Source organism: Balaenoptera musculus, chromosome 1 (genome assembly GCF_009873245.2).
Source record: "Balaenoptera musculus isolate JJ_BM4_2016_0621 chromosome 1, mBalMus1.pri.v3, whole genome shotgun sequence".
Classification (NCBI taxonomy): Eukaryota; Metazoa; Chordata; class Mammalia; order Artiodactyla; family Balaenopteridae; genus Balaenoptera; species Balaenoptera musculus.
In genome coordinates, this window is record NC_045785.1 from 47992239 (window position 1) to 48136200 (window position 143962).

At 43.6% G+C, this 143962-nt stretch overlaps 2 protein-coding genes across 2 annotated transcripts; one reads left to right on the plus strand and one right to left on the minus strand.

Annotated features, from left to right (window-relative positions):
- The first annotated feature begins 13222 nt into the window (after positions 1-13222).
- On the plus strand, positions 13223-78615 carry C8A (complement C8 alpha chain). Its single transcript, XM_036870065.1, has 11 exons — positions 13223-13409; positions 31662-31764; positions 36983-37127; positions 38121-38268; positions 43551-43740; positions 46457-46657; positions 48698-48938; positions 68478-68609; positions 69751-69908; positions 74032-74254; positions 77940-78615. Exons 1-11 carry the CDS (start codon positions 13333-13335, stop codon positions 78089-78091), a joined length of 1770 nt encoding a protein of 589 aa, XP_036725960.1. The 5' UTR covers positions 13223-13332; the 3' UTR covers positions 78092-78615.
- A 10334-nt stretch (positions 78616-88949) lies between these two features.
- On the minus strand, positions 88950-129555 carry C8B (complement C8 beta chain). The gene is made up of 12 exons (XM_036862657.1): positions 129318-129555; positions 122616-122772; positions 119510-119651; positions 117388-117529; positions 114899-115031; positions 111855-112052; positions 107454-107694; positions 105301-105429; positions 102843-103006; positions 93938-94091; positions 91660-91728; positions 88950-89497 (listed from the first exon to the last, which is right to left on the minus strand). Exons 1-12 carry the CDS (start codon positions 129407-129409, stop codon positions 89346-89348), a joined length of 1773 nt encoding a protein of 590 aa, XP_036718552.1. The 5' UTR covers positions 129410-129555; the 3' UTR covers positions 88950-89345.
- Between the last annotated feature and the right edge of the window lie 14407 nt (positions 129556-143962).

The following is a 143962-nucleotide window of genomic DNA, read 5'->3' on the forward strand; positions in this document are numbered from 1 at the left end:
ATACATACAGCACTGACTGCTCCATACATACAGCACTGACTGCTCCATACAGCACTGACTGCTCCATACATACAGTACTGACTGCTCCATACAGCACTGACTGCTCCATACATACAGCACTGACTGCTCCATATATACAGCACTGACTGCTCCATACATACAGCACTGACTGCTCCATACAGCACTCACTGTTCCATACATCACTGACTGCTCCATACATACAGCACTGATTGCTCCATACAGCACTGACTGACTGCTCCATACAGCATTGACTGTTCCATACATAGAGCACGGACTGCTCCATACAGCACTGACGACTGGGGTGGCTCAGCTGGGAACCCTCTTCCGGGACGGCTCACCCATGTGGCCGGTAAAGCTGCTTGTCGGTGTCTCCCATGCGTGTCTCTCTGCAGCATGGCTTCGGTCTCCTCACAATGTGATGTCTAGGTGGGAAGAGTAGGTGTCCCAAGAGACAGGAAGCGAAAGTGATCAATTTACTAAGTCCTAAACCTGGAACTGGCACGGTGCCACTTCTGTCATATTCTGCTGACCAAGCCATTCCAGAGTCCAGATGCAGGGGGAAGGGACATAGACTCCCCTCTTAGTGGGAAGAGCATCAGTGGGTTTGGGGATGTTTTAAAACAGCCCCCCACCCCCAATCTGTCCTCTGGCCACAAATTATTTACATTTATTCCACGGACTAACTATACCCAGCACCTCCCAATATCCCCAGAAAGTCTCCTCCGGATAGGGTGCTGGGTTCAGGCTTTTGTCATCTAATCAGGTCGAGGTGTCAGTGAGGCTCCTTGGATACGGAACCTGAGATAGAGCTCCTTCTTGATCAGACGTCCTGGCAGCTAAAGAGACTGGACGCCTGCCTCCTCATACAATGTTGGCACAGACCGTGGCCACCCGTCAGAGCATCAGCGCTCAGCAGAGGCGGGGCTGCTGTGTTGGAGCCTAGCGGGGAGGTTTCCTGCAGCAGCCTAGTGCCGTGGACCAAACACAGGGGTGGTCACGGTAACCAGGGTTCCAATGCAGAGTCTAGCGTTGATCTGATGGGCGGTATTGACTATGTCACTCCATTGCTCAGAACCTTCATTCCCTTTTCTTCAAAATGGGGCTAATAATCTCTACTTCATAGAGACTTTGCAAGATTTAAATGAGGTGTTGTCTTGGAAACAGCCCAGAAAAGTTCCTGACATATACTAGGTCTTCGATAAAGGAAAGTTGAATTTGGAATCTGAGACATGCAAATAAATTGGGCATAATGATATATATTTCACAGAGTGAGTGCACAGCTCAAAATATACGAAAGGGATTTGTGAGCTGTAACACCTTGCAAAAGAAAAACGTGTGTGTTTGTTTCTTTTGTTAACGCCCATTGGCCGCTCCCCAGTCAAAGTCCCAGCATCAGCAGGGTGGGGTCCCCTCCGCCCTGGGGCTGGTGACAGTTTGATCTCTGAGGCAGAAGCTACAAAATGGAGCTGCTAGTTGGGCGTTAGCTAAAAGTCATTAGACTTTTCCTTTCCTTCTGTGCTTGCCTTGCGCCCTGAAGTCAGCAGATTTCATCTACATGGGATTACACTCGAAGCCTGTAATCCAGTTTTTTTGGTGCTAGGGGAGATTTCTGGAGCGAATGAGCAGACCAATCTAGATTGGAGCGAAAAGGTCAGAGTCGCAGGATGGGTAACGTAGTCTCTGTTTCTGAGAGATAATTATGAAGCCGACTGAATATGGATTTAGAAGCAGGGAGATCAGGGTTCGAAGCCTGGCACTGCCTCTTCTTGCCTGTGTGCTGTGGGCAAGTCCCTCTACTGTCAGGATTTCTAGCTTTCTCATCTGACAAATGGGGAAATAATCACTCCAGCTGACAGGGTTGTGTGAGAAGGTGGTGAGGCAATGCGTGTAAAAGGCTCACTTCAATACCTGGTGCCAAACAGATGTTGCTTTATTATTATTAGAAGATCATGGAATAATAATAACCACCTAATCAACTGGTAGGAGAATGGAATAAATTGCATGCAAAACACCTCCACGGAGCTAGGCATGTAGAAAGTGCTCTGGAAATTGTAGTCACTGCTGCTGCTGCCATTAATAATTTTAATTTTAGCAATAACAGTGTTGATCACACTTGACTAAATTCCTAATATTCCTTGAAAGTTTCTGTAAGCTCGGAGACAAGGTTTAAATTATGTATACATTCGAATACCATTTGAAAGATTTCTCCTGCAAAAGCCAGGTATGTAAGTAATGTATTGGCACAAAGTGAGAAAATAAAACATAAACAGAAAGGGAGCCATATTGAGAGCAGTGCCCACAATTTCACCGATAGCTCGGGTGAAAGAGGGCACAGTGAAATTTCCATGTTGAAGGTGACACTGTATTTTTGAGGCAGAGAGAAGTACCAAGTGGAACAGATTTATTGAATAATTACAGAGAGGGGTATAAACCAGATATAGTTTCACTTCTTTTCCGTCATGGGCTTCAGCTAAGCTCTGTTTAAATCTGCTTTCTCATATTTTGTTTGTAAATCCATAGCATTTTGGTTGCTCTCTGCTATTAGGATAGACTCAATCCAGTATTTTAACTTCCTTGTCCCAACCATTGTACGCCTTGGTCCCTACTTAACCTTGCTTATGTGGGCTATGTCAGCAAGTCTCCGGTCTTCAGAAACCTGGAGAGAAGCAGACACAAGTCCTTATGTTTTCCTAAATTCCTAAACTCCAAGGGCACCTCTCTCAAGAACTTTCTTACTATATTCCCCTCCATTTCAGGATGGTGCTGGGCTGAGACCTCAGGTTCTACAGCTCAGTAGACAGCAGACTCTAGGGAATAAGATACTATATGGGTTAGCTATTGTCACTTAATGCCGCATAACAACTATCCCCAAACTCAGTGGCCTAAATCACATTTTTTTCTTACCACAGATCTAGCTATGGCCAGCTAAGCAGCTCTGCTTTAGGGTGTGGCAGCTAGATTGAGTCTGGATCTGACTGAGCAAATCTACTTCAAGCTGAAGTTCTGCAGGCTTGCTGACTTGTTCTGTTTCATGTCTTTTTCCTCTGGGACTAGAGGGCTACCCAGAGCATATTCTTCTCATGGTGATAACAGAGTCGTAAAAGGCATCTCTAGTTATCATGCCCTCATATGACTATGTCCAAAAGCAGGAAAGGAAACAAGGATTCTCCTTGCATACCTTTTTCTTTTCATCAGCGTGGACAGTCTTCCTCAGAAGTTCTCAACAAATTTTTCTGTCATCTCATCTCCTGGAACTGGGTTCCCTGTCCAACTCCAAAAGAATCTCTGGAAAAGGGAAAGAGATACCACAATGGCCTTAGACAAATGCTTGTTGAGTGAATGGATTCTTACAGAAATGAGTGATCCTCCTGTAGGTTCCAACATCACTTTTAGGAATAAGCGAAGAGCCTACCCATGTTTAGGGAAACCATGTAAAAAGAAATGAGTAGAGGAAGAGGTGAAAGAAGGATTCAACTTCATATTTTGTTGCTGATGCAGCCCCTCAAACACAGTTTCAGCACTGCAGTGAGTTACTATGCTCAGACTTCGAGGGATACACCAGAGTGTCCCTAGTGGGGGTTCTTATTTCATAGTCCAGAAAATAAAGGCAATTGCAGTGATTAACTTACAGTAATTATCTATTAATAATAATTAGCTATTACTAATACTGAAGTAGTAGAAACTAAGGGCCAGGCCCATTTCTAACTGCTTTACACACATACATTCATTATTATGTGCTGCTCATGAAGACTGATGGGACCAATGGGCCTCCATGAACGTCCTGAGATTCACACCCTTGTGTGGTCTCCTCCCACAGTGATCCTGGGTTTAGTCATATGACTTGCTTTGCCAATGGGACATTAGCGAGCATGATATAAGCAGAGCATTCTCTCTTGGAAGTCACCTGCTCTGCTGGAAAGACGCCTAGGCTAGACTACTGCATGATGAGAAGACTTGTAGAGAAAAATCCGGAAGGCAGAGAGGCCATTATGGGCGTTCCAGCTCTCAGCTGAATGCGGCCCCATGAGTGACCCTCCACAGAATCCTAAGAAATAATAAATCAGCGTTGTTTCCCTCCACTGAATTTTGGGGTGGTTTGGTACACAGCTGTAGACACAGAAACAACTGGAACAACAAAGGTGTGTATTCCTTGGACAATTTCTGTGAAGGACTTTCTTTTCCTTTCTGTTTGTGATCAACCAGAAAAGCTAAGGGGATGACTGTGCGCCTCATGGGATTCATTCATTCATTCGACAAGTATTTACTGAGTGCCTGCTCTGTCCCAGGCAGTGTTCTGTGTGCTGGGGACATCGTGATGAATACAGCCCCTGCCCTCATGACACTTACAGTTTATGACATGGCTTCATCCTCCTAGATGCCCTGGGAAAAGATTAGTGGTTCTCCACCAAATACATCCTTTGTTTTTTCATAACCTGCTATGTATCTGTCCCCTATCTAAATCTGACCTTCATCTGCTTGTAATTCCAAAGACAGGGAGTACAGATAGACTTTAAAGTCAGACTAACCTGGCCTCAAATCCTCTCCCCCTCCCATCTCTTTCTTCTGGTCTCAGTTTCCCCATCTTTGGACTGGGTATAAGAATCCTCACTTTAAAGCTACCATAAAGATCACAGGAAGAACACAAGTATTCAGTAAATGTTACTACACTTCTTGTAGATTGAACACCTACATGCGGTTTCAGGGCAATTTCAATCGGAGGGCAGTTCATGGGGCATCCGATCTGCACCCCCCTTCTGTTTTCTAGGACTCTGGTGCCAAAGGGAATTTGGAAGCTAGCTCTCCTGCGTGCTCTACACCTGCCCTGACTCCTCTATCCTTTGCACAGGAAAGCTGAGCCTGTGATCCTTGACACTGGCCCCTCGCCCACGGAGCTTTACCAAAGGCTCTCACGTCCATTACCTCAATTACCCTTTCCAGCAGGCCTGCGAGGCAGGTGTTCTCGGCCTCATTTTACGGTTGAGATACTTGAGGCCCAGGGAACTGAAGTAACTTTTGCAAGGTTACAAAGAAAATCAGTGGCTGAGCTTGCCTTGATACCCAGGTCCCCCACATCCTGCCTGAAGGCTCTTTCGAGTTTCTTTGCACTGTCTCCCTGCCCCTCCTCCCACAACCCTCCCACCTCCCACCCCGACCTCCACCCCACTGTGTCACAGTGATGCCTGAGAAGCGAAAGCCACAGCATCTCAACAAAGGGAGGCACACGTGATTATTTTCTTGCAACCATGTACGTAGGAGGCATTAACATTCGCCCAGGAGCTGCTGAAATCCGCTCAACTGGAACGAGGCTGGCGAGAAGGGGACTGACCAAATTTGTTTACAGTGGGCTAATCCAGCTTCGGCTGCCGTGCCGCACGGCCTGGCTGTATGAGCAGGGAGAAAGTCTAATTACAGGCTGACAGCCCCGAGTGTCTCCTGGGAAGACAGGTCCTGAATAAAAGTATTAAGAGAGGCTTGAAGCGTTTGGAAATAGAGATTTGTTTCCTAGCCCTGTAGTTCTAAGGGGAAGGTTTCAGATCGGGATCACAGAAGCCTAAGATTTCAGACCCAAAGGAGGCTGTAGAGAGGAGTCAGCCCTCAGGTGTGGACACTGAGGTGACTGTCCCAAGGTCATGCAATGCCACCCTGCAGAGGTCGGCACATGCATCCTGAGGCCTGACTCCCAAGCTTCTGAGTTCCCACCGACCCCCCTCACCCCCAAGCATTTCCCCTCGCGTGTCAGCCCCCGGGGGTCAGTCTCTAAGCTGGTTTCTCTGCCTCGGTCTCAGCCCTCTCCAGTCCGTCCTCCACGTGTCCCCAGAGTCTGATCACAGGGCTCTGCTGCATCAGTTTCTTCAGTAGCCCTTCCATGTGCTTAGGGGTGAAATCTACATCTTAGTCTTGGCCAAAAAAAAAAACAAAAAGCCCTTTGATGTGGTCTTTACCTGTGCATCTGCCTACCAGGTAGCTGTTGATCCCTGAACTGGTCATGTCCCTTTGCATCTTCATGGTTTTGCTCATGCTGTTTCCTCCATCTGAAATGCCCTTTCTTTCTCTGTCTAAAGAAAGTTCTACCCTTGCACACCCACCGCCTTCTTCAAAGCTCAAATCACATATAAGCATCCGTCTGGGATGCTCTCAGCTTGGTCCCCCTGAAGGTCCCCATGGCACACTCAATCTGGGGCAGGGCACTGTGATGGCAGGGGCTGTGTTCTCTCCACCCACCCCTAAGTATTTAGTGCCCCCCACAGTACCGAGACCTTGATAGAATGAAGGTAACAAATTGACTGGTTACAACACGCAGCTACTTTGTGGTACAATGCGGAACAAAACACGCTTGGGTAGCCCTCCCAGAGCTTATGGTCTGACTGATCAGTCCACTGGGTCACTGTTGGTTTGAGTCTTAAAGGCGCCGCTATCCTTAAGAAGCCTCACTTAAGCAGTATATACGTATGGCCTGATAACATAGGGATGCCTAACGTACAGAAAAATGACACATGCATAGGTTCTCAGTGACCCTCACGGCATCACTGACTCCTCAGACGTCATGTGGACTGAGAGCAAGCCCCCACCTGAGTGTCACAGGAGTGTGTTTCTGGAGCAGCGGGTCATGAGAGAGATGGCAAGAAGTGAGAGGATTACAAAGAAAAACAGGATCCATCATGATTTTGCCTGGAAATGCCTGTTAATTTAGGTCAATTCAACAAATATTTATGAGGTACTATGTGTGTATATGTGTGCCATATATATATATATATGTATATGTATATATATCATCAAACCCATTATACAGGAGGGGAAGTTAAGGCATAGTGGTGAAATAGCTTGTCCAAAGTTGCAACCGTTGGTTCATGATAGTGCTGGGATTTCAATCCAGGTATGTTGGACTTGAAAACTGTAATCTTCCTACTGTGCTGCATAAAACACAGTATGGAGCACCTACTATGTGGCAGCACTGGGGATACAAAGGTGACTGAAACATGGCCCCTGCCCTCAAGAAGCTCCCAGTGTCCTGGGGGATAGAAAGGAACCAGCTCTCTCAGTGTGATGCTGGCTGGGAAACGGAGCATGGAAGGCTGTGGGGAAGGAGATTTCACCACGGACATGGTTTAGAATTGCCTGCACATGGTGATCATACAAAAGCTGACTGACTTCTAGTGGGCTTTAGTATTGTTTTTAATATCTGTGCACACACCGTGGTCCCTTATTGCCTGCTTGTGGGGCACAGTAAGTCAGTCTGGCTGTGGAAGGCTAGTTCCATTCCCAGACTCTCACACATCTGGTGCACGGAGACTCTGGGCCAGCACCGCCCTGTCTTCCAAGAGTCACAGGATCACAAGTTGGCGGTCTTTTGGAGAGAGGGGGATGAGGCCAGGGTTCAGGGGGAGCAGAGGAGAGCGGTGCCGTGCATCATGCCGTGAGTGAAGGCATCACAAAGGAGATGATCGATCAATTGATGACGCCTGGAGAACTTGCTCAGGTGTAAAATGGACTCTGGTTTTTATTGCAGCCAAAGTCCAAGAGGACTTTCCCAAATGACCACCTCGATTTGGCCAGAGCTGCTGACAACGCTCCATGCCTTCTTTGAGGAAAGGTCTTTAATTTCTACGCCAATGAGCCAGACACTGACTCCCTCCCATCCTACCCCCTTAAATACAAGTGCAGAGCTTCGCCAGGAAGTGGGAGCAGTAGACACGCATTAGCCCACCCATTGTAAAGCCTCTGATGGAGACCAATTACTCAAACCAGCTCCACTTCATTTCCAGCTGAAAACTCACCACTGGTATCTGTTGGCCACAGCCCCGGGCTGATGCAGCAATCAGGAGGAGAAGCAGGTGTCAGAGACACGCAATCTTACAAAGGGTTTCGAAAGGAGGGTAGGGAAGGCAAGGCAGTGCACGTGACGGGGGCTGCTCATTTACCGCCTGCAGACTTTGTGCCGGGTCTTGTGTTGAATACTTTGCAGGTTTCTGCAGGGAGAAGAAAGTCAAACCCAACCCTAACACACACACACACACACCCTGGAGAGATACATCAAACAAACTAAAAAAACTGCTCTGGCATCCGTGTGGCCTGCCAACCAGTAAGCTCCTTGGAGAAGCTTTGTTAGCTTCCGGCCATTGTGGGATTGGCCATATCCCACCTGAAGTTGCTACTTTGAATTTCGTCCCAAGTTTTCAACCCTTGAGGTGCTGGAATGGTCCTGGAACCTGGGCAGAGATGGGTAAGCAGGCCTTCTGTCGCTTTGTCACCCGGGCCCCACAGCTACAATCATTCTATCTACTTCTGCTGGTAGCAGCTTCCCTCTAGAAGTCCTCAAAATCAGCCTCAGACAGGAGGGAAGGGCACAACCCTTAAAGAATAACACAGCCAGTTGACAAAAACTGATTAGAACCAACTAGGCCCAAGATGGCGGAAGATTCGACTTCCAGTGGACCTTGAGCCTCATTATGCGCTCATTGTAATACATTAGCATATGCTAAATGACACACCCACAGGTGCCATGACAGTTCCGAGGCTGACTGTAAAAGGTCAAAAAGTGGGTGGTGGCCCAATTCCTGGAAGTCCCTGCTCCTTCCCCAAAATAGTTTAAATAATCCTCCCACTCATTAGCGTATCAAATTACCCAGCCCATAAAAACTAACCTCCCCATATTTCAGGCCACTCTCACTTTCTGAGATGACCCCATGCCCTGGGGCTGCTCTCACCTTCGGAGTCAGACCTCATTCTGCCTATGGAATGTGTATCTCTCTCAGTAAACCTGCTTTCACTTTACTATGGCTCACTTTTGAATTCCTTCCTGCGAGAAGCCAAGAACCCTCACTTGGCAGCCTGTCCCAGGGACTCACCAGAGACCAGGGACGTGACCACCCTCTTGCGCCCCATTTTCCTGAAACAAGCCCAGGGCACCTGGACGTGTACCTCCCACATTTCATGCTCCTTCATCGTCTCTTTGCTGGGCCCCCCCTTTCTTCCACTTTCCTCCTTCATTGGTACTTAAATGAAAGTTTCCATGCTATGAAAGAGACAAATAGGTACTGGGAAGAAGGAGCAGAAAGAAGGGGAAGGATTGTTTAAATAAACAAGCAACTGCTGTTCAGAATTTCCAGTTGAGGACAGATACCCTTATTTCCTCTACAGTTCTTCAATCCTATCCTGATAGGTATTATTTTACCCATTTTACAGACAAAGAAACTGAGGCTAGGAAACAATGACTGGTTAGTGGTATTTTCTGACCTACAGCTGCGCTCTTTCCATTCTAGCAAATTGCCTCTATTTGCATTCAATTTGCAGAACCTGCATTGAGCAACCTGCAGGCCCAGTACAGAGGAATGTGGCCTAGAGCTTCTGAAGCTTTTCAGAGAGCACAGGTCTGGCTGTCACGCTGTGGTGGCAGTCTGGGCCGACACAGGACGTGTTCCACTCTGAGGTCATAACTCACAAGCTGATTTAGGTAGTGGAAAGTGTTTCTCTGAGATAAGCTATGCATTTTCAAAATGAATTGCCGTCTCGCTGTCTACTCTGCATGGTATTTTATAACTATCTATCTTTGATAACAGAATGCTACAATTAAGGTGAAATCTGCATATGCAAACTTAACCATTTTTTGGCATTTCCCATTCATCTTAGAACATTTTGGTTGAAAACAGATGAGTGACCTGCTCCCATCCCAACACACACACACACACACACACACACACACAAACACTCACATGCACTCACACATTTAGTCACAGAGGCAGGGAACCATCCCATTTGACTTAGCTTCTCTCTTGATTCTATCCTGTGATTCTCCTTCCATTCACTTGATTTTGCCTTCTTTGCCCCTGGAAATGATATTCATTCTCTGAGCTAAGGCATAATAAACAGAGAACTGGACTTGGAGCCAGAAGACCCAGGCCTTGGTCCTGATATAACGCTTAGTCGTTGTGTGACCAGACCAAAAACGATCTCAGGTTTTAAAGTTGGACAGATTATAAATCCCTGACTCTGAGACTCACCAGCTGTGCAACTGCAGGCAAATTACTTAACTACTCTGAAACTCAGTATTCTCATCTTCAAAACAGCACTATTATTACTGTCTTGCAAGATCACTATGAAGATTAAAAACATTAAAAAATGTTTTTAAAAAACACAAAAAGTGGCAGGTACAAGGTCTAGTACCCTATGTCTCTAACTTCTGTTTTCCACCTTAATCACTGTCTCTCTGACTCAGAATTCTCTTCAGAATAATTGTATTTATCTCACAAGATTATTCTGAGGATTAAATGAGAAAATATACCTGAAAATATTATGATATTGTAAAGTATTTTTAGTCCTTTGCTCATTCACTCAATCAACCAATATTTCTTAGTAAAGATTCAGTGGTAAGTGATATGGGTGATAATAAAGAAGAATCAGACATAGAATTTACGCTCAAGAAACCTTCATTCTTGAGATATACCCCACCCCACTGGAAGAACATAATATGAGGCAAAAATGAAAAGTGCTGGTGATGTATTTGTAAGGTTCAAGGATAACAAGGAGACACCCTCCAGATGAGGCCATCAGCCGAGGTTCTTTGACGGACCTGCTGTTTGAGAAAACGCTTGGCACAAGGGTAGTGGATAACGGATAAAGGTTGTTCGGGTCCAGCATGAACAAGATCACAGCAGTGAGAAAGTGTGAGGAAGGTAAGGGGAACCTAGCCTACAGTGTGGGGGATTATTGGAGGGTTGTGGCTGATAAGGTTGCAAAGGTGGGTTGGGACCCATTTCTGGAGGAATTTGGACTTCTAATCTTATAGAAGATGGGGGATCCATGGAACACCTTTGAGCAGGAGAGTGAGTTTTCAGAGCCAGCTTTCCTGGCGATGAATCCAGCTGTAATGTACAGGGAGGTCTGGAGTGAGGACAGAGCCTCCCTAGGAGTCTGTTAGGAGAGTTTCGGAGAGAGCTGAGGCCTTGAAATGGATCGAAGGGTGCGAATGAAGGTGAGAAGCTTGGAGGGAAAATATTACAGAGGAAAAATGATAGAATTTAAGGGATCGAGTTGTGGGTGTGGAGGGTAAGAGAGGTTAGCCGAGGCTAAGGAGGGGTTCTGAGTGCCACTGAAGTCTTGGGTGAGGAGAAAAGGCATCAGAGAAATCTCAAGAAGGAACTGGTCTAAGGAGGAAGACAATATTGCCTATATGTAAGAAGAAAAATAATTCACCAGAACTCCAGGGGTCAGGGAAAGGCAGATAAGCCTTTTGGTGGTCTTTCCCAACCTTGGCACTATTGATATTTGGAGCCAGAGAATTCCTTGTTTGGGGAGGTGTCCTGTGCATTGTAGGACATTTAGCACCCACTAGATGCCAGCAACACAACCCCCAAAGTGGTGACAACTTTGTGATAAATGTCCCAGGAAATTTTCAAATGTCCCCTGAGAGGCAAAATCATCCCCACTTGAGATCCCTGTTATAGGGAGAAGTCTGTTTCCCATGAGAAACACTGTCGAAGTGCTGAAGGAAAACCTGAGTTACACTCCCCAGGGGGCCGATAGACCTGTGTCAGGAAGTTGGACTTCGGATGGAACGAGGAGGGAGAAGGGAGGCAGCTAGGGAGCTGGTGGAAAGAAGTGGGTTCCAGATGTGCCACCCTGAGCTGCCCCAAGGGTGTCCAGACATAACACCCCCCGTCACACCCACATTTCAGTAAAAGCACTGTGAGTTACTGGATTACTTGTGGAAAAAGGAAAAAGAACAGAGTTTTCCAAATGGGTCAGAAGGATTGTAAAACTGCAGCCAATGGGCTTCCCTGGTGGCGCAGCGGTTGGGAGTCTGCCTGCCAATGCAGGGGACACGGGTTCGAGCCCTGGTCTGGGAAGATCCCACATGCCGCGGAGCAACTAGGCCCATGAGCCACAACTACTGAGCCTGCGCGTCTGGAGCCTGTGCTCCGCAACAGGAGAGGCCACGATAGTGAGAGGCCCGCGCACCGCGATGAAGAGTGGCCCCCACTTGCCGCAACTAGAGAAAGCCCTCGCACAGAAATGAAGACCCAACACAGCCATAAATTAATTAATTAATTAATTTAAAAAAACAAAACAAAAAAAACTGCAGCCAAGAGGACCCAGAAGTCAAAACAAAGAGAGGGAGGGAGGAAGAGACACACAGAAATCAGGGGCTGGAGGGGCTTTCTAGGACCTGGAATGGGTGTTCACTTTTGTCAAATTTTACCTAAATCTCTGAAGAAATGGAGACAATAACAAATGGGTGCCTTGTTTAAATCTCCATAATTAAACCAGGTACACATTCCTTACACATGCAAGTTACTCAGTACATTTTTTTCATAGCTTTGAGACTAATAATGATAGTACTGGCCAATCCTGCTAATGAGAGAATTTAAGTTTTGCCAGGGACATCAAAATAGCTGTCCATTCCTGAGCAACTTAGTTAACTTTTCTGGACCTTCATTTCTTCAACTGCAAAATGAACTGAATCATTTTCATCTCACAGACTTGTGGTCAGGATTATGTAAAATAAGACAAATGAAATGCCTGCCACATGTTCAATTATTATCTTTCTATCTATCCAACTGTCTTTAATTAATTTATGACTATGTCATAATTTATGACTATTAATTATGACTAAGAGAATGTATGTAGATATGGTATCACCAGTCCAGGGTGTGGTTGTTATGGCCATTCTAGAGGATGCTTCTGGAGATGTCCATTTAAGGCATGTGGTTCCCTGAAGACACAAATATGCTAGATGGTAATGATACCCAATGTCTGGACGAGAAGTGGAAAGTTCATTCAATTACCCACATTTCTCGGGCTCCAGATGTTTGACAATACATTGGAGAACTTCCCCATGCAACTATTAGCATTTCCTGTATTTTGCTGGCTGTTTATGGCAGAGCTGAAACACCAGTATGAGCCTTGTTTCAGTCTTGCAAAACAAATTGATCTAACCTCAGAAGTTCCAAGAGCTACTCAAAAAGACCACGAATCCTGGAGCTACATCTTGGTTTGGCTTTTGCCTCATTCTGAAAATAAGATCCCTTTGCTTAGCCGAAATTGGTTAAATATCCTCCTTTCCTCAACCATATGGGTATAGCTTTTCCAAAGGTCTGAAGGACAGTGGCCTTTGGTGTCTGGGATTTTAGGGTGTTTGGCTAATCAATACCCCGGTAAGTAATTAACCACATCTGAATGAGAATCAAGTGAGTTCTGTTCATGTCAAACATTAGGTAGATCTTATAGATCCCAGCCTGTAGATTTCTTTTACTCCAACTCCCTGAATAGTTTTATTCCTCTCTAGGTAATATAGGGTGGTGGCTTCTGGATGAGATGTTTGCTGTTGCTTTTTTCCTCTTGTCTTTGATGACTTGTCAGCCTGGGGTAACCATACAGGAGAAGGTGAACTGGTGAGTTGGTCAAAAGTTTCTGCAAAATTTGCAGTTAGGGGTTACTTGGTGGGGAACTGAGACACTCTCATGTTTGCAACAGGCTGTTTTAGGCTGGAATGTGACCTCTTTCCACATTATTACTAATTCAGTGAAGGAGTCCAGGCCAGTGACAAGAGCATTCACTTGGTGTCAGATGGACCTGTGTGCAAATCACAGCTCCAAGACATAGGAGCTGGGTGACCTGGAGTAAATCAGATAATTGCTTTGTGCTTGCTTCCCGATCTGTAAAATGAGAATAATAATGCCTCTTCTATAAGAGTTAATGAACAGGAAATAAAATATTGGATATAAAGTATACTCAACTTAATAAATAATAGTTCTCTTGAGTTATATTGGACAATTAACCTCTGCTTATCCATTTGTGTGTAAGAATACCCATCTCATAGTGTTTTGGGAAGGATAAAATTAGATAATGTATATAAAATTATCTTGGGAAAGGCAAGAGACTGTAAAGATGCTGAGTCATTTCATTCTAGAAACGACTTAACCTTTTGCTATGGAGTAACGAATAGAAGTGATATTTTCATATGTACATTGCATTTTACCCATTCCATTTCCTTGCATATCCCAAACTGGCTTCACGGTTGTTTTTTTTTTTAAATCTTAACATCAATTATTTTGTGGTGCTTAAACAGCCTCTTATTTTGCCTTTGTGATAACTTTAAAGAAGTCCCTGTCTCCCAAACATTGAAGATTTTAAGTAGAGTTATTTTATTCAAATTCTTGTTAGATGATTCAATTTTGAATCATTATTGCTTTTAAATGCTAGACTAGAGATTTCCTTTAAGTAACAGTTAAGAAGGGGGAAAGGCATTTTTATAAGCAGTTAATTTGCAACTTGTATTTAAAGCAAATACAATTTTGAAAAATCAGAAAATTCATCTCTAATAATTAGAAGATAAAGGCAAGAGAACTGTGGTAAAGGAAATCTCTGCTGAGATACTCTTAATTATAAAAGCTTATCACTGTAATCCTTTTTGAAAATGAACAAAGAGTCTTATGTTTGAACTTATCAAATAAGAAAGACCAGTGAAGAGGCAAATTTGAAGTCAAGGCAAAAGAGAACCAATTAAATACGTTACAAAGTGCTGAAGTAGGAAGTCACAAGGTCTTTTTGTCTAATGCCAGTGTGCCTGACCCTGGCTTTGCAAATGCAAAACTACATGGTGAAATAACTTTACTGGGTTCAGATTCTGGCACTGGCATTTACTATTTGTGTAATCTTAGGCAAGTTATTTAAGTTTTCTGGGCTGTAAAGTGGGAGGCAAGTAAGAGGAAGAATTAAATGCATAAAAAGTATTTAGAACAATGCCTGGTACTTAGTAAGTTTTCAATGAAAGCTGTTGCCAGTAGTGGTGTGTGATTGTCATGGTCATTTTTTGGGTATTTTTCATCTCTCTGATGGTTGATAAAAACTAGAATAAATTTGTAATGTGCCTATACATTATTGATACAATGTATAAAGTAGACAACTGATGGGAACATACTGTATATGTATAGCACAGGGAACTCTACCTAATGCACTGTGGTAACCTAAATGGGAGGGAAGTCCAAAAGGGAGGGGATATCTGTATGCGTATGGCTGATTAATTTTGCTGTGCAGTGGAGGCTAACACAACATTGTAAAGCAACCATACTCCAATAAAAATTATTTAAAAAAATAAAATAAAATTTAACAATGAAAAAAAATTGCAATGTGCCAATTAGTATGGCTCTTTTGGATTAGTCTCACTTCAAACTTTAAAAAAATTTAACAATGGCAAAATAACTAACAATTTATTTTTCTTAAAATATAAACACTAACATTGAAAACAGATGATATACATTTACATTTTTAATGGTATACATTTATTTTTATAAGCTCATATTTACCATTATTATAAAGTATATTGCCTGTGTGTTATTATACCATTACTATAAATTCTTAGAAAAGTGTGGTTGTTTGAGAAAAATATTTTAAGACAATGTTGATGAAAAGACGTTATATTCAGCCTCAAAAAGCGATGACTCTCTCTTATGTGTTTTATACAAATAATACATTTTAGCATGTGTGTTGCTTTAAAAAGTTAAAAATATTTTCAATCCTTTTAATTTATTGAGATTTGTTTTAAGACAAAGAATATGATATATCTTAGTGAATATGTCACAGGCACTTCAAAGTGTGTATTCGTCTGCTGTGTGTAGTTCTAAGTCATTAAGTTGGTTATTAATGCTGCTCAAGTTTTCACCTCCTTGTCTATCAATTACTGAGGGAGGAATGTTGCATCCCCAAGTATATTTGTGAATTTGTCTATTTCTCCTTTCAGTTCTATCAGTTTTTGTTTCATGTATTTTGAAGCTCTGTTATTATCTGTTTATCTACTTGTCTATCTATGTCTGTCTATCTGTCTATCTATCTATCTATGTATCTATCTATCTACATACAGGTTTGTATATGATCTGCCCCTTTATCATTATGAAAGGCTTTCATTATCCCTGGGTTTGCATGGTGAATTTTTTTTCCCAATATTTTATTTTAACTTATCTGACTCTTTATATTTTAAAGTACGCCTCATATAGATAGCATATAGATGGGTCTTACTTTATTATCTAGTCTAATAATCTCTGTCTTTTAATCATAGTATTTATACAACTTATATAAGATGTAATTACTGATATGCATGGGTTTGGGTTTACCATCCTTCTATTTGTCCCATCTGTTCTTTGTTTCTATTTTTCTCCTTTTTTTGGTCATCTTTTGCATTTCATATTTTTTCTAATTCCAAATAATTTGTTAGCAATTCTACTTTGTTAATTTATTTATTTTGGTTGCTACTCTAAGCTTTGCAACATTCATCATTAACTTATCACAGCCTACCTTCAAATAATATCATACCACTTCTGATACCATTTTTATTCTTCCTGAGTAACTTCTTTTGACCTTTCTTATAGTGCAGAATGAATTTTAGTGAGGGAGTTATCCATTTTCGTTAGTCTAAAGAACTCTTTATTTTGCCTTTATTTTGAAGGGTATCTTTGATGAATATAAGATTCTAAGTGAAAAGCTTCCTTTTTTCCTCCCACATCACTTTGAAGACATTAATATCATTCCATTATCTTCAGCTTGTATAATCTTTGAGGAGAGATCCACTTTGTTATGGACTCCTTTAATATTTTATCATTGATTTCCAGCAGTCTGATTATGATGTGCCTAGGTGTGCTTCTGTGGACTTATAGCTCTCATCAAATTTGGGGAAAAAAATTTTGCCACTATTAATTCAAACATGTTTTCTGCCACATACTTTCTCCTCTGCTTCTGATCACAGGTATGCTCAACTCCCTGATATTATTCCACAGGTCACTGAGGCCTTGTTCTTTTTTTTTATTGTTTTTGGCAGTATTTTTTCTCTGTTTCATTTTGGATAGTTTCTATATCTGTAAGTTTACTGATCTTTTCTTTTGCAGTATTTAATCTGTTTTTTAGCCCATCCAATGGATCTTTCATTTTGGTTTTTATAATTTTTCAGCTTCAATACTTTCATTTGGTACTTTTTTATACCTTTTACTTCTCATCATGTCCATGATTCCCCTTACTTTAATATACTTAAAATAACTCAAAATCCTTGTTTGCTACTTTTATTCCATCACTTTTATTTCATAGGTCTTTAGAATTAGGAAGGACTTTGACATCTAATTTAATCCACTCATGTTACAGATAAGGAAATTGAGTCCCAGAAAGAGAAGGGGAATATTAAATAACAACCAGACCACTCCTCTAGGCATTTTATGAATATTGACCAATTTAAACCTCATTATGTCCCTCTAAGACTGTTGTAATCATTATCCCCTCCAGTTGAGAGTCAGAGAGGAAACAAAGAAATTTGATATGTCAGTCACCCAGTTTCCTAGTTGTACAGTCAGGCCTTCTAATCCCCAGATCAGTGTTATTACACCATTACTGCTACCCTCACCCACCAGAAAAAAAAATCTTTTCAAAACTGAGCACCCATTTTGATAAGCACTATTTACAACAGCCAGGACATGGAAGCAACCAAAATGTCCATCAATGGCTAGAGGAATGGCTAAAGGAATGGCTAAAGAAGATATGGTACCTATATACAATGGAATATTACCCAGCCATAAAAAAGAATGAAATAATGCCATTTGCAGCAACATGGATGCAACTAGAGATTATCATACTGAGTGAAGTAAGTCAAAGGCAAATACCATATGATATCGCTTATATGTGGAATCTAAAAAAATGGTACAAATGAACTTATTTACAAAACAGAAATAGAGCCACAGATGTAGAAAACAAACTTATGGTTACCGGGGGGTAAAGGGGAGGAGGGTAAATTGGGAGATTGGGATTGACATATACACACTACTATATATATTATATAATAGATAATAAGGATCTACTGTATAGCACAGGGAACTCTACGCAATACTCTGTGATGACCTATACGGGAAAAGAATCTAAAAAAGAGTGGATATATGTATATGCATAACTGATTCACTTTACTGTATACCTGAAACTAACACAACACTGTAAATCAACTATACTCCAATAAAAATTTTTTTTAAAAAAAGCAAAACAAATATTTAATTTGGAATTAGGATACCCAAAGGTTTTTATAACATTTCCAACCCAACATTTCCACTGATGGAGAATGAACAAAATACCTTAGGGGGATTAAAGAAATATGAGTGAAGACCTCAAACATAGAAGATAACCACAAGGATCTGTTTGTTTCTTTAAATAGGTCATATAGGCAGTGGATCCTAATGAAATTTAAATCACTATCTTCTTTTTTATTTTATTGTTTCATGGGCATCAGAGTGTTCACCAAAGTAACCCAGGCCAGGGCCGTGCGAATACATTCTATAGCTGTCCAATGACTGGACATCAACATGAATTCAGGCTGCATGAAATTTTAGCTAATATAAACAATTGGAGTAGTGGATGTGACTCAAAGTGAGTCTCATGACTATGGACACTTTTTTCGGGGTAACTGATCTTTAGCTATACTTCAAGCGGCATTGAGTGTGGGCTTTGATGTGAGATCAACCTGGGTTTAAATCCTGGCTTCACCACTTAGTGGCTATGGAACTTGGGTAAATTACTTAAACTCTCTAAGGCTTAACTTTCTCATCTATAAAATAGAGACAATACATATTTCATAGAGTGCTTGTCAGGAGTTAAGAGAGTTAATATAAAGCACTGAGCATAGAAACTGCCACACGGTAAGCTTTTAGAAAGTTACTTTTATTACTCTATTTCCCTTTTGTCAGAAATCCTTCATAGTATTTCTTGGAATGTGTTTTTAAAATGCATAGATTTGGGAGTCAAAACAGCCTTGGTTTGAATTCTTGCTTTACCTCTTACTATCTATATAACCTTAACCACATTATTTCATCTTCCTCTGAATCTGTTTTACTTATCTATAAAATAGGTATAATAATTCCTACTCCACAGGGGTCTAGTAAAATTTAAATTATGCAACATAAGATCAAATGAGATAATATATTCATAGAAAAGTTTTTATTGAGTTCCCACTGTATGCCAGGTACTGTGCTCAGCACTAGGGGACCGTGGTGACCAGTAGAGTCATGACCCCTGCCTTGCAGAACTTGGAGTCTAAGGGTGGGAATAAAGTGTGGGAAGCTCTACATATGTGGGATTATGTTAGCATAGGGCAAGGCAAACCATCTGGAGGACATGAGACTTAACTGAACTGGGAAGGTCTGACCAGATGGATGAGGTGTGATTATTCAGTGTGGAGGAAAGAGCATTATACATATATTGCAGGAGAGCCTGGAACATGCTTAGAACCAGAAGTTCTGTGTGGAATTCTATGTGTACCTGGAACACAGTAGACACTTTTTTTCATTTGTTCATTCATTCATTCATTCATTCCTTTTGTTCATTCATTCAATACATATTCCAGGTATGCTACATGATGAGCAAAATAGATAATGTCCTTACCCTCCTGGAATTTACAGTGTAGTGATGGAATCAGTCAATAAACATGTAAACCAAACATTTCAGTAAAAATTGTGATAAACAGTATGAAGGAAGCAAACAGGGTCCTTTGATAGAGGCTACTGAGCAATCTAAAAATAGGCAGGTTGGGGCGTTCTCTACGGAGGTGGATCTAAGCTGAGATACGAAGGATGGTGAGGAGAAACCAAGTGAAAAGTAGGGAGAGTGGAGAGGTCAGCACATGCTAAGATCCCCCTGCAGGAAATGGCTCATCACATTTGAGGACCTGCAGGATGGGAGCAGCACGAGACCAGGGGATTGAGTCCTGAGAGGATGTCAGAAAGGTGGGCAAGGGCCAGATCACAGAGGACCTTGGGCACCATGATGAGGAATTTGGATTTTAGTCTATGTGTAGTAAAAAACAAACAAACAAACAAACAAAAATCACTGGAGGGTCTTATACAGGAGGGATGTTGTCTGATTTCTAATTTTAAAAAATCATCCTGGGGCCTGTGCAGAGAAGGGATTGGAGGAAATTGAAGTGGAATGTCTTGGACCATAGGAGGTCATAGCAATTATCTGGGTGAGAGATAACGGTGCCTTAAATTAGGACGGGGGCAGTTGAGACAGGCAGAAGGGAAGATATTTGAGATATATCTTGAAAGCAAAATTGACAGAAATTTCCAAAGGACTGGATATGGGGGTGAGGGCAAGGAAGGAATTAAAGATCACTGTTAGGTATCTGGCTTAAGCAACTGTGTGTTAGGGTGGTTCCACTTACTGATGTGGATAAAATTGAGAGAGGAACAGTTAAAAGGAGAAAATTAAGAGTTTTGATTCAGAGCCATTAAGTTTGCCATGCCTGACAGGCACCTAGTGGAGATATAAAATGGGGCAGTTGGATAAACAAAACAGGATTTCTGAGCAGTGGTCCAGGTTGAAGATCTAAATCTAGGAGGCATTAGCATAGGTGGTATGTGAAACCCAGGAAATGGATATCACCTTCTTAAGAGTGAGAAAAGCAAAAGAAGAAAGGCAAGACTGCACCCTGAGGAATTCTAGTTTTCAGACACAACAAAGAGAACTGGCCACAGAGGTAGGAAGGGGGCAAGGAAGTGTGGTACTGAAGAAGTCCAAGACAGGAAAGATTTCAAGAAGGAACAATGGTTAACAGAGGGCAATTAAGACCAAGCTGGAAAACTTACCACTGGATTTAGCAACATGGAGGTCACTGGAGACTCAGCACTTTCAAAGTCAAATTTTAAATATGTTTCATGATGTAATTCCCATGTAACTGAATGGTAGTAGCTCCAGGTTATACAATTAGTGACAATCAGTCTTGAATATAAGCTGAGCCTATTTATTAGGATGACCCACTGGAAATAATCAGGGTTGGGCCTTCTGACCTAGCCTGGGATGGGTAGCTAATTAATTACTTTGTGATCTAAATTGCTGAGGTGGCCACATTCTGGGGTCAAGCATTTGACTCACAGATTACCTGTTCAAGTCTAGGTTTTAGGCCATTTTAGGCCTTTTACCCAAAATGCCACCCTATCTAAAAAGGCAGATGGAAAGCATCTCACTAGTCTCCAGCCCTCCACAGCACAGGCATTCAATATGTTTTTGATGAAGATGGAGAGGTTTGATGAGCATGTCTGGGGTTGAGAAGGTTAGAGAGAAGAAACTAACATGTATGTCAGGCTGATGCTTGGGGCTTTCCATGCTTTGCATATGTAATCTCACTCCATATTCAAAACAGTCTCACAAGTTATTATTATCTCTGTTTTTTAGCTATAAATAGCAGAAACTGGATTTAAATGCATGTTTGGTAGACTCGAAAGCCCTTTCTGTTACATCAGTGCTTCTTCAACTGTGTTACATAGTCTTACAGATATTACATGAAAGAAAAAAATGACCTATAGTCAAAAACTGGGTAAATGCTCTGTTAACTAAATTAAAATGCAGAACTTTTCAGAGCCTTAATGTGTTGTTGGGCATTTTAAATCTCCAAGAGCAGTATGTTGTATACAATTTATCCAAATGTATTTGACCAGGTAACTTTACTTCTTTTCCTCCTCACCTCTGGTGCATATCTCAGGAACTAGTACTCCACATAGCATACTTTGGGAACCCTGCACATAGCACTATATTCCCTTGTGGTGATTCTACAGATGAACAACTTAATAGCCAGACAGTTAAAGAAACTTGCTCATACTGGCACAGCAAGGTAGATGCCAACTAAAGACTAGAATCAAAGACTCCTGAATCTTACTGCTCTACATTAAATCTCTTCCTGCTTGAGTAAATTTTCAGTAGCTGGGAGATGCTTTCAAACTATTTGCCAAGATTACTAGGCCACAGATTTATTAAATGTTCCTGAAGTAACTGAAAAATTGATACGGTTCTTTTGGAAAGCCATTTGGCCGTGTCATAAGCTTTGAAACCATTTGTATCCTTCAACCCAGCCATCCTATTCTACAGGAAGTATCTTCAGTAAGTAACTCAGAATACAGAAAAACTGGGTGCTCAGTACTCTAATTGTTTAATGTTAGTGGAATGGAACAATGTGCAGTCATCATAAAAAGCTTACATTTCTCTGATAATATTAAATGGAAAAATAAAGATATAAAAATGTAATAGTATGACCTCAACTATGTTATAAAAATTAAGAATGAAAGGAAATATAACAAAATATTAATGGTGGTGGAATTTGGGGCAATTTTTTCTTTTATAATCTTTTCTATGTTCTCTTTAGGAGAACGTATGACTTTTATAATCAACAAAAAATAAACTACCTTAAAAAATTCATTGGAATGATAAGAGAAGATGCCCGTCATATTGATATTGGCTAAAAGGTTGGAGCCCTGTAATGACTTAATGAATGGTCCTGTGTACCTTCTGTAGCCTTGCTTCAGTGATAGCATGACTGTGTGTTCCTCTGTCTAGACATCACGTCACAAAGCTTTTAAAACTACAGCAACACAGCGCTGCTCTAAGCTTCTGCTTCCATCTATTAACACTGTTTCCTTCCATTTTGACATCATAATGCAGTCTCTGTGGGCTTACAATGACATTATCTTGACAATTCTACAGTGAGACGCAGAACTAATACTGGAGTCATTTTCTGCTCCCAAACCTCCTCCCTGTAACTTCTCTCCCACGTTTTAGTGATCAGAACTCTTGTTTTTTCTCTGTGTTTCTATGCGTCACACTTTTATTATTAGGACAGTCTATCAGAAAAATGACATATGGACCAAACCTTGAGCCATTTCAATGTCTAGACACCAGGATCATTTAATTAGATTCTAACTGGAAATTAGGTTCAAATAAATTTCTAAACAATGTCATTCTATTTCCCATACATTGGCTTCATTCTTTCTATCCCCTTTTTATCCTTCCTTCCTTCCTTTGTTCCTTCCTTCCTCCCTTCCTTCCTTCCCCCCTCTCCCTCCCTCACTTTCTCCCTCCTTTTCTCCCTTTCTTATGTTCTTTCCTCTCCTAAATATTTACTGAGCACCTTCCTTGGGTCTGGCAAATGATAAGTGCCAGGGTTCAGCAGCAAACATATGAACAGTACAGGTACCTGCCTTCATAGAGCTTATGATCTGGTGGAGAAGGCAGAAATTATACAAACATTGTAAGTATGATAATTAAGTGTTGAGAAGAAGATGTGCAGAGATTGACAAATCATATGAAGGGAGATATCTATCAGTCTGGGTATTGGGAAATGTTTTCCTAAGGAACCAATGTCTATGATGAGACTGAAAGATACCTAGGAGTCACCCAGGAGAAAGATAGTTGGATTCTTTCACGACTGGGTTTTACAGGTCAGTGTGATCAAGGGAACAGTGGGGTCCAGGAATTCAGTACATAATTAAAATTTTAAATGATGGGTCACGAAATCAAAACTGATTATAAAGGAAAATGAAGATAGGAGAGGTCTTATTGCTAGAGAGAAAGCTCAGGTGTCAATGGAGGCCGCAATGAGGTCCAAGAAAAGTGCACAGGAATCCTTGAGCATATAGATACAGAAGGAGATGAGGCTGTGGAGCCCCAAATAACTATTTACAGGTGACTCATGAATTAGTAATTTGGAGGAGAAGCTGTTTCAGAGAGTAAGAAAGTGCATGATGAAAACACGGAAGATAATAGAATGAAGAAAAGGGTCATTGGAGAGGAAGAAAAGGAGCAACTGAGAGTGCAGAGCATTGGATGGTTCATTTATAGGGATGCTGAGGTCTCCCAGGATGATGAGAGGAACTGGAGTAGAGAGGAAGATGGTGAGCTGAGCACTGAAGTTTTTTTGAAGGGATAATAGGGCTGGTGCTCTATACTAGCATCATTTTATAGATCAGAGTTTCTCGGAGTGCGGTCAACAGACTCCAGGGAGTCCCCAAGATCTTTTCAGGGTGATGCCTGGGTGTTCAAAACAATTTTACAATAATACTAAGACATTATTCGCTCTTTTCACTGTGTTTATATTTGCACTGACAGTGTAAAAGTAATGGTGGACCAGTCCCTCCCATCAGGAAACTTGCACAAGACCCTTAGATAGCCTCATCCACCAGAGGGCAGACAGCAGAAGCAAGAAGAACTACAATCCTGCAGCCTGTGGAACAAAAACCACATTTACAGAAAGATAGACAAGATGAAAAGGCAGAGGGCTATGTACCAGAGGAAGGAACAAGATAAAACCCCAGAAAAACAACTAAATGAAGTGGAGATAGGCAACCTTCCAGAAAAAGAATTCAGAATAATGATAGTGAAGATGATCCAGGACCTCGGAAAAAGAATGGAGGCAAAGATCGAGAAGATGCAAGAAATGTGTAACAAAGACCTAGAAGAATTAAAGAACAAACAAACAGAGATGAACAATACAATAACTGAAATGAAAACTACACTAGAAGGAATCAATAGCAGAATAACTGAGGCAGAAGAACGGATGAGTGACCTGGAAGACAGAATGGTGGAATTCACTGCTGCAGAACAGAATAAAGAAAAAAGAATGAAAAGAAATGAAGATAGCCTAAGAGACCTCTGGGACAACATTAAACACAACAACATTCGCATTATAGGGGTCCCAGAAGGAGAAGAGAGAGAGAAAGGACCTGAGAAAATATTTGAAGAGATTATAGTCGAAAACTTCCCTAACATGGGAAAGGAAATAGCCACTCAAGTCCAGGAAGCTCAGTGAGTCCCATACAGGATAAACCCAAGGAGAAACACGCCGAGACACATAGTAATCAAATTGGCAAAACTTAAAGACAAAGAAAAATTATTGAAAGCAGCAAGGGAAAAATGACAAATAACATACAAGGGAGCTCCCATAAGGTTAAGAGCTGATTTCTCAGCAGAAACTCTACAAGCCAGAAGGGAGTGGCATGATATACTTAAAGTGATGAAAGGGAAGAACCTACAACCAAGATTACTCTACCCGGCAAGGATCTCATTCAGATTTGATGGAGAAACCAAAAGCTTTACAGACAAGCAAAAGCTAAGAGAATTCAGCACCACCAAACCAGCTCTACAACAAATGCTAAAGGAACTTTTCTACGTAGGAAACACAAGAGAAAAAAAGGACCTACAAAAAAAACCCCAAAACAATTAAGAAAATGGTCATAGGAACATATATCGATAATTACCTTCAATGTGAATGGATTAAATGCTCCAACCAAAAGACACAGGCTTGCTGAATGGGTACAAAAACAAGACCCATATATATGCTGTCTACAAGAGACCCACTTCAGACCTAGGGACACATACAGACTGAAAGTGAGGGGATGGAGAAAGATATTCCATGCAAATGGAAATCAAAAGAAAGCTGCAGTAGCAATACTCATATCAGATAAATTAGACTTTAAAATAAAGAATGTTACAAGAGACAAGGAAGAACACTACATAATGATCAAGGGATCAATCCAAGAAGAAGATATAACAATTATAAATATATGTGCATCCAACATAGGAGCACCTCAATACATAAGGCAACTGCTAACAGCTATAAAAGAGGAAATCGACAGTAACACAATAATAGTCGGGGACTTTAACACCTCACTTACACCAATGGACAGATCATCCAAAATGAAAATAAATAAGGAAACACAAGCTTTAAATGACACAATAGACCAGATAGATTTAATTGATATTTATAGGACATTCCATCCAAAAACAGCAGATTATACTTTCTTCTCAATTGTGCATGGAACATTCTCCAGAAGAGATCACATCTTGGGTCACAAATCAAGCCTCAGTAATTTAAGAAAATTGAAATCATATCAAGCATCTTTTCTGACCACAACGCTATGAGATTAGAAACGAATTACAGGGAAAAAAATGTAAAAAACACAAACACATGGAGGCTAAACAATACATTACTAAATAACCAAGAGATCACTGAAGAAACCAAAGAGGAAATCAAAAAATACCTAGAGGCAAATGACAATGAAAACACGACACTCCAAAACCTATGGGATGCAGCAAAAGCAGTTCTAAGAGGGAAGTTTATAGCTATACAAGCCTACTTAAAGAAACAAGAAAAATCTCAAATAAACAATCTAACCTTACACCTAAAGGAACTAGAGAAAGAAGAACAAACAAAACCCAAAGTTAGCAGAAGGAAAGAAATCATAAAGATCAGAGCAGAAATAAATGAAATAGAAACAAAGAAAACAACAGCAAAGATCAATAAAACTAAAAGCTGGTTCTTTGAGAAGATAAACAAAATTGATAAACCATTAGCCAGACTCATCAAGAAAAAGAGGGAGAGGACTCAGATCAATAAAATTAGAAATGAAAAAGGAGAAGTTACAATAGACACCACAGAAATACAAAGCATCCTAAGAGACTACTACAAGCAACTCTATGCCAATAAAATGGACAACCTGGAAGAAATGGACAAATTCTTAGAAAGGTATAACCTTCCAAGACTGAACCAGGAAGAAATAGAAAATATGAACAGACCAATCACAAGTAATGAAATTGAAACTGTGATTAAAAATCTTCCAACAAACCAAAGTCCAGGACCAGATGGCTTCACAGGGGAATTCTATCAAACATTTAGAGAAGAGCTAACACCAATCCTTCTCAAACTCTTCCAAAAAATTGCAGAGGAAGGAACACTCCCAAACTCATTCTATGAGGCCACCATCACCCTGATACCAAAACCAGACAAAGATACTACAAAAAAAGAAAATTACAGACCAATATCACTGATGAATATAGATGTAAAAATCCTCAACAAAATACTAGCAAACAGAATCCAACAACACATTAAAAGGATCATACACCACGATCAAGTGGGATTTATCCCAGGGATGCAAGGATTCTTCAATATACACAAATCAATCAATGTGATACACCATATTAACAAATTGAAGAATAAAAACCATATGATCATCTCAATAGATGCAGAAAAAACTTTTGACAAAATTCAACACCTATTTATGATAAAAACTCTCCAGAAAGTGGGCACAGAGGGAACCTACCTCAACATAATAAAGGTCATATATGACAAACCCACAGCAAACATCATTCTCAATGGTGAAAAACTGAAAGCATTTCCTCTAAGATCAGGAACAAGACAAGGATGTCCACTCTCACCACTATTACTAAACATAGTTTTGGAAGTCCTAGCCATGGCAATCAGAGAAGAAAAACAAATAAAAGGAATACAAATTGGAAAAGAAGAAGTAAAACTGTCACCGTTTGCAGATGACATGATACTATACACAGAGAATCCTAAAGATGCCACCAGAAAACTACTAGAGCTAATCAATGAATCTAGTAAATTTGCAGGATACAAAATTAAGGCACAGACATCTCTTGCATTCCTATACACTAATGATGAAAAATCTGAAAGAGAAATTAAGGAAACACTCCCATTTACCATTGCAACAAAAAGAATAAAATACCTAGGAATAAACCTACCTAGGGAGACAAAAGACCTGTATGCAGAAAATTATAAGACACTGATGAAAGAAATTAAAGATGATACCAACAGATGGAGAGCTATACTGTGTTCTTGGATTGGAAGAATAAATATTGTGAAAATGACTATACTACCCAAAGCAATCTACAGATTCAATGCAATCCCTATCAAATTACCAATGGCATTTTTTACAGAACTAGAACAAAACATCTTAAAATTTGTATGGAGACACAAAAGACCCCGAATAGCTAAAGCAGTCTTGAGGGGAAAAAACGGAGCTGGAGGAATCAGACTCCCTGACTTCAGACTATACTACAAAGCTACAGTAATCAAGACAATATGGTACTGGCACAAAAACAGAAACATAGAGCAATGGAACAAGATAGAAAGCCCAGAGATAAACCCACGCACCTATGGTCAACTAATCTATGACAAAGGAGGCAAAGATATACAATGGAGAAAAGACAGTCTCTTCAATAAGTGGTGCTGGGAAAACTGGACAGCTACATGTAAAAGAATGAAATTAGAACACTCCCTAACACCATACACAAAAATAAACTCAAAATGGATTCGAGACCTAAATGTAAGACCGGACACTATAAAACTCTTATAGGAAAACATAGGAAGAACACTCTGACATAAATCACAGCAAGATCTTTTTTGATCCACCTCCTAATGGAAATAAAAACAAAAATAAACAAACGGGACCTAACGAAACTTCAAAGCTTTTGCACAGCAAAGGAAACCATAAACAAGACGAAAAGACAACCCTCAGAATGGGAGAAAATATTTGCAAACGAATCAACGGACAAAGGGTTAATCTCCAAAATATATAAACAGCTCACGCAGCTCAATATTAATAAAACAAACAACCCAATCCAAAAATGGGCAGAGACCTAAATAGACATTTCTCCAAAGAAGACATACAGATGGCCAAGAAGCACATGAAAAGCTGCTCAACATCACTAATTATTAGAGAAATGCAAATCAAAACTACAATGAGGTATCACCTCACACCAGTGAAAATGGGCATCATCAGAAAATCTACAAACAACAAATGCTGGAGAGGGTGTGGAGAAAAGGGAACCCTCTTGCACTGTTGGTGGGAATGTAAACTGATACAGCCACTGTGGAGAACAGTATGGAGGGTTCCTTAAAAAACTAAAAATAGAATTACCATATGACCCAGCAATCCCACTACTGGGCATATACCCTGAGAAAACCATAATTCAAAAAGAAACAAGCACCCCAATGTTCATTGCAGCACTATTTACAATAGCCACGTCATGGAAGCAACCTAAATGCCCATCGACAGACGAATGGCTAAAGAAGATGTGGTACATGTATACAATGGAATATTACTCAGCCATAAAAAGGAACGAAATTGGGTCATTTGTTGAGACGTGGATGGATCTAGAGACTGTCATACAGAGTGAAGTAAGTGAGAAAGAGAAAAACAAATGTCATATATTAATGCATATATGTGGAACCTAGAAAATGACACAGATGAACCGGTTTGCAAGGCAGAAATAGAGACACAGATGTAGAGAACAATCGTATGGACACCAAGGGGGGAAAGCGGCAGGGGGTGGGGGGTGGACGTGTGATGAATTGGGAGATTGGGATTGACGTGTATACACTGATGTGTATAAAATGGGTGACTAATAAGAACCTGCTGTATAAAAAAATTAATTAAATAAAATTCAATAATTAAAAAGAAAAAAAAAAAGTAATGGTGGCTAAAACTACTGTGGCCTTGATGCAAATCAAGGCATTGACATCAAACTCACAGGAAAGAAATTGTTTCACTTAGAAAAGTCCTAAAAATAGTTAAAATTGTTAATTTTATTAAAACCCAATCTTTGAATACATGTTACTTAAATATTATTTGTGGCAAAATGGAAAAGATGCATAAAGAACTTGTACTGTACCTAAGTATGAGGGTACAGTACATGTTTTTTCTTGAGAAAAAACAATTGTTTGAGTTGTAAGTCAGTGTTGATGCCTTTTTCCTGGAACACTGTTTTTACTTGACAGAATAACTGTCAAACAAACTACGGTTATTCAGGCTAAGATACTTGGCAGACATCGTCTCAAAAATGAGCAGAGGACCTATTACTTCCAGGAAAACAAACGGCATTATTTGTTACCAATGACAAAATTTGGGCTTTCAAACAAAAATTAAAATTTTGGAAAACATATTCACTACCATGAGCTTGAGATCACTGTTAATATTAATAAATTTGACTTATTAATATGTTACAGTGAAATGTGTGACTATTTTTAAGATATGTACACTTAGAGTACCATTGTTTTCTAAATTTCCAATGTCTGATGTTATAAAAATCATGTATGGGTACCAGATACAGTTAAAGGATACATAGATCAATGGGTTTTAATGTAACAGAGTACAAAAAATTCATTGATAGGTTTTCAGGTTCCAAGTGCAACTAACATATAAGAAATGACTGCTTTTCAAGATTTGGTGTAGCATCAAAGAACATCCACAATTATCTGAGAAGACTATTAAAACACTCCTCAACTACATAATTTTTTTCAACTACATAACTGTATGAGGCTGGAGTTTCTTCATAGATTTCAACCAAAGCAACATAAAGCAACATATTGAATGAAGAAGCAGAAATGAGAATCTAGCTGCTTTCTACTAAACCAGACAACAAAAGAGATTTGCAAAAACATAAAACAGTAACACTCTTTTCAATAATTATGTTTCTTGGAAATGGATTTTTAAATAAACATATATGGTAACATGTAACGGTTTTATTTTAATGTTAAATGGATAAATAAGTATTTCGAAATTTCTCAGTTTTGATGTTTGGATTCTGTGACTATCGATCGACCCAGTCCCGTTAAACAAAAGCTCTTCAGAGTCCTCCATAGTATGTTAGAGTATAAAATGTTCCTGGGACCAAAGTCTGAGAACCAGTGATAAAGGTGAACATCACTTTCCTGATGATCCTAGAGCTTCCTGTTTGGGGTTTCAGCATAGGGGGCATCATTCATCACGTGGAGCAGTTCACAGCATAATTAGCATGAATTCTGAAGTACTACAGCATCACCCCTGCATACAGTAGAGGCACAATAGATTTTTATTCTTCATTTCTTAAAACTGGAAATGATCGGAGGGAAAACGTGCACAACTCTTTTGTTGTTGTTGCTTAAATTTTACATCTCAAAATTGATGCAGGGAAAGGAAAAGAGTTCTGGAGATGGAAACTGGTGATGGTTGCACAACAATATGAATGTACTTAATGCCACTGAACTGTAAGCTTCAAAATGGTTATGGTAAAATGTAAATTTTATGTTACATGTATTTTACCACAATAAATTATTGGGGAAGAAAAGAGCATTAGGCCACATAACTTTTGTTTTAAAAACAGCACATGCAATTCTTAAGAAGGAAGATAGAATCATTCTAGTATTAGAAGTACCCTTACAGCCCAGTGTTCCAAGTAAGAATAACTGCATTTATGGACATTCCTCTCCTTTCCCTGCTCCATCCCCACTCCCACTCCCAGATAACTTTAAGGCTAAGGGAATATACATTGTGATATTGCTTCATGTTCTACAGCTACAGGTGCCCAGATGCCCAAATCAAGGGGTAACCTTTATAAGTTAAAAAATTAACCATCTATTCAGCCATAAAAAAAGAAGAAAATCCTTCCATCTGTGACAACATTAATGAACCTGGAGGACATTATGCTAAGTGAAATAAGCCAGACAGAAAAAGACAATACTGCATCATCTCACTTATATGTGGAATCTAAAAAAAGTCTAACTTATAAAGCCAGAGAGTAGAATAGTGGTTACAAGGGGCTTGGGGGGTCGGGAACATGGGGAGAGGTTGGTCATAGGATATAAACTTTCTGTCATAAGCTGAAAAAGTTCTGGGGTTCTAATGCACAGCATAGTGACTATAGTTAGTAATACTGTATTGTACACTTGGAATTTGCTAGGAGAGTAGATCTGAAGTATTTTTACCACACCAAAAAAAAAAAAAAAAGAAAGAAAGAAAAAAAAAAGGCAACTATGGGAGGTGATGGATGTGTTTCCCTTGGTTGTGATAATCATGTCACAATGTATATGTATGTCAAACCATCACGTTTGTCATCCTAAATATACCATACGATTGTTGTCAATTTTGCCTCAATAAAGCTGGAGAAAAATTCAGCACCTGTTTTCATATTATTAAGATACTGTCATGTTAAAAGACCTTTTTGAATTTATAATTACAAAAATTAAAATGATCATGATAAAGAATTTAAAAATTGAAGCAAGGGGTCTCTTCTCTTTTTAGGAGAGTCAGTCGGGCTGTTCAGAGTTCTACTCCCACAGCTGTTTCCTGCCAGCTGGGCAACTGGGGAGAGTGGACAGATTGCTTTCCATGCCAGGAGAAAAAGGTGAGACATTTATGACCAATTTTGGAGCATTAAACATTTAAATTGTGTACTAGGCATTCAAATGGAGATAAGCAGTCTCGTCTATAAATCTAGAGGTCTGGGGAGAAAAGGGTATTCAGAAGCCATATGCACGTGGCTGGTGGAACTTATTTCTGCCTCTTCTGATTTTGTTTGTAAGGCGTTTGGATGAGGCTGCAAAAGATGTGTTATGTTATGGCTTAGATGCCACTTAGAAAAGTGGCGCTCCGGACATGGGCACACTGATCCCCACTGGCCTCTCTGGGTCCTGGCCTATGTATTACCTTCTAATGAGGGTCATCTGGAGAGACCAATGGCTTAGGAACAAAATGCCAAGCTGTCCATGACCTATGAGGAACTGAGATAAACCAAAGCATGTCACACAGGGTGTTCCTGAGTATTTCACTTTCATGCACCGAAAAGGCTGACATGCCCAATGAACAGATGTGTATCTATCTTGCCCATCTAAGTGGTTTTAATTGGTCCAAGATGATCGCTAAACTCAGTGGCATAAGGGGGATGTTGAGAGCACTTGTCTCTGTCAGGGAGGAGTATTACAATTCTGTCTTTGTTCAGAATCACTGGGTCATGGTGACAATAGAAAGAAGACTAACTTCTATTCTGTCTTCTTAGTATTTTAAAATCTCTGCAGACGACACATGCCTTCGCTGGATGCACCCAGGGTGGGTGCAGCCCAGATGTGGTACACCACTGCCCGAACCTTGTCTATTAGCCTATTGCTGTCAAGCCTGTTTTTTAGCTTTGACTCTGCAGCTTAGATTCTGGCTTGCACCTTATTTGCTGTGTTACTTTGGACATAATTTTTACCTTCTCTGTGCCTCTGATTCCTAATCTATAAATGGGAGTAGAAACAGTACTTACACCATAGAGTTACTGAGAGCGTTAAATGAGTAATGCATGCAAAGAAAGTGCTTTTCATGGCATCTGGCACAAAGTAAGTGTTCAATAAATGTGAGCTGTTTCTATACTTCCTATCTGTGCCCTCCTCTCCAGCCCCACTCCCACTGCCTTGAATCAAGCCCTGCTCTTCTCTCACCTGAGTGATACTCTTGCAGAGCTTACTGACAGTCCTCCTGCCTCCAGACCCCCCTCCTCGGTTAGATGCAAAAGTGCCCCGTGAAGTTTTGATGACACTGGCAGAAACACCATTTGGAGCTAGTTTATTCAACTTTGAAGGCTAAAATTTATGATTTTGCCTCTCCCATCTCTAGGATATGCCAAAGAATCTTAGATGTCCCAGTTTAAAAATATCTGGCCCCCAATTCTCATTCTGCTTTGACATCCTGGATTAGTTTTCTGAGCCTGCTGTAACAAATGCCAAAAACTGGTTGGCTCAGAACAACAGAAATGTATTCTCTCAGAGTTCTGGAGACCAGAAGTCTGCAATCAAGGCGTCAGCAGGGCCAGGCTCTCTCTGGAAGCTCTAAGGGAGAAGCCGTTCTTTGCTCCTTCCAGCTTTTAGTGGCTGCCTTGCTCCAATCTCTGCTCCTGTCTGCATCACCCCTTCCCTTCTGTGTGTCTCCTTTATGCGTCTATGTGAAATCTCCCTCTGCTTTCCTCTTGTAAGGACACTGTGATGGCATTTAGGGTCCTTCTGGATAATCCAGAGTAATTTCTCCAAATCAATGGTGTCTGCAAAGATCCTTTTTCCGAATAAGATAACATTTACAGCTTTCAAGGATTAGGACTTAATTTCTTTGCATGGCCTTTAGTCAACCTATTATACATTTAAACAGCATCCTAAAGCTATATTTTTATCTTGTGCTGCAGTTTAGATGGCAGATAGCACAGGTGAATGACTTACAGTTTAAATCAACATTTATTACTTTCTTAGGGACTCAAAAAGACATGCGTCTTTAAAGTAATCCTTAAAATAATTAAATGCTGTTAATTTTTTAACTGAAAGACCATCTGAGTTTCTTTCTATTAATATTTTTCTTCCTCTCAAAATCACCCAATCAAGGACGTGCATTTCTGGAAAGAAACATTTCCTACTAGCTAGAAAAGAAAATTACGTCTTAATGATACCAACCCGTGGGCAATGGCACGGAGAAGGCCCTAGGGAAGTATCCTTACCAACCTTTCTGCAACACAATGTCTTCATTATTTGATAACAACCTAGAAAATAAGGAGCGGGTGGGAATGAACCTCATGTCTGCACCATCATTCCAAGTACAGAAACCACAGGAAGGATGATAATGACTATATATAGTCGCCATTATTAAATAATTTCTGTATACCAAGGACTGTGTGCTAATGCTTTAAATAAATCATCTTCTTATTTGATTTTCACAGCCAACAGTAGGTGACAGACACCACTCAATACCTTTGCTTAGTTTGCCCAGTAAGAATGCGGCAGAGCCTCGATTTAAAACTTGGTCAGCCTGATTCCAAAATACCCGTGAACCTGAGCTATATGCCTCTCCTGCCTCTCCCGGAGCTATATGGAGAGTAGTAAGTGATATTAGAGGTCACCTAATCCAATTCCCACTCAGTCATAATCCTTCCAGAGTAGCCCAACAGCTGGCTACGAGGATGAAGCCAATGTTGATAACTATTATTACTAAGTGCATACAAGAACCGGGCAGAATGCTGATGTCTTTACCTGTGTTATCACTAATCTTCAGAACACTCTTATCTCTCTCATCTTACAGATGAGGAAACCGAGGGTCAGAGACGTTAAGTAATTTACCCAGTGACACATATACCGTAAGTGGCAGAACTGAAATTCTAACCCAGCTTAAAATGAGATCATTAATAGTACTTAACCCCCTAGACTTGTGAGGATTAACTGACATAAAGAATGTAAAGGGTTTGGGCAATAGTAAGCACTCAATAACTGGTAGCTACCATCACCATCATCACCATGATGGTAACTTCAGGTCTTATAGCTGATGAATGTTTTCATGGTGGAGAAAGAGAATTGGCTATACATTTGTATGATGAGCTCTCTTTTATTTACTGCATTGTGGGGCAAGAGCGTGGGTAGAAAATGAAAATATCCTCCTATTCCCACATTGACCGCTAATTATAATCTCTTCTCACCTAGTTTACAAATCTTTTATTGCTGTTCTTAACTGAAAGTCAGGGAAGGCAAATGGGCAGGTCGGATCCTCACTTCTTTTTGCTACCTCTGCCTCTTTGCTAAGGAGCAGTTAAGTAGGCAGAAGTGGGCAAGAGGAAAGGGAGGGGAAGCCTCACTGCTTCACACTCACCCCTGGAAGCATCTGGAAAAGGCTGCATTGATAATGATAATGATGTGGAAACCACTTCCACTTATTGAGCACCAGTGATATGCCAGGCACAGGGCTAGGTGTGTCCTCAGACCTTCTCTCACTTAGTTCTCACAAAACCCTTTCGAGGTAAGGTGCCATCACACCCATTTTACATACTAGACAATGGTCGCTCAGAAAAGATAAGTGACTTGCTCATGGGCAGTTGGTAAGTGGAGCCAGGATTTGGACCTAAGTCGGTCTAATCTCATGCCTGTGCTCTTTCAACGATAGGACACAGGTGAAGGAATCATTAGTAATTGTGATTAGTGAGGTCAACTAAGTCAACCACCTCATTTTATAGATTTGGAAACTGAGGCAGAAAGTGTCAGGCACTGATAACTTTACACAGCAAGTAATAAATAGATTCAGGTCAGGAACTCAATTCTCTTACTTCTCAAATCATTGCCTTCCTATTTACTTACTAATAGTTTTGAAGCTAGGGCCTGTGGGCTAAGAGACGGCAGAAAATATGGTGCTGATTGACTCTCTGTGTGAAGCTCTTCATACAACATGGTTTTTTTGTTTTTTGTTTTGTTTTTTCCATTTTTAAAGTCTTTATTGAACTTGTTACAATATTGCTTCTGTTTTATATGTTGGTTTTTTGGCCACGAGGCATGTGGGATCTTAGCTCCCTGACCAGGGATCGAACCTGCACTTCCTGCATTGGAAGGTGAAGTCTTAGCCACTGGACCGCCAGGGAAGTCCCCATACAACATGTTTTATATTGTTATATTTTTTATCTCCTCAACCATCTCTAATCTTCTTAAAGACAGGGATGGAACTTCAATTTCTTGGAATATCTTACTGTTCAGCTTCTTCCTGATCTAACACTGGTATCTAACACTGTACACCCTAGAGAAGACAGTGTCATAAAAACATTGAGCCCAAGACTGGTATGCATTTTTATTCTTTCTCTCCTTCCTTCAATAAGTATTTATTCATCTGCAGTCAGAGCTGGACACAGGGCCTCAGATGATGTCTTCAGAGCTCTTTTTGTCTCTCTAATTGTTGGATGGGCTCTTTCTATAGTAGGCAAGATGGCCACTTGATACCCACAATTCTCAGCAACTTCAGCTAAAAAGAAACTATCTTTCCCAATAGTTCTGAAAGAAACTTCCCAGAGAGGACTTTGATTGCCATAAGGTTGAGTCATGAACCAATCATTGCAACTTGGCAGATGATTGGTACTCTGGTTGCCCTGCCTCGTTCACATCCACACGTCCTGTGACTGAGGGGGTGACGTCACCCCAACCTGAACCATATGAGACATGCCACAAGAAAAGAGGAAATGCCATGACCAGAAGAAATTCTTCAAAGGAAAAGTGATAAACATCTTTTTAAAGGTGACTACCATGTAACTGACCATAGATCAAGTGCCAAGTATATGAAGCCAAATAAGACATGGCCCTCCTTTTGCTGACCCTAACCCTATGTGCAAATTGTTCCTAAACTAGTGAGAAAGGTAAACAAAGAAGTGGACAATCAATCACAACCTTATATGACAAGTGCTAGGAGAGAGGGTACATAGGGAACTGAGAATATATTACTTAGTTAGGGAAGTTTGTTCCCGAGGAGGTAAACCGTGAGTCTTGAAAGATGAATAGGTACAAACTGGCTTCAGAAGGGGGAGACAGAGGTCCTTCCTAGCAAGTAGGAAGGCCCTAGAAATAACTAGTCCAAATCTCTCATTTGATGCTTGGAGGCCCTACTCAATATTCCAGCTGGTGACAGTGCCACCTCTGGTTGAACACCGCCATTTATGATCACTCATCCCCGCAAAAGACAGCTTTGCAGGCAGCTCTCAATCATTAGACAGTCATTCCTTATGTTAAGCTGAGACCTGCCTGCACCAATTTCAGTTGATTGATAGACAATGAATGCGTCTGGTTCCAAATCTGATTTAGTACAGATACCGGAGCCTCCTGCAGCCAAACAAGTTCGGGGGAACCATCTGCAGTGGGACTGTCTGGGACCAAGCCAGCTGTCACAGTCCCACAGTTTGTGTGAAGCAAGCACAGTGTGGACAGGATTTCCAGTGTAAGGAGACAGGTGAGTAGCATCTCAGAAGGATAACAGCTGTGCCTGTCAAACTTAATACACAAAACAGTTCTCCGGGAGCTTGTTAGAATGCAGGCTCCTGAGCCCTTCCCCTAGAAGTTGCTCTTCTGGGGTTTGGGATGGGACCCAGGAAGCTGAATTTTAAGCCAAGTCAGCAGCCCAAGTAAATTTGAGGCAACTTTATTAGAACACCCATTGATTTGGAAAAGGTACAATTCACTCATCCATCCATTCATTGAGTAAATGCTGATTGGGTGCATATGATGGCCAGACAGTGTGCTACCTGCTGGTGATGCAGAGGTGAAAAGTTCTTGTGCCTGATCTCAGAGTACTCCTAGTGTCTTTGGGAGACAGACCTATAAGGAATCAATGACAACGTCCTGTGATAGCCAGTGTAATGGGTGTATGTACAGGGTCCAATGTACGGACTCTGGCAGGGGGTGCCTAAATCTGCTTTGGGCAGTCAGGGCAGGATTCAAAATGGTACTTGAGCTGAGACTTAGCAAATGAAAAAGAGTTTGCTAGGAGACAGAATGTGCAAAAACGCAGAGATTTAGGGACTCACAATCAGCCCAGAAAAGGGCTTTGGGAAGAGAGGCAGGGGATGGGCCAGGTAGGTTACCGGGGGCCAGACAGTGACATTTGGAAGCAGAGGAATGGGGAAGTCCTCAAGGATGCAGAGCAAGGGATGACATGGCCAGACTGGAATTTTAGAAAGATCCCTGGGGCTGCAATGTGGAGACTGAATTAGAAAGAGCAAGCCTGGGGCAGGGTCTGAGCTGGGGGGCTACAGGTGAGAGACATGGAGGCTGGAGGGAGGGCAGAGGCAGGAGGATGGAAGGAGGATGGAAGGAGGATGGAACAGGACTGGGAAGATAGAAGGGCTATTTCAGAGGTGGAACGGACTTGGTGACTATGAATGCAGGTCGTGAGGAAGGGGGAGGAGTCCCGGACACTCTAGAAGCATCCACGACCTCTCCTCAGGTCGCTGCCTGAAACGCCACCTGGTGTGTAATGGAGACGAGGACTGCCTGGATGGCTCTGATGAGGACAACTGTGAAGACGTCAGGGTCCTGGAAGATGACTGCAGCCAGTATGACCCGATTCCAGGATCAGAGAGGGTGACCTCGGGGTGAGTCGCAGCTGGCTGGCTGTGGGGGGCAGGGCATGATTTCTCTCCAATCACGAGTATTAGTTTCAGGGAAAGAAGAGGGTCTTTGGGGGGAATCTCTATGGAGTGATCCTGTGAGACCGTCCTCACCAACCCTCTAAGTGTCTTAGTCCATCTGGGCTGCTCTAACAAAATACCACACACTGGGGGGCTTATCAACAACAGAAATGTATTTCTCACAGTTCTGAGGCTGGTAGTCTGAGATCAGGGTGTTAGCCTGGTCAGGTGAGGGTGTTCTTTCAGGCCGCAGACTTCTCGTTGTGCCCTCACATGGTGGAAGGGGCTAGGGAGCTCTGTGGGGTCTCCTTGATAAGAGCACTGATGCCATTCTTGAGGGCTCCACTCTCATGACCTAAGCGCCTCCCAAAGGTCTCCCTCCAAATACCACCACATGAGGGGTTAGAGTTTCAACATATGAATATTACAGGACATAGCTCATGTTTTCCCCTTTATGTCTCTGCCCAAGGGTCCTCCTTTCACCCTTTCCTGCTCTGCTGCTCATTCCTCTTGCCCCAATTCCATTTCCAAGACCCTTTTAAAGAAGCTACACCTTCCATAAAGGCTTCCAATATCCCCAAAAGACAGCACTTCCCTGGCCCAAGTGCACTTTCCAGTAGCCCTGTTCTTACTCTGCTTTGCACTGTGGTTGCTGATATAACCAAGGCTTTAGGGTGAGATGGGGTGGGGCTTGAATCTCCACTTTGCCATTGCTGGCTTATACCTCTCAGGCCAGTTTCTTTATCTGTTGAGATCCAATCAGCCTCGATTCTAACTTTACTTCATTGTGCACCATATGTTCATGTTTAGTCCCTTGCACACATCATACTCTTTTCTTCTGACTTCATAAAGTTAGTTCCTTCTTTCTGGAATGTCCTTCCCTGTATTCCTAACTGGTTAACTTTTTACCTAGTGTTGTGCCCTGAATTGTATCCCCCTAAAACTTGTATGTTGAAGCCCTAACCCCCAATATGATTGTATTTAGAGATAGGGCCTTTACAAAGGTAATTAATGTCAAATGAGCTCATAAGGGTGGGGCCCTAATCCAATAGGACTGGTGTCCTTATAAGAAGAGGAAGAGACACCAGAGAGCTCTCTCTCATCTCTCACCATGTGCACAGAGAAGGGGCCATGTGAGGCTATGGCGAGAAGGTGGCCATCTGCAACCCAGGAAGAGAGGCCTCACCAGAAACCAACCCTGATGGCACCTTTCTCTTAGACTTCTAGCCTCCAGAACTGAGAGAACATAAATGTCTATTCTTTGAGTCATCCAGACTTGGGTATTGTATTGGATATAGTACTTTGCTATGACAGCCCAGCTAAGACACCTAGGCATCACCTCCTCTAGCTGGTCTTTTTGACACCCCCTCCCCTCCTCTCAACACTGTCTAGGCTGGCTTAGTCCCCTCCTACTGTTCCCAGCGTCCCTGTGTGTCCTACTCTCCCAGGACTTATCCAACAGGGCAGAGACATCTGTTCCCCAGGCTAAGGGGTCCTCGTCATCTTCTGCTTCTCCAGCACCCAGCACAGGGCCACACTCATAGTGACACATGGTATTGTCAGTTCCCTGACACTTTGCTTTGGGCCTTGTCCCCTAACTTGAGTATAAACTCTTTGAGGGCCGAGGCTGCTCTGATTCATCTTTTTCATCTCCTCAGCCCTTATGTCAGAGCTTTCCCCAGAACAGCCTCTCACTGAGTATTGATTGCAGTGAAACAAATCAACATGACCAGCTGGCCCTTTACAGATGAGGAAACAGAGAGAGACAGTACTCATCACACAGTGACCCAGCCACATGGCAGCCCACTCTGGGTCAGGTGTGGGTGCTGTGAAATGCAGCTCTCATTCACTGTGGTTTAATTACCTTCCGATCACAGCCCACCTACAAGATAGGACAGAATCCTGTAAATGCATGTAGACACACACGTATGAAAAGATGATCAAATTCCTGTTTCTTTTAGACCAATAATATTAGTTTTCTTGGACTGCCATAACAAAGTACCACAAACTAGGTGGCTTAAGCAATAGAAATTTATTTTCTCAGGAGGCTAGAAGTCTCAGATGCGGGTCTCAGCAGGATTGCTTTTTCTGAGGTCTCTCTCCTTGGCTTGTGAATGGCTGTCTTCTCCCTTTGTGGTCACATGGTCTTCCCACTGTACATGGCTGTGTCCTAACTTCCTCTTCTTAGAAGGATACCAGTCCTACTGGATTAGGGCCCTCCCTAATAACTTCATTTTAACTTAATTACCTCTTTAAGGATCCTATCACCAAAACACAGTCAAATTCTGAGGTTTTGGGAGTCAGGACTTCAACATACAAATATTGGAAGAACATATTTCAGCCTCTAACACCAATAAAAGGGGATTCTTGTTGATTTTGAAAGTGACTGTGGGATAAACAGAGTACAAGCATGAAATATTGAGGTTTTGACTTGAAAAACAATTCCCTCGTTATTGACAAAAATATCACAGACCATGACCCTGCTCTCATATGATTCAATCAGGAGATTTCAAATGTACTTGCTGATTCGTGTGCTTTGCCACACCTAACACTGAAACCAGTAGAATGGGCCCACCTCCATCCCCAGCAGCTGACATTATGGTGGTTTTCTCATTCATCTCAAGATCTCAGAGGCCTTTCCTGGTATCTTATTTTTTCTAATTTAGGCATTTCCCAGTTTTTAATTTTTATTTATTGTTACAGAAGTAATGTCTATTTGAGATAAAAACTGAAACTCTTCCTTCACTTTCCCTCACCTGGTCCCACCCACTCACCCTCTCTCTCTTCCCTCCCTAGAGCTGACCCCTGTTACATGATTTCTCAATCATGTAAAAATGCATTGACAACATACACTGTATGGAAAGTATGCCTATCAGGTGTATTGTGCATTATAGACATAAGTGTATTTTACATAAATGTGATCAGACTGTACATATTGTCCATAACTTGTTTTTTTCACTTAATAATATATTTTGAAGATTTTCCTCCCATATCTTCTATTGTCTTTTTCTAGGCAGCATAGTGTTCCTTAACAGGGGTCAGCAGACTATGGCCTGAACACCAAATTCAGCCTGTTGTCTATTTTTAAATAAAGTTTTATTGAAACACAGCTTCTGCCCTACAGTGGAAAAGTTCAGTAGTTGCAACAGAAACCTATGTAGCCTACAAGGCCTAAAGTATTTACTATCTGGCCCTTTGTGAAACATAAAATAAAATTTCCCAATTCTCCTATAGTATAACTATATAATTTATTTAACTACCTCCTATTGAAAGATAATTAGATTGTTTTCCATTTTTCTCTTATAGACAGTGCTGAAATGAACATTCTTACATACATAATTTTGTACCCGTGTGTGAATATTTCTAAATTCCGAAAAGTAGAATGTCTCTCTTTATTTTCACTGGGGCTTCCGCAATCACATTTTTAAAATATACATAGGCTTTACTTACGGTTAGAGGTTACATTACAATCTTAGGGCTTATTGTTCTTTAGAGTTTTTCTTTGGCCCATTAGAGGGCCTGTATTTATCAGCTACAGGCAGAAACATGTTCCACAGGGGGAAAGATAGAAACTGCAGGGTAAAGACTAAGAACCCAGATTGTAGTGTCAAAAAAAATCTAGGAAAAAAATCCAGCTATGACTATAGGCAAGTTACTTAATTTTTCTGAGCTTCAATTTTTGCGTTTGCAAAATTGTCATGAGGTTGAAAGTTAATGTATGCTAAATGTCTGGTATAGTGTGTATTCAATTCATCATAGCTATTATTACATCACTTCCACTAATGTGAAGAAAGAGATGGAGAAAGGAAGAGAAGAAGGAAGTGAACTTACATTGAATTTCTACTCTATGCCAGGTGCTCTACAATTCTCCATTTATTCCTTTGAAGTAGGTTTTATTCACAGTTTTTCCCCTGCTCATCTGCCTTTGTGCCCTTTCACAGAGGACATAAATGAACATGACAAATGCTATACCAGAGGCGATCACTGAATGCCATGGGAACAGAGGAAGGACAATTGTCTGTCCAGGATAATCAAAGAAGGCAATACAGAGGACGCAACATCTGAGTTGGGTCTTAAAGGCTGAGTAGGAGTTTGAGAGGCAAAGACAAACAATCACTTTATTATCCACAACATATGAGGCTTAGATTGTTAGGTCTTATAACTCTTAGCCAACTTTCAATGATTTTGTTCAGTTAAATTTCTCTTTGTATGAAATTAAAGCAGACTTTCACCTGTTTCACATGATTTTTACCTAAATATGGTTAAACCATCCATGACCTAAAACAGAGAACTTGGGCAGATAGATTTGAAATACCCCAGAGAGGGAAGTATGGGAAATATTTCTGGAAAGGTATTGGGCTAGGGGAAAAGAAGTATTACTATCAACTGTACTTCTGTTTCACTCTGATACTCTCATTTAGACTTCACAAAAACCAGGAGAGGTAGTTTTACTATGTCTGTTCTTCAAATGAGGAAAATGAGCTTCAGGAAGTTTCTAGAATGTGTCCAAAGTCACACAGCTAGTAAATGACAGAGCTGGAAATTAAGCAGGCATCTCCCTGACCTCCACACTGTGCCTCCTCCACACTATGGCCTTTCTGAGGATTAGATCCTCAGCTTAGCACTGTGAACTACACCCAATATTTCAAACCTATTTTTTAGCAGCAAAACCTTTTCTGAAATCATACTAACAAAAACAACAGTGACATTTATTTAACACTTCATATATGCTAAGTACTCTTATGATTCCATTACTTGTTTTAACTCATTGTTTAACTCTGTGAGGGCAGTAGTATTAGCTGCTTTTTACAAATGATTAAACTGAGGCACAGAGAGGTTAAATGATCTGCCCAAGGTCACACAGCTAGATGTGGCAGAGATAGGAAACGGGTCCAGACTGTCTGGTTCCTGTGCTTGGACTCTTGATAATCATGCATATTCTTCTTCAATTTACTCAACAACTATTTAGAGGTGCCTCCCATGTGGGAGCAATGTTATAGATGCTGAATGGAATTGTCTGGCTCATCTGGTCTAAGGGAACATGGGGGCCCAGGCCCAGTCCACTCAGTCTCCCATTGTCGCCCAAAGTGGCCCTTAAGGTACTTCAAGGAAATCTAGGGTTCCACAGAACACAGTTTGAGCAATGCTGCTCAGCCCACCAGCTACATCATGGTCCAGAGGATATTTTGTGCTATCTCTGCTCTTCCAATGCTCTCTCCCAGAAGCTGCTTGCCTTTTCAATTTAGGTATAATTTCCTGACCCAGAAAGAAGCTCAGAGCGTATACGATGTCAGGTATTATGGGGGCCAGTGTGAGACCGTATACAACGGGGAATGGAGAGAGCTTCGGTACGACTCCACCTGTGAGCGTCTCTACTATGGAGATGATGAGAAGTACTTCCGGAAACCCTACAATTTCCTGAAGTACCACTTTGAAGTAAGTCTGAACAGGGGTGCTCACAGGCCACTGGGTGGGTGCAGGGAGGGGAAGCTGTCGGTGGAGATAGATGCCTTGCTTTGGAAGATCTTATTTCCTGTAGGGTTTGCTGGTGGCTGAAGGTCCCACTGCACCTGCCCTCACGCATGCTTAGTGCTGAAGAGGCAACGGCAGGGCCAGTGAGCCGCATACTGTAAATGGGACCACCCCCTACTAGATCTCGGCTCCAGTCCTAAGTCAATAAAGTAGATTCGGGGCCCGATTTTCTAGGCTGCTTGTCAGAAGACCTATTTCCAGGTTTTGACTCTATTAGAATAGACATGTATCAGACCTTGAGCAGCTCACTGCCCCTCTGTGGGCCCAGGTTACTAAGATGTAAAGTGGGGGCAGGACAGAGGTGGCTGGGGGTTCTGAGACCTGTGCTCCTGCTTCACCAAGAGCAGGTCCTCACTGATGACCTTCATCTCTTGACTTTCTGTCCGTGATTTCGTTGGAAGAAAGGGTTCCGCTATTGAAAAGTGCTTGCAAACTGCTGATGATCCCTAAGATTCTCCCCATCTTTAAAATTCTGCGGTCTCCTGGTCACCCTGTAGCTCACAACCAGCTCCAGAGCCTGCTCCTGACCATTCATTTCTTCACCCCTCACCCTCTGGGTAAGCCGTCTACACAGCAAACCTCACTGGAGGCTTACCATGTGTCAGCTCTTCTACTTTCACACAAATTCTCCCACCAAATCCTCATCATAAGACGATGCGTCAGATATTATTATTGGCCCATTTTAGATATTAAAAACCCCAGAGACTTAGAGGAATAAAGCGCCAGGCCCAGTAGGTAAGCACAGACAAGACTTAAATCCAGATCTATCTGAACTAAGCCTGGCTATACATCTTTTAGAAGGGAGGCTAGATTATGCAAATTCTACCTGTGAATCATCCACATTCTATCTATAGAGAGAGATGATAGGATGCCAGTACTCTGAACAATTATCTAGTCACATCCTCCCTCTCCCAAGTTTCTCAGGAGAAAAATACTGACAGAAGATAAGGCCAGGCTTATCGAGTCTGTTTTTAAGAAATTGGCTCTCACTATTCACAATAGCCAAGACATGGAAGCAACCTAAATGTCCATCATAAAGAAGATGTGTTGTATATATACAAAGGAACGTTGCTCAGCCATAAAAAAGAATGAAATGTTGTCATTCGTAGCAACATGGATGGACCTGGAGATTATCACACTAAGTGAAGTAAGCCACATAGAGAAAGACAAATACTATATGATATCACTTATATGTGGAATCTAAAAAAATAATACCGATCAACTTATTTACAAAACAGAAACAGACTCACAGACATAGAAAACAAACTTAGGGCTACCAAAGGGGAAAGGGGAGTGGGAGGGATAAATCAGGAGTATGGGATTAACAGATACTCACTACTATATCTAAAATAAATAAACAAGAATTTACTGGGCTTCCCTGGTGGCACAGTGGTTGAGAATCTGCCTGCCAGTGCAGGGGACACAGGTTCGAGCCCTGGTCTGGGAGGATCCCACATGCCGTGGAGCAACTGGGCCCGTGAGCCACAGCTACTGAGCCTGTGCGTCTGGAGCCTGTGCTCCGCAGCGGGAGAGGCCGCGACAGTGAGAGGCCCGTGCACCGTGATGAAGAGTGGCCCCCGCTCGCCACAACTGGAGAAAGCCCTCACACAGCAACAAAGACCCAACACAGCCAAAAATAAATAAATAAATACATAAATTAAAAAAAAAAAAAAAAGAATTTACTGTATAGCACAGGGAACTATATTCAATACTTTGTAATAACCTATAATAGAAAAGAATCTGAAACTGTATACCTGAAACTAACACAATACTGTAAGTCAACTATAGTTTAAAAAAAAGAAATTGGCTCTCCCCACCCCACTTCCACCTCTGCCATCAGGCTCTGTCTACGAGCTTGAAGACATAGACAATGCCATTTTTCTAAACCGGAGGACAGTCTAGGGCCTACGTGTCAGGCAAGATAGACTAGGTTATGCTGTGGCAAAAAGGATTCTGAAATCTCAGTGCTTTAAAGCAGCAATGCCCTACTTATTCTACTCATCCTTCCTAAGGTGGAAAAGAAACTCTCATCATCACAGACACTCAGGACCCAAACTGATGGCGCCTCCATCTCAACACATGCTCTTGTGATTACAGAGCAAACCTCTCATGGGCACCTAACCCTCATTTCCTTGGCTCACGAGACCACGCCTCAGGTCAAGCTAGCAGAGAAATGCAATCCTGGAATGAAATAACCAAACACTTGTGGGTGGTCCCTAAGCATACCTCTGCTTAGAACTATCACCACCTGCATGCCTTTGCCCCTTTCCTCCCAGGTCCACGCCTAGACATGGCTTTCTGTATCTCTCCACTGCAGAGCCAAGCAACCATCTGTTCAAGAAGGATAAGCCCACTGGAAAGAAATACATGCTCAGAACAATATAGCATTTTATCAGAATCGTGTGTGTGTGTGTTTAAACAAATATTTTAGCAGTATCACTAAATACTAAGCACTGCTGAATTTTCCGTATTTTAGTATCAATTTGGAATAGCCTTTTAAAAGAATTATTTATAATAATCTGAAACTTTGGATATTTTACAAAGCAAAGATTTAAATATTAAGTATGAATTGGAATATAATGCTAGTGCACAAGGCTAACATCTATGTGATTCTTTTCAGGCCCTGGCAGATACTACAGTCTCCTCCGAGTTGTACGATGATGCAAATGACCTTTTTTCTAAAGTAAAAAATGACAAGTCTGTGTCGGCTGGAGTGACCATTGGTGTGAGCCCTGCAGGCAGCCCATTTACTGCGACTGCAGGTGTATCTGGGTCACGAGACAGTTCGTTCTTGAATAAGTTAAGCAAGTATAATCAGAAGGTATTAAAACATAATGCCCGTGTCACACAGTATTCCATAATCTATGCTGAACACGTATTACCTTAACTGCATTGAAAAGTACAGTAGTAATTGAACCTTCATTTGCTTGTGTAATTGGACATGTCTGATCAGTAGTAATCATGTTTGTTTTTCTTCTTACGCTTTCCCACACAGAATCATCACAAAGGGAATAAAATTGCACGATAAGACTAGCACTCTTATCACTTTCCCCATCCTTTTTCATGGTTACCTGGAGCACAGAGGGAAATACTTAGAATGGTCATGTCTTAAAGAGAAACAGCCAAGCCCTCTAAACCAGACTTGGAAGAATTCTAAAGCAAGCCCGGCTTTTCCAAATAGATTGGAGGGCTGGCCTACTTAATGAATCTTTCATTTCCTCATCAAACATTTACCATTAACTGCCTATTATCCTGAGAGGTCAGACAATGCATCCTTGAGGAAGTTAGGAAGTCTGTCTAAACTGAGATCTAAAGACTAGTACCAGTTGTCTGGATGAAGCGGGGCAGAAGTTAACAGAAGGCTGTTCTAGGTCTGGGAAACAGCATGTGCAAAGGCCTGGAGATGAGAGACTGCCTCACACAAATGTGGGATTGAAAGGACTTCCGCTGGCTGAAGCACAGGTGGGAAGGGAAAGGAGGGAGTGATGAGGATGGAGAGGTAATCAGGAGCTGGAGAAATATTCACTGAATTGATCAGAAATTTACCAAAAGCCTCAAGACATTGATACCAGAACTGGGGATTTAGTTAGGGCTCAAAACATTATTTTGGATAATGAAAATACAGTTATCAAAATTCACTTCCTCAACAACTACAAATTACAGGGCTTCCCTGGTGGCGCAGTGGTTGGGAACCCGCCTGCCAATGCAGGGATCACGGGTTCGAGCCCTGGGCCGGGAAGATCCCACATGCCGCAGGGCAACTAAGCCCGGGCGCCACAACTATTGAGCCTGCACTCTAGAGCGCGCGAGCCACAACTACTGAGCCTGTGTGCCACAACTACTGAAGCCCGCGCGCCTAGAGCCCGTGCTCCACAACAAGAGAACCCACCGCAATGAGAAGCCCCGCACCTCAACGAAGAGTAATCCCCTCTCACTGCAACTAGAGAAAGCCCATGCACAGCAACAAAGACCCAATGCAACCAAAAATAAATAATAAATTAAAAAAAAAAATATATATATATATATATATAAATTACATTCTGGAGCTTTGCCACGAATAAGCTACTGATCTGAAGGGAAAGTACTGTTCTGAGATCTGACTGTCACAGATTCATGTGGACTTTTCTAAAAGCAGGTGGCTTCTTCCAACTTTCACTATCACTTTGGATCAAGGTTTACATTCCCTGCAAGTAAGGCTCATACAGGACCCCCTTCCTCTTAAACCAATCCAACCTCACCCCGGTCCTGTGGATCCTGCTTTTCTTGATTACCGAACAGTACAAGATTACCACTAGAATGTAATCTCCACGAGGGCAGGGGCCTATCTCATTCAAGATCATGTCCTCTGCACCTAGCATAATGCATGTGACTGTAGGCACTGAAAAGTATTTGTTTAATAAATTAAGTGATATTGGCATTTCCTCATGTCATCGAAATATTCCTAAGCCTAATTTTTAATGGATACCTAATACTTGTGTAGCAGGTTGCATAATGCAGTGCTTTAATTAGAGCAGGGAGAAATGTGGAGGTGAGAATGGACTGGGGGCCGGACAGAGGTGAGGAGCACAATGAAACACATTGTAGTAACCAACCCAGCGAAAGTTGATGAGAACTTGACCCAGACAGGGGCAGTGGGAACGGAGATGCAGACATGGGAGAAGAAGCCAGACTGGTGTCTAATATATGTTTGCAAAATGTAATAATATTCTGTTATATGTATTTATGTTCATACAGTTACATGTGACTATATTTATATTTCCCACAGGTACTAAATGCTGCCCTTTTGCATGATCTCATGTGGTAAAACGTATACTCTCTTTGTTCTCTTCCTTCATTCAATGGCGGTTGTTGTTACTGGCAGAAATATGGCTTCATCAGAATTTTCACAAAGGTGCAGACTGCTCATTTTAAGATGAGGAGGGAGAACATCATGTTGGATGAAATTATGCTGCAGTCATTAATGGAGCTTCCAGAGCAGTACAATTACGGCATGTATGCCAAGTTCATCGATGACTACGGCACCCATTACATAACGTCTGGAACAATGGGTGGCATTTATGAATATATCCTGGTGCTTAACAAAGAAAGAATGGAAACAGCTGGTAAGTAGAACAGATGCTTGATGCACGCAGTGTTCGATGCGTACGCCAGACATGGTTTGCAGTTTTCTAGGCACTATCAGCCACGCATGATCTCATTTAGCCTCCGTGACAACTCTATAAGGTAGCATTAGTATTATTATTTACAGGGACTTGAGGTTCAAAAGGGTGAAATGACTTGCTAGTAAGCACTACAAACAGAATTTGAACTCAGACTTGTCTGGTTCTCCAGAACCATGTGTTTTCTATTGCACCATAGTTACCCCTTCAATAATAAAGGATCTCTGGGGTTTTGCTATTTAAAATGTTAAAACATTTTAAATATAGATTCTTGGTTAATGGAACTGCCATCCAATCAGTCAGTGATGACAGAAACCTGGAGTCATCCCAGATCCCTTCTTCTCCTTCACCCCTGTAGATCTCTAAGACCCTTCAGTTCTCTCTCCTGAGCAGCTCTTGTCAACAGCCCTTCTACTGCATCCCCTCCTACAATGGTAGGCTGGGCTCCCATCTTTCACTTATTACTGCATCATCTCCTATATGGTCTCTAGGGGAAGACTCACCCCTTCCAATCCATTCTCAACAACCACCACCAGAAGGATCTTCTGCTTCACAGATCTTATGACATCACCTCCTTGCTTAATATCCTGAGTGGCTAGACTAAAGTCTAAACTCCTTAACATTGACATCAACAATCTTCATGGTCTCACTCCAAACTGCTAGAACAGTGGTTCTCAACACGTGGACTCCAACAAACAGTATGAGTGTCACCTGGGAACGTGTTAGAAATGCAAATTCTCAGGCTCCCATCCCAAACCTGCTAAATCAGAAACTCTGACAGTGGGCCCAGCAGTGTGTTTTGACAAGCCCTCCAGGTGATTCTGATGCTTAATACAGTTTGAGAACCACAGATCCAGTCAACGACGGAGTAGAAGGGTGAGAGCTGTATCCATATTTCAAAGCCAAGTTCAAATTCCAAGTTTCAAGAAGTTTCCCCGATTCCACCAGCCCAGGCTGACCACTTCCTTCCTGAACACATTCATATCAATTCCACACTGCTTAGTCTTTAAAAACAATTTTCCAAATATTAATATTTCTCTCCTCATCTAGATAGCAAGATCCTTGAAAGCAAGCATCATGTCTGACAATTTTCTACCTCTTTAGCACTCAACGCAGGGTGAGCGGGCAAAACAAGACATGGAGTTTGAAAGCGGGCATTCACTTAGATTCCTGGCTAGGGTCATTCATTAACTCATCCATCTATTCATGTATCCATTCTTTTATAATTCAAATATCTATTGAGTATCTATTATGTGTTTGTGCTAGGGATACAAAGGTGAGCAAATCTAAATACAGTCCTTAACATCTTGTAGCACAATACAAACTGCAGATTGAAACCCAACAGTAGGTCTGTTTTTTTTTTTTTTTTTTGAGTGGGAGAACTTTACGGGTTTTTTTTTCTTGAATTTTATTTTATTTATTTTGTATACAGCAGGTTCTTATTAGTTATCTATTTTATACATATTGTGTATATATGTCAGTCCCAATCTCCCAATTCATCCCAGCACCACATCCACCCCCCCTGCTTTCCCCCCTTGGTGTCCATACATTTGTTCTCTACATCTGTGTCTCTCCAATAGTAGGTCTTGATATCAATGTATGGAACACCAACATTTTGAACAACACAGAACAGAATAAAAAATATCATAGTGGGTTGTAGGTAGTGAAGATGAATTATCGCTTCAAGAAAATTTTGCCAGTTAAAGACATGTACACATGCACAGAGTCATGATACAAAATAACTAGTTCAGGAGAGATCAGTGTAAAAAGAGTTTGAAAAACTTAATTCAAGTGGATCTTTTTAGAGTCATTCAAAAACACGAGGAAGAAAAAAGAGCTAACATTTGTTGAGTACTTACTAAGTTCCAGGACTGTTACGTACATTCTCATTTAATTTTCTCAACAACATTTGGAGGTTAGTGTAATTCTAGTTTTAGCCCCAGAAATGCTGAGCCTCCTTAGGGAAGTTAATTACTTGGCCCAGGGCTGCAGGAAGCTGGCGTCAGAGCCCTGGACCTGGGGTCTTTCCACCACGTGGCTGTGGTAGACCCTTTCATTTGGGCTCTGTCTTTGGTGGTGGACTACTAATTAATTGCCTGGGGTATCTCGAGCCCCTCCTCTTTAAAATCTGTGAGGCAGAAATGGGCTTCCAATGTGGTTAATATTCAAAAGGAGCCCACTAACGAATTGTCCCAGGGATAATTACCTCAGCTCTGTTTATAGAAAACCATATGTCGATAATAGCACAATTTGCTATTTGGGAAGAGCTGATTTTCTATAAATCCGGAAGGTTAGTGTTGCTTTTCTATAAATATGGAAATGTGCTAATCATCACCTCATCTGCTGGAGACTGCTAATAAATCAGAATGTCATTTACATATTAACCTACAAAGAACAAAAACATCTACCTTCTTTCCCTTTGACAAATAGAATCATGCACACCCTCTCTCCATGTTTGATGTTTGTCTAATTTTCTCTTTGTTGCTTTTTCATCCTCTCTCTCACTCCCTTTCCCCTCTCTCTCTCCTCTTTTTCAATGTCTTTTTTCTTTCTGTGTACCTTTGATCTAATGACTTTAACAATATTTATATTCTATCAAGTGCTTGTTTCTAAGAAATACCCCGTGTGGTATACATTCATGTCCTCAAAGAGCTGAGCTTGGAATGGAATGATTTAAGTGAACACACGGGCTGGTTTGCTCTGGGGGAATCTTTTGTCCTTGGGTTTGCCTCAGATCCTCTATGGGTTCATCCCAGAGGATGCACAAGGCTGTTTTCTTCTAATGTGTTCTTTAGATAAAATGCTTCTCCCCCAAAGAGAGCATGAAACCATCCATCAAAAATCAGGGGATGTCTTGGATGTTGGGGAGGTGATGTTAGACTTCAGTGGGACCCTAGACTTTCCTCAAGGGCTGCTGCTGACAGCTTTCTACCTTCTACAGGAATCAGTATGGATTTGGGCTTGAATTTCTGGATTTAGATTTTTTTTCTCCTTCATCCCTTCTTTGGAGCTCCTATTATTTGTCTTTGTATAAAGATCTGACAAAGAGAATAGTGCATTCACCATCTGGCTGCTTTGGAGTCTGGCCCTATTACAGAGCTGATAATTTACCTAGGACAGGGCAAGTACTTCAGTGACACTGTTCTATTCATGTATGTTTCCTGCCTTCTTTTGCACATGCTGTGCTGTCAGCCTCCAAAGCACTTTCCTGTCTTGCCAACCTGACAGATTTCAACTCATTCTTTTGAACGTGTATGGGCAGCCCCACCTCCGTGAAACCTGCCCTGATATTCCTCTGCACATTCTTCCATAGTTTTGTTCGTTCAGACATGCATTCATCAACCATGTTAATTGAGTTTGTATCATGTGCCAGGTGAAAAAAATCAATATGGTTCCTGTTCTTGCAAAGCTCACAATCTAGTGAAGGAAACTAAATAAACAGCCAAAAATCCAGATGTCATCCTTGGTTCCTCCTTTACTTCTTGCCCCTCATCAGTGAGACCTGTCATCTTTACTTCTAAAGCATATGTGGCATCTGTCCACGTCTCTATTACCATCTAACTGGTCCAAACAACTGTGATCTCTCATCTGGCCACTGCTAGAATATGATGGCTTTTTTTTCTTTTCTTTCTCTTTTTTCTCTTTCCTTTCCTTTCCTTCCCTTCCTCCCTCCCTCCCTCCCTCCCTCCCTTACTTCCTTTCTTTCTTTTCTTTTCTTGTTGTTGTCATCATTGTTATCCTGCTAACACTCTAACATAGCAAGCTTATTTTAGCCTACAGCCTTGGTACTAGCTACTCTCTCTGTCTGGGCGATCCTTCTCTCTGATGTTTGCATAGCTGTGTTCTAATCATTCAGATCTCAACTTAAATGCCCCCTTTTCCGAAAGGCCTTTTCTGACCATGTGGCAAGTCCCTCTTTGTTATAGCACCCTATTTTAATTCTCAAAACATCACTATATATTCTGTGATTACCACGCTCACATGCTTATTTGTTTATTGTCAACCTCCTCCTTCTAGTATGCATGTTCCATGAAAGCAGGGGCCTCATATGTTTTGTTCACTGTTATATATTCATTTCCTAGAACAGTGCCTGGCCTTAATAACTTCTGCTGAGTGAGCTAATGAACAGATACATATAAAATTGCAAATTGTGATAAGAGCTGGCTAGAAAATGAACAGGTCGTAGAAATAGAGAATAACTGTGGGAGGAGAAGGAGAAGGCAATCACTTAGTTTAGGATTATCTGGGAAAGTCTCTGGGATTAACTGGGATAAGGTCCAAAAGATATTCAGAAGGAGACTCCAAAGACAAGAAAGAGGGAGGATGTCCTGGGCAGAGTGGACAGCCTGTCATGTTTGAGAACTGAAATAAGCAACGTGTGGCTAAAGGTTGCAGGTAAGGGGAGGATGGAGGGAGCTGAGGTTGGAAGCAGCTGCAGAGCGTCTTGCTGGTCATGGTAAGAAGTATGGACCATGTCTGCAGTGAAATGGGAAACCACTGCAGGGTTACCCACTACCCTGCAGGGCAGTGCCATGGTCTAATCTCTGTGTCAGCAGGTCGTTCCACTACTGTACAGAGCACAGATTAGATGGGGTGAGAGTGGACTCAGGGAGCACAGTTAGAAGACTCTTGTTGACATCCAGGTAGGGAATAAAGAATGGAGATGAAAGAATATGATCGATTAGGGACATATTTTGAAAGCAGAGTTTAGATAATTTGCAGATGGCCTGGGTGTGAATTGTGAGTTGTACTCCTTCTACATTACATTACATTACATTATATTTACATTACATTATATTACATTACATTACATTATTTTCCTTCTACATTATATTTCTAATACACACACACACACACACACACACACACACACACACATATTAGGGCAAGAAGAACATGATGAGTTTGCCTGGGAGGGCCAACTTCCTGGGAGAGATGCCTCCAGGCATTTGGAAATACGGCAGGGATTCTGGAGGCAAGAGAAGAATCCAGAATATATATATATATTTTTTTTTTTTTTTCATATATATATATTTTATATATATATATAGTATTAATTCATTCACTATACTAATGGTAATTGTCTGTATTTGTCTCTTCTACTAGACAACGAACTAGACCCCCTTTTTTGGCTCATGTAGATAGGTCCTGACATATTTGGCTCAGCTTCTGTGCCCTTTGTCTCTCAAAATGCAACATGAAATAGAGTTTCTTATCAGTTAAGGAATCTAAGTAAATCTGATAAGATACCTCCACCAGGGATGCTGTAATGGAAACCATGCATGGAATAGAAAGTAAACTAATAGCCCTCAAGTCTCCAAAAGTTCATGATTCTATAGTTTGGGGCCATATTGAAAGGGCTCTGCAAAGACCTTACAAAACGTGACTTCTATTGATGCTCTGCTGGTGAGAAGCCAGTAGCATTTCATGGCCCCATAAAAGCCATTAGGCAATGTGGTAGTAAAAAGAGTTCTTTTTACAAAGATGTCTTTGCTTTTCATGTAGGTCCTGCCATTTAAAAGCTAAAACTTTGCATCTCTGAGTCTCAGTTTTCCCATAACTAATGTATGGATAATAAACTACTGCAAAAGGCTCTTATGAGAACTAACTCTAAAAAGCATGTGATAAATAAAACACGGTCTAAACGGTAGTTACTATTATGGTTTACAGTTTTAGGTGAGATTGTAAGTAGCAAATATCATTTGATCAAGGTCTGTGGAATGAAAAAATATGCCGGCAGATGGTAGCAAGGAATCCAGATTTTGGAGTCAGACACATCTGGGTGGGGATCTTGGTTCTACCATTTAGCATTTGCATGACCTTGATCTGGGTACTTAATTTCTCTGAACCTTAGTTTTTTCAAGACCCAAATAGGAATGATAACAAGGGTTTGAGAATAATTCCAAGTACATCTTGCATGATAAGTGTTTAAGTAGATAGTTTTCCCTTTAATGCAGGATATTAGGATAGCTTAGTGTTTGAAAATATGGGTTCTGTCACTTATTAGCTGTGTGATTACCAGCAGATTATTTAATCATTTTAAGTCTCAATTTTCTCACCTGTTAAGCTGGAGGTATTAATGGCATTTAACTTATAGAGTAATTGTGAGGAATAAGTGAACTTATCCACAGAAAATATTTAGTGTAATGCTCAGGCTCTAATGAGCACTCGATAAGCATCAATTGCTGAAAAAGGTTCTAATTTAGATTCCTTGGGTTCAAATCTCATCTCCATCACTTATCAACCATGTGACCCTCAGGCAAATTAACCTCTTCATGCCTCAGTTTCCTGTTTCCCTAAATGAGACAATGACAGTAATACTTCATAGGATTGTTATGAATATGAAATGAAACAATCTGTGTGATCAGGTGGCCCAGTGCCTGGCATATAGTAAGAGTTTAAAAATGGTACCTATTATTGCTGCACTATGTTGATGTTACTATTACCATATTTATTATTCCCTGCTTTCCAGTTATTAACTCTATAATGTTAACTGTCCTCTCATCTGTAAAGTGGGGACAATAAGACAATATATCTCATAGGGCTCTGCAATTGGTCAGCTCTGAAACATTGTTCAAATGGAAGGGAAATCATTATCATTATGTCCAGCCTGCAGTGGGCAATATTTCTGCTGTAGACTTGGAGACTCATCAATCATGCCTCCTTCCCCACCTGCCCATTTTTTAAATCAAAGTCATTCATTTCTTTCTCTAGAGCTTCATCCAGTTTTGGAGGGACTGCTCCTCCCATTGATCAAGGTCAATTTGAATTCTCATCACTATCTTTCAAGGTGGTAACAACTCTGCCTAAATCAGTGCCTGCATTCCATTATGCCTCCCCTTGATGGGTGCCAGATAACAGTGACCCTGGAAAAGATCCTTCTACTGAGAGTGCAGTACATTCAGCCAGTTATTGATCATTGCCCTCTAGCTGGGGTCCTTGGCCAACTGGTCTACCACCTAACACACTGGGTAGAAAAAGTCACAGGGACATGACTAAAATCTCACTAAAGCTGCTGTCAATTATACTTCTACATTCTCTTCCTCCATCTTCCTTTTCTCTATTTATTCATTCCTTCAGTTTTTCATTCAACATTTATTAAGCACACATAACATGGTAAGCACTGTCTAGATACCAACATGGGTCCTCTTATCTCATATAGAAGGTAATGGGGTTTCTCTGTTATAATCATCTGATTATAGTCAGGGATGACTTATTAAAGGACAACCAAATTGATTACTACCTAAAATGAATTAACAAATTATCTTTTTACTCACTGTACTTAGAATTAACTGGTTCTAATAAAATATATTTACATATAAAAACTCCTAAGGTTGGTAAAATATAATCATTCACATCTGGTATTGAAGATGATCTTCATAATAGCTTATGAGGAATTGTATTATTATTTTTCCCAATTTTATAGAGAGAAAGCTGAGGTCCAAAGACCCAAAGTAAATGGCTCAACATGATTCAGTTAGTTTTGAACTAAGGTCTTCTGATGTAGAGTTTGTGTATTGTCCCGCACCATTTCCCCACACTTCTGTCATTCATTCTGATACTGTATTCCAGGGGCTTAGACTCTAGCAGCACTGGTAAGATGGTCAACAGTTAATGAACATTTCATTATGTGGCAGACACTGAGTTAGGCACTTTAAATGCACTATCTCATTTAATCCTCAGGAAAGACCGAGGAAGAGAATACTATAATCCCCAATTTACAAATGAAGAACTGAAACTCAGCAATGTTAAATAACTTGTGCAAGGTCAAGGTCATCTTGTTATTATGGGTGGAGCCAGAAGTCAACGTGAGAACCTGTGATGTTAACCAACATGTTGTAAAGCCTCAGAGATGTTTTACCTAGGATTTTTCAAACTGCATGCCACAGCCCATTAGCAGATTGTAAGAGAAATTTAGTGGGTCATGACCAGCATTTAACAAAATGAAATAGAATACAATAAGAGGGAAATCATCAGAGAGCATCACACAAAGTATGGTTAAGTATTGGAACTTATTTTAGCTGGATGTAAGTGGGCTGGATCATGATCTAAAATGTATTGCTTACTTTTGGGGGCAGTCAAAAAAGCATTAGACACACTGTCTTAACCCAGCGTGCTCCACTGACTGTGGACATGTATCTAATCACTTTAAATAAAGGGAAAATCATCAATAGCCATAATGAAGGCATTAGGAAGTATATTAGTTGGGGTTCTCCATATACTTTACATATATATGTAAAGAGATTTCTTATAAAAAATTGGCTCACATAACTATGGAGCCTGACAAGTCCCAAGATCTGCATTTGGCAAGCTGTGGACCCAGGGGAGTTAATGGTTTAGTTCCAGTCTGATTTCAAAGGCCTGAGAATCAGGGGAGCTGAGGGTGCAGTCCCGGTCTGAAGGTTGGCAGGCTTGAGACCCAGAAAGAGCTGATGTTTTAGTTTGAGTCCGAAGGCAAGAAAAAAACCAATTTTCCAGCTCAAGGCAGTCAGGCAGGAAGAATCCTCTCTTACTCGGGGGAGGGTAAGATTTTTGTCTATTCAGAACTTCTACTGGTTGAATGAAATCCACCCACTTTAGGGAGGGCAATCTGCTTTGCTCAGGTTACTGATTTAAATGTTAATCTCATCCAAAAACACCCTCACAGGAACACCCAGAATAATGTTGACCAAGTATCTGGACACCTTGGCCCAGTCAAATTGACACATAAAATTAACCATCACAGGAAGGTGGTCAAGGGGGAAAGGTAGAGGCAGATGTGAGTAATAACTGCCAAGATAGGTGTGTGAAGTCTCATGTAATGAAACAGCTTATCTAAATGAAGATGAAAAAAACAAGCATTCACTGAGTTCTAACTCTGTGGCAGGCAGCATACTGAGTTCTTACATGCATCTCATTCCATTTAAGCTTCCTGGCAATGCTTTGAGCTGTGTTTTATGGCTGTACCCATTTTACAAATGATGAAAACGAGGCACTGAAAGATAAATGACACATCCAAGGTGACACCACTGGTTAGAAGCAGAGTAAGGTTTGAAATGAGGATTTCTAATTCCCAGTTCAGTGCTTCTTGTGGTACCTCTGGATATTTATTTCACTTATTTTCTTTTTTAAAAAACTATTAAACTGCTTGTGATAGCTTTGAAAGTGATTAAATCAGGTTTTAAAAATACCTAACAGAGTATTATACTCAATATTCACTCCTAAGGGCAATATTGGGTCAGCTTGACCCTTGACTGGGAATTGTCACAGAGAACTGTTAAAGGTTAAACTGACCAGCTTGTGATGGTCTGTTCTGAAGCTTAGGTACATTCACAGAGCCAAGAACAAGCATGGTGTGCTGGCACCCATAGCACTCAATAAAGCGAAACTTAAAGACCTATAGGCCAGAAAATGTATCTAAGCCACCAATGGCAGGTGGTTTTAACAGCAAATGCTACCAGGACCACTGAGTTGAGGATTGTGACACCAGATATGGGCTCAGGCAGAAAGTACTGTGATCAATTAGTGATGTCTATCCGAGGCAGAGGCTGACCCATGGTAGAGCCTCAGTATCTTTCTGGCTGGGGTAATTCAGAATCCAAGCCCATCAATCCTGGGCATCCTCTGGAGCTTTCCTTACACTCTGGAGAGTCAGGGGTGGATTCCTAAAGGTTCTGAGCAGGGATTAAGGGCCCCTGGGCTATGTGTTTTCTATTCCTTTAGTAGAATGAGACAAAGGCAGTCCAGATGATTAAGCTGTGTATGGAGAGTAATTGGGATGAGATGGGTGTATAAATTAAGTCCCTCAAATTTTTCATACATTCCATCACATTTATATATTATTGATGTTGTTTGCTTATAATTCCCTTTCAGGAAGGTCCTAAGCAGAGCATTTTCCCTTCTTACCCAAAGTAGCAGGCAGGAAACAATCTCCGAGGAAAACCCTTCTCATAATCTAATCTCCACCCATCCATCCATCCATCCACTCATCTAGTAAATACTCAGAGAGAACCTATGATTTCCAGGGACACAGGAGTGAAACACACAGATCCCCGCCCTGGAGAAATGTGCAGTCAGTTGGGGGCTAAGAATAATACAATGCGATAAATGCTTGACTAGAAATAAATACAGTAGAAGCACAAAGGAGGGAGCAACCCACCCTTTCTTCCCCTCCCATTTTCTAGACTCCAGAGACATTCACACCTGATCTTCTGAAGTTAGTAGGAGTAGGAGCTTGCCTGGTGGAGAACGCAGCTGGAGCTTTCTAAGAGGAGAGAGTTGCATGGGAGTGGCTGAAGCAGCAAGTGGTGAGGGTGAGTAGTAGGAGATGAGTGATTCACCCAAAGGCCAGACTCTTTGTAGAGGGCTTGCCCCTGAGGCCGGTGCATACATGAGAACAATCCAGTGGTTGGGTTATGGCAGGACGAGTGCTGATATCAGTAACCTGGAAATGGAGTCAGTGTTGGCCTCCAGGGAGCCACAGAGAGGACGACAAACTGCAGAAGGGCAAGCTGCTGGAGGCATGCAAAGGTGAACATTGAGACAGGAGGGTCCCTGCCACCGGACAAATGCGCAGCATTCAAGGGAGCACGCGCTGGTCCTGCTCTACCCTCCAGCCCACTGCTTACTGCGGGGCTAGGCTGTACGGAGCTAAATGCTGGTCCCTTGACTTAATCATACTCACTTTCTTCCTGCTGCTGTTCTTTCTACCTAGAACTCTGCCCCCCTCTCCTCCCCCTCTCTTCTTCACCTGGCTAATGCTTATTCATCTTTGGTCTCTGCTTAGATAGGGTTTTTCCAGACAGTCTCTCTGTCTCCCCAGTTCCAGGTTGGGAACGTGTCTTAGGTATTGGGTCGGCCAAAAAGTACGTTCGAGTTTTTCCATAAGATGTTATGGAAAAACCCGAACAGAATTTTTGGCCAACCCAACACTTCAGTGTACCCAGGACATAGCTCTATGTATATCACACTATTACAACTGCCTGTTTCCATAGTGCATCTTGTGAATGATGTGTTTCTGGAGTTTTGTCCATAGGCTGAGGGTGACTCACAGTAGAGGCTCAGTGTCTTTCTAGCGGGGCTGGTTCAGAATCTAAACCCATAGGTGCTGGGCATCCTCTGGAGCTTCTCTTACACTCTGAAGAATCAGGGGTGGATTTCTAAAGAGTCTCAGCTGGACTGAACAGTGAGGATGGTGAGGTGGGCAGGAACCTGATTGTGAAGGGTCTTATATTCATGGCTAAGTAGTCTGGGCTGGCCCAAAAGGTCTTTTGCTGTGTCTGCTAACCAACCAATCATCCTGAACAGACAGGCACTAGATTCTAACAAGCTCCAGGCTTTATCCCCAGTTACCATGACAACCAGGCTTCACAGTGATGGATGGTATTGACTGACTGACAGATTCCTGGTGTCTTGGCTCTCTCCCCACCCCCCTTAAGTAACTTGCATACACATGGAACTGAGATTCTCAGCACCATCCTCCTGAATTTGTCCTGATTTTGACTTTCCACCTCTATCACTGAAAACAGCCTCAGCCTGAAAGGAGAAAAAGGTGTGATAATGTCAAAATTACTCCCAGGGCCACCCTGAGCTCCCTCTCCCTAAGTGATATAATGTGGCAAGGAGAAAATGGGCTTTGGACACAGACCTTGGTTCAATCCCATTCTACTATTTACTTATTGTATCATTTTGGGCAAGTGACTGAAACTATCTAAGCCTTGATTTGCTCATCTCTAAAATGGGAATAATTGTACTTTCTGTGGAATGATGTGTGAATATTAAATAATGCCTGGAAGATCTTTGCCCAGCACATAATGTGGATGTTCCCTCCATCTTCTTCATTCACTCCCTCTCAGTTAACAGTACAGTTTATCCTGAAGAGAAGTTGATTAAGAAAATTGGTGTTCACAAACTCCTCAGCCTCCCATATTCTCCGATTTTTCCAGTTCAGAATCAGGAACCAACAGCCCAGTCTAGGTATGCTGTGGCATTTCTGGCAGCATTAATAATAGTAATACTTGACCATTATTGCTAGTTTCAAGCCAGGGACTATCCTAAACACTGTACATGGCATGGATTAACTCATTTAACCCTCAGAGCAACCCTATGAGGTAGACAGTGTTAAAATTCCCATGTTATAGATGAGATAACTGTGATACAGGGAGGTTCAGACAGTAAGTGAGCATGGAAATTTCCACCTCAGGCAGTTTCCATTTCAGAGCCTGGCCCTCAGCTATACTACTGCCTCCCATCATGACCAAAATCATCTAGCGGGTCAGAGTCCCTGAAGGTAGCCCTTTGTCAGGGGGAGGGAGACCTGAGATCGCAGCCCCAGCATTGCCCATTGGGAGCATGGATTCCTTTTTCTGAGCTGCTTTGTGGAATGAGGGGTTTGGGGAGACCACTGCTACTCATGGCCCATGATGAACGGTTTCCTGCAGAGTAAGACTGGCTTGATGAGATGGATGGAGCGGGCCCCAAGTTTGGATACGGCACAACTTGCATCAAGCCCCGATTCTTGGGCTTGTTAGTCATGGAACTTTGGGCAGGTTACCTAACAACCATAGCAACAACTAATAAGATTTGTTGAACACTTAATTGTACCAGACTCCAGTTTTAGAGACTCCTGTATAGAAACCATTTTCATCTCCATTTTCAAATGGGGAACATGAGGCACAAAGAGGTTCAGTCACTCATCCAAAGCCACACTCCCAGTGAAGAGTAGAACTCTGGCTCCAGAGTTCCCACACTTAACCACCACAGTTCCTGCCTTCTCCAACCTCAGATTGCCTGCAAAAGGAGTAAATCCTCCCAGCCCCATGGTGAGCTTCCAATGAGATAATACAGATGAAAGAGCTTTATAAAATATCAACTCTTAATCAAGCATGAGATATTACAAAGATATGATTTATATCATCAACCAAAAGAAGACCTGTGACTCTCAAAACATTTTAGAGGTATTGTCTAGATGGGCTGGAATCAGCCCATCCCTGAGCACTTCTGGGGGCTTGTTACATGCTGAGCCTTGCAAACCCAAGAGATGACTTTATAAGTTTGCAGGATAATTGGAAGAACAGACCAAGAAATTGACAATTACTATAGTGTGCTAAATACTATGCTATAGGGAAGCATGCTGATACCATGAAGGACACACAGGGATACTGCGGGGACATAGATATAGGGCCCTTGTGAATGAGGGAATGTTTTCTAGAGCTGAGTGGGAGAAACTCAGTGAAGGAGGTAAGGGAACTTTCTAGTCAGAGGGAACAGCACATGCAAAGGCACAGAGGTACTTGTACTATTATTCTCAGGTGGTTGGGAAAAAACATGCATTTTTTTTAACATTTTTATTGGAGTATAATTGCTTTACAGTGCTGTGTTAGTTTCTGCTGTATAACAAAGTGAATCAGCTATATGTATACATATATCCCCATATCCCCTCCCTCTTGAGTCTCCCTCCCACCCTCCCTATCCCACCCCTCTAGCTGGAGAAGCATGCGTTTTAATGGATACACAGAAGCACCTAGGGGGCAGGGAAGTTAGCCAACCCTTCCCAGCTCATCCAGTCACAGATTAAACAATCATCTTTTCCAATGTTATGGCATGAAATAGGCTATATGATTCTTCCTTTCCCTTCTGAGGTTGTCTTTGAGGGCAACCAACATAGCAGAGCAACATAGCACAGAGATCACAGCAACGTAAATGGCATCTGTTTGTTGCACAGAGATAAATAATGCATTACACCTGCTGTTTTCCACCTGATGCTTGTCATCTGAGGAATGACAGAGACTTGCTGATTCTGGCACCTCAGAAATAAGGCTGCCTGGCTCTGCCTCAGAGCCACGTGGATGCAGTATCTCCACAGAGGTGTGAAGACAGCTCTCACACCTGCACCACAGCCCAGACCGGGTGTGAAACAAGCAGTAGACATGGTGGCCAGAGACGTGTCCCCCGGGCTCCTGGCCTGCCAGACGGGCACAGCAGCTCCTCTGGGGACCAGACTAGAGTGGGAAGGACCCCAAGGGTCTCCCAGTACTTCCTTGGCTGATTTGCATCTCCTTCCTTTCCACTCTGGAGTTCAGACCATGTTGGCCTTTCTGAGCAGACTCTTGCTGCTGGGGACACAAGGCCTTCACGTGGCCTCCCTTTGCTCTCAATGTTCTCCACTTTGTCTGGCTAATCCCTACTCATCCTTTCACACTTGCCTCTGGTAACCTTCCTCTGACCCCCTAAGGAAGACTGCCCCGAGCTTGCTGCCTTCCCTCAAAGTCCTCATGACACAGTACAAGAACTATCAGCTTACCTGTCCATGTCTCCACACTGGGCTGTAGGCTCACTGACAGCAAACGCTCCCTTTAGCCCTCTTTACTTCCCAGATACCTGGAACACAATAAGAAATCATTAAGGACGTACCCAAGTTATCTCAAATGCTCCTCAGGTGTTCTGGTGTGTTTCTTAAAGTTTCAGAATCTTGGCTTTAGAGGAGCTCTTAAAAGACATCTGGTCAATTCTGCAAATGCTTCTACTCACAGGCAAACAGCTAGCTTCTGCTTGGGACCCTCCAGATATGGGGAGCTCACTGCCTCATGAAATAACTCCTATCTCTTTGGCCTCTGAGTGTTGCGGTGATTTACCTTAGATTGAGCCTAAATCTATCTCCCTGTAGCATCTGCCCTTTTGGTCCTAGTTCTTGCCCTTGTGACCACACAAACAAGCCTAATTCCTCTTCCTCAAGACAACCCTCTGGAGAGCTGAATCTAATTCTACTGACCTCTCTTAAAGAGAAACCTCTCCTTTCTTGTTCAGGTAAACATCTTGCATCCCCTCAAACATTCCCAAAAGGATTTGGCTTTAAATTTCTTCACCCTCATGCTCATTCTCATTCAATCATTCCCCATTTTCTTCTTTTATTAAATCTTATTGTGGTAAAAACACTTCACATGAGATCTAATCTTACAACACATGTTTAAGGGTGCAATACCGAATCCTTCACTATAGGGACAATATTCTGGCAGATCTCCAGAACTTACTCATCTTGCGTAGTTGAGATTTGATGCCCGTTGATTAGCAATTCCTCATCCTCTCCCAACCCCCAAGCAACCACAATTCTATGCTCTGCTTCCATGAGTTTGACTACTTTACATACCTCATATTAAGTGGGATCATGCAGTATTTGTCCTTCTGTGACTGGCTTCTGTCACTTAGCATAATGTCCGCCAGGTTCATCCACGTTGTTGCACATGGCAGGATTTCCTTCCTTTCAAAGGTTGGATGATGTCCAACGAATGCTCTGTTTTCTTATTTCCTTTTAAAAGTGTGGCTCCCAGAACTTGGCACCAGGTCCCGGGTTTCTCTAACCTGCGCAGAGGGAATGAGATTATCCCCGCCTTTACTTTATTGAGTATAATTTTCACCTGGCTTCATTGCCCTACTGAGCTGAAAGTGATCTAAAACTCTTGGGCCTTTTCTCTTGTTCTCCTGCTAAGCTGGCTCTCTTCCTTACTGTGCTCATGCACTTGGTATTTTATCCCCAGGACAGGATGTCACAACTTTTCCAACTGAGTCTCATCTTGCTATGCTTGGTCTGTCTGTCCATCAGCCCTTTGAGGGCTTTTTGGACCCTGATTCCTTTTCTTCCTCTGGGTAGATACGGTGAGCGTGGCTGCTAAGTCCATATCCAAGGCATTGACAAAGGCATTGACTAGGATAGTGTGGAGGCCGGCTTTGTGACAGGCCACCAGAGGTTCTCTGTAGGACCGTGGTACTCAGTATCTCATCCCAGATGCACTGCATAGGCTTCATCTGGGATACTTATTTAAAATACAGGTTGCTGATTACTCAGAAATACAGAATCAGAATTGATAGAGGTGGGGCTCAGGAACCTGTGTTTTTAATAAGCCCTCCAGATGATCTCAATACGTAGCCAGGTTCGGCAAACATCAACTCCTGTTTACTGAGCACGAAAGTCTAAAACAAACGCCAGTTTGATCTGGTCCAAAGCTGACATCTAAGGAGCTGATGGGATGGGGTGGAGCCCTGGCAGAGCACCACCTGGTCCTGTAGTCCAGGGATCCCCAACTCCCAGGCCATGGCCTGGTACCGGTCCGTGGCCTGTTAGGAACCAGGCCGCACAGCAGGAGGTGAGTGGTGGGCGAGGGAGTGAAGCTTCATCTGTATTTACAGCTGCTCCCCATCGCTAGCATTACTGCCTGAGCTCCGCCTCCTGTCAGCATTATGGTGAGTTGTGTTAATTATTTCATTATATAGTACAATGTAATAATGATAGAACTAAAGTGCACAATAAAGGTAATGCACTTGAATCATCCTAAAACCATCCCCCCACCCCATCCGTGGAAAAATTGTCTTCCACGAAATAAGCAACTCTTGGGATCCAAATCCGTCTCCATTTACTATATTGCCCCACACCTGCTAGCTTCTCAAAGCCAGAACCTTGTAATTTAGATATGCATCATATCCATACTGGTTTTATTCTCACAGTGTCTACCTTGTCCAACACACAGTATGCCTGAGATGGTACATAGCAGATGCTTACTAAATTTTTCAGCAGAATTTAGTCTGATGCAATAAATAGAATTAGCTAATTCTTCTAAGCAAGAAAGACGAGTTTGAATCTCAGCTCCAGTGTTCTTTATGGCTACGTGGTTTTGGGCAAGATAATTAATCTCTATGAACCAAGGGCAACACAACTAAACATGAGAAGTGTGGGGTAGGTGACTAAGGATAATTTAGCCCTCATGTCGTATGCTTCTTAAGTCACAGACCTCCCCTTGCTGGTTGGTACCCTCCTTCAGGGTCCACGGGAGGCGATTCTTTGCAGTCAAGCCGTGCTGCTGAAATCAAGCTGGAACTCTCTTCTCCAAGGAGCGCGTGGCAGGCTGTCTGCAGACCCTTCATGAGCATAGTCACTCCACAGGCATTCTCCAGCCCCCGCTAATCGGCCCGCCCTGTCACTTTAATTGGGCAGCACTACACCACTCACCTACGTAATCACTCTGGCTTCTGCCCGTGAATTCCTTTCATCCGCTTTTGTTTATCACTGTTGAAGCATTTTTTAATCAAAACAATTAAATATGCTAAATCTTCCTCAATTAGCAGTACATTAAAAATTAAAAGTACTTGAACGGAAATGGCAGAAGAAACTCTGTGCTTGGCGCTGAGTGCTGGTGCTTAAAGCATCAGTTCTCCCAGGCACTGTCAGCTTGGAGTTATTCAGAAACTGCTGTGCTCAGAGGCACAGAGGGCTGCAGCCGAAAGGGGTCTCAGGATGAGCAAGTCCAACCCTTTCTCTCCATAAACGGGAAACGGAGGCCCAGTGAGATCATGGGCCTTTTCTAAGCTCATACAGGATGTCAGGGCCTGAGACGCGTTTTGTTTTACTTTTTAAGAAAAATAAAATGTGTATATATTTAAGGTATATAGCATGATGATTTGATACATATAAAGTGAAATGACTATTACAGTCAAGCTAATTAACATATCTTCTCCTCACATAGTTACGTATGTATGACGAGAGTACCTGCAATCTACTCCATTTGCAAATTTCCAGTATTCAATACAATATTATTGATATCAGCTGTAGACATCAGGCTGTACATTAGATCTCTAGGCTTATTCCTCCTACATAACTACAAGTTCATGCAGCATCTCCCCTTTTCCCCCACCTCCTCACCCCGGGCAACCGCCGTTCTCCTCTCTGCTTCTATATATTTGACTTTTGTAGAGTTCACGTATAAGTAAGATCAGGCAGTTTTTTTTCCTTTTTGTGTATGACTTATTTCACTTAGCATAATGTCTTCAAGTTTCACCCATGTTGTCACAAATGGCAGGATCTCTTTATGTTTTAAGGCTGAATAATTATTTTATATATAAATGGGATATATATATGTGATATATATATATATAGGGTATATATGTGGAATATATATAGGGTATATATGTGGAATATATATATATAAGGTACATATGTGGGATATATAGAGAGTATATACATATACACACACAATTTTATATATAATAATTATATATTTATTATATATAATTATTATCTATTTTATTTATATATTATATATAATAATATATATTAAAATTACATATAAAAATTATATATACGTATATATAATTATATCTATAATAATTTCTTTATCCATTCATCTGAGTGGCTGGGATTTAAATTCAGGATTCCTGACTTGTAAGAGTCTTTCCATTAGAAGCCCTTACCAAAGGACTCTTGGCATTCATTTATTCACTCATTTTTTTCATTCATCAATCATTTATTCTGAGAATACTCACTGAGCTCCGCCCCCATGGCAGACATCGTGCTGCTAGGCCGACAAGAGAGTGGTGAATAAGATGCCAGTCCTTGACCCCATAGAGTCTGCAGTTTCATGCGAAGGCCGGCAGGTAAACTTGCTACCTGATACTCCCTTAAAAATATTGAATCTAATCCTTAGCTTAACTGAATTACAACCTAAATTATTTTTCCTTTGTGGTTGCCAGAATAAGACACTGACTGGTCATAATTATTGTATAGTTGCAGTGAAAAGTAATGACATGTTGCCAAGGCAAACTCCAGTTCACAAACTTCAGAAGACTTTAGCTACAGAGGGAGCTGAACTCTGCAGCAATGGTCAATATCTTGCTCCAGTCTGTTTTGCTACCCTTATCTTGCCAGCTGACCAAGGGTTGGAAACCTAGCTCTGTTCACCTACAGGCTGTGGGATCGGGGGAAAATGCTGTTATTCCTTTGAGAATTATGTTCCTCATCTGCAAAATGCAGATTCCTCAGCAACTCCTCAGATGGAGACAGAGAAAATTAATGTGGGCCTCACAGTTCTCATGGGGCCAGAAGTCAAGGAGCCTCCCCAGGGAGATCTATCCATCTTCTGACAGCACTCTGGCCTCTCTGGGGTGCAAACAGGACCTGGGCAAAAAGAATTGGGACACATATGATCAGTCAGACCTAAACAAAGCACATGCGTAGCTCTGAAGAAAGAGGGAAGTGTTCTGATCCAAAAATGCTTCATGAAAGAAATGATATTTGAATTGGAGCTTGAGTAGACTTTAGAAAGATGGTGAAAAAGGAGAGAGGAAGGGGCAACAAATGCAAAATTGGTGCCAATCTTGGGCCAGGCACTGTGCTAGGCACAGGGGTATATGGAGATGGATGAGATAGAATCACTGTCTCAAGGAGGCTCCGTGGAGAATGTGCAAAGGAAAGGGAACAAGCACTTTTGACCAACTAGTGTGTGCAATACATATTCCTTCTCGTTTCAAGAATATTTGCACTGGAACCATAGAGAAGAGAACACTGAAACTGGGTTAAAGAACTGGGATTTCAACCCAGATCTCTTAAGACTGCAAAATAGAAGCTAGCTTTTACTACTGTGAGCTAGTGAGCTGTGAGCTACTACCATGAGCTGGTTGTACCGTATTTACGGTCTTTCAGCGTCTCAGCATTCTATGTTTCTCTACTCCCTGTTGCAGGTGTTACCAGCAATGATATCAAGACATGCTTTGGAAGCTCTTTTGGCATCGACTATGACTATACAGATACAACACAAATTGGAGGACGTTTATCAGGAGAAGCTTGTAAAAAATTTGGAGGTGGCAAAATGGGCAAGTATTTAGTAATGGGCTTCCCAAAAAGAGAAGCCAGATTTTCCCTTGGACACAAAATCGGGGCATGTACGCTATTACCCCCCCCCCCCACCAACTGATTCCATTTCAGTCAATGGTCATACTGCATATCTGCTGAACACCCCAAACCAATGACCTGTAGTGGCCTTAGTTTGAATTCTGCATGGGCTGAGATCACCTTAGAAATACTTGACTTCGTATGGTGCACCCTTCTAGATATCAAGCGCTAGACAAAGATCTAAGTAAGAGCTGGGATGAAAGGAATGTGCAGATGGAACCTGGAAAGCCACCTGTTGAGATAAAGTCCCATGAGGTACAGTCCAGAGGGAGGAAACAAGTTTGCTGAGAGAGAAAAATGTGGTTACCAAGTCCAAGCTCAAAGAATAATTATTAGAGAAAGACTGTACAAGAATATTTTCTAACATCTCCCACACAGGTCACTACGAGTGTTCATGTATTCATTCATTCATTCAACCTGTATTGAGTAATTTTTTCCAGGTGGGAGACACAGAGGATGCAGGGATGACGAAATAGTTTATAGTACAATGGATCAGTACATGAGGTTCAAGTTACTCACATTGCATTGGGCTACTCATGTCTCAGGGCCTTAGGTCAAATCCTTCTCTCTGATGCCCTTCCCTCCTCCTTCCACTTACCTGCCAAGATTTATCCATTCTTCTAGATAACTCACCTTTTTTCCTGACCACCTCCCCACTGCTACTATAGATCTGACCACATCTTTCTCTGCACCCCTACTGAAAGAGAAATCTGTCATAGCACTTACAATATTTGATTGAACTTATCTGGCATATAGCAGGCACCAAGTAAACATTTGACATAAATATCTGAATAAATGAATGAATGAATCATCATCCATTTTCCCATCTTCTCCCTCCTCCATGTTGGGTTAGGCTGTCTTCCCAGTGTCTGCTCTAATCCAAAGGATGGGTCTATTTCCAAGTCTTGGTGCTTCTTTTCTGCCTTGCCCTGCTAGTTAACCGAGCAAGGTAGAAGAATGGGAGACAGCTCTAAGGAGAGCACTTAAACTCTGTTCCAAATCTCATTAGCAGAGCTTGGCATTTTAGGAAATGAGCTAATGTGGTTATTCTCTCGATGGCAGTCGGTGACAAGAAGACAGTGGGTGTGGAAGACATCATTTCTCTGGTGCAAGGTGGCAGCTCTGGCTGGGGAGGTGGCTTGACACAAGACAGGAGCATCGTTACGTACCGTTCCTGGGGGAGGTCATTAAAGTATAATCCTGCTGTTATTGATTTTGAGGTAAGTCTTTTTGCAGTTGAAGAAACTCTACGTTCACGAGGAATGAAAGTGAAGCAGACCAGATCATTTCATATTTCTTATTATAAGCCCATCAGAGAACAAGATTAAATGTAACGGCACGCTGAGCTGGTGGCCTTCCCCGTCTGACTACAGGGATACGTGACTCTAGACTCAGGCCACAGGAGAGCTGGGATCACAAGCTTACTATCAGGTCAGGGCCTAGTTTTACACTCGTAGCCCCAGAATTTCTTCAGGATTAAGCCACCTTATAGAAATAACAACTCACATACATAAAAGACTTTAAAAATCACATCTGTTAAGTTGGAGGTTGGTAAACTTTTTCTGTAAAGGACCAGAGAGTAAATATTTTAGGCTTTGTGGGCCACATACAGTCCCTTTCATACAAGTTCTTCTTCTTCTCCATTTTTTTTTTTATAATCTTGTAAAAATGTAAAAATCATTCTTATGGCTCAAAGGCCATACAGAAACAAGCCGTGGGCCGAGTATGATTTCTAGCTATAGTTTGCTGCCCCTGCTCTACGTGATCTCATCACAATGACCTCTGGCACAGATGGGATTCTCCCCAGTGAAAAATTAGGAAACTGAGGCTCCAAGTCATCAAGTGAATTGTTTCAGGTCACAGAGCTCATATGTGGCAGTACCTGGATCCCAGACCTTTGGACTTAATGTCCAGTTCTCTCTTCCCTCTATCCTAGCACCTGCCTTAAAGCCATGGTTCCCAGCCACCGGGGTCAATTTTGCTCCCCTAGGAGACATCTGGCAATGTCTGAAGACATTTTTGATCGTCACAACTGAGAAGATGCTACTGGCATCTAGTGGGTAGAGGCCAGGGATGCTCCTAAACACCCCCTAATCCACAGGACAGCCGCCCACAGCAAAGAAACATCTGGCCCCTAGTGTCAATAGTGCCAAAGTTGAGAAAGCTTGCCTTAAATCTCTAACCCCACAAAGGAAGTAAAATTGTATTCAAACTGCAAAGGAAGTGGATTGTTCTACTAGTATTGTCACACTATTCAATTCATATGCAAGGGTAGTTCATTAGAAAAAAGAGTTATATTTTGGGCTTTTAAATAAAATATTATTGTTTTCTTGCCCATTTTTCCTGACCTTGCTCATTTTCTATAGATAGTTAAAAATCCCAGGTGTGGATACATTCCTTCTCTTAAAATATATACCAACAGTTAAACGTAAAAATCTATTATAACACCGTCTTCTCTATGAAGAAAGAGGTCAGATGGATTAACTTTGATTGCATTTCTTCTCCAATAAATAAGGGACCATTTTCACGCATCTGTAATTCACATAGGGTCTAAAAATTGCTATCATCAAGCTATTAGTGATTTGGGCAAAACTGTAAAATTGCTATCAGGAATAACATATAAACTTTCATGGTCAAGAGGTGAGCTCTTTGTTTGCCTTGAGCAAAACTTCCAAGGGGAAGACTGACATTCGTGACTTGGAGAAGACCCAATTCTGTCTTTTGGGAAAGACAGCCTGGGTATGGGGTGAAAAAGATATAGTTTGGCTCGTGGGTCAGCCACCTTTCTGATGTGTGACCTTGGATGAGTTACTTCATTTTCTGAGTTCCAGTTTTCTGCTCTGTAATATGGGGCTAATAAAATGTTACATCCCAAGGTTAGGGAGAGAGAAGTGAGTACTTAGTAAATGTCAGTTGAGGAAGCAGGTTTGTGGAGGTTGAGTTAGCTGGCCAAATCTCAGAGCTGGGAAATGGCACAGCCCAACTGGAGTCAAGACTGACTGATGCTAACGTTCATGATCTCTTCGCAACCCATGATGCCCCCTGGAAGGTTGGATTCGAAACATGAGGCTGTTGGCGGGTCATAGAGCAGGGGAGTGACACAGATAGAGCTGTGCTTTGAAAGGAAAATGCTCACAGAGGTATGAAGGATGAAGGAGAGAGAGACAGACAGACAGACAGACAGACTATGGCCACAGAGAGGAAGCCAGTTAGGGAGTTATTTGGAACCTGGCGCTCAGAGTGGAGTCTTATTCATTTGCCTATACCAGAGCTTAGCGGTGCCTATTTATGGCAGGTGCTTAGATTGAGTGAACATAGGAATCTTGCTATGTGATGATGCTGTTATGGTATATATTATTATATATGTTATGTTATAGTGTGTTGATATCATACTACTTGCCTTCTCTGAATCTTTCCTCTCATTTGTAAAATGGGAACAAGACCGTTGCCAATATCTTTTCAAGCTCTAACATTTTAAGAATCATTTCTCCATCCCTCTTCCCTCTTTAAGTTTCACGGCCCTTCCCAATCCCCTTCATGAGGATTTGGGGAAGAGAAAGGAGAGATGGGGGTCTGAGTGCTGACCTCCACTGGAAGGTCAAAGGGAAGTTGCCCGATGGTCCTGGCCTTCTCTGGAACTAAGAGTCATCTTTAACCGGGGCAGCCCTTTCTGTACTGATTTCCTAACAGTGGGGCCAAATTCCCTGAACTTCCAGTAATGGTCTTCTCCCCTTGGCTGGGGGCCCAGCCAGTCCTGACATGACCAGCCTGGTGACCTCAGGCACAGCCCCTGGCCACAGGTCAAGGTTTGTTTGCCACGGGTCTTTCTGTACACATTTCCAGGAACCCATTCAAAGCATGGCGAGTGCCCTACTGACCTCTGATTCTTGAGAAGTGAGTTTGCTCCAGTGGGGCTCAGTCCCACCTCTGAATGGCTCTGTGACCTTGGCAAATCCCTCCCCTCTCAGAGCCTCAGGTTACTCTCCTGTAAAATGAGAGATCTGGAAAAGAGATTTCATTTTATGGTTATGTGTTAAAATATATAGCTTTATAAGCATGCTGAAGATAACCATATATACATGCAATTTGAAAAATATAGGCTTTTTTTTTTTTACTATCATCACATCTAACTAATAAAAATGGTGCTTTATTTTATACTGTTCTTCCTCTTTGCAGTGGTATCTCACATTCATTACTTCTTTAGATCCTCACATGAATTCTAAGAAGTAGGTTATTATTCCCATTTTATAGATAACAGGGCTCAGGCTTGGGGGGGGGGGCAATTACGAGTTCTGGGCCACACAGCTGGGAAGTGAGCAGCATTTATTTAGCTTTGAGTACGTGACAGGCCTTCCCCATCTCTCAACTTTAATCCTCACAATAAACCTGGAGTGTAGGACTATTGTTCTCACTTTACAGATGAGGAAGGAAGTCTTCACCTGTAATGGGACAGAGATCACACAGCTAGAAGTTACAGAGCTGGGATCTGAAGCCAGATTTTCTAGCTCCAGAGTCAATGCTCTTTGCTACATCTACTACTTCCCAACCAGGGGTTGACTCCCCCATCCCCCCGCCCCAGGGGACATCTGGCAATGTCAGGAGACACTTTTGGTTTTCATGACTAGAAGGTACTACTGGCATCTAGTGCGTAGAGGCCAGTGATGTTGCTAAACACCCTACAATGCGCAGGCCAGCCTGCCCCGTCAACAAAGAATTGTCCAGCAGGAAATGCAATAGTGCCAAGGTTAAGAAACCCTAGACTACAGTCCTGCCTAGAATGGGCATATGTGAATGACTCCGCCACCATCATCCCCCCAACACCCTCAAATACACACAGGCAAACACCACATTCACACCATTAGGGGCGGTGCTCAGCAGTGGCAACACAACTGCGTTAAGGACTTTATTAATTCCTGCAATGAAGGTTGACAATAAAAGACACACACACGCACACAAACATATAAATACTTTATACGCTTCCTGAGTCCTAAAAGTGCTGGAGCGGGGTGGATGAGTTGGCACAGATAGCTTCTGGGCTCTTGTCTTCCTCTGGGACCACAGGTTTCAAAGTTAAGTAGGTTGGTGTTCAGCGTGGTCCACTGTGTGGTCCTGAGCTGGTCACTCAAACACTTTTGAACCTCTGCTTCTTCATCCGTGGGTTGGGGGATTTCGTACTCGCTCCACAGAGTGGCTGCCAGGATACAATACAACTGGATAAAGTTGAGTGTCTGGCTCTGTGTCTGGCATGTAGCAGGCCTTCCAGAAGCTTGAAGGCCAGTTCTTGGGCTCTGGGAAGCTGGACAGAGCCCAGGGAGGGGCTCTCTGTTCTTTTTGTGCCCACAGTTGCAGCCCATCCATGAGATACTGCGGCACACGAACCTGGGGCCTCTGGAGACCAAGCGCCAGAACCTGCGGCGAGCCTTGGACCAGTACCTGATGGAATTCAATGCCTGCCGCTGTGGGCCCTGCTTCAACAATGGGAAGCCCATCCTCGATGGTACCAGCTGCACATGTCAGTGCCCCCTGGGTCGCCATGGCCTTGCCTGTGAGCAAATGGAGGCAGAGGGTAAGACCCGTGCATCCTCACTCAGGTTCTAGCCTATCTCGGCTTAGAGGGGCCAGCACAGAAAGGACCTTCGGGGTTCCCAGCCTCTCTGTTCTATGCCCTCTTGCCCATTGCTCTAGGAACCCACATTCTGAGCTTTATGGCTGACCCCCTACATTTACTGGTTTTTATGCTTTCTCCTTGCCATTAGAACCCTCTCAGATGACTACTGTTTTTTACCAAGGTGTATATGGACAACAGGATTCATTTCCGGAGGGATGTTTCCTAGGGCTGCCATAACAAATTACCAAAAGCTGGGTGGCTTAAAGCAATGGAAATTTATTGTCTCACGCTTTTGGAGATTAGAAATCCCAAATCCAGGTGTACTGGCTAGGCTGCTTTCTTCTGGAGGCTCTGTGGGAGAATCTGTTCTCTCTCCTAGCCTCTGGCATGAGTCAGCAATGCCCGACATTCCTTGGCTTGTAGCTGCACCATTCCAATCTCTGCCTCTGTCTTCACATGGTGTTCTCCGCTCTACGTCTCTGTTTTCTCTCTTATAAAAATACTAGTCATTGGATTAGGACCTATCCTAATCCAGCATGACATCACCTTAACTTGAGTTTATCTGCAAAGATCCTATATCCAAATAAGGTAACATTCACAGGTAATGGAGTTTGAACTTCAACCTATCTTTTGGGGGACACAGTTCAACCCACTACAAGGGATAAGTAAGTTGTCATTATAGCACAAGGAGTCATGACTAAAAACAAGGTTGGGGCAAGTAACATAAAGTTTAATGTTTCAACGTTTAAACATTAAGCTGCAGCACAAACCAACTGGTATCAGAAAAGAAGGTTCTCAAACGAGGGTTAGAAATCCATGTCCCTTAAAGATGAAGAAGCCTAGGGACCTGGGTGTGAATCTCAGCTATTTCACTAACTTACTGAGATACCAGTTAATTGTTTCTTCTTTCTGGGGCCTGTCTTTCTCATCTCTGTTTTCCTTTGAGCTCCAAGAATCTCTATGCATGTTCTAATCCCTAAGCTTCCAATTTTCCATGCATACTTGGTACATAGAATGATGGCAGAAATATGGGCTACCAAATCAATGTATAAATCAATCTCATTTGGCAACTGCAATGAAGAAAATGTAAAGGAAAAAAAAAGTCTGGAAAACAAACTGCTGAAGCACAGTGGAGATGGGGTAGGAGCCTGGTTTTAAAATGAGATGACGGTGGGTTACAATTTTCTCATTGGGAGAGTCGTTCTAAATGGGAGGCAGGATAGCATAGCTCTGGTGTCAAATAGGCCTTCACATCCCAGTGCTGCCAATTGGCATGTTGGGTGGGCATCCCCTGTAAAATGGGGATGATATCAGTACCTACATCACAGGTTGTGTTGAGGATTAAACTAGCTAACTCGTGTGGCAAGCTCAATTCTAATAAGTAAGAAGATAGAGCCCTGTTGGTAGAAGATCTGTCCTGGGTTGGTGCCACATCTAAATCCCTCCTTTGTGAGCTGAAGGGAGTACAAATTGGGTCCCAAAAAGCTGCCTGGTATCCTGTAGGAGGAATTCTGAAAAGGGTGAGCCAGGATGGTGAGTGAATTCCAGAGTCCTTATGAAGGAGGATGCAGAGAACAGAAACCAAGCAGAACAATGACCAGGGCCAAGCCTGGTACAGTTTCCTCATGTGAATTGAAAAAAGGAACTGCCTGTTAGGTGGGTAAATTGGGAGGAACAAAGAAAACCACTCGGGGTTGATACTGCCCAGCTCCAGACCCAGGGATTTCTTGACTTTTCAAGCAGAGTTTGGACTGGGTTTCAGCCCCCATTTGCCTCATTGGCCAGGCAACTTTCCAGAGGGACCAAAGGTCAATGAACAGAAAGAACAACAAATTCTGTACCAGGCACTATTGCAACACTTTATGTGCACGAACTCCTTTATTCCCCCAAGAATGTGATGAGATAAATATCAATACTATTATCTCCCCAATTCACAGATGAGGACATGGGGGCAGAAAGAAGGCGAGATAACTCGCTGAGTCGTCTAGCTGGGGAGTGTCAAAGCCAGGATTTGGACCCAGGTGGTCTGATGTTAGGACCCAAGCTCTTAACTGTTACATTCTACTAATTTACATCCTAAGAGTCTGGAAATTTGGGGGATGGGGGTAGAGGGTCTGAGATGATTGCACTGATTATCAGTTTGGGGAGTGGAGAGGGAGGGTACGGCCCAGGTCACGGTTATCGGGCTGACCTGGCTTAAAGGGACAGACATGAGCTCTGCCTGGGTAATTAGAATTAGAGCATGTCAAGGGCCCTCAGAGCCAGTGACTTGCTTGGATCCCTGTTCACAGAGCACAGAGCAAAGTGAACAGGGAGTGTGGACTACCTAGAGATGCCTCTCCAATGATCCAGTGCTGGGCTTGGTGGTGGCCACGCTGAGTCACATGTACACATGATGGGCACTGGAGAAGGGGGACACAATGTCAATGGTCAAGGGGGGTGGCAGGGCGCAGAGGGCTGGGTCCTCCGCATAGTCCCATTTCTCCTGCATGATTACATTCCGTCAGCTGCAGGCAGCTCCCGGGTGTTCCATTAACCTTGTTCCATGCCCGAGGGGTATGGACCTCGGGTGGCCTTGGGGCTATCAGACTAAACTTTCAGCCAGACAGAGATCGATCTGGCAAGGAAGTCTAAGGCGGGGGAGTCGGCCACCGTGGAGACCCACTGTCGTAGGTCCCGAGGGATTTTCCCCGCAAATCTTTGCCTGTAGGGACCGAGCCACAGAGGTGGGAGAAACAGAGAACCGTTCTGTGGCTGCCCCACCAGGGAGTGTGATGACAGAGCTGGAAGGGACTTGAAGATAATCTAATCCAATGATATTCACACTGAGATCTGAGGAAGCTTGGGGTCTCCTAGGGGCTGCCCCAGAGGAGCAGGGCAAACCTGATAGACACCCAGCTTCAAATAGAACAGCTTCACTTTCATCTGACTTCCATGCTGGGGCCCATATAAGATTTCATTTAAGAAAAAAAAAAAAACAGTAATGAAAAAAATAATGATGGAAAATCCTACTGGATCAGTCCACCCTTTTCCTTTACAGAGGTGAAAGCTCAGGCTGAGAGAGGAGATGGGATGGTCCAAAGGCACAGAGTCAGTAGGAGGCAGCAGCCCCAGGCTAGAGGGACTGTATAAACTGGAGATCTAGAGACAGCCCATGGTCAGTGCATGTGTTCTGACACTCTGTGCAGAGAACCTGTCACCCACCGTGGCCCCATCATTGGAGTCTGAGTGGGGTTGATTTGCAAACCTTCATTTAAAAGCCCAGCTATCCTTTCCATAGGGGTGTCTGGCTGGCCTTTGTGAAGCTCCAGCTGGGGTGAGTTCCCTGTCTGCACACCCTCCACTGGCCCAGTGTCATTCTTCCAGAGACGCGCGCCTCCCTGCCTCTCTCTGCTATCCATCTTCCGTGGAACCACAGGTTCCAATTTCATGAGATGGGCTCCCAGTGGCCTCTTCTCACTCCATCCAGAGTTTCAAATTAAGTGCAAGGCAGTGAGCACAGAGGTCTGGGTTGGCTACACGGAGGCATTTCCCCAAGGAGAGATTGCAGACCACTCTAGGGCAGCGGGATGGGCCTCACTCAACCATCCAAGCTGCCGCTTGTACGCTAACCTCCTTGTCCCCTGGGAAATTATCCATGCAGGAGCCAAGGCGGATGGTCACTGGGGCTGCTGGAGCTCATGGTCTGCTTGCAAATCGGGCAGCTGGGAAAGGAGGAGAGAGTGTAACAATCCTGCACCCCAGAACGGAGGTACCTCGTGTCCGGGTCACAGAGTGCAAACCCAGGCATGCTGAGGGCTCTGGGCCCAGGCTGCAGCTGAGGCAGCGGATGTCACTGCCTGCCCTGACTGCTGGATACCGACCGACTTCACTCAGTTGACAGAAGATGCCAATCAACATGGACTTTTTCTTTGTCCTGGACCAAGCCGTGCCATCAACAACCAACTGTTCTATTACCCGCAAAACTCAGTCAGTCACAACTGGGTGTTGAGCGTTAATGGCTCATAGTACTTTGGATCAACTGAAAAATAAACAAATAAAAGAAAGAAAGAAAAAAAAGAAGAAATCTCGATTCATGTCTTAGAGGAACTTATAGGATGGTAGAGGCATAAGGCAGGCAGACGTTCTTGAAACTATCAGTAGCCAACAAAACAAAGTACCATGAGAACGATCTCAGTTATTTGATAACAATATTTGCTCATTTGTAGAAAACGATTATTAGTTTGTAAGATAAGCAGACATACTGAAACAAGGAGAAAAATTAAAGATTGACTTGGGTTCCTTCAATTTTCCTTCACGGGGACTCAACATATTCTCGTATTCCTTCAATGAATCTCTCTTGTTTGCTTGAGTTCTTATCACAAATATCACCTTTCTCCCAATTAAATAATTGGCACACTAATAACGGGCTCACAGCACACTATTCTTTTCCTTCATTGCCTTTTTCATGATTAGTAATTATATATTGGGTCCCACGCCTCCTGTGACTATTTATGACCTGTCTCCCCATGGACGGTAATCTGGAGGGCAGCACTGCGTCCCCAGAGGTGAGGGCTGTGCCTTGAATCGGAGGGAATTAACAAGCATCTGTGCAAGAAGTGAGGGAATGAACTCAAGAGTCAGTTCAGAAATGTGGTCCCTCTTCGTCAGCCTCCCAGAGTAGAATGTGGATCTGGGGGGGCCGACCAGTTCACGTGCCCGGGCCCACCTGTGGGAGAGCCAGTCACATCAGCCTGTCTCAGTGTCCCCACAGCACCCCAATCAGGCCTCAGAGAGAGAATGTGTGTGTTGCACTGACTTTCCTGTTGACCCATACGTTTCCCCTACAGATCGTGAGCTCCTTGAAGGTGGAATCTGCGGTCCCAGTTGGTATAAGAAACATATGTTGACTGATATATGTGTATCAGTCAACACTCCCTATCCTTCCAGAATCCTCAATCTTTTTGGGGCAATAATGAGACATACGCGCACACACACACACATGCACGCACGCACGCACACATGAAACAATTAGAAGCAGTTTTAGGGACACAGGAAGTGAATTGCTGAGTTAATGCCAAAATACGTGGCACACAAAATAAGTGCCAAAGGAGGCCAGGTGGAAGAGAGATTTACCTTTCTTTGTCTGTGTTAAATATACAGAATGGGGGTTGACCTAGACCTTGAGGGATTTTTGAACTAGGCAGAGAGGGAAGAGAACTTTAGATAGAAAAACAGCATGTCACAAAGTTTGAACCTCAGAAAGAATATAAGGGGTGTATGTAGGTGTATATGTGTTGGAATAGGGTGTGGGAATAAAATAAGTTATATAAAATACTTAGCACAATACCTGTCACATGCAAAATTATTAGCATCACTCTTATCGTTACTATTATTATTTAAAGCTTATAGTTTAGAAGTTTGTTTCTGAACTCTTTAGATCTATCTGAAAGAAGGAAAAGACTCCCATATTCCTTCTCATCCTGTCATTAATTTACTTTTTAATTTCCATTCGTTATTTACTGCGGAGCAGTAGTTACATCCTAGGAAGCGATGAGAGGCGGATTGGCCAGGCCAAGTGGACAGTTTACAGAGGACATTCAAGCTTGATCTAAAAGTGGTAGTTCTCAGCCTAGGTTGTGCATGATAATCACCTGGGCAGTTTTAAAAACTCTGATGTCCAGAGGCTGCACCCCATACCAATTCAATCCGAATTTCTGCAGATGAGAGCCAGAGATCAGTAGTTTACTACATTCAGTACCTTGTAATAACCTGTCATGGAAAAGAATCTGAAAAAGAATATATGTGTGTGTGCGTGTGTGTGTATAATAAAACTGAATCACTTTGCTGCATACTTGAAACTAACACAACATTGTAAATCAACTATACTTCAATAAATAAATAAATAAATAAATAAATAAATAAAAGCTTCCCAGGCAATTCCAATGCAGCCAAGGCTGAGAATTCCTGAGAGCGGAGGAGTCATTATACGTTCACGGGGTGTGTAACAAAAGGGCACCATGGTAAGGTTTATCTGCGTACTGTATCTAATCTTAACAAGGACCTCTAAGATTTGTTTTCTGAGTCCCATTTTACAGATGAGGAAACAGAGTCTCTGTGAGGCTGAGCCTTGCGGGTCACAGAGCTGGCAGGCTGGCCAGGGTGTGAATGCAGTCCATCAAGCACGTGCTCCTCCACCTTTGCTCTGGGCTGTCAGCCAGTGGAGGGATTTTGTGTGTGGGGCGCAGAGGCAAGGGAAGAAACCAGAGGCCAGGAAGCTCATCAGGAAGTAAGTGTAGTCCTTTAGATGTGAGATGAGAACGTTGGGATTAGACAATTGCCTGGATCACCTGTGAGCCAAAACAACCAGCTAAGCAATGCCATCTTCCCATTGTCTGAGCCACAGCACCAAGGCCAGTGTCTGCCCCGCTCCTCTGAGGACGCTGCATCTCCAGCAGCTTTAGAAATGACAATACAGCAGTGGCAGTAGCAGTTTCGGCAGTAGCTACCCTTCACCAGATCAGCGCCTCTCCCTCTTCAAGGATGCCTGGCTCTCACCACGCAAAAGGCATAAAACCCATCAAATGTATTCTCCCTCAGGACTTTTCAGGAGATCTATAATCTACGGTTTTATAGGTAGTGGATGTAAAAACACGGTTTAAAGATATAATCTTCAGCTTGACAAGGTGTCTTTTGAAAAGTAAATTAATGACAGAATGAAAAGCAATAAGAAGAGGCTTTTTTCTTTTTTTCCGCTTTGAGATAGAGGAAGATCTAAAGAGTTCAGCACTCAATGAATCTCTTCTGAGCTGGATGGCTTTAGCGTGAAGAAAATGGACAGAGAGAAAGGGTAGCCTTCAAAACCACAGTGCAGAAATGAGAGACGGCAGAGGAAAGTCACCAGGTACTGTTTGAGGAAAGGTATGTGACATAGATTAGCAGAAGCACGCTTCTCCGTGAAGAAAATTGGGGCTTCTACCCCCTCACTTGGGAAATGGGTGAGCACCCTGGGGAACCCTGTGCTGGGCCCCGGGCTGGGTGCTGGGGGGCCGGGAATGAATCAGACACAGTCCCGGCGCTGGAAGACTGCCTGGCCTGATGGAGAAGGCCTGTGAACCACGCCCCAGGTCCCATACCAGCAGGAAGCCAGACAGCCTGGATAGGAGAGGAGGCGAGGCCAGCAGAGTCTAGGAAATGAGTGGGAGTTTAAAAAGCAGAGAAAGGTGAAGAAGGGGCTGGACATCGCAGAGGAAATAGTATGTGCAGAGTCGAGAGGTGGGAAACCACGAGGGGGGGTGGAAAGTAATTACTGCTCAGCTCCTGGGGGTGGTCGCTGGTACCCCTCAGGCTGGGAAGAGCTGGGTTTGGAGCATTGGTTTGGTCACTGGGCCTTTCCTGAGGGCAGCAGTAGGTGGTCCAGGGGAGATTTCCACAGATGGCCACTTTCCACCCACATCCCTGCTCTCCTTGGGAGCTCCTGGTGCTTCAACACTCCACAGCCATCATTTTAAAGCACAAGAATCTTAACCTGGATTCACAAGGTTTGCTCTGGTCTGATGCCAATGTACCACTCCATATTTATTTCCCTCTGCAGACTTTATGAGCCAATAGACTAAAAATCTGTCCTCCCTAACAGGACAACAAAGCCCTGAACGCCTAGCTCTCACCTCTCTCTGACGTCATTTCCTTCCATTTACTCTTCCTGCAGTCATGCTGCTCCAGCCGTGGAAGCCTTTTTGCTATTCCTCACACATGCCAAACTCTCATGCCTCAGGACCTTTGCACCTGCTTTCTCCTCCACCTGAAATGTTCATCCTCTAAAGGAGCTCATCCAAGAGTCACTCCCTTGTTTCATTCACATCTCTGCTCAAATAATACCCCTCCAAAGACCTTACCCTCATTTATTTTTTCTGGTATGGCACTTATCACTACCTGAGATTATAGATTTTTTTCTTGGTATGCCTCCCCCCCATTAATATGCAAGCTTTTTCATGGCTTGATCCCCAGTATCTAGAACAGTATTTGGCCTTAGGAGGGGGTTCAATAAATATTTGTTGTATGAATGAACTGTTTCCAATTTAATCCCTCAAATAGGTTTTTTGTCCCCTCCAGGCCTTTGTACGTACTACCTGAGAAGCATCCCCACCTGCCAGCCCCCATCTTCTCCCAGCTCTTCACCAGCACCCTGCAGGGTATGGATTAGGTGTCCATTCACCCAGAAAGCCAACCCTGACCCCTTCCGCTCCCCCATACTTCATCACGTGCTACTCCCTGATATGGAGCATTTTCCATACCCTATCACTGTAGGCAACTTATTCTGTCACTATAGTCTCCCCCACCCAGTGACACCTTGCAGGGCAGATGGGGACGCAGATTTACTTTCGGAGCCTCAGTACCTAGCATAGCACTTTAAACACCTAGGGGTTTCCTAGTAAAAGGATGCTGTTCGCTCTCTGACCCCTCCGTGCTAGAGGCAAAGGCTCTGAAACAGTCTTTGCACAGAGCACGTAGGAACTCGTGAGAGACAACCCCATGGAAGACGTTTTTAGAGGACTCCCGGGTCCTACAACCTTCCTGGTACATCAGAGGGCAGCCCACGCTACTCTTAGAGACTCTATACATTTAAGAGAGAGCCCACCTTTTCCACCTTAGTGAACGAAAGCCCATCAAATTGAGTTAAAAATTCTGCATTCGTAGCCCAGGGGTTTTCCCCGCCCCTCTGGGAGAGAGAAAGGAAAATATGTTTCCCTTCTATATTAACAGCTTAAAATGTGAGATAAATCCTCCCATCCTAACCTCTTTTTCACAAATGGACTTTGCTGTCCAGTGGCATGATACATGTCTGATGGATCTATTTATCCATCCTATTTCTTTAGAGATAGCAGCTAAGAAGTTTCATCTATTATTTGTCTCTTCTCTCCCATTCCCATTTTCCTAACCAAGCATGTGGAGCCGGCAGTTGATGGATGGATGGTGTTTGGGATAAAAGGGGCCAGAATCAGATAGTTTTCAGGATCTGAACAAACTGGCTTATTAACAAGGAGGCCCTTCGGCAGGAGGTGGTGGGGGAAGGAGGAGTGGATGCCAGACAATGGCCAGTGATGGATGAAGGAGCACCTGGGGTTGCAAGGTGTAGACGCAAGATAACTGGTGGCCACAGCCTCCGATAATGGGAGTGCCTGGGCTCCGGAGCAGCCTCCTGCACAGAGGTGAATGTCAGACCAGACTCTTGACTTCCTTTGACAATCCTCCAAGATTCACTGCTGCAAAGGCAAGTCCTATTCCCTCTCCTCTTCCTTTCCGTAAAATACAATCTCCATGCTCAACAAGGGAGAGCTGCTAGGCAGGGTACCAAGGGCCAGATGTCAGGCAGGGTTGGTTCAGCATCCAAGCATGGGAAGGCAGTTGAGCATTGCCATGTGCCAGGCACTCTGGGGTGAGAGTGGTCCCTCTGCGTATGTCGTGTCACTCAAGCTTCATGCTTGTGCCATCGATTATTGGCCCTATATTCTGACGAGGACACTGAGGCATGGAGAGGGTAAGGGACATCGTCAAGGCTTCTCAGCTAGGAAGTGGTGGTGTGGGGTCTGATCCCTCTGTTCTTCTGCCGCAAAGCCTTCTAAACGGCTCTGCTTCTCCGCTGCAGGGATATGCCAGACTAGAGGCCTTTCTATCTCTCCTGTGCAAGCGGGCAGGTGGGCATGCACCCACCCTACAATGAAACTGGACCCGCTCCTGTGGCAGCAGGAAGTTGGGGAGCCCTGTGGCAGCTGCCCTTGGACTGAGGCAGTCCTGCCACTTTCGAGCTGGGTGGTCTTGGGCAAATTGCTCAGTCTCTCCGAGGCTCTGTCTCATCACCTGTCAAAGGCAGATAATAAATCCTTCCTCTTTCAGGCACTGAGAGGATTAAGCTGGATTAGGTATGTGAAAGTTCTTTATAACTGGTAATGCCCTCTGCAAATATTAGTTATTATGCTGTTACATTTTCCCTTAATAACCCAGAGCTTGGGATATAAAAGCCTTCCATGTCCTTTATTAAGACATGTCCTAGGGGCTAAGCTATTTTATGTCTTTCTTGTTCTCATGTGTTATAGTGGGTTTAGTACCAAAATGTACTAAACCAGTTTAAAGCGGTTTTAAATGACTTTAGAAAACCAAATACACAAACCATGGTTCTTGTCGACGTTTTGAGGAACCCCCAGAAGCAGTGGTGTCAACGATACCATGGAGTGCTGACCGTCCCAGGTACTCTCCTGAGTGTGGTCAATTCACATCCTCCCGAACCCCAGGAGGACGCTGCTGTCACCATCCCCATCTTACAGGTGAGAAACTGAGGCACAGAGGGGTACAGAACTTGCGTTAAGGTCACAAAGCTAGTAAATCACAGAGCCAGGCAAGGCCACAAAAGCAGCAGCATGGCACCAGGGCACACACTTCTAAGCACAGTACCACTCGGCCTCCCTTCATCTGTTTCCAGTTCTGCCTGAGAGGTCGTAGTGCTTCCCCCACCCCTGAAGTTCTGCATCCCTCATCCCTCAATATTGGAATTAACATCCAGAAAGACAACTCAAAGAGGAAGACACCATACAGAAAAATCTGATTTCATGACAGGCATTCAATAAGAAGGGATGCTCAAAGATGTAAAGTGTACTATTCCAGTGTGCTACCGTTAGGGTTTAGGTGGTCACAGTAGGTTTAAAATGAATCCACAAATGAGAAAATGAGGTGAAGGTGGAATGTTGGAAGGCGTTTTTTTCCCTAAGTTCTTCTTTATTCATAGCCTACATCTACTGCACACTGGGCAGGCTTTTTAACGCTCTTGAGTCTTGATTTCTTCCTCAACCTATAAATATGCTTCTCAGGTTTATCCCACCAGAGATGACAGAGTTTTCTGCTCCCTTCCTCTGTAAAGTTTCCCTGGAGATTTCTGGTGGTCCCCAGTGGGTGTCACCAAGTCCCCTAACAAGTACTGTATCTTCAGCCCCTACCTGACATCAGCTATTTTTCTGCCTCTTTCCTTTTACTCTTTTTTTGCACTGCTGCCCACCAAGCAGGCTGAACACGCTCCCCCGGCCAGTGCTGTGTGGTTGCCCTTATCTCAAGGTCGCTGTACCCCAAATTTCATGATGCCACCATCATGTACCATCGATTCACCAAAGTTTCTCCCTGGCCTGGGATGGTTCTGCCCTTGGCTCCACTCACGTCCCTTTTCATTAGTTCATTAATTCATGCAACAATGATTTATTGTTGCCTGCTTCTGCCAGGCCCTGTATTGGGCACTTGGGATACGTGAAGGCAGTAGAGAGACACTATCTCTGCCTTCAGGAACGCGATATTTGAGAAGGAATAGGAGACAGTAAACAAATAAATTATAATACAGTGTCCGCAGAGCCTGGAAACATTGGCAAACAGTCATACTGTCATTAAGGACATCTTCAATCTGTAAAACAAAAATATGTCCATCAAGATGCTAATCACAAAGGTCCCCAGGGAGACCTGGCCAGAGTCCTGAGGGCTTTCTGCTCCAGCCCCACTCTCTCCAGAGGGCTTTTTATATAAGTGTCTGGGAGCAGGCCAGAGTTCTCTCCTTTAAAACAAAGACGGCATTTTCCTCTGGATTCTCTGCCAGCAGATGCTCTTCTCCCAGCCTCAGTGTCCCACCTTGATTTCCAGAGTCAGCCCGTCCGTGGCAAGGACGAAGTTTCCCTTTGAAGCTTTCCCTACATGTCACCTGCTGACTGTATTAATATCTACCCCATCAAATTCAAATAAAGATTAAATGAGATAATGCAGGTTAAAAGATTTCATAAACTGAGAAGCACTCTATAAATGGCAGCTATGATTATTATTACTATTGTGAAAATAATTATAATACTTATTATTCCCACAGAAGTTCTATTATTATCCCAAGGTCACACAGGAAGGGAGTGGTAGACACAGAACTCCCGGCCCAGACATCAAGCAAACGGCAGAGCTCCCAGCATTTCAGAGATTCATGCTCTCAGACACAAAACCCTCCCACACCCAGGTATCCTGAGCTGTGTTCAAGCTTCCAGGACCACTGCCAAACGACACTGCCTGGCCCGTGCCCCACGGATGCCGCAGCTCCTTCACGGGGACACCGGTGCAAGCTACAGTTGCCAAGGTTTCCCAAAAGCACAGTCTGCATTTATTTTGTTTAATTCTTACATTGTGTTTCAGCCTCCTCCTAAATGCATTTGTTTTCAAAAAGAGCCACGAGGGGAAGTTCAGCCCACAAATAAGAATATAATTATCACACAGTTTAGCCATGCCTGGACGTCACCCCGATATTCACCGGTGCTCGGCAATTCAATTGTCTCTCCTTCAAGACCATAGTTAATAGGATAAACAATTTCTGCTAAATGCAATAAACGTGAACCTGCATTGTCGTCTCCATAATCAACTCAAATTTCCCATTAGAAGCGGTGGCCGTGGTTGAGATTCAGAATTTAATTTGGCGGCGCTGGCTTCGACGTGCTCGTGTCGGCTTCACGGGAGCCTCCCATCAACCCAAGACAGAACCTCTCTTCCCCATCTCTGGGGAATCTTAAAAGAAGACAGATTATAAAGTAAGAAAATTATACGGCCTTGGTATAATGAAAGAGATAAAACATTATTGGATTAGCCTGTTGAAATAACAGCAGACGGCAAAGCAATAATATTAATCCAAACAAGGGCCCGGACCCGTCTGCTCAATTGCAGGGGACACGGGGATGCAGGAAGGCAGACAGAACCGCCACGCTGGCTGCAGCAACCCCTAAGCAGTAAAGAACCAGCTCCTTCCATGGTTGTTCTCTTGACTCAATTCCAGAGAGCTGGGCGGCCAGATTGGTGGCTGTTGGTGACCTGTGCTTTGGTGTCATGGATGTGTTATGGTCTTGGGTCCCAGCACCCAGCCCAGCGGCAAACTTACAGCAGATGATGTGGCCAAAAACAAATCGGGTGAAAATGCACAGGATGAATCAATTCACCTTCAACCAACTGTTTTTTTTTCCCCACCAATCTGATTTCAACAAATTCACATGAAGTTATGCAATCCGACAGGAAGTGCCCAAGAGCAAAGAAAATATTCAGGGATGTTTTAATGAGAAGGAATGAATGAGAGCAACAAAGCTTAAATGATCACTTGACTCAATCTAAAAAATAAAAATATTTTGGGGGGCTTCCCTGGTGGCGCAGTGGTTGAGAATCTGCCTGCCAATGCAGGGGACACGGGTTCGAGCCCTGGTCTGGGAAGATCCCACATGCCACGGAGCAGCTGGGCCCGTGAGCCACAATTACTGAGCCTGCGCGTCTGGAGCCTGTGCTCCACAACAAGAGAGGCCGCGATAGTGAGAGGCCCGCGCACCGCGATGAAGAGTGGCCCCCGCTTGCTGCAACTAGAGAAAGCCCTACCACAGAAACGAAGACCCAACACAGCCATAAATAAATAAGTAAATAAATACATAAAAATTTTTAAAAACCCTATGAGTTTCACAGTTAACAAGATTAGGCAGTCTTTAATTAAAAAAAAAAAATATTTTGGATTTTAGTAACGTAAAGATCAACTGCCCTCTTGTTCTCATCTTTCAGTACCTCCCTCCCCAAATGGGATTTGCACAAAAGCATGAGTGAGCGGAGCACAACGTACAGAGGTAGGGAAGGTTTGCTTTGCCCACTGACCCACAGCCATCAGCTTGATCATCTCCTGATATGTTTCCTCTTCCAGCCACCACAACCCCTCCTCTTTTTCTTTCTCTCTTTTTAAACTGTCTCCCATTCAGTGATCAATTTCCGTGGCTCTAGTCTCCAGCTCAGCATCTCCTCTGGGCACCCACTCATGTCACAGCAATTCAGCTCTGCACCAGAACAACCGCTTGCTTCCTGTGCTCAGCATTTAAAGAAGCTGAGGAACCCAGATCCACTCTCTTTGTGATGCAGTGGGTGGGGATTTGTCAATCACACACCACACACACACACCACCTTCTACACTTTATTTCATAAAAAGTTCTTTGTTGATCCAAAGTCCAATTTTGAGAGGAAGGGAGCATCACAGTTAAGAATTTAAAACCCTGGGGACTTCCCTGGTGGCTCAGTGGTTAAGAATCCGCCTGCCAATGCAGGGGACACAGGGTTTGATCCCTGGTCTGGGAAGATCCCACGTGCCATGGAGCAACTAAGCCAGTGCGCCACAGCTACTGAGCCTGCGCTCTAGAGCCCGCGAGCCACAACTACTGATACCGCGCGCCTAGAGCCCGTGCTCCGCAACAAGAGAAGCCACCGCAATAAGAAGCCCGCGCACCGCGACAAAGAGTAGCCCCCCGTTCGCAGCAACTAGAGAAAGCCTGTGCATAGCAATGAAGACCCAACGCAGCCATAAATAAACAAACAAATAAAAATTTAAAAGAAAAGGGTTTAAAACCCTGGAGCTTGAGTGCCCAGGTTTGCAGCCCTGACCCCCCCACTCCTTAGCTGCATAACTTTGGACAAGTCACTTAACTCTTCTAAGCCAATTCTCCTGCTGTTTAATAGGCTGATAAGGCATCCACCTTATAAGGCTGTCGTGAGGATGGAATGAATGAATGCACTGAGAGCACTGTGGCTGGCACACACTAATCACTCAATAAATATGAACCGCCAATTGCCAACTGACATTGAATGAGACGGTGTGCTCCTCAAGACAGGAACAGTTTAATATCTATTCATGGATTCATTATTGGGTACCTACTATGCGCAGGGCAGTGGTGGATTGTGGGACTTTCACATGGACAGCTCCCAACACAGTTCCTGGCTGGTAGTAAATGTGAGTGAAATAAAATTGTAGAGATGAGCAAAGTGAAGATTACCAGGATGCCTAAGTCCTTCAGGAGACTATAATTATTGTTTAACCTACTATCTGTTCAAATCAGTGTGCATTTTACAAATAATATCTTTATTTTAAACACTCTGAATGGCACAGCCCTCCACCTTGGGCCAGCTCCAGATGGGAGCAGGCATGGGGGGTGAGCTGGCCTGATTCCTTGCTGTGTGCAGCCCACAGTAGCGTCACCTGCTAGATGCTTTCCCCTCCTTAACAGTTAAGTGTTTCTGAAGCAGGGCCCAAGCAGGGGCTGCCCCTATTTTGAGGAGGTGGATTGTTGCACTGCCTTTGTCTTGTTTTATGTCCTCCAGAACACGGAGACCAGTTTGACCAGCAATTCCACTTCCCATCAATGGGGACATCTATAAGAAAGAAGGTCAATGAACATTAATTAGCCCTTATGACACTCTGGTGCCCTATAGGAGGGGTAAGGTGTATAAACCCTAGGGTTTTGGGAGTCTGAATCTCTGATCTCCCCACTCCAGTCCACTGTCCTTCTTTCAGGCCATTGGCTCACCGTGCTCCCTTCTACCACAGGGCCTTTGCACGCACTGTTCTCCTTGCCCCAAATACTCTTCCCTCCTCTATTCATCTGGTCAATCCTATTCACCCTTCAGATCTCAGCTTAAGTGTTATTTCTGTGAGGAAACCTTCCCTGATCCCTAACTCCCCATCATTACTTCATATTTTAAGCTCTCAGAGCATTTTGTAGCAGTTACAGTTGAAACTTTAAATGTATTTCTGGGACGAGTCAAATGATGTTGGTCTGTCTTTCTAAAGAGCAATCTCCATGATGACAGGAACTATAATCTGATTTTCTCACCACTGAACCCCAGCACCTAAACTGGCACATAGGAGTCCCTGAGTCCATATTAGTGGAATAAATGAATAGTTGCCAGCTTAGACACTTCCCAGCTATAGGATGCTGGATAGTTTACTTCTTCTCAGTGTATCAAGCGGGAGCTCTGTTATCTATGTGGCCGTTGCGTGTTTTAAATGAAGTAATAACACTGGGCTCTACCCTCCCTGACATTTGCCTTTCCCTTGAGGATTTCTGGTCGTTGATGAGACTGGCAAATAATCAATTACATCCACCATGATAGATCACACCTCTGGCTGAGCCTCTAACTTGCAGTGTAGTTCTGGGTACATTACTTAATATCTCTGGGCCTCCCCATTGATAACATGAGATAGCTGGAGTGGGAGGTTTCCAAGGTCTCCTCCAACCAGTGGAAACCCTGTGGCTGTGCCATTACACTCTTACTGGGCAGGTCACTGTGGGGGGCCTGGTTTAGCTGTAGTAGGAGAGGGAGTGGAGACACCCTTGAGCACTTTGCTGGGGAGGGGAGCAGAGCAGGCACCAAAAGCAAAGGCTACAGAGTCAGACTCACTGGACCTGAACCTGGGTCCCTACACCTACTAACTGTGTGACCACTGGGCAAGTTAGCTAGCCACCCACTGAACCTCAGTTTCCTCTATAAAATGGGGGTATTGACAGTATCTACTTCATGAGGTTGTTGTGAGGATGAAAGGATTTAATATATGTGAAATATAAAGTAACACTATTTATTTTGCTCTAAAACGAACTAACCGATATTTATTTTGCTCTTACGATGGGTTAGGCATCCTTCCAAGTGTTTTATATGCCTCATGAGAGACTTAAGACAATTCTATGAGGTAGTTAATATCATCATCTCCATTTTACAGATGAGGAAATTGAGGCACGAAGAGGTCAAGTAATTTGCTATTAAATGATGGAGATGGAATTTGAACCCACACTGAGTCCAGGCCCTCAGCAAGGTGCCTAGTACATAGTGGACTGCTTAATAAATGTTTGGTGTTTTTATTGGATGTGCCATTTCCTTTTTTAACAGTATCACCAAAAAAGTCACAGAAAGGAAAAGAAAGGGGAGGAGCCGGGGGCGGGGGGAGGAAGTGCTAAGAATTCTTAGAAAATAAACCGGCTAAAGAATCTGAGAACTGGAAGAGACCTTCATCGTAGTCCAGTCGTTCAGTTATTAATTCAACTGCAGCAACTGTGTGGGAACCTGAGGACCCATAGGTAAATGGGACATGATCCCTACTCACAGACACAGGGGAGGTAGACACACACAACCCAAAACAGAATGTGCTAAGAGCTGTAATAGATACATGTTCGAAGTCCTATGGGATCCCACAGGAGAAATTAACTAATTCTACTTGGATTAGAATAATTTTTACAGAAGAAGGGGCATTTGTGTTGGATTTTGAGGGTTGTATAGGAGTTCACTAAACAAGAAAAAGATAAACATTCCAGAATGTTTCAAAGAGATGACTCGAAGAGGCCATGCATTAGCAGTCCTGTAACATGGAGCACTCTCAGTTGTGAAAATAATAAAATATAAAATCAGGAGTCAAGATGGATCTCAAGTTTCATAGTGTCCAGCTCCCTAGCCCACTCCCCGACTTTGCTCTTGCTCTTTTGAATTATTCTCTGGACTTCCCTAGACTTCCCTTTCCCAACCAACTCTCACAGACTCCTTACTTTTCCGATTGGTGATCTCACAGGCAGGGCCTTGGAATCCAGCAGGACAGATGCAGTCACAGCGTGATCCTGAGAAGATGCAGAGACAGTATGAATCATACCACGTGAAGTAAGAGCTCCTAGACTTCACCCCTTCCTCCACATCACAGCTTTTCCATTAGGTTAAAATAGGGCAAACATTTAATGGAATGGTTTGAAATAAGAAGGTTCAGTGCCAAGAATACCCACTCCTTTCTTGAGGGTCCTTTGCTCATGAAAGGGTGTTTATTCCACCACAGGGAATGATGTTGAGTTGTTGAGGAAAATTACCCATTAGCTGACCTTTGACCTAGACATTGGTTTTGGGGGTCAGAAGCTACGTTATTGAAGTCCCTGGGGCCAATGGTCATTGATGCTCAATTTCACCACAAGTAATTGTCTAGCCTCTGCTTGAACATCTCTAGTGATGGGGAACTCACTACCCTTAGATGTCTCATGCTACCTTAGGCCAGTTCTGACATTTTGGAGGTTATTCCTTATGTTAATCTGCCACATGTCACCCTGGAGCTTCTCTCACCTGAATCACACGAACTCTCTTTACAGGACTGTCCTTTATAAGCTGGGCCCTGTCGGCATTCCAGCCTCTGGCTTCCTTTTCTCCTTCACCTCCAAAGTAAAGCCTCCAGTGGGTCCCAGTCTCTAGGTCCAAGTTACACACAAGGCAAGGGGGATTTCAGCACCCCTAGACCAAAACCTGGTGCCGGTGAACGGATCCTACTTCCTGCTGAACTGACCCTCACTTACAGGTTCTGGTCCTCAGGCAGAATTTCCCATTCTTAGGCTGTCACTTTCGTCTGCTTTGCTCATTTCCATCCCATCTGAGAAGCTAGACACACATCTCTCCATCTCAGCTGGGCAGGTGGAATCTTTCTCCCTGAGAACAGATCTTCTCTCGTGTCCCCTCTGTTGAGTTTGCTCCAACCATGTGAGTTCTGCCTCGAGTCCTGCTGGCTCCCTGGGCTGGGATATACTGTACCCAGCTGCTCTTGATGCCCTGTTTTGGCATCATGCTGGACCAGACTCTTCCTTAGCCCAACACAACAGGAGCAGAAGATCCCAGGTCCCAGCCTCTCTCACGTTTGCCCTGCTCCCTGCAGTGACCCCGGATGTGACCCTCAAGTTAGCAATCAAGTTCTAGTGGGCCATCCGTGCCACCACCCCCCATCCCCCAATCGTCTCACCATGTATTGGTCAGGATATGCACAAGGTGTTTCCCCTCCTCAGCCCAGGGAGGGCCTCTTCTTTGACCAGGACAGAGTCCCAGAGTCCATCCCCACTCCTTGTTACAGACCACACAGTCTCAGCCTGCTCCTGCCTTCAGTTTAATGCTGCTGTCACCCATGTGTCCCTTGTGGCTAGAACCTAGGTATCCTGACAGCCAGAGCAGCCTGTTCTAGATGCCTGCATTCTGACTTCCTGGGAGATAGTCAGACTAACACTGGTCCTAACACTGGTGCATTTCAGTGCAACTCTTGGGTCACGGCTAGCTCTCCTGCTAGTCTAAAAACTTGGCAAAATCATGGATCCTGTCTGTCAGTGAATTCAGCTGTAGAACAGCTTCCCAGCCCTCACTCTACAACGAAGTCTCTGGTAGGCTTTTTTTTCAGAGGCCAATCCCAGTGATTCGCTTTCACTATTTTGGGCTGAGGCCCAGGGCTTCGTGTTTGTGAAAAGCTTCCTGGGTGATTCTCAGGTGCAGCCTGAGAGGACATCAGGCGCCTTGCCAGAAGTAGTACCTGAGCGCAGGCACCTCCTTGGTCCAACCCTACTTCATTGTGCTCCAGGGAGGTGGTGCTCCATGGTGAGTCACACCCCGGCCACAGGTTAGAACTACCTGGAGAGGAGGGGGTTTAGCCATCCTGATGAGGGTCTCTTCTCTAGAGATTCTCACGTAATGATCACATTTGGGGCCGGAGCATCAGTAGTTCTAAAGATCTCCAGTGGTTCTAATGCCCAATCAAGGTGGAGAAGCTCATCTTTAAGAGGCTCCAAATGGTCGGGGGCAGGGGGTGGGGGACGTTCATATTTTTTCCTCTGAGAAAAAGAAGGGAGCTTTATGACAGTCGCTGGGGCCTGAGGCAGAGGGCTGGGGAACGACCTGGAAATTCCCCTGGATATACACACGAAACCCTGACCTAGAAGCACACCTCTGGAGGGTGTGTGGATGTGATCATGTGTTCCGGCCCCAGAACCAGCCCATCCAGATGACGTCTGCCACAAGCGACACTGGAAATGGTACCTTTCAGGACAGGGACTCCGTTCCCCTGGCAGGGAGCGCATTGGCAGGAGCTGACTTCCTTCTGAAACTCCTCCAGGGCCCGCTTCATGTTCTGCCTCACTGTGCTGGAATAGGCGAAGTCCGTGGCTGTCACCAGTTCGTACAGAGGCTCTGCCTGGGAAGGGGGCAAAGGCGCTCATTTCAACAGAAAACATTCATCACATAGAAACATGAAGCAAGGCTCTACGGGAATGCGCAGGTTTGCTGCATGCAGACCACAGTGGATTCATATGGAACTGGATAGAAGGATGCCCTACCCTTTCTCATTCCCACCCCACCCAATATCCACAAATAAGCTCATTCGAGTTCAGGTCAACAAACACTTGCTGAATACCTTCTAAGGGTCAGGCACGAAGCATAAGTAACGAGTAAGATAAAATCCCCACTCCCACGAAACTCAGAATCTAGAGACAGAGACAAAAGTACTAACAGATACGCAGTGGTTACAGGTAACAGTGGTAACTTGTAATGGGTAGAGAGGAGCGGCTAGTGAATCTGTTTTTGGTTGGGAAGGGGAGGTGGTTTGCAAGCAACTCTTTGAAAGTATCATGGGAGCATCGTTCCAACGTCACTCCCCATCCCCGTCCCCAACCAAACCTGTGAAAATCCGTCATGGCACGCAAGAGCCACCACTAGGGAGCCATTGCAGCTCCAAAGAGCACCTTCCCACCATGAAACGCTCAGAATACTGTCTATACTACCTCATCTGAGGCAAATTCTACCTCTTCGCTCCTTTGTGGTCAGCGTCTCGGGTTGAAGTCCTTTTTTCCTTCTTCTCTAATTAGATTGTAAGCTCCTGGAGATCAGACCTGTATACTGCTCAGCTGTGTCTCCGGAGTCCCACCCAGAGCTTAGTGAGAGCCGCTAATAAAAGTGGGTGGAAGAATGGAAGGGGGATGGGAGGCCTCATTAGGGCCATAGCAGCTGGCATGGGGGCGAGGGTGCCGCGAGCAGGGTGAGTGGTGCTCTCAGCGGGCACAGCGGTGTTGGAGAGCTGGAAGCCACAGATAGATGTGGTAGTGTTTGTGGGCTTGGAAAAACAGAGGCAACGTCCAAAGAGGTGGTTAAACATGTTCAGAGCCTCTTGGCTCGAGTTTCAGCTCCAGGGCCAGGTTCCTCTCCAGATTTTGTTTGTGATCCTGCCCTAATCTGGCCCTGGAGCGTTTAGGGTCTGTCTAAATGCAGTCAATCACGCCTAATAGAAGCCTCCAGTGGGAAGAAAATTGCTTCCATTTCTTAATGCATCCGATGCTGACCTTCACTCCAGCGGGCAAAGCAAGGCCCCTTGGTGGTCCCGTTGTCTGACCGTTTTGTGGTCAGTGAATTGATCCAGAGGCTGTCTGCAGAAGGGTCCAGCCTGCTGGCCACCCATGGGAGGGCGGGGCTACATGGGGGATTGTTGTACACCCACGATGAGCTCCTCCAACAGCCTGCTCTCCCTGCCAGAGCACCTTGAAAGGCTGCCTTTAACCTGCCGTTAACCCCCAGGCATTTTTCTACCAGTACCGAGATCTGCTCCAGGAAATAGAGTAGGTCAGTGGCAGACCCGGAATAAACCGTCCACGTATACTGTGTGCTGGTGACTTACACATATGATCCCACTTCATCCTCACACAGGAGTAATTACTAGCCCCATTTCAGGTGAGCGTTAAGTAACTTGAACAAAGTCAAAGAACTCAAAAGCGTGTTGCCAGGATTCTAACCCCAAATCTGTGGGTTTTTTCCTACTAACTAACCCAAATCTGTGTTTTTTTCATCACATGATGATTGGTGATAGAAATGGCGATTATTCCCATTTCCAACCTCTATCCCAGGGTTCTCTATGATGGCTTGCCTTGGAACTTAGCAGCAATTCCGCAGGGTTCCCTCCACAGCTCCATTTTTAACTTAATATGGCTCATTTGTCCTTTTTTTGGTTTGCTGGTTCTTTTTTCCTGTTTTTTTTTCTCTCTTTTGTCTCTTCTTCCCTCCCTCTCCCTCTCCTTTCCTTCCTCCTCCTTTCTTCCCCATCTTTCCCAAAAACACAAAATCCCAACTACTCACATTGATCGTTGGGTCCTTAGCACACCTGACCTTGTGGAAATTTTATTGATCATATTGCTGCACAGAGATGGTGGGTGCTGTCTATGAAACTCCATGCAGTTCTCTATAATGGACCCTGGTGACTGCTGTTCTTAACGATAACAAATAATTATTGCCATAGCTAGCATTTATTAGGTGCTGAACTAAATACATATGTTATCTAACTTAATCTTCACAACAATCTTATGAGTCAGGTAGACTTCTGTATCCCCACTTTACAGATGGCAAAGCTGAGGCACAGAAAAGTTAATGAGATTGGCCAGTCACAGTGAGTAAGCGGAGGGCGGAAGATTTGAATTGTTACCATCGTGGTTTGTGTCCTTTCAGTATATATTTTTGGATAGGTAGATGGACAGATATTTACTCCAAATTGGTGGCATAAGAAAAGTGAAGGGCTTCCCTGGTGGCGCAGTGGTTGAGAAAACGCCTGCCAATGCAGGGGACACGGGTTCGAGCCCTGGTCTGGGAAGATCCCACATGCCACGGAGCAACTAGGCCCGTGAGCCACAACTGCTGAGCCTGCGCGTCTGGAGCCTGTGCTCCGCAACAAGAGAGGCCGCGATAATGAGAGGCCCGCGCACCGCGATGAAGAGTGGTCCCCACTTGCCGCAACTAGAGAAAGCCCTCGCACAGAAACAGACCCAACACAGCCATAAATAAATAAATAAATAAATTTAAAAAAAAAAAAAAAAAGAAAAGTGAAGTTTTACATTCCACTTTTTTCACTTAACATCATATATTATTGAATGGCATTTTCCCATGCCATTCAATAATCCTTGATAAAATGATTTTTTATGGCTACTGAGTATCCTGTTGTATTGGTGAACTACAGTGTATTCAACTCTACCCCTGTTATTGAATCTTTAGGTTGTTCCCATTTTTCTTTTTCCCTTTGCTACTACAAATATGGTTGTCCTCCTTTATCAGCTGGGATACTTTCCAAAACCCCCATTGGATGCCCAAAACCATGAATAGTACCAAACTCAACATATACAATGTTTTTTCCTATACACATATACTATGATAAAGTTTAATTTATAAATTAGGCACAGTAAGAGATTAACAATGATAACTAAAAATAAAATAGAACAATTATAACAATACACTGTAATAAAAGTTATATGAATGTGCTCTCTCTCTGTCTCTGTCTCTCTCTCTCTCTCAAAATATCTGATTGTACTGTACTTACCCTTCTACTTGTGATGATGTGAGATCATAAAGTGCTTAGGTGATGAGATGAAGTGAGGTGAATGACGTAGGATTTGTGACATAGTGTTAGGCTACTGTTGATGTATCATCAAAAGGATCATCTGCTTTGGGTGGTGCTAGATCACTGAATCAGGATCATGTCGATGGTTGGATGTCAGGAGCAGATGATGTTGACGGTGGGGATCCCAGGTGGGGATGGAGCAGGGCAGTGTGAGATTTCATCACACTACTCAGAATGGCATGAAATTAAAAGCATAAGTTGTTTCTTTCTGGAGTTTTCCATTTAATTTTCAGACCGCAGTTGACCATGAGTAACTGAAACTTCGGATAAGGATTACAGTAACGTAAAATGAGGCATGTCTTTATAGATACATATTTACCAACTTTTTAAATGATTTCTTTAGTTGAGTCTTCCATTTAGGGATATTGGATCAAAAGCTATAAACATTTTTAATGTGTTGGATATATACAGTTAAATTCTTTTCCTAAAGGGTTGTACCAATTTATATTCCCGTTTCATCATATAAAAGTTCCCACCTCATCGCTCCCAAGGACATTGAGTATTACAGATTTTAATCATCATTAATTTGACAGGTAAAAAAGAATACTGGGGACTTCCCTGGTGGCGCAGTGGTTAAGAATCCGCCTGTCGAGAATGGCATGGACATATATACATTACCAAATGTAAAATAGATAGCTAGTGGGAAGCAGCTGCATAGCACAGGGAGATCAGCTTGGTGCTTTGTGACCACCTAGAGGGATGGGATAGGGAGGGTGGGAGGAAGACACAAGAGGGAGGAGATATGGGGATATCTGCCAATGCAGGGGACACGGGTTCGAGCCCTGGTCCAGGAAGATCCCACGTGCTGCAGAGCAACTAAGCCTGTGTGCCACAACTACTGAGCCTGCACTCTAGAGCCCGTGAGCCACAACTACTGAGCCCGTGTACCACAATTACTGAAGCCCGTGTGTCTAGAGCCCATGCTCTGCAACAAGAGAAGCCACAGCAATGAGAAGCCAGCGCACTGCAACCAAGAGTAGCCCCTGCTCGCCACAACTAGAGAAAGCCCGCGCGCAGCAACGAAGACCCAAACGCAGCCAAATAAATAAATAAATTTTAAAAAATGTTAAAAAAAAAAGAATACTGCATTTTTACTTTAATTTTCATTTTTATTCCTAGAGAAGTTAAAATTTTGCATATTTATCATCTGAGTTCTTCTGAGAGTTGTCTATTTCCTTTAAGATATGTTTCTTATAAATTGTATCATTCCTTACACATGAAAGATTTCATGTGTGGCAAAATTATTTTGTTGTTGTGTTATTTCCATTTAATTACATTTATGGGTTTCCTTATTTAGAACTCAGAATTTATTTTTTCCAGTGAGATCTGGCAGTCTAAGTCTGACGTTATCTTACCAGGTCAGGCTACCAAAGCATCTGCATTATAACTGAATCACTCTGCTGTGCACCTGAAACTAACACAACATTGTTAATCAACTATACTCCAATATAAAATAAAAAGTTAAAGAAAAACACAAAACCTTCTCTTAATCAGAGTAATTTGCTTTTAGAGAATCTTTACATAAGTTGCTTTAGTAAGCTGTGATGGTCATTATCAGTGTTTACCAAATATATCAGCTTCTTTTCCTTCTGGGCACTTGGCAGGGCTGTTTTTCCCTGAACCATCCTTAAGGGCAGGTTTGCAATGTGACTTTTTCTGAGCAGAGGGAGGGCCCCTTCCAGGTTGAAGCTTTGGGAGCAGAGTGTGGCGACTTTTCCCATTCCCTTACCACTGCTCTGGTGATCTTGGGAGCACAGGACAAGAAAAAGCTTCCATCACCTGGATCCCTGAGAGACTTTCAGAAAAGGCCCCTCACCAATACACTTTGGACATGCTGTGTGATTGAGCAACAAACTTTTGTTGAACTAAGTCGTTGAGATTTGGGGGTGTTTCACCGCTGCATAACCTAGGCTCTCCTGACCTCTAGATGAATCACTCACTACTGTATTTTCCCTTCTATGCTTAGCCATGCCAAGCTCCTTACCATGGCTCCTCCATCAGCCTGAATCCCAGACCACAACCTAGCACCTCGACCACTATAGAAATGTACACGGATGGTAGGCTTTGCGACTAGGGTTGCCAGTCAAATACAGAATGCCCAGTTAAAATGGAATTTCAGATAAACAACAGATAATATTTTAGTATATATCCCATGAAATATTTGAAAGATGCTTTTATCCTAAAAAAATATTCCTTATTTGTCTGAAGTTCAGAATTAACTGGACATCCTGCATTTTCGAGTGCTAAGTCTGGCATTCCTCTATGTGACTCCTTTAATATCTCAGAATGTCTTGGGGATTTTTTCATCCCTTAATGACCATTTCACTGGGCCACAAGCTTTTTCCTTCAAGATCTTGTGGTTGTCAGTCCATAATCTTTAGGCATCTAGCACTGCGAAGAATTCTAAGACCAGTATGACTTTTATTTTTGTAGGATCTATTTGTTCCTCAAAGTCAAAAATTTCACCACAGTGTGTCTCAGTATTGTTTTACCTTCAGTACTTTTACTTCCTTTTCAATGAGCTGTTCATTTTGCATTATCAGCTCAGGGAAATTTCCCTTATTATGTGCTTGATTAATGCATCTTCACATTTAATCCTGGATCTTTCTCAGGAAGAAGTCTTTGGTTTTTAGATCTCCACTTCTGTACTCTCTGTCCATCATATTTCTTTTATATCATTGTTTTAATCTCTGTCTTTTGCTTCTGCATTACAGAAACATTTTTATAGCACCTTCCACATCACTGACTCAATTTTCTGCAGCGTCAGTTCTGTTCTTTATAGTTTCCAATGTAGTTTTTGATTCTACTACTGTGCTTTTGGCTTCCTACATTCAGCCATTTCCCCTTTCATCTGATCAGTGTCTACACATCTCAGCTTCTATTTTTTATTTCATGAATTCCTTATTTTCCTTAATTTTATTATAACCACAAAGCAAATATATTCTAAAATTTACTTCTATTTTTAGATGTATGCTTGTCTTTATCTTTTTAAAATTTAAAAAAAGTTTTTATTTTATTTTATTTATTTATTTTTGGCTGCGTTGGGTCTTCGTTGCTGCGCGCAGGCTTTCTCTAGTTGCGTTGAGCAGGGGCTACTCTTTGTTGTGCTGCGTGGGCTTCTCATTGTGGTGGCTTCTCTTGTTGTGGAGCACGGGCTTTAGGCACGCGGGCTTCAGTAGTTGTGGCACATGGGTTCAGTAGTTGTGGCACACGGGCTTAGTTGCTCCACGGCATGTGGGATCTTCCCGGACCAGGGATCGAACCCATGTCCCCTGCATTGGCAGGTGGATTCTTAACCACTGCGCCACCAGGGAAGTCCCTCGTCTTCTTTATCTTGAATGTAATTTCAATCTTTTGTGTTCAAAGTTCTCTTTATATCTGTCCATTGCTTTCTCCACCTCTTCTTTGAACAAAGAGCCATCTCTCTGTAACCAAAGTTCACCACTAAACACTGTGAATGGGCTCTTCTGTGGTCTCCCTTTCTGCCTACCCGGCTCCTATAGGAACTGTGTTTTCAGATCTTGATCTTCAAGACTCGTTTATGTACACAAGCCTTGGCCAACACTCTGTGTCTAGGAATTCCTTCTCGAGTGGTCTCTGCCCTCCTGGAAAGCAACTGCTGCTCCAACTACCTGGTAAGCTCACTCTGCCGAGAATTATTTTGAGATAATGTGAAGTCATATGCAGTTTTCTCTTGCCAGAAAGAGTCCATGCCCACAATAGATGTTTCCAACTCAGGTTAGCGATGTACAGAAGAAGTGCATAAAACCTTCAACAAATTCACCTCCTCCACCGCTGGAAACATGTCTCATTCTCTAATCTCTTTCCCCTTTCAGCCTCCACAGCACTTCACAACACTACACTGATAGTGGATATGATACTTTCCAGGGCATCACATACATGCTGGGAAGCCTCTCTGTGCCTTCAGTAAAGTGCTATATCTCTGAGAATGGTGGCAGGTCTGTTTGAGATGCTTAGCACGCTAACATGTGTGTGCTCTCTCTCTTTCCCTCTCCCTCCCTCCCTCCCTCCTTCTCTCTCTCTCTCTCTCTCACACACACATACACACACACACGTACACACAAAACACACATCCCATATCATATCACATGCTGCTGGACACTCAACGTTCCCAATGCCCAGGCTGGCACTTCCAACCTATTTAGATAGGTAACCAGGGCAATCCATTAATTGTAAGTTTAAAAAAAGATTCAGGTAAGATATACGTAAAAAGCAAAGACCAGGGATCTATTTTCTCATGAACTCTGTTCTCTCCCATGCCCGTCTGTGATACCAACCAATGTCACCGTGCCATCAGCCAATCCCAGATTTCTCTGGAGCTGCCTGCAAGCTATGGCTGACTTTATCCTTCTCGATGCTTGCCAGCAACTGTACCCTAAGTGTCACTACTGAATAAGTGGCAGAGGAAAGGAATGAATGGCAGCCTTCTTGCTCTGCAGAAACTGAGCATCTGACATATAAATAAAGACATTGGAAAACTGCCAGGGTTGGTAACTGCAGAGCCCCTCATCAGAGCTCCAGCCTCTTAACTCCTCTCCTTGGCTGCAAGAGTCAATCTCCGGGAGGGTGGATGTTGGACCATCAATGACTTTACAGACAATGGCAAGAAGAGGACAGTGTAAGATGTGACATGGACACCGTGCCGAAGTCCCCACAGGCAACGACCTACCACTGCTGATTTGTATGACAGTCTTGTTCTAGCAAACGTCTTTTTAGTTTAAGGCTGCAAAACTGCTGTTGTTTGGGTGACAGGTGGTTGGGATCATTATCTTCTATTTACCAAACCCACAGGAGGGGAGGGAAGACATCAAATTCTCAGGTCTGGACATAATAGAGACTCTTGAGCAGTCACAGATGGATGCAACCTGTGACCTTGATTTTTATCAGCCACAAAATTAAGCATACTTAATTTGCAGACTCATGAGAATTAGATGAAATAACATTCCTAAAGTCCTTGGCAGAGTATCATGAACATAGTAGGTGCCCAAAACACGTTAGTGATTACCATGATGTATTATGCTGTCCTGTAAGATAATAACGCATGCAAGCATCTTACTGTCCAGCACAGACTGTATTTTTCATCCTTGTACCCTCCTCTGTTCTCCTCCAGTGCCTTAGTTCCTATCACATCGCAGGAACTTAGCTACAATTTGTTGGTTGCATGAATGAATGTTTAAATGAACAAATAACTGGATGCATGATTCCCAGATGAAATGGAAAAATATTGATTTAAGAATGCTGGAATTAGAAGCTGATGGTTAATTTCCTTTAGCAACTTTGGGGCCCAAGTGAGAGGGAGGCAGGGTTCTCTAGCTGGTGTTGTGCATTGTATTACAATTGGTTCACTCCAGATATATTTTCCAGTATAATGTATGTGCCTCAAGATTAGGGCTTGGGTCTTATTGAGCTCTGTATTCCATACCCTGGCTCAGAGCAATCCTTCAGAAGCTGTAAAGAAACAGAGAGAAGGATGGGTAGGGCGGTTGCATGTACCTTAATTTTGACGATGTCCGGGTTGTACTGCACCGCCTCTCCCCATTCCTGCATCAGTTCTGCTGTCGGTAGCTCCTTGTATGCCAGGGCAGTGATGTACTCACTTGCCCCTCCTCGCACAAGGACAACCAAGTCATCCACCATGGTGTTTCTCTTGTTTCTTTCTGGAATGGACATGGAGACCTGGCATGTCAGGGGATCCATTTTCACACCTTGGGATTTACTGCAACCTAACTGACAGCCTGGTTACCATAATATTTATGGAGCTTGTCTAGGAGATGTAGGTGGACAATATGCATCCCTGCCAGCAAGGGAGTCACAGTGCAAGGGGCAAAAGGGCAGTTCAATCATATATGACACAAGCTGGGGACAGGATAAGAAAGGGACATTTATTTTTAGCATCTGTAAGTGCTAGTTGCTAAATGAGTCTATGGAAGACAGATAGCTGATAGATAGATAGATACATACATACATACATAGGGATAGATTAATAGATCATAGGTAAATAGATTGGTAGGTAGAGAGATAGATTATTAATCATTTACGTGTCATTCACTAATCTAACGTTGTACATGTATTAACTCAACTAATCTTCACTATGAAATAGGAACTATATAATCCTTACTTTGCAGATAAGAAATCTTAGGCACTAGGGTGAAGGAATTTACCCACGTAACCCTGCGCAAGCTCTAAGTGAAATCATTTCTTTGTCTCAGATGACAAAGGGGGGGAAATTTGTAAAGGGTGAGCATGGGCTGTAATAGATACTCACTAAACAGTGTCTAACATTATTATTTTGACTTCTCACGGAGTTTGCCAGAAAGCCCCCAATCCTATCAGTGAGTCCTTCCTATTCTAATTTTTCCATGTGTCCAATGCCAAAGGAACTGGTGGCAAGTGACTATTCCATCCCTCTCTGAGCTTGCAACACCTGAGCATCATAAAAAAGGGGTCTTGTATACTACTGGTCGGACTGTAAATTGATAGAACCATTTCAGAAGAACTCGGCATCACCTAGTCTAGAAGAAGTACATACTCTACAACCGAACAATTTCACTCCTGGGTATATTCCCTGGAGAATCCCCAGCACATGTGCACCAGATGACTGTGTGAGAATGTTCACAGCAGCATTGATTATAATTGCTTGGCACAGGAAATAACCCCAATTTAACAATAGGATGAACAAAGTGTTATATTCATGCAATAAAATACTATGCAGCAGTGGAAATGAACTAACTATAGTTATATACAAAAACATGGTGTTGAATGAAAAAAAAAAAAGAACTGAAAAGATTACATTCCATCCACATAAAGTTCAAAAACAAGCAGCTCTAAGCCCTATTGGTTAGCAATACATGTAAGTGGTAAAACTATCATGAAAGGAAGGAGGTGTTTAACATGGAAGTCAGGATGGTGTTATTGCCAAAGGGAGGGAGGAGTTGTAATTGACAAGGGTCTTGGGGTGCTGGGCAGTGCTCGATCTAGTAATTCGATGGGGGGTTACTTTACAAGTTTTCTTTAAAGAGCACCTATGTTTTCTGCGTGCCTCCCTATGTAAGATGCATGCTCCAACCCAGCCCCAGCAAAATAAACAACAGTATCCACCATGTATCAGTCACAAGAAACTGTTCTAGACCTGCAGTTCATTCCGTTGTTGTTTCATTTTGTTTTGCCTTGGCCGTGGAACTCTTTCTTCACATATGATCACATATACAGGGACAAGCATAGTGAGTAGAGCAGGTGAAGGAGAGCTGCTCGGGGTGCAGAAGGGGTCAGGATTGGAGCTCTGCTGATCAGCCTCTCTTTCCTACTCCACTCGCTGTGTCGATTCCCAACTCCCTTGTGTGGCCTCCAAATTCTCTGCTCCCAGACACCTGGTTCTACACACTGGCTTCAGCACTCACCTCCTGGTCTAACCCACCATGTGGACTCTGCTACATGATTTGTGGCTTAGCCTGTCCTTCTAGTTTCCATCTCCCCCATTGTTTCAGGTAAGGACCAGCTGCCTCACCTGTCTCCCCCACTGCCTCCACTTGGCTCCTACCCCTCCAGCCTAGAGCATCCTCTCTCTAGCCAGGCCAACTCCTGGCCCCCAGAGCAAATTTTCAGTGTTAGATTTTTCTCCTGCCTGAAAGCAACCTCAAGTTGCAATTCAAGTGATCCCTGCCCTAGGAAGCCTGTCCTGATGTTCCAGACCGGGTTTGGTGCTTATCACTGCCTTGTCCTTGCTTCTTTGGTTTGCCTACTTCATGTGAGTACCATGAGGATAGAAAGACCATCTCATTCATTTCTGTATACCCAACACGTAGTAGGCGCTAGGTAGATTTTTATTGAATGAATTATTATTTTAATTGAAATGGCTTGGAACACCCAGTCTTTAGCTTAAAGAGCGACTGGGTCTGGGGTTCTAGAGAGGGAAGGAAGATAAGCAGAGAAGTCACATGCCCTTGCTACTCACCTTTTATCTCATTGAGAATGCCCTTGCACTTGCCAACCGACACACCCAGCTTGACGTAGACCTCTTCTATGGCAATTCCAACTTTAAAATCATTTTTGGCACAGGCCTGGACATCCTTAAGAGAATAATCTGAAGGAAGCAAGAAAAGAGGCTCACGACCTAGAAGGTAATTTGTCCTGTGCCTTTTCCTGTGATTGATTCCAGAGGCCTAACCCTTCCTGGAGGCCCACAGGGACTCAGGTGAAAATTAATGGGTGGCCAGCCTGATGACAAGAAATGCAAGGCAGCTCCTGGCACCAGGGTAGAGACCTCATTAGAGATCAGCATCGACTTCCCCTTTCAGCCTCTTCAAAGACTCTGAGGGTTTTTGCTGCTCTCCAAAGACAGGACATGCTCAGAGTCACTTTCTAAAAATGTGGCTCCTTATCAAATCTCTAGGGATTGATCCAGTGAGTAGAGGCTGCTGCATGCTGACCCCCTTCCCCTGACCCTTCCCACTCTACTCTTTGGTATAGTAGAAAGAATTTGTTAATTGATTAGTTGAGTTAATGCTTACGAAGTGTCGGGTATAGTGCCTGGCAAAGAAAAGGAGCTGATTTCCCTTATTTCTTCTCCATCTTTGGACCATTGCCCATCTGTTCCTTTCTAATTCTCCCCAAGGCATCTTCCTATCCTGGGTTTGCTGAAGTCTTCGGTATGACTTGTAAACACCTTTCTGCAGCACTGTGAGGTCAGGGAAAGGAGAGGAGAACAGCTTTGGCACCTGGGATTGTCTAGAAATGTTGGTGTGGATCAGTTTTCCCCAAAGCATGTTCCTTGAAACATGAATTCCATGATGATATCTCTTATAATTCTTGTAACAGTAAGAATAACAAGAAACCGGACTTTTGCAGTCAAGCCAGTGTGACAAATGTTGTGTCAAAAGAGGTGGAGTGGTCACTTGATTTCAGCACACCTGTGAAACTCTAAAAGTGAGATCTATTATATGTTTATCCAAGTTGATCATAGAACCTTTCTGCAGTAAGCAATCTGAGGAACTATGAAAAGTGCTTTTGAAACCTCTGGTATGGAGGACAGTACCCTTGATCTTGGCAAGACTGAGGCCACACTGATCTAAATTTACCTTGTACACCATGTGTCCTCTTGCAAGTACACTGGACCTGTAGCCAAGCCCTGGCTCTGCCACTCTGTTAACCTGACAAATGCCATGTTGGAGGAAAGAACACTGGATTGGGAGGAAGAAATCATACCTTAGACTTGAAGTTGATTGCAAGTGGGAAGACCTATAATATCTGTACGGAGAATGGACTGAAGAAAGGGAATGGGAGTTGAGTATTAGTTTGGAGGCTCTGATAATAATCTGGAACATTGCTGCTCAAAGTGTGGTCTAGGGACCAACAGCACTGATATCACCTCAAAGCTGGTTAGAAATGCAGAATCTTGGGTCTCAACTCAAACTTACTGAATGAGAATCTACCTCCTACAAGACTTGCAGATAATTCACATTCATATTAAATTTTGAGAAACACTCGTCCTGGCATGAGCATAAGGTGGTAACAGTCAAGATAGAGAGAAAAGATAATTTGGGGGGTAGAGCTGATGGGACTTACTAATAGATTGGAAAGAAAGAAAAATAATCAAGGTTGATGCCTAGGTTTTTGCCTTGAGCCACTGACTGAATGGTGGAACCATTCTGAGATGCGGATGACTGCAAAGAAACATATGCAAAAGTTCTCTTTGGGGGCATGTTAAGTTTCTGATGGTCATTAGACATTCAAATGAAGATATCTCAGAGACATTTCCACATGAGCTCTTGGGTGCACAGAAGAGATTCAGGATAGACATATACATTGGGAATAATCTGCATGTTCAAGGCATTTAAAGCCAGGAGATTAGAGGCTGTTGTCTAGAGGGAGTTATGTAGAAAAGAGGACTGCCCAGAGAGAGGGCTGGCAAAGGAGGACCAACATCAACCAATTCAAAAAACGACGAGGAATCTGTAAATGAAACTGTGAAAGTACAGCCAGGGAGGGATGAGGAAAACTAGGAACATAATTCATAACCCCTCCCCCAATAAGGAATAGAGGCCTCTCCCTGTTAACTCACACTTCCATGTGCCCCATCAGGAAAGCCATGGTCCTTGGGCAGCGTACCTGCTCTCTCCATGGCCTCTTTGTTCATGATAAGTGTGTATTCATAAATGCCCCCGAGCACGGCCTCTGTGATGTAGTGGGTCCCGAAATCGCGAAAGAGATCTCTGTACTCCCCGTAGCTGTACTCCAGGGGCAGCCGCTTGACTCTCTGAAGGAATTCGTAATGCAGCATGAGGTTTCTGGGTTTCAGCTTGTAACGTGCTACTTCAAGGTCAGAGCGTGCATGCAGAAATGCACTTTTCTAAATGAAAGACCAACAAGGGAAAAGCAGACCTTTAAAGTCAGGAATCTGGAACAAGAAGATGAACTTTCCAAATACCATCCGATGCTCTTGGCCAGGGGTCATCACTCATGATTCCTTTAGGAGACTTGAGGGAAGATGGCCTCTTTGACAAGCCTTCATTTCTCAGAAATATTCTGACGTACTTTTCAGCTTGGAAGAGCTTGTTCTTCGCTCACTTCCTTACAGTAGCAAATAAGGACCAAGGAGAAAGGGAAGCAGAAGCAGACAAGGCAGGGTGCCCGTGGGCAGGTGCCCATGGACCACTGAGGGGAGACGGGGTTTGCGGACCTGCAAAGGCAACTTCTTGGTTGATGCTTTTTTTTTTTTTTAAAGAGAAAGAAGGTTTATTCAGGGAGACACACACTCCACAGCCAGAGTGTGGGCCATCTTGGAAGGCGAGAGAGGCCAGTTGATGCTTTTTAAACTCTGAAGAAAAGGCACTCAAGAAAGAGTAAAAGTAGTGCTTTAGGAAGGCTGGACACCGTAGCACATGGCAACGGTCAGCAAAGCTCAGCCTGCACTCAGGATCCGGTGCTTGGTTTCGTAAATCCAGTTTTTTGCAGTGCAGCCATGCCTACTTGTTTATGCATTGTCTATCACTGCTGTCACCCTATCACGGCAGAGCTCAGCGGTTGCCACAGAGACCCTACGGCCTCGCAAAGCCTGAAATATTTACTCTCTGGCCCTTTACAGAAAAAGTTTGGTGACCCCTGGTGTGTGGGAAAGACTGAAACATGGTAATGTTAGATGAAGGTCAAGCATCCAGGAATGTCACTGTAACCCAAAACGAGAGGTTCCTACACTGCAGTGAAGGCTGAGGAAAAGGTGAATGCATGGGAAATACACATTCTTCCCTCATCTTAAAACTCTCCGCCAGCTTGACCCGTCAGCTCTATAAGCCATGCCGCCTCTGCTCCCTGCCCTGCTCTCCCCCATCCTAGTCCTGCCCCAGTGACTCATGACTCCCTTCTTCCCATCCTTCCAACCTAAGCAGTCACTAGGTGCTCTGTTCATGACTTTTCTAAATATTTTAGCCTTCTTCCTCTGCCTGGGTTATGATAAAAGCTTCCCCATTGATTTCCTTTCTCCCTCTGGCTGCCCTCAATGCTCCAGTCAGAGCTGACGTCCTAAAACTCTGTTATTACAATGCCCTTCTGGGCTTAAAACAAAACCCTGCATTGGCTCTCTACTGCCTGCAGAATAAAATCAACTCCCTTACTCTGAATGTAAGAACTTCACAGTCTGTCCCCCAGTAGCCTCCTGGCTTCATCTTCCACAATCTTGAAGTTTTCCCCACTCTACCCCGCATACCTGACTATTCTCCACTGCCCGCACCGTACCTCAGCATCCGTCTAATGTTTCACTCTTCCCCACAACTCTTTCATAATATAATTTTGCACATGTTTCTTCTGCCAGAAATGCTCTTCCCTCCCTTTTCTGCCTGACACACACCTACTTATATTTTAAATTCCTGCTTACCTGTTGCTGCCTATGTGATGCCATCCCTGAATTTCCCTGACACACACTCCATCTCCCGGGATTGCACTGCATGTGGCTCATATTTCCTTTGTAGTACAGACCATGCTATATTACAACTGATATCAAAATCAGGACTAAGTTATCTGCAAACGTGTTTACCTCTCCTACTAGACTGTGAGCTTGAAGGCAAGAATCATGTTATATTTGTCTCTAGGTCCCAAGTGTCTAGTTTAGTGCCTAGCACGATGTAACCATTCTATAACTGGCTGTTTGAATCAGGGAGGTGGGAGGGAGGGAGGGAGAGAGAGAAGGAGCAAAGGATGGTACCCTTCTCCTTCTCTCTGAACAAGGCAAGTTCCTTCTAATCAACCTGTCCTTCATCACTATATTTTAGTCTTGAGCACCTACCAAGTGCCATCCTGGATCTAAAGATGAAAGAAACAGCCTCTGTCCCCAAGTTGTTCACAGCCGAGAAGATGAAGGAAAATAAGCAGAGACAGTTACAGTCTAGTTCATGTTTACAGCTCATTTTCTGCTGGTTGACATTTTGGCAGCAGAGAACTTTCTGAGCCCCTCACCACCCCCTTCTTCTCACATAAATCGCTGTAGACTTTTAATTTCCTCTATGTTCCTCTCAGATTAGTTTGCTACCACATCATGCTCATGTTGCAAACTCTCAGCAACCAGAGAATAAATGCACCTCGTTCACTCTGGAATCCAAGATTCTTCAAGTGACCTGCCCGTCACCTTACTTCACACTCCAATTGCTCCTCTTCCACTAAGTCATGGGCTTTGATCTTCACCTTATGGGCAATAGGGAGCAGCTGATATGACTAGATTAGTATCATAAAAACATTTTTCTGGAAGCACATAAATTTGAAGGGGCAAGTTGGAAGACAGGAGACCCATTAGGAGGGCCGAAGCCAGAGCTGAAAGGGCCTGGGCTAGTGAAGATGTAATCAGAGTTTGATTAAGAAATACTGGATGGCCAAGACATGGAAACAACCTAAATGTCCATAGACAGACGAATGGATAGAGAAGATGTGGTATATATATACAATGGAATATTAGCCATGAAAAGAATGAAATAACGCCATTTGCAGCAACACGGAGGCAACTAGAGATTATCATACTAAGTGAAGTAAGTCAGACAGAGAAAGACAAATACCATATGACATCACTTATATGTAGAATTTAAAATATGATACAAATGAACTTATCTATGAAACAGAAACAGACTCACAGACATAGAGAACAGACTTGTGGTTGCCAAGGCCAGGACAGGGGGAGGGATGGAGTAGGAGTTTGGGGTTAGCAGATGCAAACTATTATGCATAGAATGGATAAACAACAAGGTCCTACCGTACAGCATAGGGAACTATATTCAATATCCTGTGATAAACCATAATGGAAAATAACACAAAAAAGAATGTATATATATATGTATACCTGAACCACTTTTCTGTATAGCAGAAGTTAACGCAACATTGTAAATCAACTATACTTCTAAAAAAAAGTATAAAAGTATAAAACTAAAAAAAGACGAAGAAATACTGGAGAGTGAACCTAAGGGATTTGGTGGCCAACAAATGTGGGAATGAAGAGAAACGAGAGCCAAATATGATTCTGACATTCCTAGCCTGGAAAGGCAGAAGGAAAAGAATGCTATTTAACACAAACAGCTTGGGAGGAAGAGCTTGCTTTGGAGTGTCCACAAGGCATCTAAGTAGTGATAACCAGAGAAGTGGGTGGTGCAGGTCTGAGCTTCACAGAAAGGGGAGAAGCGGTGGTGAAGGCTCATGCTTGTCCTGGTAGAGGAGGGGGACAAACAGAAGAGTCACCTGCGGCAGCTGTAGAGTAAGACGGGAAGAGGACCACAAATTAAATAGAGAACAGGTGGGGCTATTAGAACCCAGGAAGGAAACTCACTGATAAGGAGCAGAAAGCAAGCAGGAGAAACAGGCATGTGACCACAACAACGCCCCCAAGAAGTTGGAGGTGACCTCAGAAGAGGTCTTGGGTGACAATCTGGAGAGGAATTTCATCTGAATATTTGGAACAGAAGTCAAATTGCTGGGAGTCCAAAAGTCTCCAGAGATGATTTAGTCTTGCAAAGCTATGTTCTCCTGCTTAATAAAAACCAAGGGAAAAGCTCATTAGAAAATGAGAGTACACAGAGAACTATATTCAATAACCTATGATAAACCATAATGGAAAAGAATATTAAAAAAAAGAATGTCTTCATATGTATAAATGAATCACTTTGCTGTACAGCAGAAATTAACACACTGTGAATCAATTATACTTCAATAAAAAAATTAAAACTGAAAAAATAACATTGTAAATCAACTATACTCCAATAAAATTAAAGTAGTAGAAAAAGAAACAAAAACAAAAACAATGCCATACTAAAAAAAAAAAAAAAAAAATGAAAGTAAATAATTATAGAAGGCCACCCCTGTCTGGCCTTTCTGAAAAGTAAGTTAATGTAAGGCCAAGGTATTTTTTGCGAAAAGCTTTTAAGATAGCAAATATAATTGGTTGCCATTACTAGTAGCAATACGGAATACAGACACATCTGTGGGCATGAAAATTCAAATGAATACATAGAAATGGAAGAGCAGCCAAAGGGTACTTACCGTATAAGAGAATCGTTTGGTCCTGCTAATAAAATGTTTGCCGTTACCGCTTGTACTGCTAATGCCAAGTTCAAATATCCCAGGTATTTTAAAACCAAAGCTGAAACTAGACTTGCTAATTGTTGTACTTGTGACACTATGTTCGAAATCTGAGTATGATTCATATTCTGTCAGTGCAAATTCATATTTGCCTTGGGTCTGAAGGAAGAAAAAAGAAAATGTTCCTTATGTCATTTGACTTACATCAGTTCAATTCAAGTCAACAGATACCCACTGTACTCTTACTATGTTCCAGGTACTAGACTAAGTGCTCCGGACACAAAATACTCAGAGGCGCCCACGTCTCCACCCCCAGGGCTCTTGATCCAGCAGGAGAAACAGATGTGTCCAACACTATGGGCTGATACTCAGAGGTGGGCGCTTGATGTGGATGTCAACTGACAGAAACGCAGGAGAACATTCTGGGCTGTAGGCAGAGACGTGGAGGTGGGCAAGGGCAGGGTGTGGTCCAGAAACTGTAGGGATGCTAGTGCAGCTGTATCAGAAGATACAAGAGTGAGGGGAAGACAAAGGTGCTATGAGAGAGTGTGCTGGCGTCCAGATGCCGAGGCTCCGGATGACTTGCCAAAATGTGAGCTTAATCCAAGAATGAGCCAACCGAGGAAGCAGCTGAGCCTCAGGAAGTTCGGGATGGAATAGTGGTTGGGTTGAGAGGGATGAATTTGGGGTCAGAGAGACAAGCCAATGCGGAGGCCGTTAAGAGGAGCTCAGTGACAGCTGACGAGGGGCTGGTGAAAGGCAGTGCAGGGGCGATGCAGGGACAGGGCAGCCAAGTGCCTTTGAGAACTTAAAGGAGCTGTCAGCTCGAAAATCAGCGCTCGTGGTGCTGCGCACAGGGAACTGCCAAGGGCGCTGCCTCAGTGGCCTCCGAGCGACCAGCCCCAAATCGTCTCCGCCCACACCCCACCGGCTTCTGGCTTCTGGATGCTTGCAGTCCTCGTAACGCCTCAGCTTCCGAGGAAGAAAAGCAGGTGTGATTCTGAGCGTGGCGGGGAGTAAGGCACCCAAGGTGGGAGGCACCATTTTCTCGCTGGGTAACCCTGGACACTGGCCTTAACCTCTCTGTGCCCCGGTTTCTTCACGTGTAAAATGGATATGATAACGGGTCCTTCACTGGGCTTGTTCTGAGGGCTGAGTTTATGTGGGTAAAACACTGTACAGCGCCTGGCACAGCGCTCAAAGCACAGCTATGGAGAGAGGAAGCTCTATATCCTGCCTGGGTCAGGAGCTGTTTTTACCAGGAGGATAAACGGCTACTCTGAGATCCTCCCTTGAAAGTGGAGGCCACAGGGATGGAGCTGGATACCACGGGGGAGGGTGTGTTTGTCCCAAGGCTCATTTTGTCTTTTTCCAGCCAATAACTATGTGTGGGAGGAGGGGAAGCGGTCTAACCTTCAGGACTGCACAATTTTAGACGTGAAAACTACCATCCACGTCATGCAGTCCAGCCCCTCATTTTACAGATGAGGAAACCGAGGCACAGAGCAGAGCAGGGACTTAGCCTAAAGTACAACTGGGACCTGTGACAGAGCCAGGCCTGGCACCCAGGTCTCCCCCTCAGTTCTCAGGTGTGTGTGTCACACTGTAACACAGTCTAGTCTAAACCCCACTTCCTGTGAGATTGCTTTTAAGTCTGTTTGTTAATAACACAGGCTTATCTTGGTAGAGCATTTTATAACTTTAAAAAATGCTTAGAACAATGCCTGGTTCTAATAGGCAAGGACTTGATAATAACAAGAGTTAACACTCCCTGTCATCTGGCTGTCTCTGGATGCTAGGATTCTTGCATGTCTGTCATGATGATTCTAGTATCACCTGGCATCTGAGACATCTATCTCTTTGCCACTCAATTGACTACATTTATTCAAACCATTGACTCGTGATTCCAGTCACGAGGTTAAGTCGCTTGTGTCACTTCCTACCCCACTGACCATTTGCTTTTCCATCACTGATATAATTCTTTGTTTGTAATGTCTATATAAACTCTGGAAGTCTAGGTAGGGTGTCCCAGCTGTCATACCAATGTTTATATACGAAAGTCTGTGAAATTTTCCAAAGGCAAAATAAAGTATGGACCTACAGTGTCTGTATTTGCTTTTGGTACAAATATGAAACTGAAGCTACCAGTTTTCTCTATCTATGGCTATAAATAAAAAACAAAAACAGCCTTTTTTTCATCCAAAAACAAGAGAAGAGTTAGCACTTCCTGAGACTCACCAATTAAACCAGGTATTGTGGGTGCTAAGCATTTACGCTCACTAATCACCTCGCTAATCCTCTGCGTGCAGGCAGAACCTTTATAACTCCCATTTTAAAGACAGGAAAACGGAGGCGCAGAGCCTTTAAGACGACATAGATGGTAAGTTGCAAAGGCATCTGTGAGACTCCAAATCCTAAGCTATGCTTGTCTTTTTTTTTTTTTTAACTAATTAATTAATTTATTTATTTATTTATTTATTCATGGCTGTGTTGGGTCTTCGTTTCTGTGTGAGGGCTTTCTCTAGTTGGGGCGAGCGGGGGCCACTCTTCATCGCGGTGCGCGGGCCTCTCACTGTCGCGGCCTCTCTTGTTGCGGAGCACAGGCTCCAGACGCGCAGGCTCAGTAGTTGTGGCTCACGGGCCTAGTTGCTCCGCGGCATGTGGGATCCTCCCAGACCAGGGCTCGAACCCGCGTCCCCTGCATTGGCAGGCGGATTCTCAACCACTGCACCACCAGGGAAGTCCTCTGCTTGTCTCTTCACGGGAGCTTTCGTTATTACTGTTAGTATGATTATGGCTACTACATCTCTGTACGGCCTTTACTACACGTGGCATGTCAGCCTCACCGCTGTGTCCAGAGGACGGGACCACCCAGTTTACGTATGAAGCATTGAAGCTCAGAGAGAAAAAGCGATGCATCGGCGCTCGGGTCTGGATCCATGCTACTGGCTGCTCTGCCAGTGTCCCTGCCATGGCCCTGCGGTGGCTTCCTGGCTGGCACATACCTGTGGGGTGAAGCTTTCCACATTGTATGGCTTCCGGAACCTCGTGTTGAGTATGTAATGGGGGGAGCACGCACCGGCGTAGTACCTGTGATCGAGAACTGGGCCCTCCAAGTTGTTTGTGAACAAATTTATCCTGCAGGGAAGGGGCGGAGGAGGGTAAGAGGTGAGGGTGTAATCCCAACTGGTAGACCTACTAAAGGACAGCCAAATTCCTTGGTACAGCACTCAAGGCCCTCCACGTCTGGATGAAACCAGCTTTCCGGCATCATCTCTGGACACTCCCAGCCACAGTCGCAAAGCCAGTCCCTCACTACTTGGGGGTGTTCTTCCTCCAGTCTGCTTTGCTCCTCTTCTGTGTAAGGGCTGTTCCCTATGCCTAAATGCCCTTCCAGCCATTCACCGTTTTATCTCTTACTTACCTTTCAAGAACGGGTTCCGTCGTTGTCTGGTGTGGGCAGCCTTCACTGACCCTTGTACCAAGCTGCGTGCATTAGAGGTCCTCATTAGACCCCGTGCTTGCCCCATTCGTGTATTTATTGTTCTGCACCTAGTGCAGTTGCCTTCTAAGAATGGTCTAGCATGGTAGGCAAGAACATGGACTCTGCAGCCAGATGCCTGGGGTCAAATTCCTGCTCTGCCACTTACGAGTTAGGTAACCTTGGGTACACCAGTTAACCCGCTGTACCTCAGTCTCCTCCTTCGTAAAATGGGAACAAAGAAAATCTTATCTCTTGGAGTGGTTGTGAGGATTCCACGTGTCCATATTTGTTAAGTGCTTAGAACACTACTTGGTCTGTGATAAAGGCTTGTTATTATTTATGTGTCTGTTGTCTCCCCTAGATTCTGTGCTCCTTGGGGATGGTGGTTTTCTTCTTAATTTATGTATGACCCCCAGCACAAGACACTAAATTAATTCCCATTTACTGAGGGTCTAACTGGAAACAGACACAGTCACAGATGGCTCAGGGCATCACCTTACTCAATGTCCCTGAAGCCCTGGATGCCTACCACGCTAGACCATTCTTGGAAGTCTGCTTTGACTACTACTGACAGCCATTTTTTTGTGCAAAGGAGCTCTGTCTCCTTTTAGCTTCTGCCTGTTGGCCTGTTCTGCTCTACCGGAATTGTCTCAGGCTCTCTTTCCTGTGACAGAGTTTCATGTAGCATAATAATGTATATTCATTTATTTTTTTTTAATACTGTAATAATTACACATATTGGCTTATTGAATCCATGGGTATTATTATTATACCCATTTAACAGATGAGGAAAGTGAGGCACAGAGAGGGCAACCGAACTGCCCGGCAGCTGGCAGGGCCAGGACTCAAAGTCTGAGTGTCTTAAGTCAAGAGCAGAGTCTGCTTTCTTCCCACCACACCCATACCAGCTGCCTCTCGTGTATTAGTTTATTACCATGGCATTAGCTTATTCATCCCTCACAGACTGGAAAGAAGGGTATTACTAACTTCCGTCTACAAATGACAAAACTAAGGCACCACACAGACAAGTGCCTCAGCCAGGGTCCCGTGGCCTGTGAGCCGTATTTCTGCCCCTCCTGCAGGGTCCAGTTAGCCTCTGGTACTGGCTCTGAATGTCCACTCTGTCACCCTCTCTGCCGTGTGACTTCTGAGAATTCTCTTAACTTTCCAGGCCTCAGTTTCCTTATCGAGGAGATGGGGCTCATAATCACTAGTTTCTAAGGTGGTCCTGGGAGGTTTTCCCCACATGAGGCGTCTGTATCTCTAATGACAACCTTTCAGGACGGAGGTCTGACGTTCATTTAGGAAGAGGGAGAACCCCATCCAGGGCCGCTCTGCTCCCCACACTGCGTCACACACGCTGATCTGTGAGGTGTCTGAAGGGAGGCCCTCCTCTTCCCCTGGAGGCGGAGAAGCTGCAGAGCCCAGCAGGAAAGGAGGGTGAGCGCCAGGCCAGTCTGGTCCCTTCTGACCCCTCACCTCCCCAGAGGATTTAACCAACTCAGAGGCCCCCCCGACTGGCTGCACACAGAGCGGCTGCAGAGCCATGCTGGAAAGGCACTCCTTCCTTCACGGGCTAATTACTTAGCAGCTTCTCCTCTGGGCCAGCCCCTCTGCTGGGGCTTCAGGATAGGGAAACAGATAAACCTCCCTCGCAGCTGTCAAGGGGATTCAAAGGTAATGCTTAGAAAGTACCTAACACAGTCACAGAGCACGTGTCAAATAACCCTTACCCCAGCCCTCGCGTGGAGCCTCCGTGGCCCCAACACACAGCTCTGCCCTCAGCGCTCCCTCCCTGCAGCCGCGTAGGTCCATCTCTCTCCGTGGGATGTGCTCCCAGAGGCCCTGGGTCTGTCCTCAGGGAGCAGCCGCAAGCATCCGCTTACACCCCTGCCTTTTTCAGAAAGGGAAAAAGGAGCCACTCTGTGTCCAGGTCCCTCCCTGTCTCTTCTCCAGAATCACACTTAACTGTGTGCCCTTCCAGCTCCACAACAGAAGGCGGTAACTTACCCACTGGCCAGGCTGCCAATGGCCCAGTACTGGTCCATTTCCTGCTGACATTTTTTATAAATCCTTCTGCAGTTCCCCTCATCTGACTGGTCTCCACAGTCATTATCCCCGTTGCAAAGAAGTCTGCGGTTCACACACCTCCCTGGGATGGAGAAAAGGGGGTTACCCACGGTCCGAGGCCGGTAAGAGGGGGACTCACAAGGTTTGAGACCCACTGTGGGCCGGACACTTTGCTGCGCCTTTAATGCTCTGTTTGCATTAGTCCTCGTGTATCGGGGTGGGTGGGTAATGGAATTCACAGTTTATCCCCCCCAAAGAAGCCAGTGTTACATTTCTGAAAGTACTTGAGGGCAGTACTGCTAGGCAGGGGTCGAGTGGCCAGATAGGAAGGAAGGCTGGACTCCTCTGCTTGGCACTGGTGAGAGGTGGTGGGTTCGGTGGGTCCTGTAATAGTACTAATCGTGGGACCTTCCAAATGTTACCTGACCACCCCCCCACCTCAATTTACTCATCTGTAAAATAGAGACGCCATCATACCTACCCCCTAGGGTTGCTGGGGATTTAAATGAATGAAACAGTACTGGCTCATGGTAAGTGCTGGATATGTGTTGTTATTACTATTATTAGTGTTTTGATGGTCCAAATGCACATTGCTGGTAAGTACTGACAGGAGGATTGGAACCTATAGCTTTCTTATCACAAACTCTCCCCACTAAACCACACTGCCTTCAACACCAGAGCCATTCGGACTACTTTTAGATGATAAAATTATTTGGACTGTATGTTTAAAATTATTTGCCTCCTTGAAACTCTTTTCCCCATTGACGACTTCCTTTCTTATTTGTATATTCTTGGGGGATAAAGCCCATAAGACAGGTAACCTTTTTGCCTCAGATGTGTCTGGTCATTTTTAACCAATGTTTTGGGGTATTAAAGGCAGAAGAGTAACAATCTGGTTTTCATATGTTCCTTACAAGGCATTTAAACTAAAAGCCCGCCCAAATAACCATTATGGCTTTGGTCAGAATCATGGAACACTGGTCATAATGAGTCCATGGACACCCTGTAAAAGTCTTTCAGATTTATTGGCTGGAGTTTCGCATTTGCAATAAGCCCTAGAAATTGCGCTAAGAATCACTAATTCTTTCTGAAAAGATCCCTAAGCACAGTCTACATGGTTACAGAGAATGTAGAGAGTTGCAACTCCCATCTAGATAATTTGGGTCAAAATACTCTTATTTTTGCTGGAGCCTTGGAGAAACAGGCATATGTTTGCCTGAATGAGCTAGAGGAATGAACTGAAAAGACAAGTGTTTACTTAGCTCTGCCGCTGATGATTATTCATTTGTGTGCTCCTTCCTTCCTTCCTTCCCTCTGTCTGCCCGTTCATCTGTCTTTTTTTTTTTCCCCTTGCTTCCTTTAATCGAAAATGCTTTACTGACTATCTCATGGGTTAAGGGTTATGTCGTACTTGGTGATACAGAAATGCAGGGACTATCTCATCAAAGAGCTTTCAGAGATAAATGATGCTACCCACCCTATTTAACTGCTGCAGGTGGCTTTGCTACATTGTATTTAGCCTCAAACCTCTGAGAAAGCCAGCAGAACTCACGGTCTGCAAAGAGCTTTCACATCCATTGTGTCACTTGACGCTTATAGCAAACTTGTAAGGTATTAACATCACTTCTTATGTTCTGTTTGGAGAACCAACATGTGATAAGGTTAAGTGGCTTCTCTAAATTACAAAGTCAAAGTAATATTTAACTCGGGATTTCTGATTCTAGCACACATAATTTTGGTGTCCTTAATGTCAGTGAATGTAATTTGAATTCCCCAATTCCTAATTGTACCTCCTCCACTTACCTGCTATATGCTCTTGGGTGAGTAACTTCTCCAAGTCTCAATTTCTCAATTTGTAAAATGGGGGTAATATTAACACCTACATGGTAGGGTTGTTTTTATGAAATAATACGTGGAAAAAGAGGTCAAGGAGGACAAGGAGGCCTCCTGACCTGACACATGACCCTGACCTTGAGCACTAGGCAATGGCCAGCCCTCCCATCATCATGTGCCATTGGCTCACTTGATAGCTTTCCCCTCCCACTCCTGTGTCCCTTTATACCTGTCTGCGCACACACAAAGCCTTCACATCGCACTTGACTTCTGCACGGTCTGTTGGAAACACAGTCTTCAACTTCCTTGTCAGAGAAGCTACACGGTTCCCCATGGAACTGAGAGGGCTGGAGCAAGTAGGCATGTCTGTACTGTAGCAGAGAGGAGCAAGGTGAACCAAGGGCAGAGCCTTGGAGACCTGGGGAGCTAAGGGGTACACTTAAGGATCTATATTGCCATTGGCTGGTTGTCTATTCCAAATAGACTGGGAGCCCTCTGAGGGCAGGGACCTTATCTTCAATTTCTGCATCCACAGTGATCAGTAAAGATTTGCTAAATGTGAGGAAAGCGTGGGCTTTGGAGTCAAAGGTAGTAAGTGATTTGATGCAGCCAGTTCAGTCTTTCAGCGTGATTAATCCAATGGGTTGATTCAAGTATTCTCATTTAGTACGTAGCTTATAACGCAAAAGCATGCACTTTGGAGCCACTGACTCCGATACTTTCTAGTTATGTGATATCAGGTAAGTTACTGAAGCATTGTGATCTCAATTTACTAATCTATCAAATGGGGATAATGAATTACCTACATGTACAGTTATGGAGTTTCAATTATGAGATATACATGAAACCTCATGTTGTCTGGTACACAGTAGGCACTCAATTGCTCATGCTTATTTTTCTTCTTAATTATTAATAATTTTTAGCAGTCAATATTTCTCTATCTCTAGATTGTTTATTCCAGAAATACTGATTGGATTTCCAAAATTTTGATTGAGCCACTCAATGTTGAAAAAGGTAGGTGCTATTTATGCTTGTCTGTTTTTGATCATAATCATGCCCTCTGGGCTGCCCTCAAGGAGGCTGCAGATGGTGGTGGTGGTGATGATGGTCAACACCAGGCGGTGACAACACAGTGCGATGGGTGCCATGACAGGGGCAGTACAGAGTGCTCTGTAAACGCGGAGGGGAATCCGCAGTGCAGCCTTAGGAGACGGGGAAGCGACATCTAAGCTGAGCCCCAGAGGATGAGTAGACATGTCAGGCAAACATGGAGAGCTGGCTGAGGAAGGGAGAGAAGGGCAATCTGAGTGGAGGGAACTGCTGTGCCAAAGCTGAGAGACTAGAGAGTATGCACCTTGTTCCAGGAAAACAAGAAGAAATCCATCACAGCTGGAGTGAAGAGTGAAGGAGGGAGAGTGGTAAGAGATGGAGGGAGACATAGCCAGGAGCAGGTGAGGCAGGGCCTCCCGGACCTCAGGAAGGCTGGATTTAGTACTTCATTACGGGGAAATGAGAAACCACTGCAGAGGAAGGAAATGATCAGATTTGGGTGGCGTCCAAATGCTAGCTGCAGTCAAGATTTTGGTACCACCAAAGGGGGCAAACCAGGATAGCAGCCCCTTTACAGACTGACATGTTAACCAGCCACAGTTATTACGTGCATGGTATCCGGAAATCTAGAAAAGAAACATAGACAACCATCCACCCATGCTCCTTTGCTTTCCCAGAGTCTTTCTTCCTGGAAGGCAGAGGCTGGCAGGACAGCAATAAGGTCTGCAAAGAAGATGCTAGAAGACTAGCCCCAGGCACCAGAGACAAAATGGGTTTGAGGAGTGTGGAGATGACAGAGGAAAGACATCTCCCAATTCCAGTCGAAAGGTTTTGATGAACTCCCAGCCACTGACCCGGCAGACAGCAGTGATGTCCACTGAGGGACCATGTGTAGCAAAGTCTGAGCACAGGGCTCTGTCTGGCTGAGTGAGTGGATGGATGGACGGCTCATGCTGGGTCTTCCTGGTTTATGATGCAGATGAAGCAATTATCCAGATAATTGGATCAATGTTGATCACATCAGCAGTAACGCCTACTTTGGGAACTGAATGAGCCTGCCTGGCTCTCCACATTGATCCAATTAAGCGTGCAACTGTCCTGGGCCTACTTCCACAGCCTCTTTAGAGTCCTAACCCACGGCTGGTTCAGTTTCCCAAGGAGCCGGGGAAATGAGAACCGTTCTCTTTTCTCTGACACATATCCTGCTCTTAGAGCTGGCTCCTGGGTCAGCCCTCCTGTGACAAGGAAGTTCGAAGAACAAATACTGCAGAGACTGTGTGTTTTGACTTGTAGAATGCTAGACAAGGAGGCCAGTGGCCTGAGTTCAAGGTCTGTTTTTGCTACTGGGTGAACCCAAGAAATCACTTACCTGCTCTGGGTCTCTATTTATCTATCTGCCTAACAGAAAGTGTAACAATTATCCTCCCTTCTTTATAGAGATGTCAAGAAATATGATGAGATCAAACAACATATGTTTATGGAGCACCTCTTACATGCCAGACATTGGCCTATACACTGAAGATACAGTATTGAATAAGTTTTTAAGCGCTCACCATTTAATGGAAAGACCAATAATAAAAGAAAAGTAAATGATAAGTGTTAGGATAGAGGAGGAATAAGGAGCTATTGTACTTCATAAAAGGGTATCTATCTAAGGGCAAGGGGGGCTGAGAAGTCAGGGAAAGCTTCTCAAAAGAGGCGGCCGCTAAGCAGTTTCAAATCATGAGTAGGTGTTAGCTGGTGAAGAAGGTGGAAAGGTCACTCCAGCCTAAGAAAGCAGCATGAATAAAGGAACAGACAGTGTGAAATGGTCAGAAAAATACACGTGTTCCGTGTGCTGGCATGGGGGATGTTCTACAGAGACGTAGGCCCAGTCTAAGGCATGGGGGGGTCTTGAATACCATGAGTCTGGACTTGATCCTAAGGGCCATGCATAGACTTTGGATGTCCAAGCTGGGGAAAGACTGGTCAGACTTTCATTTTCAATAGCTCCCCTGGTTGCACCATGAACGATGGATTGAAAGAGCAAGGTTGGAGGTAGGAAGTCTAATTAAGAAGCTGCTAATGGCAGCAAGGACAGATATGCTTGGCAAAAATCTGAAAGATCAAAGAAAGGATCTGATTGCTCCTTAGAAACTCAGAGGAATAAAATCCATTAATTAAATCAGCCAACATTTACCCAGGTCCTACTATGATGCAGGCACTGTCAGTAATGCCTCAGCCGATCTTGCTGAGGATTAGGGCTCCTGGAAGCTTAGAGGTCTCCCAAAGGCCTGGGTACCTACCCTTTTCTTCTGACAGGGATCACATATGGTCCAGGAGGACCAGCTGGACAGTTCGCAATCAATAGGCATTGAGGTGACATCCACACTCCGCGTCTGTCTAGTCTTGGCAAGGCTCTCGTTGACTGCATTTGACTCAAGAGAGGGTGGCCTTTCACCCCTAAAAGGTCATCATAGAGAAGAGAGTCAAGTATCAGAAGGGAATTAAATATACATCCAACCACCTGTCTGTCCATGCAATAAATATATATTTGCTCATTTGTGCAAGGCTATTCCTTTATCAGTCATGTATAGGTTAATTCATTCAACAAGTATTTGTTGAACCCCCAGTTACTGCCTGACCTTATGGCCAGCTAGGGTCAAAAGAGTGCGGAACTCTGGTCAGAAGACAGTCCATCAGCAGCTGGATCATCTTGGTCGGGTTTTTCAACCTCTGTGAGCTTGCCTTTTCTCACCTATATAATGAAAGAATCATACCTAGCTCATTAGGCTATTTGTAGGATTAAATAAGAAAGTATACATGAAAGCACTTTATAAACTCTAAAGTGCTTTAGATATGCAGGGATTACAACCACAGCCTGATGTATGACCTCCAGCAATAACCTCCCCGTCTTGGGGCCTCTGTTTTATCCCCTGGAAAATGAGAAGTTTGGACCAGGTGGTCTTTAAGTTGCCCTCTCACATTGTGAGTCTATGAAACTCTTTCTGAGAACAAACCATGTGCAGGATACTATGCTAAAGAGGACACAGAGAATTATAAGACACAGGTTTTGCCTTCTGGAACTCACAGTTTCGCTTAGGATAGGAAAAGAGAAACATGCCTCATGCCTTAGCTCTTCCGGACTTTATCCGGTAGGCAAGCTTTTTAAGCATGCAGGCACCACGGTCAGAGCTGAGCTTTAGGACATCACTGTGGCTGCAGTACGGAGGCTGGATGGAGGTGGGAAGAGCCCTGAGGCAGGAAAAGCAGGTAGGAGGCTCGAGCAGTGGTACCAACGAGTGATGTGAGCTTGCACCATTGCAGCACCCAGGGGAGAGAGAATGGGGAAGACAGACTTACTAGATGATCCTCAGGTGGAATGGATAGAGTGATGGGTAATAGGATGGGGGGTGTGGGTTAGAGAGAGGCACAGGTTTAGGTTGATGCTGGTTTCTAGTTTGAGTGGCTGGGTGCGTGGGGAACTCAGGAGCAAAGGAGTTTGTCGAGGATGATGGAGTTGGGACAAGCGGAGTTCCAGGTGTCTGTGGAACACCTATGTAGTAGAGTCATTTGATAAATAGTCCCTACATAGTTTTGGAACTCAGGAGAGGGATTTGTACTCGGGATACAGATCTGATCATGAAAAGCTTTGGGAGAGGATAAGACGGTTCTTGAGAGACGCCGGCCAAGGACAAGGCCGTTGGCAACATAAGCACAACCAGCTGACAAGGAGAGACTGGTGTCTGCCAGGCCAGGGCGAGGACAGTACAGAGAGGTGGGGAGGGGAGGGGGTGAGGCCAGCGGGGGGGTGGGGGGATGGGAGAGGCAGACGGTGTCACGTCTGCAGAGCAGTCAAGCAATATGAGATCTGAGATCTGTCTAGAAGGTAAGGCAACACTTTTTGTTGAGTTCCTGGCACCCTTGGGACATCGAGTAAAAGAGGGAATGAATGGGCACGTTATTTAATCTGCCTAGGCCTCTGGTTTCCCCATGTGTAATACGATGGGTATATTATGGTTTTTCTATTTTTCTTGCATCTGAAAGAATGTATAACACTGCAAGATTCTTGGTAATTTGTGTTTCTTTTCAAGGTAAAAAGGGACAAGAGAAGAGAAAGAGGATTAAGATTTGCTGAGCGCCCAGGACGTGTCAGATCCTGCGTGAGATGTTTCACCCATGCCATCTCATCTAATCCTGACAGCAATGCTAGCAGGCAACAGCCCTCCAGAGAGATGAGGGAAATGGCCGAGAGCCATGCAGCTGGTACGTGGTCACGCTGGGGTCTGAGCCGAGGTCTGCTCAACTCTAAATCTCTGTTAGGTCCGTTTCTCTACGCTGCCCCTAGGAGAGCCAGGCCAGCATCCACTCTGCCAGTCCCCTCCACCTCCATGCAAGGCCTCTTGCATCCCTGTGTCCAAGATTCAGTCACTGGGCGGAGCATCACATCGTTTCCACTGTCTCAAAATTTTAACGTATCACTCCAGACAAGGTCACTAACAATACATTCTCACTTGGCAAGAGTCCTGAAAAAGAGGATAATATTAACTACAGTGAAATCTATCTCCATGACCACCCCAGAGACCAGCAAAAATCAATTGCCTAGTAAAGCTGGATCTTTAATGAAAGGTCAAAGACTAGTGGGAACCACAGGCGGAGTCTTTAAAATGGTTACTTGAGGTAGAATGCTGCCCAGCAGTGGGGGGGGGGGGCGGGGGGGGAGCTTCAGAGTGTGCTCTCATCTACTAATTTGCCCAGGTTTGACAAAACAATATTGTCTGTGATTTGTCTTCTCCTGAGTAGGTATTTGACAGCTCTGCAGGGTATCCTCTTTCTGGTGCCACTAAGAAATAGTTACATTGTCTTTTTAGCAACTTTCCACCCAATTCAGGCCACAGTGGAGACTGAGTAGATAAGTAATGTGCACACACGCTATTAAGAATCACGATTATTTTCCCCTCTGAGATGTGAAAGCCTGTTAATGGGCAAGATGATCACTTACAGAAGGAACTTGGTAAAAAGTGGTTACAACCACCAGATCTCTTTTCATTATGGAGGTGGCAGTACAATGAAGTAATCAGCTGAATAAACAGCATGTTTGTAAATTACATTGGATAAATGTGTGTGGTTTATTAGTACTATAAAATGCAAATCTGAAAGCAAGGCTAGCATTAAATTGCATCTTTAATTCCTGGGACTAGCATGGACCCAAGAGAGGACAGGGGCAGTCAGGACCTCTGTGTATGGTTATTATAACACGTGCCTTCACGCTGTGAATTTACAGAGATGAACCAGATGGACGTTCCGACCAACTGCCTTGACTTCTGTCATTCAAGATCCTCTGTGTATTTTTAATGTTGAAAAATTAAACATGCCCAGAGAAGTACAGAAAACAAAATAATAAATACTCAGGTATTCACAACACAGGATTGGCAATTGTTAACACTTTGGTACACTTCCTTCAAGTCTTTTTTTTTTTAAATAAAAAGTAACCTTATAAATTTGACATCTGTGGTTTACACCAGCCCCAGTTCACTTTCCTCTCTTCTTCAGAGGATACTACTGTCATGAATTTGGAGTATATCCTTCCAGCTTTTTAAATGTTTACATACATACATATAGACACAATACATAGCGTTGCTTTTGTGAGCTGCACTCATACTGGACATAGTATTCTAAAACTTGCTTTTGTCAATCAACATTGTATTTCTGGCCTATCCATGTTGATTCATAAAGAGGTCTTGTTCCTTTCTTTTATCTACATGTTCCATCTTAAGACATACACTGCATTCAACTTATTCTTTTTCTTTTTGAAGGATGTTTATATATTTTTTTCATGTTTTGCAATTGCAAACGATGCTACAGCAAACACCCTTCTACAAGTCCTTGGAACGTATCCCCTACGTAAGGACTGGCAAGGAGGTACCTGCCATTCCTCGAGGTGCATGGGATGCAGCTGCCGGCAGAAGGACATATTTCACTTGGTCCCTGTCTCCTACTCTCTTTCTAACAGGAGACTCTGATCAAAATAAAGATGGATCCATCGCGTACGGCAGGATTAGGTCAGCAGTAAATTGCGAGCCATAAGCTTACCTAGACGGGGTGCATCAATATATTTTGGCTTTCTGTAGAAATGCCCTGACACAACAACTTTCTTGTCACACACAATTTGTTAGGCAGCTGCATCCTTTGCAAATAGCATCCTTCCTTTTTTCTGGAAGGGGCAGCTTCTGGGTGGTGGATTTTCAATTTCTCTTCTCTGTGTCATTTGCTATTGTAGACATGAAATTTAAAGCAAACTCTCAAGGCAGCAAATGTGTGGTCCAGAGACAGAGAAATGGCCTGGGAGTCCAGCAAGTCAGATCCACAGTGCAGGTGGAGAAGAGATAATGCATTAGCAAGAGGCAGAAAGATACAGGGACATACAGGGGTTCTGGAACCAGAAAAAAAACAGATATGAATCCATATTCTGTTATATTGATATACTAAGTGAGGAGCCTAGAGATAGTTATCTCTCCAAATCTCAGTTTCCCTCTCTGTAAACTATAAACAATAGCACTTATCTCAAATAGCTTTGAGAATTAGACTTAATACACCTAAGTGCCTGGCACAGAGTGGCAATAAGCAAACATAAGTCTTAAGATGACATAATGAGTATTTCATTTGACTTGATTACAAGAGTAACTAAAAACAGAAACCTTTCTTAGCTGGTACAAAGGAGGTCTCAGCATTTCCTGTTGCAGAACTGAAGGCTATTCCTCCAATTCGTGTATGGAATTCAAACACATGCCACGTTCAAGACTGCTCCATGGAATCGTGGGCAGAGCCCAGAGCACTAAACCTGGATTCAGGTAAGGGTTTGAGACTCATGAGATGTGAATGAATCTCTTCTCTTCTCTGAGGACCCGTTTGCTCTTCTACACAGTGAGTAAGGATAACACCCCATCTCATGACATTGCTGGATGATTAAGCAAGGTTTCCCAGCCTGTTGTCTATACTCACCCACTCACTTCTCCACTTCCTACTTCTGGGTGAACTTCCTAATATATAAATCTGACTGTGTCGATTGATCCTTTCTTAAAACCCTTCCATGGCTCCCCGTTGCCTAGAGGATAAGGTTCAAGCTCCTTAGCTTGTATGGGCACCACCCCCCCGCCCCAGCTCCACCCAGGATCTGACTCCTGCTGACTCTTCCTTGGTCCCATCTCTGGCAGCTCCCCACTTTGACCTGTGCTCGAGGCTTACTGAAGCAGATACGTGGCTTCAGGAACAAGCCAGGCTCTCTCATCTCCATGCCCTTGTCTATGTCGCTTCCTCTGCCTGGAACACCCTTCACCTCCTTGGCCATTTGGCAAATACCTATTCCTATGTAAAGATTCAGCTCAAGCATCCTCTCTTCCAGAAGCTTTGCCAGACTCCATCTCCGGTAAAGCCAATCACTCGCTCTCTTGTTTCCCACCTGCCCCTGTGCTATTTATTGCAACAGCACACATAATATGTGCTCACATGTTGGTTTTCTCCATGAGAACATGAGCCCTTTGTGTGCTATTCACTTCTGTAGCCTCAGAGCCTGACAAGGGGCCTCACATAGGGGTCCATATGTAGGGTGGCTATGATCCCTTTAAACCCTCCATTCCAGACACATTTCCTTGGATCCTGATGGACACATAGGACACACAAGGAAGGCCTTGGCTTCTTTGTTCTTCTCAGGGCCAAGTTGAGAGTCTTGATAATCATAATACCTATTATTCATTGAGTGCCCAATTGGTAGCGAACACTCATCACCCTAGTCTTGGGGTGGTGCCCAGTGGGGGCTGAGTCCTCAGCAGAGCTGACACCAGGGGGTGCGTACAACGGGTAACAGGTGCTCCTCCCATGGGAGACTGTGCGCACACAGCTCGTATGGGATGAGTAAGAGGAATGGCATTAACAGTCTTTCTTCCCATGGGATGGCTCACAAGGAGCCTAGGACAGCTGACAGCTTTACCCTCTGATGGTAGCGGCTTCTCCTGTACCAGAAGGAGCCCCCAATTGCCATGTCACTGGTGCTTCTTTTAGTGGAGCCCAAGTTTGAACTTTCACTCAGATTAAGTTTGAGCTTTCCACTCAGATATTTTTTTTTATATATATAAATTTATTTATTTATTTTTGGCTGTGTTGGGTCTTCGTTTCTGTGCGAGGGCTTTCTCCAGTTGCGGCGAGTGGGGGCCACTCTTCATCGCGGTGCGTGGGCCTCTCACTATCGCGGTCTCTCCCGTTGCGGAGCACAGGCTCCAGACGCGCAGGCTCAGCAGTTGTGGCTCACGGGCTTAGTTGCTCCGCGGCATGTGGGATCCTCCCAGACCAGGGCCCGAACCCGTGTCCCCTGCACCGGCAGGCAGACTCTCAACCACTGCGCCACCAGGGAAGCCCCCAGATATTTTTTTTTAGCCTGTTTTGCACCCTATTAACAAATACCAAAAAAATTATGAAATAAATTAGCTAGCATTTAACTGCTGCGAACATCTGGAATGTGTGTGTGTATGTGTGAGAAAGAGAGAGGGAGAGCGAGAGTGACAGCGAGAGCGAGAGAGAGAGAGAGAGAGCGAGAGAGAGAGAGAGAGAGAGTGCGAGAGCCTGAGAACAAAGCGTTTAGGCTGATGAGCAGGTAGGTAGGTCACTCTCATGTTAAAATCATTGTTATGAATTGGCTTTTTTCCCCCATACGTAACAACCCTTTTGCATAAAGAATCATGCCAAGGCTTTGTTCAGAATACAAAACAAGTATTCTCAGCATGACAAAATACATTTAAACATGTCAGTTTCCTACAAGAACTTTTGTTGAAGTCGGTTGCTGGGCTCCACAACAATCTGAAGAGTTGTTGATATTATTTTATCAGACGCATGCAAATTGCTTCAGGAGATGTTCCTTATTTAATAGGCATGTGACAAGGAGAGGGTCACTATGATGTGGCTTTATATTCCCCGTCATATTATTGATCAGGGAGTCATTCGGAACCGTCACTTACCTGGAACCCGGCAAACTGAGACATGCCAGGGCAGCACAGAGAAGAAACAGCTCTGCCGGTGCCCTGCAAGCCCACACCCTGGATGTCTTCATCTTCTCTATGCGACAGGAGATCTGACTGAGGCTCCTGGATCCATGAAGAGCCTGCACAGGGAGTGCTACTGTCAGCTTCTGTCCCCAGAGAGCAAACAGTTGGGCAAAGTAAACAGAAAGCCACCAGTAACCAGAAATGCCTTAGACTTTGCACGGACAGAAGACTTATCTGTGACTCCAGAAACCAATGAGAATGATGGAAAAATATGCTGCAGCTTGGTTTTTATTCATGTATAACAGACTCTGGGGTAAGCAGCTGAGCGGACAGACGGTTAGTGAGGCAATAAGTACTGGGCTCCAGGTCTGGACTGCCTGGGTTCAAATCCTCTCTCTGCCACAGCTTTGGGACCTTGGGCAAGTCACTTTACTTCTATGCCTCAGTTTCCTCACTTGGAAAGTGGTGAGGATCAAATAAGTGCATACAAATAAAGCGCTTAGAACAGGCTCCTGCTGGGCACTCAGACATGTGAGCTATTGTTACTCAGTAAATACAGGGTCTGGAGTCAGACAGGCCCGGCTTTGAATTCCAGTTTGCCTCTTTCTAGCTATATGATTTTGAGCAAGTCAGTAAGAGGCTGTAGAGCTTTAGAGCCCATCTACCTGAGTTCAAATTCTCTCTGTATCTTTCACCAGCTGTGGACCCAGGGCAAATTATTAACCTCTCTGGGCCCAAATTTCTTCATCTACAAAACAGGGATAATAATAGTACCCACCTCACAGGATTGTGGTGAATATTAGATAAATTGAAATATTTAAAGCACTTTGAACCATGCTGGCACATACTATGTTCTCTCTCTATAAGTGAGATGACATTTTTTTTTTTTGAGCTGACATTTTTATTGACTCTCTTTGATTCTGTTTCCTCATATGTATATAAACTGGGAGGGCTCTGCCTACCTATCACTTAGGGTCAGGAGGGTTCAGATGAGATGCTAAGTGCGAAAATGTTTCACAAACAGGCATTATAAAAATTATAACTGGGGGCTTCCCTGGTGGCACAGTGGTTGAGAATCTGCCCGCCAATGCAGGGGACACGGGTTCGAGCCCTGGTCTGGGAAGATCCCACGTGCCGCGGAGCAACTAGGCCCGTGAGCCACAATTACTGAGCCTGCGCGTCTGGAGCCTGTGCTCCGCAACAAGAGAAGCCGCGATAGTGAGAGGCCTGCGCACCGCGATGAAGAGTGGCCCCCGCTTGCCGCAACTAGAGAAAGCCCTCGCACAGAAACGAAGACCCAACACAGCCAAAAATAAATAAATAAATAAAATTAAAAAAAAAAAAAGGTAACTGTATGAGGCTAATTAACCAAATACGTGTTGTTCTTATTGTATAACTTTTGTAGGACTTTATTATATTTAGGGAGAAATAGATGGCTGCCCTGACCTTGTTGGGAAGTGAAGTATAGTAGACGATTGGTATCAGATTTAACATTTGTCTCCAGAATTTGCTGATAACCCTGAGAACCATGGTGATAGTAGCATGTGGAAAAAACTCAAACACCTTCACCCTTCACCTATCACCTCTTCCACGTTCAAAGTCAGAGGACTTTCCTTAGGGGTGAGCACAGTAAAGTCAGGTACCACTCATGTAGGGTGGGTCAGACTTGTTTTATTTGAGCCTGGAAAAGTGCTTTCCCTTCATCTTTTCATCCTTCTGAATAGCATGCTGATTGCCCTGTCGTTTCGATGTGGTCTCACCATTAAACTGGAAGAAAGAAAAATGTGACTCTAAGGGTCTCTTGAAATGGCATAATTCAAGCAAATGTTCACCTCGATAACTCTAGAAATGATTCCTAGAAATGACTCCCAGGTTGCCTGTGACCAGATGTGGGGTGGGTGTCTTCACATTTTCAGTTCCACTGCCGACATAGTGTCAGCCCCGAATCCCAACCTGGAGATGGTACCGACCCTGCCTCTGGTGGGGAGCACAGAAGTGCAGTGTAAAAGAGGCCTGGTGCAAACTCGAAGGCCATATACAAATGGCCTGGGCTCTCAGATGTACCCCCATCACCGACTCCTTAGAAGCAACAAGTTAAAGTACAAACTGCACTGACCTGGCATTTATGAAACTCATCTGCAGCCCATGAAGAGATGGAGGAACATGGTCGATAACCATCTTGTCTCTGTTGATCTGGCAGGTGTTGGTGAGCGGCCTCGGAGGGGAGAGGCAGCGGGCAACTTGAGGGTGGGCTGGTAGAAAGAACACAGCCTGGATTTGATTTCCTTTAAAAAGCTACCTAATTTCTCTGAGACTGTTTTTTTTTCATCTGGAAAATGGGGATCATCATAATTCATTAATACCTGCTTCATAAGGTTATTTTAAGGCTTGACTATATAAAACATTAAGCCCTTAACTTACTTTCTGATGCAGGTTGGAAGTGCCAGCCTGCTCCCCATCCTGACCTGTCTGCAGAAGTAGCTGGGCTGCGGTTGGGAGTGCAAATAAGGGAGAGTAGCAAGGGGATGGACGGAAAGCCACAGAAGGCGGAAGACCCTTCACATTAACTGTGCCCAGAACACAGAACACAAGTTCTGCTCTCAGGCCATCCTGTGTGCATTCCAGTTATTATTATCCCAAGCACAAGGCATTTTCTCATCGCTGTCCCAAAGGATGCAGTGACCTGAACCTTGACACAATTGATTGTGGTGGTTAATCATTTGTAAACAAGCAGAAAATTGCATTTCAAGAAAGATCCACGTCCTTTCTCATGTCTGCCTGCGTTTAAGAGAAGCCACATCCTTACAAGATAGGGTTCTTTTTTCACCTCCTGAACCTAAGGGACTCATGGAGGAAGCCACAAATTTTAGAGAGGGCAGTTACACGAATGAATCGTGTGCTCACTCATCTCCAGGCTGTTCTCTCTGCCCAGAATATGTACCACGTGGCTAAATATGACTCATTCTTTACGTTTCATATTAATGTCACTTTCTCAAGAAAGCCTTCCCAATTGACTCTCCTGGGTTTGACTCCAGGCTCCGATGGGTTTCCTGGAATTCCAACCTCATAGCGCCCCCTGGTGGCGTTAGGTGCCGCTCACCTGAGGTCATGTCAGGAGGATGGCAGCCTCAGGTTGTGCTGATAATACACATATTTTTCATGGACAGTTCTTAGCAATTTAACAGTTTTCCCCATATATCATCTTGTTTGATCTTGACAATAAAAACGAAGTATCGTCTTCCATGCCTCTGAGATGAGGTTCCACAATTGGTTCTATAGTTGCTAAGTAGTAAATCTATGACTAGAATCAAGTTTTTTCTGACTCCTAACCTCTTCTTTTTGTAATTTCAAGGCTTTACCCTCCTCTTAGGAATTTCCAGGACTGATGAAGGTCTAGCACAATTATCACACCTCACCATTCTCTGGCCATAGCTCTCTTCTCTGACCAGGAAAGAGTTTTTTAAAACAATCATGTGCCTTCAGGCTTTTAAATTATATGTAGGAATTCATAGCTCTAGGTCTATGGATCCACTGACAGTGTTGTTCTTCCAGACATTGAGAACTAATTTTCTAGCCTCCAGTTCCATAATCAATGTTACACGTTTTAGGTTTTTCTTATAGCAGCACTCTGGTACCTATTTTTGTAGTAGTTAGCTTTTGCTGCGTAACAAATAATCCCCAAATTTAGTAGCTTAAAATAATAGTCATTTATTAGCTCAAAATTCTTTGGGTCATCAAGTAAGTCTGGGCTAAGCTGGGCGGTTCTGCTGGTCTTGCCTGGGTTCACTCATGCAACCTCAGCCAGCTAAGATGTTCAGCAGGGGGCTGGCTGATACAGAATGGCCTTACTCACCTGCTTGAGGATTTATTCTGTTGGTCTGTAGGTGCTGGCTATTGGCCAACGTGATGGGGTAACTAAGCTGCCTGTCTCCAAAAAGACTAAGGTTTTTTCATGGTGATCTCATGGTTCCAAAGAGCAGCAAGAAAGCATAGACTCCAATGCACAAGTGCTTTTAAAGCCTCTGACTGCAGTAGGTTTCTTAATGTCCCATTGGCCAGAGAAATGGCCAAGCCCACATTCAAGAGACAGAGACACAGATAATACCTGTTGATAGGAGGAAAAGCAGTCACTTTGTAAAGGGGTGTGCATACAACATGGGAAGGAATTTGTGGACATTTTGCAATTTATCCCAGACATATGCCACTTTCATGCTGAAGCAGTTAAAAGCCTGTGTACCTTCTCCATTTCTCTCTTTTTCTGTCCTGGTGATTTGAAAGCATGTGTTGAGATAACAGTGTCTTATGATGGAGGGAGCCTACAACCCTGACACACTGGTTGAGAAGAGTCCCTGCTGGCCCATAAAGAACTTTCTATGAGTGAGAATTAAACTTTAATTGTGCTATTTCATTGAGATTTTGTGGTCTATATGTTACTGCAGTAACAGCTACCCTATCCTGGCTAATACACTCTTCTTTCACATACAGAATTTGGTGTGTATGTGCATTTTTCTGGAGAAAAAGTCCATAGCCTTCCTCAGATTCTCAAAAGGATCTGAGATTCAAAAGAAGTAAAAACAAAATGAAATAAGAAGGAAGAATTCCTTTAAGAGATAGAACTTTTTCAGCTCACAAAATTATCTGTGGTCTCTTTGAAGGCAGTGTGGAGTAGTCTGAAGTGTTTGGGACATCAGACAGACCTAGATTGGCATTTCATTTCTCTCATTTATTAGTTTATATCCTGGACAAATCCCTTAAGCCCTCCGAGCACTGGTTTCCCTAGTTTCAAATGTAGGCTTGTGAACTAATGCTTCAATAATCATTTATTGAGAGCTACTAGATGCCAGGTACAATGCTAGGTGCCTGGATATAAAGATGAATATGTAATAGACCTTCCTGTAAGAGCTGACACCCTGGTGAGAGGGACAGACACAGTAATACATCAGGGCAGTACCGTGTGATGAGTGCAGTGCTGGAGACTTGCATTAGTATGGTTTGGATGTAGCCAAATGTGCATGTGTGTGCGTGTGCATGTGGTCACTGAGAAACATTTCTCAAAAGTGATGCTTGAGCTGGCCCCTAAGGGGTGAGGAGGAGGTAGCAAACCAAGCACCAAAGGGAGGGCGCGTGGCAGTACAGGGAGAGGCCAGAAAAATCAAGATGCAAAGGTAAGAAATCGCACAGGGTTTGTGTGGAACCAAAGCCACTCAATGTTGCTGGAGTCTGGAGTTCAGCTTGAGCAGTGGAAAGAAATGAAACCAGAGAGGCAGGCAGGAGGGGCCTGATGGGCAGGGCTAATGATATGGATTTTATCCTAAGTGCAATGGGGAGCTCTTGATGGGTTTCAGGAGGGAAGGAAGGAGACAGCTTTCTTTGTGAGAGAGATTACTCGGCTGCAGTGTAGAGAATGGATTAGAGGGAGGCAAATTGGAGCAGAGAGACGGTTAGGAGGCTGTTATAATAGTCTGCCGAGAGATGATGAGGGCCTGAATTAGGGCAGTGGTGGCACAGATGGAGAAGAAGGCATAAACGTAATATCTGTCTCCTGTCGTTGATAGAAGCCCTTTGTGAAGGGCTTTGTAAACAACGCAGCTGTGCACAAAGGTGGGGCTATTATGACGGAGACTACGGTTCTCTGTTAAGGAAGGTATATTAAGCCCCCAGGGCTGAGCTTGGCAGCTGTTCCAAGCAGCCCCCCTCCACACAGCTCACGATTCCTTCTTGGTTACCTGGTCCTGTGGATTGATGTGCCCAGGCTTGTCTCTCTTAAGTCGAGTTCCTGGTCTTGCAGGCTCACCTTCCCTGGATCCCGGAGGGAACGCGTTATGCCCGTCTTATTGTTTGAGTCCTAATCAGTGTCCGTGAGCCCCTCGTCTCCAAGGTTTCTGCTGTTGATTTGTCCTTGAGTCCTGGAAAACCTGATTTAAAAGAGCCCTTAGCAGACCGCTGTGATAACTGCATCACCAGAGGTGGTGATGCACATTGGAACTCCTTATCCACGGCGGGGGTGCTATCACCAGGGTGGTGCAAAATGGGGCCAGAAAGAAGTGTGCATGGACCGAGTGGGTAGCGAGATCTTTGGAGGACTAGTGGGCAAAACAATAACCCACAGGAGAAAAGGAAATGGATCTATTATGAACTAGAAAAATGAGAAGGGGAAAAAAAAAAGATAGCCAGGAAAATGAATGAAGAGTCCCATCTTTTCATGGAAAAGAGAATAGCTGTCCATGGATCCCCATCCTCTTCCTCTGAGGCAGTCAGTTACACTACATTTCCCAGCACACCCACAATCCTACTTGGCCCTATGACTAAAGTCACGTGGAATACAGGGAGAAGTGATGCGTGCCATTTTACCCTCCCTTGTGCCACTCCACACTCCTTTCCCTCATCAGCCTGCCAAATGTGGATACCCAGGGTGACCTTGGAAGCCAGTGCTGGAGAGGGTGGAACCTCTGGCAGCCTCGATTCCTGCACGACTGCGTGAAGCAGAATCCTCCCCACTCCCTGTTGACTAGTCTATGCCTGAGTAAGAAATAAACTTTCATTGTATTGAGCTATTGAGATTATATACAATGGAATGCTACTCAGCCATGAAAAAAGAAATGATATTTTGCCATTCACAGCAACAAGGATAGACTTGGAGGGCATTATGCTCAGTGAAAGAAATCAGACAGAGAAAGATAAATACTGTATGTTACCACTATATGTGGAATCTAAAATGTACAACGAACTAGTGAATATAACAAAGAAGAAGCAGACTCACAGATATGGAGAACAAACTAGTGGTTACCAGTGGGGAGAGGGAAGGGCAAAGGGGCAATAGAGGGGTCAGGGAGTAGGAGGTGTAAGATAGGCTCAAGGATGTATTGTACAACATGGGGAATATAGCCTATATTTTGTTATAACTGTAAATGGAAAGTAACCTTTAAAAATTGTATAAAAATTTGTTTAATTAAAAACAATTTTAGGTAAAAAATAAAAATTAAAAATAAAGAAATGCAAATTAAAGAAAAAAGAAAGAAATTTCTATTGTGTTGAGCTGCTGAGATTTCAGGGTTTTTCTGTTGTGGCTACCATTACCTAAACTAATACACCCTCCTTCCTACAATTCCCATTCCCCACTTCATGGAATTGGCAAGCATCCCTTGGAAAGGAGTCATGGGTTCACAGCAGTGATCTCAGTAGCCAATGTCTATGACGCAGCTCTGGTGGTGGCAGAAAAGCAGCATCTGTTTAGCAGAGGAGGCTCCCTATCTATGCCAGGGTTTGGTTTGTCTTTTGTGTTGAATTCTGCGTCCTCGACTATGTATATCTCTGTATATAAGTATGGATGTGTGTTTCTCTATGGAATGCATAGGTGCCCTGTTTCTTCTATTGTAGATGGTCTGTAAAGGGTAGATACCTATTTCTCTCTGGTTGCAAGTAGAGAGGAATAGCTATAGGACACTGGGCATAAGCCAGGCAGTTCAGGAAAACAGAGTAATAAGTGCGCCAAGAATAGGGGATCAACCCTGATGGGGGGTGGTCAGCACTGTAAAGACCAGGTAGATGGGAGAGGCCAGCCGTGGGCTCCAAGGTGAGGGCTGGCCAGAGTGCTGAGGGAAGAGGCAGCTGTGCAGGCTCTGTCCCCATCATCTGGGATGTACTTGCCAAGTGCAATTGGGAAGATTGGGAAAGCCCTCTAGGTACAAATGGATTTGATGCTAGTGATTCGGGGCTGGAGAGGGCACACTGCTTGGCTCCTGGTCATTGGCAAGAGTGCTGATCAGAGAGGACTCTACAGTATATGTGAGAAGAAGAGGTAAAGAAGAAACACTAGAAGACAGGTGGGCCATGACAGTGGTGAAAATCATGCTTTTAATGCAGTCCCTAAACTGGAGAAAACTTTTAGACATAGATCATGAAGCAGCAGTGTGTCCGGGATTCACACGTGGGCAAGGTGGATGATTCATAGGTCACCCAGTGGTTCTCAGAGTCTATACATAATTGTATGTTTAATACTGGAGCATAGTACATCATATTTTCTATTAAACACATTTTTGGTTCCCAAACTCTGAGGATATTTCACTGACCCCATAAAGCCCATTGACATTACTGGCATTGGCAATGAAACATCTCGAGTTCAACCCAGAGCAACAAGTTTTTGTAAATGTTTTTAGATTAAAGTACAGGCAATTGCTTAAAAATAAAATATTGAGTACTCATTTTCTATTTCAGATATTTCCAGGAATGCTAGAAATGTGTAAGGAGGGGAAATGGGATTCCACCTGGCAATGTGCCAGGAAACTAATTACCTGGGGGACTTGAAATGACTCAGTGGATTATGTAGTTACATTGATTTTGTGGATTAACTGTGGCAAATGGTGAAATTTAAGCTACCTTGTCCATCTGTTCATTCACTCACTAGTGGATCAAGTTCAAACTTTACTTAGCCTGGCAAATGAATCATTTCTCAATCTTTGCCTTAGCTACTCTGACCTTCATACCAATCTGAACTTTGCACCAATGTATTTATTCATTCAAATATTTAGATATTTTTGATGTCTACTGTGCAGGGAGCCCTGTGCTAAACTGGGGGATGCAGCAGTAAATATCACCCTTGCTCCGTGCCCACATGGATCTCCCAGGTTCCTAGAGGAAATAAACTCGAGTAATTGCACACATCTATAATGATGACCTGAGTAACTGTTAAGGAGTAGAATCATATACTTTCCTGATGTCATCAGGGTGGTGGCTTGGGGCAGGGAAGGAACTCTGGGAAACTTCACCTGTGCTTGGAAACCCCAAACCAAAGAGTGAAGTGGTTGAATGGTCAGATTTTTGAATTACTGATGCAATTACTGATGTTACATTGTATGACCCAGAGCTTCTGTTATCTGGTGTTTCCACAAAGAATCATCCCAACGAACCCTCCTACGCTGTTGGTGGAAATGTAAATTGGTACAGCCACTATGGAAAACAGTATGGAGATTCCTCAAAAAAACTAAAAATAGAGTTGCCATATGATACTGCAATCCCACTCCTGGACATATATCCAGAGAAAACCATAATTCGAAAAGATACATGCACCCCAGTGTTCATCGCAGCACTATTCACAATAGCCAAGACATGAAGAAAACCTAAATGTCCATCAACAGATGAATGGATAAAGAAGATGTGGTACATATATATAATGGAATACTACTCAGCCATAAAAAGAATAAAATAATGCCATTTGCAGCAACATGGATGGACCTAGAAATTACCATACTAAGTGAAGTAAGTCAGAAAGAGAAAGACAAAAACCGTATAATATCACTTACATGTGGAATATAAAATATGACACAAATGAACTTACCTATAGAAATAGACTCACAGACACAGAGAACAGACTTGTGGTTGCCAAGGGAGTGGGGGTAGGGGAGGGATGGAGTAGGAGTTTGGGATTAGCAGATGCAAACTATTACATATAGAGTGGATTACAACAAAATCCTACTGTAGAGCATAGGGAACTATATACAATATCCTGTGATAAACCATAATGGAAAAGAATATATATATATATATATGTATAACTGAATCACTTTGCTGTGCAGCAGCAATTAACACAATATTGTAAATCAACTATACTTCAATAAAATAAATTTTTTTAAAAATCCCAAAACTTAGTGGCTTAAAACCTCAATTATTTTATTATAACTCACAATTCTGAAGGTCAAGAATTTGAACAGTGCCCAGCAGGAGTGGCCATCTCTGTTTCATATGATGTCTGCTGGGACTGGAACATTCCAAGTGGCTTCTCCACTCAGATGTTTGTTGACTTGGCTGGGAAGTTGGACAGCTCAGGATTGGCAGGGATGGCTTGACTGGGGCCTCTGACCTCCTCGGGGCCTCTGTCCTCCTTGGGGACTCATTCTCAGGTGGCCACTCCACAGGGGCTTCTGACATGGCAGCTCAGGGCTCCAAGAAGCTGCCAGACCAAGGCTTTAGCCTGGAACTGGTGCTACCTTGCTTCTATCTCATTCTATTGGTTAAAGTGAGTCACAGGGCCAGCCCTTGTGGGAGGGAGCAACACGAGGGTGTGAATACAGGGAGGCATGTGATTCATTGGGAACCATCTTTGGAGACCAGCTACCACATTCAGGAAGTAGCATTGTTTAATGAAGTTGTTGTTGTTTTTAAATGTAAGTCTTAATCAGGAAGAGCCTCTTTCTCCCCCAAAAGAGTCTACAAATACCTTTCTTTAACCACTGCTTCTAGAAAATATGGCTCACAGAGGGGGGTAGAGGTTTTTGATTAGAGAGATAGGTATGCCACTGTCCCGCCACCAGGGGGAAACATCATCTCCAGACTCACAGGCGAAACTCCGACTTCGAGAATTGGCAGGTGTAAAGACCAAGATCTTCCTCCAAAGGATTGAAAGACTCCTGATACATGGAAGTGACACAATCCAGAGACAGAGAAGTGCAGGGACACTCAGAAGAGGATCAACAGACCTTACAAGCAAAACAAAGCAGGAGGCATGGTCCAACCGGGACAGAGGCTATACCCTTAGCTGAAGAAGATGTCAACATCAGGACCCCATAGTGTATTCTACATATTTCTGCTTAACTGGGTCATAAATCAGACATATGACACTAGGCTTGCCTTGCATACATGTTAAGAGAACAGGCTCTGAGGTCAGAATGTCTGGTTGTAAAGCCTGCCTCTTCCACTCACTGGATGAGTGGCCCTGGGTCAAGTTACTTGAGTTTTTTGTTCAGGCTGGTGAAGGCACTTAGCACAGTACCAGGTATACCAAGATTTCAAGAAACTTTAACAATATCATTATTGATATTGTCTTGATGGTTAATTTCATAATTTCCAATGTATATGTCCCTCCAGCTGGATACCTGACTTGGATGGGCTCCTGTATCTGTCTACTGATGTGAGAATTGTAGCTCCCAGAGTGGGCAAAACCAGAATGATAGCCCTCTTGGCACAGGGAACATTCATGTCTGTCTAAGTGCAGCCAGTACCCAACCTTGCAGCAGCATGTGCTGGGGAGGAAAGCCATGGCCTTGCAAGCCTGATTCCTGCACAGGGTTGATAAACAGCAGAGTCAATGTCAAGGCCGAATCATCTGGGCATCTAAGTCATACTGACTCATCAGCCCAAGAAAGATTTTTTTAAAAAATTGCTTGATGTACAAACAAAGTTATTTTAGGAGTCTTATGTGGATTTAAATATGGTTTTGATTTTTATGCAAAATATTAGTTCGCTAGTTTCTATTTATCCTGAATATACTATTCTATTGATTCTGGACCCATGTCTGAATAACTGCATTTGTCAAAGTGTGCCATCGCTCTTCCTCAGAGGCGCTCTTCACCTTGGAAATTGACACCACAGTCTCTGTACATGAGCCAGACATGGAGAAATTCCCTGTCTCCTGAGAGGGTAACACAGGACCGTGGGTATGCACAGACTCTGTAGCCCTGGTGCAGGGTGCAAAAGTGGGTGTCTTTGTCCATTTGGGCTGCTATCACAAAATACCAGACTGGGTGGCTAATAAACAACCAGACATTTATTTCTCACAGTTCTGGAGGTTGGAAGTCCAAGATCACAGTGCCAACAGATTCAGTGTCTGGCGAGAGCCCCCTTCTTGGCTCATAGGCAGCCGTTTTCCAACTTCATGTGTCCTTACCTAGTAGAAGGGGTGAGGGAGTTCTCTGGAGTCTTTTTTATAAGGGCATTAATCCCATTTATGATGACTCTGCCCTCATGACCTAATCACCTCCCAAAGGCTCCATCTCCAAATACCATCACATTGGGGATTAGGTTTCAACATACGAAGTTTGGGGGGACACAAACATTCAGTCTATAGCAGGGGACTTCTGCACTTACTAGCTATGCTTCTTACCTTCAGTTTTCCTGTCTGGAAAATGGGGTTAATTGTACCCACCTCACAGGGCTCTTGTGAAGGTTAACAAGTTAACATTACATAAAATATTTAGAACAGTTCATGACACGTGATGAATACACTTCATAAGCATTAGCCATTATTATTCAGCTTCTATATCAAGTGTGGAGGTTTATTCCTGTCCTCAGGCTTCCCCTGTCTGGACCTGACCCTCAACTCCAAGGACTTCCTTGAACAAGCATGAAAAGGGGCAGAGAGATGGCCTTTTCCAGAGGTAGAGTTCTGCCTGACACCTGGCACCTGGCCTGGACTTTGAGATTCTTCTAAGAGGCAGAACAGAATGGGAGGGAAAGTTCTGGGTTCACACCAGAGAACAGGGTGTGAGACCCATTCATGCCACCTGCATACCACCTGCGTGTGTCCTTGGGAAAGTCACATCTCACACAGTAAGACACTCCCTGTGGACAGGGTAGCCGGGCATTTCAGATCCAGGCAGACTCACTGAGAACGGGCCAGCCTGTGTGTCCCGTGTTCCAGCCAGAGTCACTTGAATTTCTTTAGGGACCAGAAAGCAGATGACGGCTGGAGCCAGGCTCCTGGAAATGGGCACAAGGACCCAAAGAGGCTGGCTGCTGGCTGGCTTGTGTTCAGATGCTTGCAGAGTGAGTGGCTCTTTTCCACCCCCAAATCTGACAACCTGTGTCCTCAGAGGCCGAAAGAAAGCCAGCCCGTGAGTGCGTTCTGTGGGCTACTAAATGGCCCCCTGAGTCTGCTCTGTCCTCCCCGGACAGGCCTTGCTGGCAGGGATTCTCTCCAAACCTTCTAGAATCAGCCCAGGCCTCTCCAGTCTGCTGTGACCCTCCGCTCCTTTTTTGGTACCTTTTCCTGTTACTTCCACCACCCTGGGGTTCATCTATTTGGTTTTCTCTTTGGTGAGAGGGCAGTTCTGCCCTTCATCAACAGCCCAGACAGTGCCTACTTCTGTTTTGAGGATTTACACTTTTGAGAGGGAGTTGCCAAGGAGCGGGCAGTGTGGACACTGGAGGAACAATGGGCTGAGTTTGAATCTCAATTCTGATCCTTACTAGCTCTGTGACTTTGGGCAAGTTCCTTTGCTTCTCTGATCCTCTACACTATAAAGTAGAGAGGATAGTACTTGGTATGAAGTATAAAGAATGTCTAGGACTGTGGCAGGAGGGTCACACAGATGTGGACCCATGTGCCACGAAGGTGAATCAAAAGGTCATTCTATCTTAGGGCACCCTAGGGCCAGACTTTAATCCTACATTTAGCCACATCTCGGGCTTTTGACCAAAAGCCCAACCACAACACTCACCGGAACTCTGTCTTGCTCTGACATCTCCAGGCATCCCTTTCCAGCTGGGCAGGAAGAATAAAGCCTCCAAGGAGGACTCGCTGCTTTGAGTTTTCAGCTTTGGCCTCAATCACACAGGTGTCCAGGAAAGAGTTGGCACCCTCTAAATACTGAATGAGAGCCACAGTGATAATGACCATCATAGCATAGGGATAATCACAGAAGGTTTTTTAAAAATGGGCTTCATATTGGCCACGGATAAGTGTAATCACATGCTCCCCGTGGAGCTACTTAGGCTATCATTTTTTCCAGGCAGCTCTGACCCAATTGCAGAAACATAAATTCTGCAGAACTTTGGAAGAAGGAAAAGTGCCCCTCTCTTCAGCCCCCTCACCGCTCCAGGTCTTAGAGTGTGAGTCTCTGTTTGCCAGGACGACGCTGCTGGAGTGAGGCAGGCGGCAGCCAAGCCTTGGCCAAGGCTGCCTTCCCAGATTCCTTGTCAATACCTGTTGACATTTCCAGGCGCCTCTGGTATATTTCTTCATAACATCCGATGGATTACAGGGGCTGTATTGATTTTGTGGTTTCATGTGTGAAAGATCTAATCTTAATCCTCCATTGTTCATTTTCCTTAACCTTTTAATAACATGATAGGGAGGCAACCCATCAGAATGGAAATTGTTTCTGAGTCATGTTGTCATAAATATATGCCACAGACTGTTTTATTTTATGGGAGCGGCCATATTTTTTTGAAATAATAATAATGACAAAATTTGTATGGTGTATTGCAGTTTACAAAGCACTTTCCCCTGTCAACTCATTTCATCCTGATGGCAATCCTGATAGGTAGGAGTTATTTTATTTATTTTGATTTGTTTATTCTGTGAGTCTTTCCACAACATGAATTTTTATTATTATTTGCTGTGTCACAGATGAGGAACCTGCATTGCTCAAGGTCACACAGCTATTAAAAATAAGATTTGGGGCTTCCCTGGTGGCGCAGTGGTTGAGAATCTGCCTGCCAATGCAGGGGAAAACGGGTTCGAGCCCTGGTCTGGGAAGATCCCACATACCGCGGAGCAACTGGGCCCGTGAGCCACAGCTACTGAGCCTGTGCGTCTGCAGCCTGTGCTCCGCAACAAGAGAGGCCGCGATAGTGAGAGGCCCGCGCACCGCGATGAAGAGTGGCCCCCACTTGCCACAACTAGAGAAAGCCCTCGCACAGAAACGAAGACCCAACACAACCAAAAATAATAAATAAATAAATAAATAAATAAATAAATAAATAAATAAATAAATAAATAAATAAGGTTTGGAGTCAGGGTGATCCGCACTCAAATCCTGAGACTGCCAGAAGTTGTCTCTGTGTAACCTTGAATGAAGGGTTTAAACTCTTCATGGTTTATTTCTTTACCAAAAAAAACTGGG

Coding starts and splice junctions, on each gene's coding strand:
- C8A (XM_036870065.1), top strand. CDS start 13,333: ATGTTTGCTGTTGCTTTTTTCCTCTTGTCTTTGATGACTTGTCAGCCT. Junction 37,128..38,120: donor TTTCCAGTGTAAGGAGACAG/GTGAGTAGCATC, acceptor ACCTCTCCTCAG/GTCGCTGCCTGAAACGCCAC. Junction 74,255..77,939: donor TGAGCAAATGGAGGCAGAGG/GTAAGACCCGTG, acceptor TTATCCATGCAG/GAGCCAAGGCGGATGGTCAC.
- C8B (XM_036862657.1), bottom strand. CDS start 129,409: ATGAAGACATCCAGGGTGTGGGCTTGCAGGGCACCGGCAGAGCTGTTT. Junction 117,530..119,509: donor CTTTGTGTGTGCGCAGACAG/GTATAAAGGGAC, acceptor TCTCCATCCCAG/GGAGGTGTGTGAACCGCAGA. Junction 89,498..91,659: donor TGAGATCACCAATCGGAAAA/GTAAGGAGTCTG, acceptor TCTTTCTTATAG/ATGTCCCCATTGATGGGAAG.